This window comes from Orcinus orca, chromosome 2 (assembly GCF_937001465.1).
Source record: "Orcinus orca chromosome 2, mOrcOrc1.1, whole genome shotgun sequence".
NCBI lineage: Eukaryota > Metazoa > Chordata > Mammalia > Artiodactyla > Delphinidae > Orcinus > Orcinus orca.
This window is the reverse complement of record NC_064560.1, coordinates 121,181,013-121,325,191: the sequence shown is the minus strand read 5'-3', so window position 1 is coordinate 121,325,191 and position 144,179 is coordinate 121,181,013. Positions and strand designations below refer to the sequence as shown.

The window sequence follows — 144,179 nt, the reverse complement described above, 5'->3', positions numbered from 1 at the left end:
GTTTTGCTTTCGTTTGGGAAGAGGGGTCAGATTTTTGATGGCCCCAAATGTACCCCAGGGATTCTGCCCCAAGACTAAAGTTTAACTTTATTTTTCCTTCTCTTCTTGGTTTTTTCTTGAGGGGGAACAATAAATATATCTTTCAAATATACCATTATAAAACAGGCTCCCCGCCACGCTACAGTACCAAAGAGTCACTCACATTATGGGATCCTAATGAAACACAGATCTTTCCAACTCACATCTAAAATGTCATTTTGCACATGACTATTTTATGGCATAAAATGCAGTAGTCAAGCAGGCAAATGAGTCATTATACTAAATTAAAAGACAGAAAAAATGAGAATGCTTTTTACTTTGCAAAAAATTATAAATTAATAATTGGCTGTTCCCTTTGAAAATGCAGGGTTTCAGAAGCCATAAAGAAAGTCCAGAGATGAGCGAGAACAAAAATGATTAATGAAAATGGTACTAGCTTTTGTAAAAGAATAGATGAAAATTCTGGAATTAATTATCTCTGAAAAGAATACAGTTAGGAAAGCACAACTTGGAAATGACTTTATAGCAAATAAGTTCTTCCTACAGAGCCCAGAGTGGAGGCAGAGAAAGAAAAATAAATGGGATAATAAATGATGCAGACAAACACTGGCCAAGTATCTTTCCAGTGATATCAAAACACATTTGGTAAAATCTGCAGGCTCTTAAAATCTTACTTTAAGATACAGGTGGAATATCAAGAGACCTAAAAGTAATTTTCCTTTATATCAGATGACCTGCTGGTACTGTATTTTTCTAAGAATATTTAAGGTTGATGCTGACCTTTAAAGTACTATTCTAGTACCCCATTATGACACTCAATTCAGAAATACATTCAGATAAAGCAAATAGACCCTTTTTAGCTAATGTAAAAGATGTACGTGTCCTAAATCGAATTCTGCTCTCAAGGAAACTCCATGTAATTAAATGTGCTTTAATTGTGTCTTACCAGATTATGTGGTTTGATTGTAGAGGGAACTTGAGAATTAAAACAAAGCAAAACAAAACAGTAACTTCACCACTGAGGGATTTCTTGTTCACTTTTTCATTTCTGGGAATTTCATAGGAGATGCCAGTGTAGTGGAGGCAGAAAGGCCAATAGCTTTAATTCTCCTGAATGATATCACCCTTGAACTCGCGTCCTCTGTTTTATTCTCTAGGACTTTGCTCATCATTTGCTTCCTGGAGTTGTTCTCCTTCCTGCCCCAGTCTATGCAAAGCACGGAGCTCTGCTTCATCACATCTATTGCATGTGATAAAATGTTATTATAGGTTTGCACAGAATGGAGAAGTACAGCACAGATTAATAAGCAATTTAAATTTTTTCTGCCAATCCTCCCAGTGGAATTTCTGACCAGCCAACGTCCTCTTTAACCCCATTGCTGCCTTGTGTCACTAAAGCCCTTTCTTACATCACCCTTCCATGATCCATAATCTCCAATTTCTTGGCAGCTTTGTTACTAGTGCAATGTAATGGGTCAGATATTTTGGAAAGACCTCGCAAACTAAGTTTCCCTGATATTTAGGCCATTCTTTTCCTCTTTTCCATTCCTATCCTTGAATAATACTTAGCAAAAAGGCTGAAGTTCAGAAAAAAGGAGACTAGGATATAGAAGAAGTCTCAGTTACAAAGTAAGAGGGAATATCAATTTACATTCCCACCAACAATGTATGAGGGTTCCCTTTTCTTGATACAGCCACTATGGAGAACAGCATGGAGGTTCCTTAAAAAGCTAGAAATAGAGCTACCATATGACCCAGAAATTCCACTACTGGGCATATACCCAGAGAAAGCCATAATTCAAAAAGACACATGCACCCCAATGTTCATTGCAGCACTATTTACAATAGCCAGGACATGGAAGCAACCTAAATGTCCATTAACAGAGGAATGGATAAGGAAGATGTGGTACATATATACAATAGAATATTACTCAGCCATAAAAAGGAATGAAATTGGGTCATTTGAGAGACATGGATGGACCTAGGGACTGTCAATACAGAGTGAAGTAAGTCAGAAACAGAAAAAAAAAATCGTATATTAACACATATATGTGGAATCTAGAAAAAAAATGGTATAGATGATCTTATTAACAAAGCAGAAAGAGACACAGACATAGAGAACAAACGTATGGATACCAAGGGGGAAAGGGGAGTGGGATTAATTGGGAGATTGGGATTGACATATATACACTCTTGATACTATGTATAAAACAGATAACTATTGAGAACCTACTGTATAGCACAGGGAACTCTACTCAGTGCTCTGTGGTGACCTAAATGGGAAGGAAATCCAAAAAAGAGGGGATATATGTATACGTATAGCTGATTCACTTTGCTCTACAGTAGAGACTAACACAATATTGTGAAGCAACTATACTCCAATAAATTTTTTTTTAAAGGCTGGAAACAGACAAACAAAGAAAAACAAAGTAAGAGGAAGTATTTTTTTAAAAATCTTGCCTCATTCAGCCTTGGAGGGTTCTGAGAAGAAAAAGGAGGAGGGAGCATGAGAAGTTAGGGTTGAGAAAAGTGAATTCCCTTCTCTGAATTGAGTCTGGAAAGAGGACATTATATCAGATAAATTGAGGTGAATATCAGCCTGAAGGACTCTAGGAGGAAACTGGTTCACGGGTAACCCCATTCCAGGCACACCAATGAGGTGGCCATAGAAAAGTTAATTTGACAGTGATAGCACAGAAATTAGGCAGAAGAGTTGCCTGAGTTTAGTTTTCCTGAACCATTTTTGTTAATATGCTATGTATGGATGGGACCTAGAAGTCTCTAGAAGAAGGAACTCAGAGAACATCTGAGTTGAGAGCCAGCAAGATTCTCAGTGAGGCTCATCATGGGAGTTGGCTGCTGCAGAGTGAGTCCAGGCAGAGACTCAGAGGGGAACTGTGTGAGGCTGCAATGAGGGCCACAGCAGCCAGGATGCATCACTGGGCCTTTTTTTTTTTTTTAATATCTTTATTGGAGTATAATTGCTTTACAATGTTGTGTTAGTTTCTGCTGTACAACAAAGTGAATCAGCTATATGTATACATATATCCCCATATCCCCTCCCTCTTGAGCCTCCCTCCCACCCTCCCTATCCCACCCCTCTAGCTGACATTGACTTTTAACATTGTAATGTTGCAATATCTTCTGTAGAAATCAGTGGCTTTAAGTTTTCATTTAATCTTTCACCTAGACAGAAGTTTGCAAAATAAAAGCTAGGTATGTGACTTGAACTTTTTTTGAATTTCATTTTATTTTTTCATATAACAGGTTCTTATTAGTTATCTATTTTATACATATTAGTATATATATGTCAGTCCCAATCTCCCAACTCATCCCAACACCACCACCACCCCGCTTTCCCCCCTTGGTGTCCATAGGTTTGTTCTCTGCATCTGTGTCTCTATTTCTGCCTTGCAAACCGGTTCAGCTGTACCATTTTTCTAGATTCCACATATATGCATTAATATACGATATTTGTTTTTCTCTTTCTGACTCACTTCACTCTGTATGACAGTCTCTAGGTCCATCCACGTCTCTACAAATGACCCAATTTCGTTCCTTTTTATGGCTGAGAAATATTCCATTGTATATATGTACCACACCTTCTTTACCCATTCGTCTGTCAATGGGCATTTAGGTTGACTCCATCACCTGGCTACTGTAAACAGTGCTTCAATGAACATTGGGGTACAAGACTCTTTTTGAATTATGGTTTTCTCTGGGAATATGCCCAGTAGTGGGATTGCTGGGTCATATGGTAATTCTATTTTGATTTTTTTAAGGAACCTCCATACTGTTCTCCATAGTGGCCATACCAATTCACATTCCCACCAACAGTGCAAGAGGGTTCCCTTTTCTCCACACCCTCTCCAGCATTTATTGTTTGTAGAATTTTTGATGATGGCCATTCTGATTGGTGTGAGGTGATACCTCATTGTAGTTTTGATTTGCATTTCTCTAATAATTAGTGATGTTGAGCAGCTTTTCATGTGCCTCTTGGTCATCTGTATGTCTTCTTTGGAGACACGTCTATTTAGGTCTTCTGCCCATTTTTGGATTGGGTTGTTTGTTTCTTGAATACTGAGCTGCATGAGCTGTTTATATATTTTGGAGATTAATCCTTTGTCCATTTATTCGTTTGCAAATATTTTCTCCCACTCCGAGGGTTTGTCTTTTCATCTTGTTTATGGTTTCCTTTGCTGTGCAAAAGCACTTAAGTTTCATTAGGTTCCATTTGTTTATTTTTGTTTTTATTTCCATTTCTCTAGGAGGTGGGTCAGAAAAGATCTTGCTGTGATTTATGTCAAAGAGGCATCACTGGGCCTTTAACAACAGAGCCCCAGACCGGCAGACCTGTGGACCATCACTTTATCCAAGACAGCCAGCTGGGCAAGCACAAAGGGACATTTTCACAGAAACCAGAGGAACTGGCGGACTTCATGGGTCCAAGGACCCCTTTCCCTCGAGAATGTGTTAGGCCATCTCATACACTCAGATCCCATCTTGGGAAAGAGGAGGAAAGGGAAGTGAAAGACTGTACACTTACCCAAATGAGACTGAAATTACCAGATTAGACTAAATTTACCCCCCGGCATCCATTCCCCTGTTTACCTAGCCGAGAAGAGCATGGGACCTATATATCTCTCCATATATCCATCTAGTATAAATAAGTTTTTTCACATTTTTACCATTAATTATATGTAGAATTTTGACCTCCTACTTCGTTGTATTAACAATTCCACCTTAAGAGCTTCTTAAAACTGTGAAAACCCTCTGAGGTAAATGCTGTCCCTCCCCCTCCCAATAATGCTGAAGCGGGGCAGATATTTGTTATTTGTCTTTCTCCTTCCTTCCTCTTTCTCTCCCTCTGTCCTTTCCTTCCTCCCTTCCTTTTTTTCTCTGTCCCTCTTTCTCTGCTTTTTTTCTTAAGCTATTTCTTTGCTTTTTATACAAGACAGTTTTATCATTAAGGCAGCATTTTGGTATTTTCCAGTCTTGTAAAGAGGATCTGCGGCAAAACTAGCGAGTATCTCGAATTCCTTGCTCACCGTGAAGCATACTTCCCTATTCATTATTTAGTAGGTAAAAAATACTTTGTCTTTTTTCAAGGTATTTCATTAGTTATTTTTAATATACAATGGGAATTTCAAAGACAGAAAGCAAATGAGTAATTAAGGAGGCCCTTCCGTTTGTTTTGTTAAAGCTAGTATATAAGATTTCTCTATTCTATAACATTAATATGCAAACAACCTACTGAATTCTAAGGGGATAAAGGATACAATGACCCATTCCTACGAACACTGATGTCAGAGAACCAAGTCTAAAACCCACAAGTTGATGTTTTTATCTTTATAATTTTAAGATATCACAATAGGATAATAAAACTTAAATATCGTCAGAGTAATCCTGGCTGTCTTTGTCTTCTCTTTCCACATTATTGCTCCTGCACTTTTAGGACTGTAAAGGCCTCAATATTTCCTTTTCACTCTGTCTCATTAGGAAAAAGCTCACCTGTTCTTGCTGCCTCTGGCACAATAAAACTTCTGTTTGCAAAATATTGGCAACTCAGCTAGACAAAGCTAGCATTATGTTCCTTAAATATCAATGCTTTTTGAAGGAAATTAGCTTCTGGTTTTGTGGGGTTTTTTTCACAACTAACCTTGTATTTACATCGCACGTTTCCCTCAATGACTTAAAGTGATTTACAGGTGTTAACTGATTCATGCCAAGAAAGGAGTTGATGGACGATGCGATAGTTTAGTCCCAATGTTAGAAATAAAGGTACAGGGAGATCATCACTCGAATGAAGTCAGAAAAGTGGGAAAATAAAAATCTGACAATTGAAGCACACTTTGGCCTCATTCACTCACTCACCAAAGAGAAGTACAGTATGAAGAACATATCAGGAGTCAAAGGTGTAAGATAAGCCAGCTTTACTGGATCTCATTTTCCTATCTTTAAAAACTATAGTGCTTCATATATACAATGGAATATTACTCAGCCATAAAAAGAAACGAAACTGAGCTATTTGTAATGAGGTGGATAGACCTAGAGTCTGTCATACAGAGTGAAGTCAGTCAGAAAGAGAAAAACAAATACCGTATGCTAACACATATATATATGGAATCTAAAATACAAACAAACAAAAAATGGTCATGAAGAACCTAGGGGCAAGAAGGGAATGAAGATGCAGACCTACTAAAGAATGGACTTGAGGATACCGGGAGGGGGAAGGGTAAGCTTTGACAAAGTGAGAGAGAGGCATGGGACATATATACACTACCAAACGTAAGGTAGATAGCTAGTGGGAAGCAGCCGCATAGCACAGGGAGATCAGCTCGGTGATTTGTGACTGCCTAGAGGGGTGGGATAGGGAGGGTGGGAGGGAGGGAGATGCAAGAGGGAGGAGATATGGGGATATATGTATAACTGATTCACTTTGTTATAAAGCAGAAACTAACACACCATTGTAAAGCAGTCATACTCCAATAAAGATGTTAAAAAAATATATATATATATATAGTTGAGCTTGGAAGCCCATTAAACTCAAAACTGATCATTGCATTTATTTAGCTATGCACACGTGTGACTGCACACGCACATATATTTGCTTAATTCCATTAAGATGAAATTCTACCCTCAATTTTTGTTTTAAAGAAAAAGTCATTTGGTCACATTAAGAATAGGCAAAACCACATTATTTCATTCATTTCCAGAGAGAAATATATCAAGAAGGCGAATATCTATACTTTGTACAGGCGCAATTTCCTTCACATTTCTTTCTGTTCCACTCCTGCTTCCCCAACACACAAACATTGGCAATATTTATTTCCTGCTAAAGTACTAATGTAATAAGCCTAATATTTCACAATTTTGACCATTAGTTGTGTTTCCATAGTTGAAATTCTGATCACTTGTCATTTTTTAAATGCCTTCTCATATGCCCATTCTTTATCAAGAAAAAAATGTGAAATTTGAGAATTTTAATGGCAGAATTTGTTGTTTTTACTTTTTACTGCTTTTGGTCCTTTATTTGGTTCCTGAATGGATCTGTGTGTATGGTTACGCAACCTGCACTATTTCCTCATCCCTCCTAGTCTTTCTCACTTGGTTCTACACTGAGTGAACTTGTGCCTACCACTGACATCCAGATAACATGATACTCTGCTCTGCTATTCAACTTTGACCACTTCCCTTTCCACCTTGCACCACAGCACTACCATTGAGAGATGAAAGAAGCAAGTAATGATAGAAAATAACAAAAGGTTTTTTTCCTTATCACAGGATTGAGAAATCTACTGGACTAATATCCTTCCTGGGGCCATATTAAAAATGATGAAAACGTGTTGCGTTTGGTACAGATGTCAAAATTTTCCAAGGGCACAGAATTAATTCAATTCTGTACTTCCCACACACTTCCACAAACTTTTTTAATTAGAATGAACTTGGTTTTTTTTTTGTATGCCCAAGAACATTTGGGTTATCATTTACAATCAAGGGGAAAACGAATCAGAGTGATAGATCATATGGAGTTGCTTTTAACCACAATATGGTAACTGGGACCAGAAACAGTGGACAAGTTATTTTTTAATTGTTTGGTTTTGGTTTTGGTTTTGAATCTTTTCCATCTCAACAGCCTTACACTATACCAAAATGAGATCACAATCTTGATCAACTTGTTATTTAAGAAGAATACTGAGAGAATCTAAATATAGTGAAAAACAAATGACTGTCACTGATATCCAGGATAAAATATTTCAACCTTGTTTTTTAGAGGATGGGGTTATTTTACATATCCTAAATTAACCTCAACAGGAAAACTGCCTTATTTTGGGTAAATCAGGAAAACAGAATGAAATTTATGAATAGCAAGAATACGTAGTCATTCAAGACAATGGACTTTCTTTTTTGAGGAGTTTTTTTTTTAACATCTATTTGAATCGATTAGTGGGAAACAGAGTAGAACAAAGCCTAGATTTGGGGATTCCTCTTTCCCAAGCAGATATATTCTTCCTGTTAGCAGGGTCAATGTGGAGAAGATAAATAGCAGTGAGAAAATAATTCTTTTTTAAAGGATCATATGCATTATAAAAAGATGATTTGTCAAATAGAAATCCATTAGTAATTTTTCTTTCCAGAATGATATAACTTTGAAAAATGAAGATTATTAAATACGGAAAGTAACCTAACTCACAATAAATTCATTCTCATCATTACTGATAATGATAATCACTCACAAAACATATCCTGAGGTCCTTTGCATATTCATTCATTAACCAAGCTGGCAAATCATCACTTTGACACACGGGTTATCCATGACTATCAGGCACATGGCTCTGTAAGTTATCCAGCCAGGGACCCCTACTTTATCTAAAGAGTAAGACATTGGTCAAAATTGTTTTTTCAAACTTTTATTGAAAAGCCGAGGGTGTGCTGTATCCCTTTTCAGAAAAGACGCTTCTCATATGAGTGGAGGCTGTGGACACCACCTTCCACCTGAGCTGAGGATGTTCCCTTCTCAAACTTGAGCTCTCCAGAATACATCATGGCTTGGACTTGGGTCGAACTCTTGGCACCGATGTCCTGGCAGGAGTGCTAGATGCCGGCAATCAGGTAGGGAACAAATCTGTGCATGGATCCTTTATCCTGCACAGCCCCAGACAGCCCCTGGGCCACCCTGATTTTGTCAGCTTCACTGAAGTATCGGTTCTGGCTGCTGAGATGCTTGTCCATGGCATCGAGAGAACCCATACCATGATATTTCTTTAGCTGGATCCCATCAGAGAAGAAAACTCGCCAGGGGCTTCAGTGGTAACAGCCAGGAGGGAGCCCATCATAACTGTGGAGACCCCAAGGGCCAAAGCTTTGGCAATATGGCCCACATTTTGGATTCCTCCATCAGCAATGACAGGGACGTCAAAGCACCGTGCATATTCTCACACGTTGTATGCTTCTGTTGATTGGGGCCGCCCACAGGCCAGCACTTCTTGAGTGATGCAGATGGAGCCACTGCCCATTCCCACCCTCAGGGCATCTACACCAGCATCAGTGAGGTTCTTGGCCTGAGCAGCTGTGACCACATTGCCTCCAATGACTTGGAGACTGGGGTATTTCTCTTTGATGTATTTGATCATGTTGATCTGGAAGACGGAGTTTCCCTGGGAAGAGTCCAAAACCATCACGTCCACACCAGCCTGGACTAGCAAGTCCAGCTGATACTTGTCATCCTCCTGAGTGCCGATGGCTGCTCCACACAGCAGCTGCTTCTTGGCATCTTTCGAGGCCAGTGGGTAATCTCGGTTTTTCTTCAGGACTGTCTGGGCAATGATGGCAACCAGCTTATCATCTTCATTTACAATGGGTAACTTTCCCTTCTCGCTGTGCTGCAGAATTTCATTTGCTTCCTTCAATGTGATGCCTGCAGGGGCTACCACCAAGTCTTCCCTCTTCATCAAGATCGCTCCCAAAAACCGGTCATGCTCCTCCTCCTTGAGAAAATCAATGTCCCTTAAGGAGATGATGCCCACCAGGTGGCTCCCCATCCGGCCTGTGTCAGTGATGGGGATACCACAGAAGCCATGCCGGGCCTTGGCTTCAAAGACATCCCACACTCGATCCTTGGGACTGAGGACCACAGGGTCCATGATGAATCCCTGCTCATATTTCTTCACTTCACGAACTTCATTGGCCTGGAATTCTGATGTACAGTTGTAGTGGGTGAAGCCAATACCGCCTGTAAGCGCCATTACTATGGCCATCCCAGCCTCTGTGACTGTGTCCATGGGTGAGGAAACCAGTGGGGTCTTCAGAGTGATATTTTTAGTCAGAGCAGAGGTCAGGTCCACTTGGTCTGCAGTGAAGTCGACGTACCCGGGGAGAATGAGAAAGTCGCTGTAGGTGAGACTGTCCGTGCAGTTGAACAGCTGCTGTGCAGTGAGTCTATCGTCTGGCATGTAGGATGTGCCACCACTCTCAGGTAGTCGGCCGTGGCTGGCACAGGGCAAGGCCGAGCGTCTCCGAGGACCATGCCGCAGAGCCAAAATTTTTATATACTGGTAATTTGGGGGGAAAGCTTAAATCACCATTATAACTTCTAGTCACTTAATTCTAAATGACTTAGACTGAATTTCTTATAATGTGTGTTAAGCTAAAAAGAAAAAGTACTTTTGATTATTTAGAAATTTCAAAATTCTGAAATTTGTGAAACAGTTCTTACAGCAATGATTCATCAACTAAGAGATAATATAAATGGGGTTGTCTATTATTTTAAGAGTCAACACATTTTTACTGACATGCATGCCTTCTTAAATAGCCTAGAGTTCTTTTCTATTATGTTAAACGACCAGTATCCTCCAGATCTGAACTAGACAAACCAAGGTACACATTATTGAAAGTCTTGCCATGAGTCATTTGGCAATTATCTGAGAATAATTACCCTTGGAATCCTGACTCACAAATAATTTAGCTATTCAGCCCACCTTCTTTGTGCAAAAGCTTAGTGTGAAATGGGAACCAAGGAAATAAAATAAACGTCTGTTTCCAATATTCAGAACATCTGCATGAGTAAAAATTATTCAAAAAGATACCATGAATTTTTTAAATGAAATGCAGCATGTAAAAATTAAGCACTTGATCTTTTCCTTTATATTTCATTAAAAAATTCTAACTAGACTATCACCAGCTGTACATTTTACTACATTTTATATTATGGCAGGCAGTCAAAGCAATACTGCATTCTTTCTCATCTGAATTCCACATAAAAATTAATTTTTAAAAAAAGGAAAAAAACAGAGCATGTCTTTTGTCAGATGCAACGAAGAGTTAAGGATGTCATACAAACCGAGAAGAGACAATAAAAATGAGCCAAAAACAAACTTGATTCCAAATAGAAAGTCTGAGATAAAAGAAAAGTGATATTGTTTGATTTCTTGTTAATTCAGACTTCCTAAAAGAAATGGGAATTTGGATAAGAAATTTTGTTTAGCTTTGGAGAAAGGATGCACATAATTTATAAGTAAAACCTGAGGAAATGGAGAAAGTCATCTTACTGGTTATTTTTTGTCCTGTAGCCTGACGATTCATAAACCAAGCAAGAAGAATATGCAAGTTATAAATCAGGAATCAACCAATACCAATCAAGTTTCCATATTTTTAAGAGAAACAAAGAATAATTAGGGAAAACATTCCTAAGACAAGCAAGAATTATTGTCTTGGGCTTCTCTGGTGGCGCAGTGGTTGAGAGCCCGCCTGCCGATGCAGGGGGACACGGGTTCATGCCCCGGTCTGGGAAGATCCCACGTGCTGCGGAGCGGCTGGGCCCGTGTGCTATGGCTGCTGAGCCTGCGCGTCTGGAGCCTGGGCTCCACAACAAGAGAGGCCACAACAGTGAGAGGCCCGCGTACCGCAAAAAAAAAAAAAAAAAAAAGAATTATTGTCTTAAATAGGCAGATCAAACAATATCACTTAGGTTTCGGTTGGCATTTCCAATTGCTTTATGTAAATTGATTAGTCCAAGGATTTGAAAAGTTTTCCTCTTTAATTTAAAAATATTCATTCTGTTAACAAGTAAGCAAAACAAACATGGCTCACACCCTTAGCTTCATCTGTAAAATGAAAAATAGCATTGAGATAGCATCTCAATAAATGTTGTTCCCTTCCCCATTACCTCTCTATCTCACATTAATGGAAAGTCACAGGCCATACAGAATGAATACCAGATAGATAAGATCCTTTAGGTTAAGTGACAACATGTGTCTTTTGCTTGGCTTTTGGAAAATGTTGATTGCCTCTAACAACAATATTGCCTGTAATCCTCATCATATAATAAGAAATGAAAATAAGATATTATTATATTTTTCTCTTTTGAAAAAAAGTCATTGAATTTTTAAGATAGATGTATCATATTCTTAGATGATAAAGTTTTTTTTTAGAAATGCTATACATTTCTGTTACATTAGAAACACTAAACATTACCAAGATGTACAAATTCAAGTATACTATATATGTTCATTTTAAGATTTATATCCATGCTGTAGATCACGAAAATAAATTGAATGTTCTATAATATTTGTCTTTTAAACCAAAACCCAGGGTGGAGAGAGATGGGAAATAATAACACGGATTTACTTTTTTAATACTTAGCCACGGCTGATCTCATATTTGTAAAGGAAAGTAAAATTATGATGTTAATATTGTAGAACTGACAACACACTTAAAAGAATGTAACTCTACACTGTTTTCTATTGCCTATGAAATCCTAAGAAAACAGAATTTTATCAACAGAATTATTGCTATGAAAATTATAGTAATAACTGGCAGTATTTTCATTATTTTTTCTATTTACTAGGAAAAAAGTAGAAAAAGGATGAAGCATGTGATGCCTTCACTTAATATTGCACTACCTCACCTTAGCATATGGCTACATAAGGATTGAAAAAATTGCATGGATTTTGTTTTGAATTTCATTTAAATTAGAATTTTCTCACATGTTCAATCTTATGAAATTTGCTAACATTTGATCTTCGCTTCAGTAATCAATCTTTTGTTTTCCTTTTTTGTTGTTCTTGTTATGACTTTTTTCCCACTTCTACTATAATCTTCCTGAAAAAATGTTATTAATATTTGGGCCTTTAAGAATAAACAGTGTCAATGAAAAAAAATCTAATATCCCTATATAATTTATACTATAACTTCTCATTACTCTCCACAGAAGGGTAAAAACATTTTCATGAAAAAAAAAGCTATTTTAGTGACCTTTTGTCCCTCCCTAAGAGGAAGAAGTCTGACAGGTAGATATATGGAGAGTTTGTTATTGTAAATTCCAGATCTTGTGATTATCTCTGACTCAACTTCTGGGGTTTTATCTGGAATTCCTGTGAAGGGTCAACAAGTGTATTACTGCCTGTCTTCACCTTCTTGTGACCTTAATTTTAAAACTACACCTTATAGGACTCAGAAAGCAGATTATAGTGCTGTATTTCAGCAGATAGACTTTGGAATGGGACGCATCAGAAAATATATCATTATCTCAAGCAACCAGAAATCTACAACTTTTTAATATATTTATGTATATCTACTTTTGTTTATCTTTAATTGTAGAGTTTAAGGAAAAAATTTTAGGAACTTTTTGACTCCAATACTTTTTCAGAGCCAAACATCCCACTGCATTATTTCTTCTGGGGGAAAATTTTTTTATAGTATTTCTATAATTAAATGATATCTAATATAGATAGATGTAGATGTATTTACATAAATACATTTTAATAGATAAACCATGATGAATATTCATATTAAAATTTTGGAAAATAGACAAATGTAGATAAAGCAACACATTTTGATGACATAACTTGTCCACATATACTAGAAAACTGAAATGAGCAATTTCTGAGTAAATTTTAAGTATAAACTTTAAGTTCACTGGTTCCAAGCCTCCAATTATTGCTCCAGAAACCTGGAGCAGTGGTTAAGAATAACAGAACTATTACTATTACGGGATGGTGAAAATAGGTTTACTAAAATGAACACATAACATAGGTAACAAATGGTGGAAACAAATGTACAAGAAGAAAGGAAATTAAAGATGAATATATAGAAAATCTCCTGGAAAGGAGATACTGCAGTGTAATGCTTAAAGACTATGGTTTTGACGTTGCCTAATGGGTTTCAGACCACTTGCTAGATGTGAGATGTGTGATCTTAGGCAGGTCATTTAACCTCTCTAAACGCATTTTTCCATCAGTGAAAAGAATATAAAATTGTGCCTATCTTATAGGTCTGACATGAGGATAAAAAGTTACACATTTTGTACAATACCTGGCATATAAGCCTTTGTTGTTATGAAAATGTACACTGTAAATTTAACAAAATAATTGGATGATAAACAAAACCATCCAAAATTATAGATGATCCAAAATGTTACTATAGTCTAAAATGTAAGGTCCCAATTAATCTCAAATGCAGTTATGGGATAAAATTAAATTCTTATTATTAGAAAAGGAAAAGAATTTCAATAAAGAACCAAGCTATGAATTTGGTTTATTGTCTGAAACAGAATAATACATGGAAATCATGAGCTATGGGTGCAACCGTCTTTTGTGTTATGCTTTATCCCTGTGACATTGTTAAAGACTTTCAACAAATCAAAAGTTGAGAACATTTGAATACTAAAAGCACAAAAAATACCCCTAAGAATAATGATTATGTGAGATTAAGAAATCTAGCACATTCATCTTTTCAACAGCAATTTTTCAGTTTCTTTTAATTTGATAAAAAGTTCTGCCATCTTAAACATTTTTCCCTGCAATCATTTAAAGACAAACAAGACTCAGAAGTAAAAATCTATGAGACCATTTCCACTTATTATCACATATAAAATGTGAACCGGAGCTTTTCCTTTTGATCAACTTTGAATGGCAAATTTTGTCAAGCTACGTTTAAATATCCCATCATGATTCCAATTCTTTCTGCACACATACCTTTCCAGTCATTTTGTTTCAAATGATTGTTAATACCCTGAAGTCCTAAAAAAGTTCAGTCAGTATAGTCAAACTGGATATGTACTTAGAAATAATGACAGAGAGCTCATGGCAATGTGTATTTTACACACTGAACTTGTCTCCTGGTCAGTTATGCCGGGTCTGAAATTAAATATTCTTGACCTATTTCTGTGATCTCTCTTACATTGTTGTCCTAAACTATTTATTATCTAAACATTATAATTTTATATGTTTATTCCATTTCTCACATATTTATAGCCAAATCTTTTTTAGATATCTTGATGAAGTAACCTCACCATCTACCTATATATTTACTAGATAAAATAACAGTAAAAATATTTTTTGAGATCTCTGATTCTCTTGGTACCACTGATAATTTAGCATATTGCCCTATCAACAGACAATAGAATCCTGATTATCTATTAATTAAGGCATATTTTCTATGACAGCTAGGGCCTAACTAAGCCCAATATCTTTGTTTTGCCTTTTCAGTTCCTGCTTGATTGATTAGTTCATTTACGTACCCCCGTGTTCCAATAAGACATTATATATAGGCTTCAAAATATCAAATAGATCATGATTTCTACATTTCTTTTATTTTAATTGAATTTTATTATTAAATATTCATAAAGAGGAGCATATTTAACATATATGGCTAGCTCAAAGAGTAGTAATAAAATGTATACCGGTTTTCCCATTAACCAATTTATGTAGTTGGAGCCTTGTATTTTCTAAAGCTTCATATTTTGTCATCTTTGCTTGCAATTCCCCCCATCAGAGATAACCAATAAATTTTGTATTATTCATTATCTCTTTTCTCTATGGACTTTGCCACATTTATCTATATACTTATACAACATGTTCCTTTTGGCCCAAATTTGAACTAAACATGAAATCATATTGAAGAAACTCTGCTGTGACATGATTTGACACTCGACATTAAGTTTTGAGATATATATCAAATTTTATTTATGCACTGCTGACAAATGTGTTGAGGGTTATGTTCTAGTCTGAGCCTCCTATCACAATACAAGAGAGACTTGAGGAGACCTATTGCTGGGTCATAGGGTATATTTTAAACTTTACTTGGAAAAGGCAAATTGTTTTCTAGAATACACCAATTTATAACTCCCACAGCAGTGCGTTAGAGTTCCTATTGTTCCTCATGTCTGAAAATATGTGATCTTATCGGCTTTTAAATTTATGTCTGGTAGGTATATCATTGGACCTTTAATATTTTCCTGAGAACTAATAAACTTAAGCATCTTTTCATATATTTATTAAAATTTGTGTTTCCCTTCTAAGAAATAACTGTTCATAACTTTTTCACATCTTTTTCACTGGATTGTTGGTTTATGTATTACCTTTTGATTCATGGGAATATACATGGCATATATATGTTAATGTGTTTTTTACTTTTTCAATGAACATAAGTTCTTAATTTTAATGTAGATGAAAACTATCAATTTTTTGACATTGTTCTGAGCTTTTTTAATATTAAGAAAGTATCCTCTACTTCAAGTGCATAAAGATATTCTCTATCATTGATGCTAAGGTTTGAAGAGCTGGTTTTCAGAGTTAAGTTTTTGTCCATCTAGAATTGACTTCTGTGGATGCTGTGAGCTCTAGATCTAATGTTCCTGAATTTAATAAGCCACCCTTTCCCAATGCCAACTTTCACCTGTATCAAATGTTAATATATACACCAGTTTATTTCTGGGTTCTCTGATTCATCAATATAGTTTTCCATCTCTGCACAAATACCAAATTGTCTTATTACAGGTTTATTTTGTCTTGATATGTCCTAGAGCTTAGGTATAACAAGCCAGATACATTGCTCAGAGACAGAAGGCAAAATGTTGTTACCCTCTTTATTTCCAGAGATGTTTGTACCTTACAATTTATTTCATCCTCTTTCAGTACAACTATACACACTTTGTTTTGTATAGAATGTGCTTGGTATATCTTTCTTTGTACCTTTTACTTTGAACCTTTCTTTGTTTTTATATTTTACTTGTGTCTCTTATTTAGAACATATAGCCAGATTTTCTTTGTATTTCCATTTTGATAATCTTTTATTTTACTGAAGAATTTAGTCTATTTACATTTATTGTGTTGTCGACATGAAATATTTGGAATTATTTCTATCAACTTTTTTCTATGTTTCTTATTACATTTTCCTCTACTAGTTTCACAGCTCAGTCTTTAATTCCTATTCATTTAGTGGTTACCCCAGATATTTAATTTATGTTACTTAAAAGGTTCTAAGGTTAATAGTATCACTAATTTGAACAATAATAGCATATAAGTTGGAAGGGAGCTAATTAGAATAAAGCAAGCCTAGGTCCTTGTATTATTTGAAGAGAAAGTTACATCTGGAGAACTTTGTACCAGAAACACTTTATACTTAATTTTTTGCTTTTTTGTGGGACCACATAGATAATATGGCTTGGGGCCTCAAACCAACAATAGGAAAGAATTCTTAGGAATTCTCATGGGAGACTTTCTCCATTCACCCAGAGCCGAAGTATCCTCACAATGCCACTCTGCAGAGCAGCTTTATATTGACATGGTTTATTTTTCATTATTTGCTTTTTGTTATTGTTACTGTGGTTTATCCACTGAACAGATCACCTTTGCAAGAATATCAGATATGATCTCCTTATTTTTGTAAACCCATCATTTTGTCTCCCACCTCTGAGCAGTGCATCGGCCTGTTAAACCTGAAGTTCTAGGCCAAAGCTTCTCAAATTACCTGAGGTGAAGAAGCATGTTTTATTGTTTTTGTTTTTTAATTTACAATGCTTTGCAAGCAAGCCCTAGATTCAGCCTCTTTTCAAAGGTTCATTTTATTGAAGAATGGGTTCCAGTGGAACTTAGAAACCAAGATCTGGACACTGGATAGCTTGTTTCTACTGGGGTGTCACTGCTTCTAGACCATCCCAGCAAAGAGAGCTATGAAATATGTGTATATTAACCCATGTACATGAACATATCTGTAATTATTTATGTTCATATATTGATATATTAAGCTGAAGATAAGTTTGTACTGCCTCTGCTTGAATTCTATATGACAGGGCATATATTTAAGCTTTAAAAATGGTATTTTCCTTATCCACAGAATAAAATTAATTTAAAAAATATCACCTGGAAACACTAGCTTTTAGAAGCTTTTTGCAAGACGTATATTGATATTTTAAAATAATAAAACTGAGGTCAAGGCTGGAGGTGCCTTCAAGATGGCAGAGGAGTAAGACGTGAGATCACCTTCCTCCCCACAAATACATCAAAACTACATCTACATGTGGAACAGCTCCTACAGAACACCTACTGAATGCTGGCAGAAGACCTCAGACTTCCCAAAGGACAAGAAAATCCACACATACCTGGGTAGGGCAAAAGAAAAAAGGAAAAACAGAGACAAAAGAATAGGGATGAAACCTGCACCTCTGGGAGGGTGCTGTGAAGGAAGAAAAGCTTCCACACACTAGGAAGCCCCTTCACTGAAGGAGAAGGGGGGTGGGCAGGGGGGGAAGCTTCAGAGCCACAGAGGAGAACACAGCAAGAGGGATGCAGAGGGCAAAGCGGAGAGATTCCTGCATAGAGGATCGGTGCCGACCAGCACTCACCAGCCTGAGAGTGTTGTCTGCTCACCTGCTGGGGTGGGTCGGGGCTGGGAGCTGAGGCTCAGGCTTTGGAGGTCAGATCCCAGGGAGAGGACTGGGGTTGGCTGAGTGAACACAGCCTGAAGGGAGCTAGTGCACCACAACTAGCAGGGAGGGAGTCCGGGGAAAAGTCTGGAACTGCCTAAGAGGCAAGAGACCATTGTTTTGGGGTGCACAAGGAGAGGAGATTCAGAACACCACCTAAATGAGCTCCAGAGACGGGCACGAGCCGCGGCTATCAGCGCAGACACCAGAGACGGGGATTAGACTCTAAGGCTGCTACTGCAGTCACAAAGAATCCTGTGTGCAAGCACAGGTCACTATCCACACCACCCCTCCCAGGAGCCTGTGCACCCTGCCACTACTAGGGTCCCATGATCCAGGGACAACTTCCCCAGGAGAGCACACGGCACATCTCAGGCTGTTGCAACATCACACCGGACTCTGCTGCCACAGGCTCGCCCTGCATTCCATACCCCTCCCTCCCCATGGCCTGAGTGAGCCAGAGCCCCCTAATCAGCTGCTACTTTAACCCCATCCAGTCTGGGCGGGGAACAGATGCCATCAACCTACACACAAGGGCAGGGCCAAATCTAAAGCTGAACCCCAGGAGCTATGCCAACAAAGAAGAGAAAGGGAAATCTCTCCTAGCAGCCTCAGGAACAGCAGATTAAATCTTCACAGTCAACTTGATGTACCCTGCATCTCTGGAATAGACTTTGGGAGCAACTGTAGATTTGGGGTTTGCTTTCTGCAACTAATTTTTCTGGTTTTATGTTTATGTTAGTTTAGTATTTAGAGTTTATTATCATTGGTAGATTTGTTTAATGATTTGGTTACTCTCTTCCTTTTTTTTATATATACAGACATATATTTCTTTTTTTGTGAGTCTGTATGTGTATGCTTCTTTGTGTGATTTTGTCTGTATAGCTTTACTTTTGTCATTTGTCCTAGGGTTCTGTCTGTCCGTTTTTTGTTTGTTTTTATAGTATAGTTTCTAGTGCTTCTTATCATTGGTGGATTTGTTTTTTGGTTTCGTTGCTCTCTTTCTTTCTTTTCTTTATTACCTTTTAATTTTTTTTTATTTTAATAACTTTATTTTATTTTTCTTTCTTTCAATTTTTCTACCTTTTCTTCTGAGCCGTGTGGCTGACAGGGTCTTGGTGCTCTGGGCAGGTGTCAGGCCTGATCCTCTGAGGTGGGAGACCTGAGATCAGGACATTGGTTCACCAGAGACCTCCTAGCTCCACATAATATCAAACAGCGAAAGCTCTCACAGAGATCTCCATCTCAACACTAAGACTCAGCTCCACTCAACGACGAGCAGTCTACAGTGCTGGACACCCCATGTCAAACAACTAGAAAGACAGGAACACAACCTCACCCATTAGCAGATAGGAGCACCTAAAATCATAATAAGGTCACAGACACCCCAAAACACACCACTGGACGTGGTCCTCTCCACCAGAAAGACAAGATCCAGCCTCATCCACCAAAACACAGGTACCAGTCCCCTCCGCCAGGAAGCCAACACAACCCACCAAAACAACCTTACCCACTGGAGGCAGACACCAAAAACAAAGGGAACTACAAACTGGCAGCATGCAAAAGGGAAACACCAAACACAGAAAGGTAAGCAAAATGAGAAGACAGAGAAATACATAACAGATGAAGGAGCAAGGTAAAAAACCACCAAACAAAAACCAGACCAAACAAATGAAGAGGAAATAGGCAGTCTACCTGAAAAAGAATTCAGAGTAATGATAGTAAAGATGATTCAACTTCTTGGGAATAGAATGGAGAAAATACAAGAAACGTTTAACAAGGACCTAGAAGAACTAAAGAGCAAACAAACAATGATGAAAAACACAATAAATGAAATTAAAAATTCTCTAGAAGGAATCAATAGCAGAATAACTGAGGCAGAAAAACAGATAAATGACCTGGAAGATAAAATAGTGGAAATAACTACCGCAGAGCAGAATAAAGAAAAAAGAATGAAAAGAATTGAGGACACTCTCAGAGACCTCTGGGACAACACTTAACACACCAATATTCGAATTATAGGGCTCCCACAAGAAGAAGAGAAAAAGAAAGGGACTGAGAAAATATTTGAAGAGATTATAGTTGAAAACTTCCCTAATATGGGAAAGGAAATATCAATCAAATCCAGGAAGCACAGAGAGTCCCATACAGGATAAATCCAAGGAGAAACATGCCAAGACACATATTAATCAAGCTATCAAAAATTAAATACAAAGAAAAAATATTAAAAGCAGGAAGGGAAAAGCAAAAAATAACATACAAGGGAATGCCCATAAGGTTAACAGCTGATCTTTCAGCAGAAACTCTGCAAGCCAGAAGGGAGTGGCAGGACATATTTACAGTGATGAAAGGGAAAAACCTACAAGCAACATTACTCTACCAGCAAGCATCTCATTCAGATTTGACGGAGAAATTAAAATCTTTACAGACAAGCAAAAGCTAAGAGAATTCAGCACCACCAAACCAGCTTTACAACAAATGCTAAAGGAACCTGTCTAGGCAGGAGACACAAGAGAAGGAAAAGACCTTCAAAAAAAACCAAAAACAATTAAGAAAATGGTAATAGGAAAATAGATATTGATAACTACCTTCAATGTAAATGGATTAAATGCTCGAACCAAAACATACACTAGCTGAATGGATACAAAAACAAGACCAGTATATATGCTGTCTACAAGAGACCCACTTCAGACCTAAGGAAACATACAGACTGAAAGTGAGGGGATGAAAACAATATTCCACGCAAATGGAAATCAAAAGAAAGCTGGAGTAGCAATTCTCATACCAGATAAAATAGACTTTAAAATAAAGACTATTACAAGAGACGAAGAAGGACACTACATAATGATCAAGGGATCAATGCAAGAAGAAGATACAACCATTGTAAATATTTATGCACCCAACATAGGAGGGCCTCAATACATAAGGCACATGCTAACAGGGATAAAAGGGGAAATTGACAGTAACAGAATCATAGTAGGGGACTTTAACATCCCACTTTCACCAAAGGACAGATCATCCAAAAGGAAAATAAATAAGGAAACACAAGCTTTAAATGACACATTAGACCAGATGGAATTAATTGATATTTATATGACATTCCATCGAAAAACAACACAATACACTTTCTTCTCAAGTGCTCATGAAACATTCTCCAGGATAAATCGTATCTTAGGTCACAAATCAAGCCTCAGTAAATTTAAGAAAATTCAAATGGTATCAAGTATCTTTTCCAACCACACTGCTATAAGACTAGATATCAATTACAGGAAAAAATCTGTAAAAAATACAAACACATGGAGGGTAAACAATACACTACTAAATAACCAAGAGATCACTGAAGAAATCAAAGAGGAAATGAAAAAAAACCTAGAAACAAATGACAATGAAAACACATCAACCCAAACCTATGGGAGGCAGCATAAGCAGTTCAAAGAGGGAAGTTTATAGCAATGCAAACTTACCTCAAGAAACAAGAAACATCTCAAATAAACAACCTAATCTTACACCTAAAGCAATTAGAGAAAAAAACACACAAAAAGCCCAAAGTAGGCAGAAGGAAAGAAATCATAAAGATCAGATCAGAAATAAATGAAAAAGAAATGAAGGAAACAATAGCAAAAGATCAATAAAACTAAAGGCTGGTTCTTTGAGAAGATAAAATTAATAAACCATTAGCCAGACTCATTAAGAAAGAAAGGGTGAAAAGTCAAATCAATAGATTTAGAAATGAAAAGGAGAAGTAACAACTGACACAGCAGAAATACAAAGGATCATGAGAGATTACTACAAGCAACTATACGACAATAAAAAGGAAAACCTGGAAGAAATGGATAAATTCTTAGAAAAGCACAACCTTCCAAGACTGACCCAGGAAGAAATAGAAAATACGAAAGACCAATCACAAGCACTGAAATTGAAACTGTGATTAAAAATCTTCTAATAAACAAAAGCCCAGGACCAGACGGATTCACAGGCGAATTCTATCAAACATTTAGAGAAGGTCTAACACCTATCCTTCGCAAACTCATCCAAAATATAGCAGAGGGAGGAACACTCCCAAACTCATTTTACGAGGCCACCTTCACCCTGATACCAAAACCAGAAAAAGATGTCACAAATAAAGAAAACTACAGGCCAACATCACTGATGAACATAGATGCAAAAATCCTCAACCAAATACTAGCAAACAGAATCCAACAGCACATTAAAAGGATCATACACCATGATCAAGTGGGGTTTATCCCAGGAATGCAAGGATTCTCCAATATATGCAAATCTATCAATGTGATAAACCATATGAAAAAAGTGAAGGAGAAAAACCATATGATCATCTCAATAGATGCAGAAAAAGCTTTCAACAAAATTCAACACCCATTTATGATAAAAAACCCTCTAGAAAGTAGGCAGAGAAGGAACTTACCTCAACATAATAAAGGCCATATAGGACAAACCCACAGCCAGTATCGTTCTCAATGGTGAAAAACTGAAACCTGGGCTTCCCTGGTGGCGCAGTGGTTGAGGGTCCGCCTGCCGATGCAGGGGACACGGGTTTGTGCCTTGGTCTGGGAGGATCCCACATGCCACGGAGCGGCTGGGCCCGTGAGCCATGGCCACTGAGCCTGCACGTCCGGAGCCTGTGCTCCGCAACGGGAGAGGCCACAACAGTGAGAGGCCCGCATACTGCAAAAAAAAAAAACAAAAACAAACCCTGAAACCATTTCCTCTAAGATCAGGAACAAGACAAGGTTGTCCACTCTCACCACTATTATTCAACATAGTTTTGGAAGTTTTAGCCACAGCAAACAGAAACGAAAAAGAAATAAAGGGAATCCAAATCGGAAAAGAAGAAGTAAAGCTGTCACTCTTTGCAGATGACATGATACTATACATAGAGAATCATAAAGATGTTACCAGAAAACTACTAGAGCTAATCAATGAATTTGGTAAGTTGCAGGATACAAAATGAATGGACAGAAATCTCTTGCATTCCTATACACTAATGACGAAAAATCTGAAAGAGAAAATAAGGAAACACTCCCATTTACCACTGCAATAAAAACAATAAAATACCTAGGAATAAACCTACCTAAGGAGACAAAACTCCTGTATGCAGAAAACTATAAGACACTGATGAAAGAAGTTAAAGATGATACAAACAGATGGAGACATATACCATGTTCTTGGATTGGAATAATTAACATTGTAAAAATGACTCTACAACCCAAAGCAATCTACACATTCAGTGCAATCCCTATGAAACTACCAGTGGCTTTTTTCACAGAACTAGAATAAAAAATTTCACAATTTGTATGGCAACACAAAATACCCTGAATAGCCAAAGCAATCTTGAGAAAGAAAAACAGAGCTAGAGGTATAAGGCCTCTGAACTTCAGACTATACTACAAAGCTACAGTAATCAAGACAATATGGTACTGGCACAAGAACAGAAATATACATCAATGGAACAGGATAGAAAGCCCAGAGATAAACCCACATACATATGGTCTCCTTATCTTTGATAAAGGAGACAAGAATATACAATGGATAAAAGACAGCCTCTACAATAAGTGGTGCTGGGAAAACTGGATAGCTACATGTAAAAGAATGGAATTAGAACACTCCCTAACAGCATACACAAAAATAAACTCAAAATGGCTTAAAGACCTAAATGTAAGGCCAGACACTATCAAACTCTTAGAGGAAAACACAGGCAGAACACTCTATGACATAAATTACAGCAATATCCTTTTTGACGCACCTCCTAGAGAAATGGAAATGAAAACAAAAATAAACTAATGGGACCTAATGAAACTTAAAAGCTTTTGCACAGCAAAGGAAACCATAAACAAGACGAAAAGACAACCCTCAGAATGGGAGAAAATATTTGCAAACGAATCAACTGACAAAGGATTAACCTCCAAAATATACAAGCAGCCCTTGCAGCTCAATGTCAGAAAAACCAACAACCCAATCCAAAAATGGGCAGAAGACATAAATACACATTTCTCCAAAGAAGATATACAGATTGCCAACAATCACATGAAAGAATGCTCAGCATTACTAATCATTAGAGAAATGCAAATCAAAACTACAATGAGGTATCACCTCACAGCAGTCAGAATGGCCATCATCAAAACATCTACAAACAGTAAGTGCTGGAGAGGGTGTGGAGAAAAGGGAACCCTCTTGCACTGTTGGTGGGAACATAAATTGATACAGCCACTATGGAGAACAATATGGAGGTTCCTTTAGAAACTAAAAATAGAACTACCATAAGACCCAGCAATCCCACCACCTGGCATATACCCTGAGAAAGCCATAATTCAAAAAGAGTCATGTACCAAAATGTTCATTGCAGCACTATTTACAATATCCAGGAAATGGAAGCAACCTAAGTGTCCATCGACAGATGAATGGATAAAGAAGATGTGGCACATATATACGATGGAGTATTACTCAGCCATAAAAATAAATGAAATTGAGTTATTTGTAGTGAGGTGGATGGACCTAGAGACTGTCATACAGAGTGAAGAAAGCCAGAAAGAGAAAAACAAATACCGTATGCTAACACATATATATGGAATCTAAAAAAAAAAAAAAAGGTTCTGAAGAAACTAGGGGCAGGACAGGAATAAAGACTCAGATGTAGAGAATGGACTTGAGGACACAGGGAGGGGGAAGGGTAAGCTGGGACAAAGTGAGAGAGTAACACTGACATATATACACTACCAAATGTAAAATAGATAGCTAGTGGGAAGCAGCCGCATAGCACAGGGAGATCAGCTCGGTGCTTTGTGTCCACCCAGAGGGGTGGGAGGGAGATGCAAAAGGGAGGAGATATGGAGATATACGTATGCATATAGCTGATTCACTTTGTCAGAAACTAACACACCATTGTAAAGCAATTATACTCTAATAAAGATGTTTAAAAAATAAATAAATAAAATAATAAAACTACATAGCCTTCAAAAAAAATTATATACGTTTCTAAACACATAATCTCTTTCAAAGACACCATTCCAAACCACAAGATATTATACACAAATGAAATTTCTAAGCTTCCTGTGCTTCATAATGCCAAAAATGGGAGTCCCATATTTCTTTTTCTATTCTTGAAAAATTATTTTATATGACTCTACTATATTCTTAAGTTAACCTTAGAAACTACTTCTTTTCTGAAAATATTGTGCTGCTGACATCCAAACTTAAACTCATTTCTATATTATTTTCATAATAAAATAACTAGTAACTCTAAAGTTTGCTATTTATAAAGATTAATATTTTCTTCATCAATGCACATGATAGAGGTGAAGCTTTTATCTTCAAGACAATATTTTTCCATATGATAGCTTTATATTCACATATACACATAGAATCAGGTTTATAAATTTAATTGTGTTGAAAAAGTATATTAACTACTTACCTGTACCTAAACTGCCTTAAATTTAACTTATACTATTTTATGTACTATTTGCTGTCAAGATTGTTTTGTACCTAATAATTAAACAGAAGGGGGCAAATATGGCATAGACATACAAGATTTGTGATAAATAAAAATAAAACCAGGCAGGATGAACCCTGCATTCTAACTTATATACACTCAATAACTGTTATATACCAAGTATGATTCCAGTATCATATATGAGAATTTACTATATTGGGCATGGTGCTACGAAACACAAATCCAAACAAGAAATAATTTTTTCTGACATTGCACTTCATTGAAGAAATTAAAGAGTTATTATGTCATGACTGCTGACAAAAGTTCAAAAATTAATAGAAAAATTAACCTGTGAAACATGGTATCTGACAGCTAATACTGAACCTGTACTGTGAAAGGTTAAAGATTTTTAAGATTATTGCTGATAATGGAAGAAAGCAAAACAAGCAGAGACCCTGAGTTACAGCTTTAAATATATAATGCGAAAATAAATCTCTGATTTGAAAGAATGATTTGCTAACCCATTTCCATCCTGTGAAGAATATATAACCTTCTCAAACATTTTTAAACATATTTGTGTTTGTTATGCATTAATATTCTGGATATTTTGAAAATTATGCAATCATTATCTAACACAGGAATGAAAACAATAATAAGACCTTAGCCAAAGGAACTCATGGCTAATGCGGGTAGAGGTAGTGCACATTTTTCCTTCTAAATTTTATATTTAACCTAATGTTTTCAAAATCATTTGTAAGAATGATTGAAAAAAAATTACTTGCTAATGCTGTCCTTCCACTACCACCCCTTCATAAATGTCATAAATTACAATTTTTCATTAGACTAGAACAATAAATACATTTCTACCAAAACATGTTTATTTTCATTATATTCCCATAACCATTATAACAGAATTTTAATGCATTTTAATGAATAAATGGGAATGAAAATTTATCAGTGCCTAAAACCTCAGATTTTTTTAAACTACTAAATGATCATGATATTCTAAATACACAATTCTACATTGTTAATATCTATTGAAATAGAATTTATAGATGAGTAATCAAGCCATAAAGCACCTGTACTTTCATCTAACAGGACATGGAAAACAGCATTGTAATATTTCCAAGAAAAGTGATACTCTGTAAAAATCTTGTAATAATTAGCAAAGATACCTCAGCTCCTTTTGCTTAAATATTTTGATAACTATAGATGTTCCATTCAAAAATTATTCACATAAACTTCTAACAGTATATATTCAGTAACATAGGCTTAGTACAGATACCAATATTTTTCTCATAAAACTTCATTTAACAACTGAATGTACAACTGCCATGTTTTCATTCTACATATATTTATGAAAGAAGCATTCCTCAGTGATACATCATGTTACAAAATATGCAAGAAATAGCAAATCATTCTTTCAAATCAGAGATTTATTTTCACATCATATATGGGTTAAAATTTTTTAATAATTCAAAGACTATAAGTTAAGGTAATAACTGAAAATATTATACTCAAGAATTATTAGGTACAATAGTTAAGAACCCCCTACTCAGTTATTTTATACTAAAATTTTTGTGTGTGTATTAATCCAGAATAGAACCTGTAGAAAATATCTAATATTAGTCATTTGTATTCTTTATACACAAATGGATTTAAGTTGTTCAGAATGTTGTCTCTGATTGAGCTGTACCTAAATTTTAAAAAAAGAAACTTTTAGAAAGTTGCTTTTAATAAAAATAGATAAATTATTAAAGTTGACTTTATCACTTTCAAATAATCTTGGAGTATGTATTTAAATAAAGCAATTATTATTGGACACTTTCTATGGGTTCAACAATTTAAATTCTATACTTCGTTTAGCACATCTTATTTCACCTCTTCTACTTCTGCAACCAGAATTATGTCTTCTCACTGGAAAAATATCCTGAGTATCATTCCCCAAAAGAGAATTATAGAATATAGTGAAACAGTATCTTTACCAAATGTGAATTAATTATTTTATATGGCTAACACTACATGAATTTCTCTCTGTATAAAGCCTTTCATTTAGATCATTGTATTCACAATTGTAGCTCAATTTCAAAAAAAAAGTCCTCTGTTTAAAAAGAGAAATAATGACAAACACCTGTTGAAGAGAAAAAATTGTATAAAAATAATTAGGCATGTTTTCATAGCTATTTTGGCTTTGCAGAAGGTAGCAAAATCTTTTTCATGCTACTGAAATCTCTTATTTTCTTACTATCTTCCAGTGTCACTACATATTATAGGATCCAAATTGTGACATCAGAAAAATTAAACTCAGGACATTTGTGCATTCTGCATTCAAGCATACACTAGCAATGTAGCGATTTGACCTTTGAAAGAGGACAATTCATGTGCGCATATCTCATGCCTGTCTGCCTTCCATATACTTAGCAAGATGATGATTGCTCCCAGCTATGTTGATATACTTCTATCCACTTGACTGGCTGTGGATAGGAGGCAAATGATCTATCTGTTAAGAGGTGATCTTCTTTGTAGATGTCTCACCTAATCAGAGTAGAATATTTGTAAACATAAGCAGGTCTGCTACTTCATCTAGTCCCACTACAACCTGCATAGGTTTCACTTGCCTTATATAAAAGGTCACTGCAAATACTACTGTGAAATGGCCCAGGGAATGAGTTCCTTCAACAAGCTACCTGTGGCAATGCACAGTAGGAAGCCCTTTCTGAGAAATATATTGCACCTCTTCAAAGAAAATCCAACTATAATGTTGGTTTAATTTTCCTCAGGGAAAGGAATACTTTCCATTACATACTAGATTAAACGATATAAAATTGCCAACATGCAAACATTTTTGATCGATGCGAATGCTGATTTCTTATGTTTCAACCTAATATATCTTATAATGTAATATAAAATTTAGGGGAGATTTGTCATCTCTATTTTTCTTTCAGATTTATGTATTATTAAAAACAGAAATTTCTCTTTGGTGGCCTATACCTCTGCCTTAATTTCCAGAAACGTTAAAAAACGACCAATGTAGCAGAACTCCTGTAGCATTTTCTGTCAGTACTGGTGGTTTTTCAAGGTATGATACATGACTCACTCAGATAAGGAGAATTTTGTGGTACACTGATAAACATGAGAGCTACTAGAAAATTCATAGCTAGCATTTTAAACTAGCATGCTTTAATGAGTAGTACTTCTTAAAATCATTTAATTTATTTAAGTCTTAAAAAGTGAGTCATTGAAAAAAATTAAGTAGACAAATGGTACTCATATGGATGACAAAAATGTGAAAAGCATTGACCTACACAACTACAATTTTCCATATATTACCACATATTATACTGCTGATATCCCAAGCTTCTCCAGAGAAGACAAAAGAACTTATATTTGAATGTAGCATATGAATTATCATTTTTGTTGATAAAAACAGACTAAGGGGCTTCCCTGGTGGCGCAGTGGTTGAGAGTCTGCCTGCCGATGCAGGCGACACGGGTTCGTGCCCCGGTCCGGGAAGATCCCATATGCCGCAGAGGGGAAGATCCCACATGCAGCGGAGCGGCTGGGCCCGTGAGCCATGGCCGCTGAGCCTGCGTGTCCGGAGCCTGTGGCTCCGCAACGGGAGAGGCCACAACAGTGAGAGGCCCGCGTACCACAAAAAAACAAAAAAACAAAACAAAAAAAAACCAGACTAATATTATCAATTTCATGTGGTTTGACCTAGGTGTAGCTCTTCCACCACACAGCATTCAATGACTAAAAGGTATTAAGTAAAAATTAAATTTTGATTGAATGACTGAATTAACACAAAGACTTTGAGTTTTTCATGTCTCAATATGAATACAAAATATATCAACAAGTTTAAGAAAACTTGCCTGTAAACAAATGTCAACTGAAACATAAGGATAGAAGTCAACATGTTTAACTCATGTGTAAATATTAGAGATGCATGGATTCTTTTTACACAACACTCTTCTCTGATAGCAACACAAAAATAAATGATTATGCCTCCTAAGAGCTCACACCTTTGTTGGTCTACATCCAAATTGGATCAAGATCAAGGATAAATTCATTTCTCCATTTCCTCCAAAGATACGGAGTCTAACAAATTAAGAAAAAAAGACAAACTCAGACAGCCTATACGTCCATCCCACTAGAATAACATATAATTAGAAGCAAACATTCAAAATCCAACGAACAACTTAAGAGGACTAAATCAAGCATATTTACCCCCCAAAATGTTCCTCTCTGGACACTGAGCACATAATAATGCAATGATGTAAAATATTTACTTTGGCAAACTAACTTTAAAAATTAGCTTTGTAGGGCTTCCCTGGTGGCGCAGTGGTTGAGAGTCCGCCTGCCGATGCAGGGGACATGGGTTCGTGCCCCGGTCCGGGAAGATCCCACATGCCGCGGAGCGGCTGGGCCCCTGAGTCACGGCCGCTGAGCCTGCGTGTCCGGAGCCTGTGCTCTGCAGCGGGAGAGGCCGCAACAGTGAGAGGCCCACGTACGGCAAAAAAAAAAAAAAAAATTAGCTTTGTAAACATCATCAGAACCCAAATATCCCAACCTGCCTTAGCAGATCTCTCATTAGTTCTTTGAGAAAAGAACAGAAAGACTATGTATTAGTAATCTCCCCCAAAAGCAATTAGAAATCTATAATTCTTTGAACACTACTTGTATTGTTACCAGGTATAGGGATGCAGGCCAGAGGGAATGTCGAAGGATGACCAGAGTCAGCAACAGGTAAATAACCTTTAACACACTTTTCACTATTGTATGGTATCCACCCTTGTTTACTCCACTCAATCATACTCCTCTAGCATAGAATTTCTAGCTATGATAACAGTGACATAAAGAACTTAGGAAAAGGCACCCTTATTTAGAAATGTATGTAGGCCAACAATATAGAAACATGCTCTATAAATAGATGTAAATGTTCTTGTGAATTCTGTATACAAAAAGGGTGGTTTAGTTTAGAAAAACATTACAAGTTTGAATTAAACTGCAAAGGAAGAATACTTGCATTTTTATGCCTTTGAGGATATTTCATTTCAAATCTAATGTGTGAATTTATTAACCAATGCTAGTGCAATAAAATCCAGGAAGCTTAAAATAATTAGGGTTACCAGGTAAAACACAGGATTCCCAGTTAAGTTTGAATTTCACGTAAATAATAAATAATTTTTTAGTATAAGTAGGTCTCAAATATTCCATGGAAGCACTTATATTAAAATATTATTCATTATCTAAAATTTAAATGTAGCTGGGCACCCGGTACTTTTATTTCCTAAATCTGGCCACCCTAAAAATAATGCATATGGAAAAGAAAAACAAAAGAAAACAAGTCTTTTTATTGAACAATCTAAAGAACAAAAGAGCATTTCTGGGTTGGTGGAGGTGGTCAAAGGGTCAGAAGTTTTGATTGTTCCCAAAACTAATATCTCCAAAGCTTCTTCCAGTAGGTCTCCCCTGACTTCACCATGTCTAGAAGTTGTTGGTTCTGTCATCTCTTCCCAGGTATTGTCTTTAGTATTGGCTATAGATTGCATTGGTTCCTTCTCAGATGTAGAAAATCATCAAGAGTTTGCTTTTATCACTTAGATTTAAAATTATGTACAGATTTATATATTTACATGAAGCCAATGAAGACCACCATTAAAAAGTAATACAGCCAAACAAAGTAATTAATTATAAGGTTAGAAGATAATATACTTTTGCTAATTACTCACAGCTTGGTGCCTATTTTTTCACAGCAGCCAACAACTGCATGTTTTTAATCCCCATAATAACAATAACGGCATACATCATTAACCCTATTTTATTCTTTTTAAAAATTTTTTATAATACCAATAACAAAGATCATTAACCTCTATTCTGTTTAACATCTAATCAGCCATTTTAGTTAAATAAATATCATAGAAAACATTAAATATCACTTTGCTAAGCTACACTGGCTCTCAGGAGGGGAATTCTTCCTAATGCATTATATTAACATCAGTGTACTCCACAAGTGTCAAACCATGAATGGTAACAAGGAAATAGATAAACAATAATTTATGACTTTAATCAAATTAGTTCAAACCTGTCTTTTTCAAAGTAGTTTTAAATCTTATTTGTATAATTGCATTGTGTTTATGAAGTTATTTTCTGAAGCTATTTATAGAATAGAGCTGTCCCTTTACTGAGATACTGTAAGACAACAGCTCATGAGCATGCCAAGATAGTGAGACCCAATGTGTTTTGGAAGGGAATTTCTGAGAACAACTGCTCTCTGAAGTGTGGAAACCTGTACAGTATTGCTGGCCTTGGTAATAGTTACTCTGAATCAAGCCTCTTATTAAGGGCAATATACCTGCCTGCCATAACATTTCTATGGGTTTATGGCCTAAGTAACAATTTCACACAATCAGTGACATCAAAAAACCAAAATGGTAAACAAGACTCCTACATAAAATATTTAGCAAAGCCTTGTCCCAGATCCCAAATAAATGGTCATTTCTCTACATATGAGTCCTTATTAGCTCCTTATGAGAATAAGTACTTAGGCAGTCCCGCACTACTCAGTCGGCCTGCCCTATCAGGCTTGGTTTAGGAGACAGGTGAAAGAAAGATGGGTCAGAACTACAGACAAGGTATAATATATATAATTTTAACAGTGTTACCCCAACCCTTTTCTCCTTTATAATATTTAGAGAGAGAGAGAGAGAGAATCTTAGCAGAGGCTTTTAGGGGAAACTAGTACTTACTTGATAAATGGCAGTACTTGTAAAATACCTCTGTGCCTCTCCCTAATTTCTGGGCCCAAGATTACAGATTTGCCTATCTTTTGAAAAGCAAAAAAATGATATTATGCCACACTGATTTAACAGCTAGAAATAAAAATGTGCTATTCTTTCCCAACATACATTTTAGCATCCGGTCTAACTTCCTATCATGCACACCCCAGAATACAATTTTGGTGGTTTTCTATCACATACATTATATATTTCTCAAAAAACATTCAGTTCCATCCATGATGCTTTTGTCTAATATATCTCTCAATCAGACAGAGGACAGTAACTAAGAAAAGAAAGGAGCTGCTATTGGAGCAGGAAGAGAACGGTGTTAAGTGGACTCTTCCTAGCTGGCTCCGATATCTCATATGCACCATGGGATGTACATATAAACAGTAATATGGCTTTATCCACCCTCCATTGTTCGACTCAGCATTAGTTAATCCTCTTTCAAATACTGTGTTTGGCTTCTGAATGCCATAGGCACAATATAGAAAACACAGGGGTCAGAAAACAGAAATTCAAAAATGGTTTGGACAAAAACATGGCTTAGGAGAAGAAATTAGAAGAATTAGGGTTAGTTCTTCCCCAAAATAATAAGCTAAAAGAAAACCTAGCAATTACTTGATTTCTGTTCTTTTCCCTGAGTACATTGAAACCTTTGCTTTATTTTCTGAAGGAAAAGGAACATGACTTAATAATCAGAGAAGAGGCTCACTTCTCTTTGATTGACTTATTCTTTGACAAATTCACAGAGCCCATTCCACAGCCAGCATCAATGTCTCTGTTCCGCTCTTCCCTAGATGTATAAGAGAGGTTGCCTGGTGAATAGGATGCACACTGGATAGGACAGTAAGTGGGACACAGGATTTGGGAACACCAGGTTGTAGCAGACACTGCCACAGTTCTGCTGTCTCCTTTTTGGACATGTATTGCTTCCTTAATGCCAGTAACTAAATGGTGTTTATTTTTCCTGAACCTAACTTCTCCACTGAAAATTATAATCTGTATTATACTACTTCCATTCCTACTGTCCTATATTTATTTAGGAGTTCCTCTACTTTATGGACATTCTGGTAGAATATGATAGAATGCTTTGAGCAATCTTTGATAAGGTACTCAATAAATGCAGGTATCTTATCTTAACTAGCCACAGACCTGGATACGTACAAAACTGAGTAGTGAGGGCAGAAACACTTTGAATTTTCTGTACAATAATGTCAGGAAAAAGAGAAAGCCTTTCTGCATTTTCCTATGCCTTACTTTGGCTAAAAATCCTGGTTGCCTAGCTCCCAGTGCAAAACACTTGATTTAAGACACTAAATGAGCTACACTGTCATGTAAGATTTGTTGACATTTCACACTGTCTTTCAAATAATTTATAACTAGTACACAGTTCAAGGAAACAATTAATGATTAAAATTTACATTCATCATAAATTAACACATGTTTGTTAAAAGTGATTCCTTTGGTTGTAGCACATTAGAATATCAGAACACAGTAACTATTTGTATTTTAAAATATGAAGCATCAATGCCAAGAAATATCTTTACATAACTCTTGAGTTTGATAGGATGGGCTTTGGTCTAAGAAGGAATACATTGTAAGTAAAAAATATCACTACATGGACATATATGATTAAATATTAGATACGTTTATCACAGTAAGTGTTTTGAATGGACAAACTTATAAATATATTCTTGCTTCTTATTCAAAGAAAAGTATTATTACTATACTGTTATTATCATGGTGAGTTCTAATACGACTGATCAGTAATAATAAAAATGAATAATTTTAAGATTTGTACTAGTCACCCTGCCCCTGACGGCTAGTATTTTGATTTCCAAAAGAAATTGAATCAGTTTTCATCTCAAACAAAATGTTATGTACTGGAGTCAAAAACAGAGGTGATAACTGATGAATTCATCATAAATTTCTAGACCGTCTTGAATCTTCCATCATTAGTCAAGACTCATCCCATAAACCATACCTTCAAACTTTTCCAGAAACCTGCTCTAAGATGACTCTTCTTGTTAAAGTATGACCTAAATTCCGCCTTAGAGAAGGTAAATATTCTCCTTAATATTTTTTAAAAAGAACACAAATAGGCGCAGTGGTTAGGGATCCGCCTGCCAATGCAGGGGACACAGGTTCGAGCCCTGGTCCGGGAAGATCCCACATGCCGCGGAGCAACAAAGCCCGTGCACCACAACTACTGAGCCTGCGCTCTAGAGCCCTTGAGCCACAACTACTGAAGCCCATGGTCCTAGAGCCTGTGCTCCGCAACAAGAGAAGCCACCGCAACGAGAAGCCCACACACCGCAACAAAGAGTAGCCCCCACTCACCGCAACTAGAGAAAGCCTGCGCGCAGCAACGAAGACCCAATGCAGCCAAAAATAAATAAACTTATTATAAAAAAGAACACAAATAGGCTTTACTCTCCTATCCATATCAGTAAAACCCATATGACATTTCTGCTTTTATAGGTTTAAAAAATGGTCAAATATTAACAATTTCATATAGTTCAGCATAATGTTTTCCAGACAGGTTCAATGTTCCTTATAAAAGTCATTTGTGAGACAAATATTTTGAAGTCAGATTTTCCTGGATTCCTTCATTAGGTTTAAAATAGAAAGTGCTATTGTTAGGCTATTTTCCAACTGTAGAAATCGTATATTCCAGGCTATAAAATTTTCTGAGACATTATTTGATACCTAAACTCAACATTTCACTGAACATATTCTTCTGGTAGCAGTTGTAAGAATCTAAGGAGATTTGTAAAACTATAAAAACAATACCACTATTCTAAGTTCTTTTTTTGCTTTTGGAAAACATTATTTATTTTGGAATATATTGTTATTTGCTTTGGAAATGTTTTTATGTTAATTACCATGGGTTTGTTGTTATTTTTAAATGATTTAATGAATAAGTATGTTTTAACTTCTCAGTTGTAATATCTAATGTAGTAAATATCAATAGATATAACCTGCAAAAGTCAAAGCTCTGTGGAGTTTTCAATAATTTTTAAGAGTGTAAAATGTCACTGGGACAAAAAGTTTGAGAATCACTGGGTTAATTAAAGAGATAAATCAGAAAAAGAGAAGGGAAACAACAGACATAAGGCATTTTATAAATCAGACCATTCATTCAGCGCTAAGGGAACCTAGCCTAGACCTGCTTCCAATAAGGGAGTACCTGACTGACAAAATATCTGAGGGCCTCATCTCATTTCTCACTTGGGGTGGGGTTAGGAGGGGATTCAGGGCTGAGCGCAGAGATTTCCATGGGCATATTTCTAAGCCTAATCCCATGCAATTTTTTACTGCTCACAGATGCTACAGAGAAACCTCTGGGCAAGAACAATCCTATCCATTAATACAGCACAGCAACAGGTATTTTCTTGCATGACTCATTGATTTTAGATATAATTTCAAGGGTCATCGGATTCTTTTTCCTTATCATAACAATCTTGAGAGATTAAGAAAAACAGAGGTGTTTTACTCTCACTTTACAGGTGGGGAAACAAAGGTGGGTTTCAGCGTTTTACCCTAAGGCACACAGGCTGTGTTGGGGCATGTTGTGGAATTTAACGCACCTGCTTCTAAGCACAGAACTTTATCCACCTAGGTCCCTGTCTTTAAAACAGATTTTTAGCACCAGAAATTTTTTAAAGTGAAATCGTACTCAGGAGGCCCATAATAGAGCACAAGAAAAAGAACTGTCGCAGGTGCAGAAGGAGCTGGAGATCTAGATTCCCACCCATTTTGCTTCCCTTCAGCCAGTTTTCTTCCTTTGCTCTCTCCATCTCTTGCCCTCTCTCCTCTTGGGACACCAGTCTGTCCAAGACCTTCTCTTGGTTATTTTTCCCCTTTATACCAAGATCCTGCTTCTGTTACCCTGCCTTTCTAGGCTCCTATTAAGTATGCTTACTGTATTTCTTTAAATACACATATTCTTGTAAAATAGGTCCTGTTTTTTGTGCGTATGTGTTTAAACTACACAAATGGCATTATGCTGCAAATCACATAAATCACGTTCTCCTTCTTATTTTTGTCCTATTAACATTCTTCTACTCAGATTTTTAATCTCTACATCTAGCTTATTTTTTATGCACATATGGTTCTATCACATGTATTAACATGCCATTTTTACTTATCCATTCTCCTACTGATGAATCCAACATTCCATCAAAGAAAACTGAAGATTTTTTGACATATCACCTTGGGGTCAAGGGGGGAGAGTTTCTCTGGGATAGTCACTGGGTTGTTAGGTGCACCCAGACACAATCTTACCAAATGCTACAAAACTGCCCTGCAGAATGGCCCTCCCACCACAGATCACGAGAGTTGCTCTCTACACATTAAAACTTGCTGCTTTCCTTTTCTAATATCCCATATGCTGTTGAGTATCAGGTGTCATCTCAGTTTTGTTCTACTTAACATTTCTCTGATAACAATTGATATTGAGCATTTCTTCAAACATGTGTTAAATTTCTGAGTTTTCTTGTCTGTGAAATTGTGTACACCTTCTGTTCATTTTGCTATGAATTTTATGTCTTTTTCTTGGGGATTTCCAGTTTTCTTTTCTATTGTAGGTATGAATTCCTTGCAGGTTTTAGATGTTTCAAACATCTTTGCCCAATATGTGAACTTCGTTTATTGTATCCTTCATTCAGCAGGAATCCTTCATTTTGATATTGTCACATTTCTCTCTCCCTATTTTTTTCTTTTTTAATTTTTGGCTTCTTATTTTTCAGTCTTATATGAAAAATTATTTTTGTTAATCCCTAAGTCACAAAGATATCCTCCAACATTTTATTCTTTGTTTTATGGCTTAACCTTCACATTTAGATCTTTAATTTATTTGGTGTCCACCTATGTATATAGTATTATTAGGAATCCAGCTTTAGTTTTCTGTATTTAATGAACTAATTTCCTGAACACCTGCTGTCTATCCTTTCCTTGTGGTGCCTTATTTATCATATATATTTTAATCCAATCACTGCTTCTATGTTTCATTAGTAAATTTTATCCATTTACTGTTATATTAGAATGTTTTTCTCCATTTCATATTTTTAGTCATTCTATATTTTTTTAATTTTTATTTCTTCTTTCTATTAGCAAGTACAAAATTTCTTCCAGCCTTAAAATCAGATATTCACTTTCTCTTCTTCTGTTCATTGCCCATTCATATTATGTTTATCTGTCTCTAATAATTTCTTAGACACATCTATACTTCACCTCCCTCCCCTAAAATAGACACATTCTTGGTCTCCTCCTTCATTTCCATTCCAAAATAGCACGTCTAGATTTTTAATTCTGTATTGTTCAGATATTATTTTGTCTGCTTCATTTGTCATGCTTTTTTTTAAAAAAAGATAAAACTAGCACTTCGTAAGATATTCACTCACCTTCTTACTTTCCACTTATTGCTACCTCCTGTATTTATTTCTCATTTGTATTAGGAGTACAACCTCTTTACTACATTCACAAAGAATGTCTTTGTGTGATACATTTTCTGATTGCTTGTACACATGAGAATATATTTATTATACCTTTACATTTAAATGAGAGCTTAACTGGATATTTTTTAAAATCCAGTTTTCAAATAATTTAACTTCAATATTTTAAAATAAGGGCTCCTTTGCCTTTGTGTCCCTTTATTTAGCTTCTTCTATTTGTTGCCACTGAAGGCCTAATGAACCCATAGAGACACAGGAGGAAATAAAAGATGGGTAGGCTGGGGTGGAGGGGAGAGCACACAGAGTGTAAGGAATACAGACTTCAGAGTCATGGGGACATGGATTTGGTTTCAACATAGAGCATTACCAGGAGAGAACAACAACAAAAAAAAATCCACAAACTAGGGCAGTGACCAGGGTTTGTTAACTCAAGAAAAATAAATCCCCCAGTTTTTCAAAGTTATCATAATCCATGAACTTCCTCACTATATTCAAGAGTTGTATCCAAGAACCCACCTGAATTTCAGGAGCCGATGGCCAGATGCAGGTGTTTCACATGGCTTATTATACCTAGGGATTTTGTGGCAAGAAGCTGAAAAAATATACATACAAAAATTGAGGAAGGTTTCTCTGTAAGTTCATTATTTAGTAAATATAAATTTTGATGCTTTGCTGCACAGTACATAAATGTTGATACCAGATTTTCACTGAAGACTATACCTTTATCATTATAAGATACTATGTGTTTGACTCCATGTGGTCTGATATTATTATACCACCTCCTGGTTTGTTTTTGCTTTGCATTCGCCTCTTATATCTTTGCTTGTCCTTTTCCTTTCAACCTGTCTCAGTCATTTTGATATAGGTGTGTCTTTCATACATCTAATTATGTCAGAAAACAAGGAATCCTTGAATACAGTGATGAACACACTAAACAGATGCCCACCCTCATTGAGCCTATGTTCTCCAGGGAGAGCAGACACGAAGGCAAACACCTCCCACCCAGAAACTAGCACAGTGCCTGGCACATAAGAAGGCAGGAATAAATATATATTGCTTGAACGAACTTATTTTTTAAAAAAATAATTACTAAGGAATTGAAATTTATGTCCACACAAAAACCTGCACATGGATATTTATGGCAACTTTATTCATAATTGCCCAAACTTGGAAGCGACCAAGATGTCCTTCAGAAGGTAAATAGAAAAATAAACTGTGGTACATTCAGACAATAGAATATTATTCAGCACTAAACAGAAATGAGCTATCAAGCCACGAAAAAACATGGAGCAAACTTAAATGCACATTAAGTAAAAGAAGTCAATCTGAAAAATCTACACAGTGTATGATTCCAAATATATGACATCCTGGAAATGACAGAACTATGGAGACAGTAAAAAGATTCGTGACTGCAGGTGGGGAGGGATGAACAGGCAGAGCACAGAGGATTTTTAAAGCAGTGTGAATACTCTGTATGATACTATAATGGTGGATACATGCCATATATACTTTTCCATAGAATGTACAACATGCAGAGTGAACCATAATATAAAGTATGAACTTTGGGGGATAATGATGCGTCACTGTAATTTCACTGATTGTAACAAATGTACCACCATGGTGCTAGATATTGATAGTGGGGTAGGCTGTGAATGTGTGTGGGCAGGAGTATGTGAGAACTGTCTGCACCTTCTCCCCAGTTTTGCTGTGAACCTAAGACTGCTCTAAAACAATAAAGTCTTAATTAAAAAAAAGGAATTACTTAATCAAAACACTGCTAAATTCTTTGAGGGAGAATTATACAGAGCTAAAGGAACATTTAAAATAAAGACTTAATCTAGGGACCAGAAAGCTCCCCTGCTAAGTGACTCTTTAGCTCAAGGATGCCAGACAATAAAGAAGGGGAAGAGTATTCTAGAAAGAGGGAGCAGAATTTTTTTTCTATTTTCATTCAGCCATATTTTCTAGTTTTGTATAGAGAATAACATTTATAAAGCCAGTAAACATATAAAGTGGAACAAGTGTTACAAATAAAATTTTCTGGTTCTATTAGGGCCTATGATAAACAAAACGAGGAAAGGGTAGGCAATCAGGAAAGGCTCCCCCAAAAGTGCCATTTAATGGATTGTTATGTAAATATAAAATGAATAAATAGAGCTTTATGACTAAATTAGAAGATCTTTTCATCTCTAAAATGAGATTTCCATTTTCAGAGTTGCTATGAAAATTAAAGAATAGTTAAATTAAGCTGCTTTAAATCTAGTTTCAAACAAGGCAATAAATAATCACATAAAAAAACAAGTAAGGCTCCTAGTACAATGCCTACTACACATTAGGAATTCAGTAACTTGTTGTTGTGGTTATTATTATTTTAAGTAGATAAGTAAAAATATACTTTTCTTTGGTAAAATGCCATAATACCTATCTTATGGGATTCTTTTGAGAATTAAATTAAATTAGAAAATGTGTATAAAGCATATATATTACTGTTTAGAATTTCATAGGTATCAAAATTATCATGTTTCACAGATAAACATATATAAATGGCTGTTAGGTAGGTATATAGATAGTCACAGATACTGTTAGCATAAAGAAATTAAATATGATGGAGAAATGAGTCGACATGTACTTGGGAAGGCAAGGTGTCTCTGGCAAAGTTTCCAGAAGAAACCAGGATCCATAGAAAGGAGAAGAAATAGAATGAATAAGGAAAGAGGATCTATAGTGCTCACAGCAAGGACTCCCCAGGGGACAGGGACACTGCCACTCAAACAGAGCCTCAGAACTTCTTAGCACTCAAAAACTGAAAATCAAGAGATTTCATAATTCTGTAATGAAGTCAGGGAAGTAACAGAAATAAAGTAAATTTCAGTTACCTATCATTTTACTCCTGGACTGAGAGAGATCTCAAATTCATAAAGAAGAGCAAAACTGCCCATTTTATACAGCAACTGCAAACTCTGATAGCATCTCCTATCACGGTTCATAAAAGCAACTCTGGGTGTCTTGTATTAGACATTTTACACTGGAAAAATGAGGCAACATATTTATACCTTCTTAGGTTAGCCACTAATAGCAAGAGGAATAGAACTCAAAATACAGCTCAAAAATTATGACTTTGAAGGTTGACAGTTGAAGTATGAGACATCAGACCTACTGAACGCTGGCAGAAGACCTCAGACCTCCCAAAAGGCAAGAAACTCCCTACGTACCTAGGTAGGGCAAAAGAAAAAACAGAAACAAAAGAATAGGGACAGGACCTGCACCAGTGGGAGGGAGCTGTGAAGGAGGAAGGTTTCCACACACTAGGAAGCCCCTTCGCGGGTGGAGACTGCGGGTGGTGGAGGGGGAAAGTTTCGGAGCCGCGGAGGAGAGCACAGCAACAGGGATGCGGCGGGCAAAGCGGAGAGATTCCCGCACACAGGGTCAGGGCCGACCGGCACTCATCAGTCCCAGAGGCTTGTCTGCTCACCCACCAGGGTGGGCGGGGCTGGGAGTTGAGGCTCGGGCTTCGGTCGCAGCGCCGGAAGAGGACTGGGGTTGGCGGCGTGAACACAGCCTGCAGGGGGTTAGTGCGCCACTGCTAGCCGGGAGGGAGTCCGGGGAAAAGTCTGGACCTGCCGAAGAGGCAAGAGACTTTTTTTTCCCTCTTTGTTTCCTGGTGCGCGAGGAGAGGGTATTAAGAGCGCTGCTTAAAGGAGTTCCAGAGACGGGCGCGAGCCGCGGCTAAAAGCGCGGACACCAGGGACGGGCATGAGATGCTAAGACTGCTGCGGCCGCCACCACCAAGAAGCCTGTGTGCAAGCACAAGTCACTATCCACAGCCCCCTTCCGGGGAGCCTGTGCAGCCCGCCACTGCCAGGGTCCCGGGATCCAGGGACAACTCCCCCGGAAGAACGCACTGCGCGCCTCAGGCTGGTGCAACGTCACGCCAGCCTCTGAGGCCACAGGCTCACCCCGCACTCCGTAACCGTCCCTCCCCCCGGCCTGAGTGAGCCAGAGCCCCCGAATCAGCGGCTCCTTTAACCCCGTCCCGTCTGAGCGAAGAACAGACGCCCTCCAGGGACCTACACACAGAGGTGGGGCCAAATCCAAAGCTGACCCCCTGGGAGCTGTGAGAACAAAGAAGAGAAAGGGAAATCTCTCCCAGCAGCCTCAGAAGCAGGGGATTAAAGCTCCACAATCAACTTGATGTACCCTGCATCTGTGGAATACATGAATAGACAACGAATCGTCCTGAATTAAGGAGGTGGACTTTCAGAGCAAGATTTATGATTTTTTCCCCTTTTCCTCTTTTTGCGAGTGTGTATGTGTATGCTTCTGTGTGAGATTTTGTCTGTATAGCTTTGCTTCCACCATTTGTCCTAGGGTTCTATCCGTCCGTTTTTGTTTGTTTTCAATTTTTTTCTTTTTTTCTCTTAAAAATTATTTTTTTATTTTAATAACTTTATTATATTTTATCTTACTTCATTTTATTTTACTCTATTTTATTTTCTTTCTTTTTTTCTTCCTTCCCTCCTTCCTCCCTCCCTCCCTCCTTTCTTCCTTCCTTCCTTTATTTCTTTCTTTCTTTCTTCTACTAATTCTTTCATTCTACTTTTTCTCCCTTTTACTCTGAGCCATGCGGATGAAAGGATCTTGGTGCTCCAGCCAGGAGTCAGTGCTGTGCCTCTGAGGTGGGAGAGCCAACTTCAGGACACTGGTCCCCAAGAGGCCTCCCAGCTCCACATATCAAATGGTGAAAATCTCCCAGAGATCTCCATCTCAACACCAGTACCCAGCTTCACTCAATGACCAGCAAGCTACAATGTTGGACATCCTATGCCAAACAACTAGCAAGACAGGACCACACCCCACCCATTAGCAGAGAGGCTGCCTAAAGTCATAAGTCCACAGACACCCGAAAAAACACCACCAGATGTGGACCTGCCCACCAGAAAGACAAGATCCAGCCTCATCCACCAGAACACAGGCACTAGTCCCCTCCACCAGGAAGCCTACACAACCCACTGAACCAACCTTACCCACTGCGGACAGACACCAAAAACAACGGGAACTATGAACCTGCAGCCTGCAAAAAGGAGACCCCAAACACAGTAAGATAAGCAAAATGAAAAGACAGAAAAACACACAGCAGATGAAGGAGCAAGATAAAAACCCACCAGACCTAACAAATGAAGAGGAAATAGGCAGTCTACCTGAAAAAGAATTCAGAATAATGATAGAAAAGATGATCCAAAATCTTGGAAATAGAATAGACAAAATGCAAGAAACATTTAACATGGACCTAGAATAACTAAAGATGAAACAAACAATGATGAACAACACAATAAATGAAATGAAAAATACTCTAGATGGGATCAATAGCAGAATAACTGAGGCAGAAGAACGGATAAGTGACCTGGAAGATAAAATAGTGGAAATAACTACTACAGAGCAGAATAAAGAAAAAAGAATGAAAAGAACTGAGGACACTCTCAGAGACCTCTGGGACAACATTAAACGCAACAACATTCGAATTACAGGGGTTCCAGAAGAAGAAGAGAAAAAGAAAGGGACTGAGAAAATATATGAAGAGATTATAGTTGAAAACTTCTCTAATATGGGAAAGGAAATAGTTAATCAAGTCCAGGAAGCACAGAGAGTCCCATACAGGATAAATCCAAGGAGAAATATGCCAAGACACATATTAATCAAACTGTCAAAAATTAAATACAAAGAAAACATATTAAAGGCAGCAAGGGAAAAACAACAAATAACACACAAGGGAATCCCCATAAGGTTAACAGCTGATCTTTCAGCAGAAACTCAGCAAGCAAGAAGGGACTGGCAGGACATATTTAAAGTGATGAAGGAGAAAAACCTGCAATCAAGATTACTCTACCCAGCAAGGATCTCATTCAGATTTGATGGAGAAATTAAAATCTTTACAGACAAGCAAAAGCTGAGAGAGTTCAGCACCACCAAACCAGCTTTACAACAACTGCTAAAGGAACTTCTCTAGGCAAGAAACACAAGAGAAGGAAAAGACCTACAATAACGAACCCAAAACAATTAAGAAAATGGGAATAAGAACATAAGCATCGATAATTACCTTAAATGTAAACGGACTAAATGCTCCCACCAAAAGACACAGATTGCTTGAATGGATACAAAAACAAGACCCATATATGCTGTCTACAAGAGACCCACTTCAGACCTAGAGACACATACAGACTGAAAGTAAGGGGATGGAAAAAGATATTTCATGAAAATGGAAACCAAAGGAAAGCTGGAGTAGCAATTCTCATATCAGACAAAATAGACTTTAAAATAAAGACTATTAGAAGAGACAAAGAAGGACACTACATAATGATCAAGGGATCGATCCAAGAAGAAGATATAACAATTGCAAATATTTATGCACCCAACACAGGAGCACCTCAATACAAAAGGCAAATACTAACAGCCGTAAAAGGGGAAATCGACAGTAAAACATTCATAGTAGGGGACTTTAACACCCCACTTTCACCAATGGACAGAACATCCAAAATGAAAATAAATAAGGAAACACAAGCTTTAAATGATACATTAAACAAGATGGACTTAATATTTATAGGACATTCCATCCAAAAACAACAGAATACACATTTTTCTCAAGTGCTCATGGAACATTCTCCAGGATAGATCATATCTTGGGTCACACATCAAGCCTTGGTAAATTTAAGAAAATTGAAATTGTATCAAGTATCTTTTCTGACCACAACGCTATGAGACTAGATATCAGTTACAGGAAAAGATCTGTAAGGCTAAACAATACACTACTTAATAACGAAGTGATCACTGAAGAAATCAAAGAGGAAATTCGAAAATACCTAGAAACAAATGACAATGGAGACACGATGACCCAAAACCTATGGGATGCAGCAAAAGCAGTTCTAAGAGGGAAGTTTATAGCAATACAATCCTACCTTAAGAAACAGGAAACATCTCAAATAAACAACCTAACCTTGTACCTAAAGCAATTAGAGAGAGAAGAACAAAAAACCCCCAAACTTAGCAAAAGGAAAGAAATCATAAAAATCACATCAGAAATAAATGAAAAAGAAATGAAGGAAACGATAGCAAAGATCAATAAAACTAAAAGCTGGTTCTTTGAGAAGATAAACAAAATTGATAGACCATTAGCCAGACTCATCAAGAAAAAAAGGAAGAAGACTGAAATCAATAGAATTAGAAATGAAAAAGGAGAAGTAAAACTGACACTGCAGAAATACAAAAGATCATGAGAGAGTACTACAAGCAACTCTATGCCAATAAAATGGACAACCTGGAAGAAATGGACAAATTCTTAGAAATGCACAACCTGCCAAGACTGAATCAGGAAGAAATAGAAAATATGAACAGGCCAATCACAAGCACTGAAATTGAAACTGTGATTAAAACTCTTCCAACAGACAAAAGCCCAGGACCAGATGGCTTCACAGGCGAATTCTATCAAACATTTAGAGAAGAGCTAACACCTATCCTTCTCAAACTCTTCCAAAATATAGCAGAGGGAGGAACACTCCCAAACTCGTTCTGCGAGGCCACCATCACCCTGATACAAAAACCAGACAAGGATGTCACAAAGAAAGAAAACTACAGGCCAATATCACTGATGAACATAGATGCAAAAATCCTCAACAAAATACCAGCAAACAGAATCAAACAGCACATTAAACGGATCATACACCATGATCAAGTGGGCTTTATTCCAGGAATGCAAGGATTCTTTAATATACACAAATCAATCAATGTGATACACCATATTAACAAATTGAATGAGAAAAACCATATAATCATCTCAATAGATGCAGAGAGAGCATTCGACAAAATTCAACACCCATTTATGATAAAAATCCTGCAGAAAGTAGGCATAGGGGGAACTTTCCTCAACATAACAAAGGCCATATATGACAAACCCGCAGCCAATATCGTCCTCAATGGTGAAAAACTGAAAGCATTTCCACTAAGATCAGGAACAAGACAAGGTTGCCCACTCTCACCACTCTTATTCAACGTAGTTTTGGAAGTTTTAGCCACAGCAATCAGAGAAGAAAAGGAAATAAAAGGAATCCAAATCGGAAAAGAAGAAGTAAAGCTGTCACTGTTTGCAGATGACATGATACTATACATAGAGAATCCTAAAGATGCTACCAGGAAACTACTAGAGCTAATCAATGAATTTGGTAAAGTAGCAGGATATAAAATTAATGCACAGAAATCTCTGGCATTCCTATACACTAATGATGAAAACTCTGAAAGTGAAATCAAGAAAACACTCCCATTTACCATTGCAACGAAAAGAATAAAATATCTAGGAATAAACCTACCTAAGGAGACAAAAGACCTGTATGCAGAAAATTATAAGACACTGATGAAAGAAATTAAAGATGATACAAATAGATGGAGAGATATACCATGTCCTTGGATTGGAAGAATCAACATTGTGAAAATGACTCTACAACCCAAAGCAATCTACAGATTCAATGCAATCCCTATCAAACTACCACTGGCATTTTTCACAGAACTAGAACAAAAAATTTCACAATTTGTATGGAAACACAAAAGACCCCGAATAGCCAAAGCAATCTTGAGAACGAAAACGGAGCTGGAGGAATCAGCCTCCCTGACTTCAGAGTATACTAGAAAGCTACAGTAATCAAGACAGTATGGTACTGGCATCAAAACAGAAAGATAGATCAATGGAACAGGATAGAAAGCCCAGAGATAAACCCACGCACATATGGTCACTTTATCTTTAATAAAGGAGGCAGGAATGTACAGTGGAGAAAGGACAGCCTCTTCAATAAGTGGTGTTGGGAAAACTGGACAGGTACATGTAAAAGTATGAGATTAGATCACTCCCTAACACCATACACAAAAATAAGCTCAAAATGGATTAAAGACCTAAATGTAAGGCCAGAAACTATCAAACTCTTAGAGAAAAACATAGGCAGAACACTCTATGACATAAATCACAGCAAGACCCTTTTTCACCCACCTCGTAGAGAAATAAAAATAAAAACAAAAATAAACTAATGGGACCTAATGAAACTTCAAAGCTTTTGCACAGCAAAGGAAACCATAAACAAGACCAAAAGAAAAACCTCAGAATGGGAGAAAATATTTGCAAATGAAGCAACTGACAAAGGATTAATCTCCAAAATTTATAAGCAGCTCAGAAAGCTCAATAACAAAAAAACAACCCCATCCAAAAATGGGCCGAAGACCTAAGTAGACATTTCTCCAAAGAAGATATACAGACTGGCAACAAACACATGAAAGAATGCTCAACATCATTAATCATTAGAGAAATGCAAATCAAAACTACAATGAGATATCATCTCACACCAGTCATAATGGCCATCATCAAAAAATCTAGAAACAATAAATGCTGGAGAGGGTGTGGAGAAAAGGGAACCCTCTTGCACTGTTGGTGGATATGTAAATTGATACAGCCACTGTGGAGAACAGTATGGAGGTTCCTTAAAAAACTACAAATAGAATTACCATATGATCCAGCAGTCCACTACTGGGCATATACCCTGAGAAAACCATAATTCAAAAAGAGTCATGTACCAAAATGTTCATTGCAGCTCTATTTACAATAGCCCGGAGATGGAAACAACCTAAGTGTCCATCATTGGATAAATGGATAAAGAAGATGTGGCACGTATATACAATGGAATATTACTCAGCCATAAAAAGAAATGAAATTGAGCTATTTGTAATGAGGTGGATAGACCTAGAGTCTGTCATACAGAGTGAAGTAAGTCAGAAAGAGAAAGGCAAATACCATGTGCTAACACATATATATGGAATTTAAGAAAAAAAGTGTCATGAAGAACCTAGGGTTAAGACAGGAATAAAGACACAGACCTACTAGAGAATGGACTTTAGGATATGGGGAGGGGGAAGGGTAAGCTGTGACAAAGCAAGAGAGAGGCATGGACATTTATACACTACCACTAGATAGCTAGTGGGAAACAGCCGCATAGCACAGGGAGATCAGCTCGGTGCTTTGTGACCGCCTGGAGGGGTGGGATAGGGAGGGTGCAATGGAGGGAGACGCAAGAGGGAAGAGATATGGGAACATATGTATATGTATAACTGATTCACTTTGTTATAAAGCAGAAACTAACACACCATTGTAAAGCAATTATACTCCAATAAAGATGTAAAAAAAAAAAAGTATGAGACATCAAAGAGGAGAACAATGAAAAAATAATTAAGCTACTGGTCTTAAATTCTTCTTAGTATTTCTTATGAAGATAAAGAGAATAGAGAAAAAACATAAAGAATAGTCTGTAATGCAAGCCCCTTGATAGATTTACTGGTGGGTTGGGGAAAGGGTGAGCCTAGAAAAAAGAAATAAATGGCATTTCTCAATAGAAGAGGTGGTGAGCATCTAAGCTAAATGTTCCTCTAATCGTTTCTTTTTGAAAAGGTAGATCAGATGGGTTTACAGAAGTTAGCAATTAAAACACTCAAATGCACAAACATCATGGAATAATGAATAAACATCTGAGTAGGAGTGTCTATTTTTATTGCAATGTCTCTTGGGAGAATGCCAGAGATAAAGTGAAACGGATCAGACACCATAAGCCTCTTAAAATGATCACTTAGGGTTTGCTGCACACATATACTGTGGAAATAAAATGCTTCTTGGATTTTATTGGTTCAATCTATCTAGGATCATAAGTATGTAATCAGGTATGTTTCAGGATATTACATTTTAAAATAGCATTCTTATTTTATTTGCCTAATCTCTTATTGCCCTTCAAATCAGTGATTTGTGCCCTTGACTTGGGCAATACATAATCTCATGTTTTCCTCCTGGATTCTGTAAACAATATAACAAAGGAAACAGTTTGGTACCATCAACTAAATATTAACTGAACATTTCAAAAGTAAAGAGTTTTCCTCAATGCTATACTGATTACCTGACACAATCCTTCCCTGGATGTAGCATATATTCTAAAAGCAAGAGCACATCCAAATTCAAAATAAGTTCTGTTAGAATAGACTGCTAAGGCAATTATCAAGATGATTCAGGATAAATTCCACTTTCACCCAAGCCTGAACATTAGGCTCAGATGTAAAGACATTCTTATCCTAAACCAGGTACAATATTGTCCCAGTTCTCCATTTTACCAAAGCACCAGAAACATGGTAAAAAATGAAACAGAAAAGTGAATAAAAGTATATGCATATATTTTATATGACGTAAAAAGTGTTGCTTGAATGTGATTACAGGATCCAGTTAAAGAGAAAAAACTGTCATAAATCCCCAGTGTTTGCTTATATTGCATTTTATGATAATATTACTTACATTTTCATGATACAAAAAATTTCACACATGGAACAAATATTTGGGAGGTGCCTACTTTATGCTAGGGCCCGAAATCGTAACATTATATATACCAAAAAAAAAGTAAAATTCAGTTTTTATCCTTGACAAATGTATCACTGAGAAGTTGCATCCAGCTCCTAATAACAGAGGTGTACCTAAACTGGGTGAGTAGCCCAGGGATTGTATGGTGGCTTCTGAAGTCACCAGGTTCCTGGGCTTCTTGGTCTTTTCCCTCCACTATCTTTTTCCCTCAGAGTCACAATCTGGCTGCTAAATCTCCAGCAATAAGACACTGGCAAAAAGACCACCCCCCTCCCCATTTAAGGAACTTTCCTCTCTGCCCCCTACAACAACTACAGCTTACATCTCATTGGCGAGAACTTAGAAACATGGCCACACGCAGCTTCAAAGAAACCTAAGAATCTTTTTATTAAGAAGAGGAGGATGGATATTGAGTAGGCAATGAAAAGTCTCTTTCATAATTAACAAAAACATAATTAATAATACAACGTGAGGAATATGTTAGTACTAGCTTTTTAGTATAAATTTTATGAGTGGGTGGCTGAGTACAAAGACCCTAGGTAGGATAATTAACATATGTCTGAAGTAATCAAGGAGCCAGTTACATCTGGGGTATGGAAAGAAAATTAGTGTGGGTGAAGAGTAGAACGCTTGGGGAAAGTGATAGGTGAGGCTAAGGCTGGGCATCCTGTTACTGACAGTATAGCACAGAGGTTAAAGCTCAACTCTGGTGTCAAATTGCCTGGATGACCTTCAGAAAGTTAGTTAACCACTTTTTGTCTCATCTATGAAATGCGAATAATAACTGTATCTACCTTATATGAGTATTAAAAGAGATAAAAGTGGAGAAACCCTCAGAACACATACTAAAATACAGTAATTGTTCAATAAATAGGATCTATTGCTGGTAGAGTGTGAATGGTCTCGCATGTCTTTGCATAAGGAATGACAATCGCACTAACTAGGGATTTTGACCCACCAAGAGACCTGGCATAGGAAGAAAATTTTGTCTGGTATAGTAAGATTTTAACTATTGTCAAGGAGGTTAAGAGGACATTTCAACTGACATGAGATTCTGAAGTAAGTCAAGGAGATGGGCTATATTTTAGACTCTTGATAATATTGCCTAATTGCTTGTTAGAATACTAGCAATTCCGACTACCACCAAGATATGAGATATACCTCACAGAAAGTTAACAAATGTGTTCATCTTTTCCTTTAAATTTTTACCAATTTATTAAGTGAAATGGCGTGTTTTATTATTTCTTTAATGTGAAATTCTTTTTTAAGGTTGAATATTTTTCATAAGAATATTAGCATTGTATTTCCTATGTATTTATTTATATCCTTTTCTACCTATATATTAAAAGCAATGGCCCTTCTACTGTTTCTGTAACTTCTTTATATATGAATGTTTTTAACCATTTACATACCCTATTAGTTTACAAGATTTTAAAGGGAAGGGTCAAAGGAAGACCTCTCCTGCTTTAATTGATATACCAAAAAAGAGACAGAAGAGTGCAGACATCCCAAGGGGTATGGTTTTGTGGAAAAAGTCATCTAAACCCTCCTCCCAAAAATCAATGATATTTTTAGTAAATTCTACCGAGTTCAAAAATATTTTGAAGAGTATATTTCCTATGGAGAGTATATGAACAATCACTGAGTCCTCCTCTGAAGTCAGTGAGGAGTAAAATCAGAATTTTCTCAAGGGGAAAACCAATCATAGGTTACCCTTATTAAGGTTATTCTCGTGTATTTCATATAATTGATGTCATTATGAATTGAAATATTTTTCCATTATGGTTTCTAAGTGGTTGTTTCTGGCATGTAGGAAGGCAGTTTTATATAATTTTAATGGATTCTTAGAAATCCTGAGTTTTTCAGTTGATTGTCTTGAGTGCTAATGATGATTTTAGTGATTATAATTTTTGATTATACTAAATCAATATTGTTTAGAATATTGGAATATTGTTTAGATATATAAAGATCAAGGAAAGAATAGTATTTTACCAAGATATTCATAAATTATTATACCAGACATTTAATTCTGTTATTCTCCTTGAAATAATAATGTCATGTCAACTTAGAGTTAAAACGAGGCTTTGGAGAGCTGTTGTTATTACTCTGGTCACATATCTTCATAACATTTACTCACAAATTTTATTAAATATGTTAACTATATAAAATATATGCAGATTATGTAATTTTAAAAAACTCCTGCAAACAAAAGTCCAGGACCAGGTGGCTTCACTGAGGAATTCTACCAATCATACAAAGAAGAACTATACTGATCCTTCTCAAACTATTCCAAAACTTGAAGAGGAGGGAACACAACCACTGTCATTCTATGAAGCCACCATCAACCTGATACCAAAACCAGACAAAGACACTACCAAAAAATAAAATTACAGGCTAATATCTTTGATGAATATAGATGCAAAAATCCTCAACAAAATATTAGCAAACTGAATTCAACAACACACAAAAAGAAACATACACCATGATCAGACTGGATTCACCCCAGGATAATAAGGATGTTTCAACATACACAAATCAATCAATGTGATACACCACATCAACAAAAGAAAAGACAAAAACCTCATAATCATCTCAATAGATGCAGAAAAGGCATTTGATAAAATCCAACATTCATATGATTAAAATTCATACCAAAGTGGGTACAGAGGGAACATATCTCAGCATAATAAAAGCTATTTATGACAAACCCATAGCCAACATAATACTCAATGGTGAAAAGCTAAAAGCCTTCCCGCTAAATTCTAGAACAAGACAAGGATGCCCACTTTCAACACTTCTATTCAAAATGTATTGGAAGTCCTAGCCACAGCAATCAGACAAGAAAAAGAAATAAAAGGTATCCAAATTGGGAGGGAAGTGGTAAAATTGTTATTATATGCAGATGGCACAATACTATATATAGAAAACCCTAAAGACTCCACACAATAACCACTAGAACTGATAAATGAATTCAGCAATTTAGCAGGATATGAAAAAACATACAGAAATATGTTGCATTTCTTTACACTAACAATGAACTATCAGAAAGGGAAAGTAAAAAAAAAAAATATATATATATATATATATATATATACCCTTCAAAATCACATCTAAAATAAAGTAAAATACTTAGGAATAAACTTGACCAAGGAAGTGAAAGACTTATATGCTAAGAACTATAAAACATTGACAATGGAAGTTAAAGACAATTCAAAGAAATGGAAAGATATCCCATGCCCTTGGATTTGAAGAATTAATACTGTTAAAATGGCCATACTACCCAAAGCAATTTACAGATTTAATGCAATCCCTATCAAATTACCCATGACATTTTTCATAGAACTAGAACAAATAATCCTAAAATTTATATGGAACCACAAAAGACCCAGAATTGCCAAAGCAATCCTGAGGAAAAAGAACAAAGCAGGGGAGGCATAACCCTTGCAGGCTTCAGACAATACTACAAAGCTACAGTAATCAAAACAGTGTGATACTGGCACAAAAACAGACATATGGATCAATGGAACAGAATAGAGAGCCCAGAAATAAACCCACACACCTACGGTCAATTAATCTTCGATAAAGGAAGTCAGAATATACAATGGAGAAAAAGTCTCTTCAGCAGGTGGTGTTGGAAAAGCTGGACAGCTGCATGTAAGTCAATAAAGTTAGAACACTCTCTCTCTCACACCATACACAAAATTAAACTCAAAATGACCTAAAGACTTAAAGGTAAGACATGACACCATAAAACTCCCAGAAGAGAACATAGTCAAAACATTCTCTGACATAAATCATAGCAATATTTTCTTAGGTCACTCTCCCAAGGCAATAGAAATAAAGCAAAGATAAATAAATAGGACCTAATCAAACTTATATGTTTTTGCACAGCAAAGGAAACCACAGACAAAATGAAAAGACAACATACGGACTGGGAGAAAATGTTTGCAAATGATGCAACCAACAAGGGTTTAATTTCCAAAATATACAAACAGCTCATATAACTCAATAACAAAAAAACAAACAACCGAATCAAAAATGGACAGAAGACCTAAATAGACATTTCTCCAAATAAGACATACAGATGGCCAACAGGCACATGAAAAATGCTCAACATCACGAATTATTAAAGAAATGCAAGTCAAAACTACAATGAAGTATCACCTCACACCAGTCAGAATGGCCATCACCAAAAAGTCTACACATAATAAATGCTGGAGAGGGTGAGGAGAAAAGGGAAACATCCTACACTGTTGGTGGGAATGTAAATTGGTGCAGCCACTATGGAAAACAATATGGAGGTTCCTTAAAAAACTGAAAATAGAGTTACCATATGATTCAGCAATCCCACTCCTGGGCCTATAGCCAGTGAAAACTATAATTCAAAAAGATACATGCTCCCTAATGTTCACAGCAGCACTATTTACAATAGCCAAAACATGGAAGCAATCTAAATGTCCACTGACAGATGAATGGATAAAAAACATGTGATAGATATATACAACAGAGTATTATTCAGCCATAAAAAAGAATGAAATAGTACCATTTGCAGCAACATAGATGGACTGAGATTATCATACTAAGTGAAGTAAGTTGGCCAAAGACAAATGTCATATGATATCACTTATATGTAGAATCTAAAAAAATGGTACCAATGAACTTATTTACAAAACGGAGACAGACTCACAGACAAAGAAACTTATGGCTACCAAAGGGGAAACAGGGGAGGGATCAATCAGAAGTTTGGGATTAGCAGATACAAACTACTATATATAAAATAGATAAACAGCAAGGACCTACTGTTATGCACAGGAAAATATATTCAATATCTTGAAGTAAACTATAATGGAAAAGAATATGAAAAAGAATATACATAGATACGTATATATAACTGAATCAGTTTGCCATACACTTGAAACTAACACAACATTGTAAATCAACTATAGTTCAATTTTTTAAAAAGAGTAAAATGTATGCAGATTTAAAAAGTTGTTTGGTGAGGCTAAGATACCAAACTCAGGAATTAAAGGAAAAACAACTTTCCCTACTCACAACACTTCTGATGCCAAATGTGTAAGGGTTTTTTTCCCTTATATTAAACAATTCTGATACTAACTGCACAGAGTTAGCATAGACTCCAGAGGTTAAGGCTCAGTTTACAAGACTTTCCCCCACTTCAGATGATAAACACAATCCCAGGTTATCACATGTACTTCTGACTGACCAGCTCTAAACTTGGAGATCTCCTGAGCTCCTCCTTGGGTTTGATAATTTGATAGAATGGCTCAGAGAACTCAGGAAAGCACTTGACTTACTATTACTCACTTATTATAAAGAATATAACTCAGGGAGAGTCAAATGGAAGAGATGCATAGGGCAAGGTGTATGGGAAGGGAATGGAGTTTCCATACCTTCTCTGGGCACAGAACCTTCTGGCATCTCTATACGTTCACAAATTCAGAGCTCTCTGAACCTCTTCAGTTATGGTTTTTATGGCATCTTCATTACATAGGCATAATTAATTAAATCTCTGGATACTAGTAATTAACCCAACCTCCAGCCCCTCTCTCCTCTCTGGAGGTGGGGCTGGAGGGTTGAAAGCTTCAATCCTCTAATCACATGGTTTGTTCCCCCCTGGCAACCAGCATCATCCTTAGAGGTGTTCCAAAAGTTACCTCATTAACATACACACAGGTGCAGTTGAAAGGGGCTTGATATGAATAACAGAAGCGGCTCCTTTCAGTTTTAGGCTCCAAAGGCAGTTTCAGGAGCCAGGGACAAAAACTAAATATTATAAGGAAAGATGCTCCTATTGCTCTTATCACTTAGGAAATTACAAAGATTTTAAGAGCTCTGGCTGAGAGCCCAGGATCAAGACCAAAATATACATTTCTTAACATATCACAATATTACAGGAATGAAATGTAAAGATAAGTTGAGCCTTAAGTAATATGCATTGTTCTGACCCAGCAGAATTCCCACCCCTAGAAAGAGGGAATTAAAAACAGGAAAAGAGCAAAATTTATCAGAAATATGATTTGGCCAAAAAGAATAAGGATATGTAGACATTGACACATTGTGATTAAAAATACTTAAATTATTTGAAAGAACTGTCTCTATTATTTTGTTTGTTTTAAAGGACTTTTCTTAATAAGGAAAAAAGACAGAAAACTAAGCAATATGTGCAATTCTAAGCATGTGTTTATATGTTAACAGAGGTTATCTCTAGATTAGAGATTCACAGGTAATGGGCTTTCTTTTCTTTTGTTCATTTAACTTTTTCGAACTTTTGACAATAAATATCTACAGCTTTTGACATCAGAAAAATAAATTGAAAGTATTAAAAAACAAAATTCAACTGAGTAAATTTGAAGACTGTATTGGTTTTATTGGGCAAGAGATTCATAAATTGGGCAGCATCCTATCCAGCAACTATGAGGGTGCTCTGAGGGGTTATACAGAACAGAAGGTTCTTAGAGGAAGAAGGGTAGGGCAAGGGAGCGCTTAGCAAAACAGGACATCCTTTAGGGGGGAAGGAAATGCAACAGTTTTATTAAACAGATTGCTTCTTCCTCTAGGGGATTGAGAGGACCCACAAGACAGATTACTTTTCTGGTACTTGATCAGAAAATTCCAGACCATTCCACTGCGATTACATTTCTGGAAGAGGTTAAAACTGCAGTTAGGTCAGGTATTAAATCTGGGTTTGGTATCGTGGGCTTTTAGCACAAGTGACACTATTTTCTTTTTAACAAAAGGAAACCAACCATGATGCCCCATTTCACTCTCTATAAATCCATATTACAGAAAGAATTTTGGATAGATTTAATGTATGTTAGACCATCTAGGTGAGAATTTCTTATCAGAGAAGCGCCACATATTTTGATAAAACATGAACATCATTATTACAATTGCATAAATACTTTTAAACGAGTCAAAAAGGCCATCATCAAAAAACCTAGAAACAATAAATGCTGGAGAGGGTGTGGAGAAAAGGGAACCCTCTTGAACTGCTGGTGGGAATGTAAATTGATACAGCCACTGTGGAGAACAGTATGGAGGTTCCTTAAAAAACTACAAATAGAACTACCATATGACCCAGCAATCCCACTACTGGGCATATACCCTGAGAAAACCATAATTCAAAAAGAGTCATGTACCAAAATGTTCATTGCAGCTCTATTTACAATAGCCCGGAGATGGAAACAACCTAAGTGTCCATCATTGGATGAATGGATAAAGAAGATGTGGCACATATATACAATGGAATATTACTCAGTCATAAAAAGAAACGAAATTGAGCTATTTGTAATGAGGTGGATAGACCCAGAGTCTGTCATACAGAGAGAAGTAAGTCAGAAAGAGAAAGGCAAATACCATATGCTAACACATATATATGGAATTTAAGAAAAAAAAATGTCATGAAGAACCTAGGGGTAAGACAGGAATAAAGACACAGACCTACTAGAGAATGGACTTGAGGCTATGGGGAGGGTGAAGGGTAGTCTGTGACAAAGCGAGAGAGAGGCACGGACATAGATACACTACCAAACGTAAGGTAGATAGCTAGTGGGAAGCAGCCGCATAGCACAGGGAGATCAGCTTGGTGCTTTGTGACCACCTAGAGGGGTGGGATAGGGAGGGTGGGAGGGAGGGAGACACAAGAGGGAAGAGATATGGGAACATATGTATAACTGATTCACTTTGTTATAAAGCAGAAACTAACACACCATTGTAAAGCAATTATACTCCAACAAAAAAATTAAAAAATTTTTTTAATTAAAAAACTAAATAAATGAGTCAAAAAACTTGAGAAAATGGGATTCCTCATGAGAAAATCTTCGTGTTCTTTATTGCCCTGGCTCAGACAAAATGTTCAACAGAGTTGCTTTTCTTGCAGTTTTCTGGACAATTTATTGACAGTTCAAGATGGGACCAAGAAGAATGGAGTTAAATGAAGAGAATAACAGACATTATGTGTCTGTGTGTCTGTGTGTCTGTGTGTTCAGGTGTGGGTCATCTTTTGCTTCATTTCAAATCTGTTTCTTATCTAAATTAAATTCCTTCTTGGGATTTTATTTAAGTATATCTCCAATATTCTGGCTCTGTGCCTGTATTTTTGTATACAGCTTAAAGATTTGTTTGAGTGTCTCCATTTTCCTAGCAGGAAAGTGGTACATGACTTCAAAGTAAATATAAAACTTTACTTATTGATATTCAGTTATCCAAGTATTTTTTTAAAATAACTTTTCTCTCTTTATCCATCATTTCATGAACCTGAGATACAACTTCTAGAACATTCTCATTCTAGTCTCTTTGTTTTAAAATATAGAATTTCAAATTATATGGGTTAATCAAACAAAAGACAAAAAATCAAATAAAGGAGGAAACCTCATTAATTCCATTACTACTTTGTTTATCTGCCCCTAACTTGGTAACATCCTGGATTCAGACATAGAAAGTCAATGCCTTCTGGCATCTATTTTAGAAGGTTGGTTTGCTTGTGCAGGGGATATTTGTATGTGCAATTGTGGTGGTAAGTTATTTTCAGATACAGTCACTGCACTGAACTGAAAGGGACTGAGCATTGAACTCAAATTTTGTGGAAAACAAGACCGTAGTGTAATTTGAAAATAAACATTAGGAGATTGGTTCAAGATGGCGGCGTAGAAGGATGTGTGCTCGCTCCCTCTTGCAAGGGCACTAGAATCAAAACTGCTGAACAGTCATTGGCAGGAAGACACTGGAACTCACCAAAAAAAGATACCCCACATCCAAAGACAAAGGAGAAGCTCCAATGAGATGGTAGGAAGGGTGCAATCACAATAAAATCAAATACCATAACCGCTGTGTGGGTGACTCACAAACTGAAGAACAATTATACCACAGAACTCCACTCACTGGAGTGAAGGCTCTGAGCCCCATGTCAGGCTTCCCAACCTGGGGGTCCAGCAATGAGAGGAGGACTTCCCAGAAAATCAGACTTTGAAGGCTAGTGGGATTTGATTGCAGGACTTCAACAGGATTGGGGGAAACAGAGACTCCACTCTTGGAGGGCACACACAAAATAGTGTGCACATCAGGACCCAGGGGGAAGGAGCAGTGACCCCATAGGAGACTGAACCCGACCTACCTGCTAGTGTTGGAGGGTCTCCTGCAGAGGCAGGGGGTGGCTGTGGCTCACTGTGGAGACAGAGACACTGGCAGCAAAAGTTCTGGGAAGTACTCCCTGGCATGAGCCCTCCCAGAGTCCGTCCACCATTAGCCCCACAAAAGAGCCTGTAGCTTCCAGTGCTGGGTCACCTCAGGCTAAACAACCAACAGGGAGGGAATTCAGCCCCACCCATTAGCAGGCAAGCAAATTGAACTTTTACTGAGCTCTGCCCACCACAGCAAAACCCAGCTCTATCCACCACCAGTCCCTCCCACCAGAAAGCTTGCACAAGCCCCTTAGATAGCCTCATCCACCAGAGGGCAGAGAGCAGAAGCAAGAAGTACAATCCTGCAGGCTTCAGAATGAAAACCACAATCATAGAAAGTCAGACAAAATAAAAAGAAAGAGGATTATGTCCCAGATAAGGGAACAGGGTAAAACCCCAGAAAAACAATTAAATGAAGTGGAGACAGGCAACCTTTCAGAAAAAGAATTCACAATAATGATAGTGAAAATGATCCAGGACCTCGGAAAAAGAAGGGAAGCAAAGATCGGCAAGATGCAAGAAATGTTTAACAAAGACCTAGAAGAATTAAAGAACAAACAAACAGAGATGAACAATACAATAACTGAAATGAAAAATACACCAGAAGGAATCAAGAGCAGAATAACTGAGGCAGAAGAACGGATAAGTGATTTGGAAGACAGAATGGTGGAATTCACTGCCATGAAACAGAATAAAGAGAAAAGAATGAAAAGAAATGAAGACAGTCTAAGAGACCTCTGGGACAATATTAAACGCACCAACATTTGCATTATAGGGGTCCCAGAAGGGGAAGAGAGAGAGAAAGAACCCGAGAAAATATCTGAAGAGATTATAGTTGAAAACTTCCCTAACATGGGAAAGGAAATAGCCACCCAAGTCCAGGAAGCTCAGAGAGTCACACATAGGGTTTACCTAAGGAGAAACACAATGATACACATAGTAATCAAATTGACAAAAATTAAAGACAAAGAAAAATTAAAAGCAACAAGGGAAAAACAACAAAAAATATACAAGGGAACTCCCATAAGGTTAACAGCTGATTTCTCAGCAGAAACTCTACAAGCCAGAAGGGAGTCACATGATATATTTAAGTGATGAAAGGGAAGAAGCTACAACCCAGATTACTCTACCCAGCAAGGATTTCATTCAGATTTGATGGAGAAATGAAAAGCTTTACAGACAAGCAAAAGCTAAGAGGATTCAGCACCACCAAACCAGCCCTCCAACAAAGGCTAAAGGAACTTCTCTAAGTGGGAAACACAAGAGAAAAAAGGACCCACAAAAACAAACCCGAAACAATTAAGAAAATGGTAATAAGAACATACATATTGATAATTACCTTAAATGTGAATGGATTAAATGCTCCAACCAAAAGACACAAACTCACTGGATGGATACAAAAACAAGACCCATAAATATGCTGTCTACAAGAGACCCACTTCAGACCTAGGGACACATACAGACTGAAAGTGAGGGGATGGAAAAAGATATTCCATGCAAATGGAAATCAAAAGAAATCTGGAGTAGCAATACTCATATGAGATAAAATAGACTTTAAAATAAAGAATGCTACAAGAGACAAGGAAGGACACTACCTAATGATCAAGAGATCAACCCAAGAAGAAGATATAACAATTATAAATATATATGCACCCAACACAGGATCACCTCAATACATAAGGCAAATTCTTAAGAGCTAGAAAAGAGGAAATCGACAGTAACAAAAAATTGTGGGGGACTTTAATACCACACTTACACCAGTGGACAGATCAACCAGAGAGAAAATTAATAAGGACACAAAAGCTTTAAATGACAAAATAGACCAGATATATTTATTTAATATTTTTAGGACATTCCATCTGAAAACAGCAGATTACATTTTCTTCTCAAGTGCACACAGAACATTCTCCAGGATAGATCACATCTTGGGTCACAAATCAAGCCTTGGTAAAAATTAAGAAAATTGAAATCATATCAAGCATCTTTTCCGACCACAATGCTATGAGATTAGAAATAAATTACAGGGAAAAAAACGTAGAAAACACAAACAAATGGAGGCTAAACAATACATTACTAAATAACCAAGAGATCACTGAAGAAATCAAAGAGGAAATCAAAAAATACCTAGAGAAAAATGACTATGAAAACACGATGATCCAAAACCTATGGGATGCAGCAAAAGCAGTTCTAAGACGGAAGTTTATAGCAATAGAATCCTACCTCAAAAAACAAGAAAAATCTCAAATAAACAATCTAACCTTACACCTAAAGGAACGAGAAAAAGAAGAACAAACAAAACCCAAAGTTAGTAGAAGGAAAGAAATCATAAAGATCAGAGCAGATATAAATGAAATAGAAACCAAAAAAAAAAAAAAAGTAAAGATCAATAAAACTAAAAGCTGGTTCTTTGAGAAGAAAAACAAAATTGATAAACCTTTAGCCAGACTCATCAAGAAAAAGAGTGAGAGAACTCAAATCAATAAAATTAGAAATGAAAAAGGAGAAGTTACAACAGACAATGCAGAAATACAAAGCATCCTAAGACACTACTACAAGCAACTCTATGCCAATAAAATGGACAACCTGGAAGAAATGGACAAATTCTTAGAAAGGTACAGTCTCCCAAGACTGAACCAGGAAGAAATAGAAAATATGAACAGACAAATCTCAAGTAATGTAATTGAAACTGTGATTTAAAATCTTCCAGAAAACAAAAGTTCAGGACCAGACAGCTTCACAGGTAAATTCTATCAATCATTTAGAGAAGAGCTAACACCCATCCTTCTCAAACTCTTCCAAAAAATTGCAGAGGAAGGAACATTCCCAAACTCATTCTATGAGGCCAACATCACACTGATACCAAAAACAGACAAAGATACTACAAAAAAAGAAAATTTTCTTATGATGAATATTTATGCTGATGAATATAGATGCAAAAATCCTCAACAAAATACTAGAAAACAGAATCTAACAACACATTAAAAGGGTCATACACCATGATCAAGTGGGATTTATCCCAGGGATGCAAGGATTCTTCAGTATATGCAAATCAATCAATGTGATACACCATATTAACAAATTGAAAAATAAAAACCATATGGTCATCTCAATAGATGCAGAAAAAGCTTTTGAAAAAATTCAACACCCATTTATGATAAAAACTCTCTAGAATGTGGGTATAGAAGGAACCTACCTCAACATAATAAAGGCCATATTTGACAAACCCACAGCAAACATCATTCTCAATGGTGAAAAATTGAAGCATTTCCTCTAAGATCAGGAACAAGACAAGCACGTCCACTCTCACCACTATTATTCAAAATAGTTTTGGAAGTCATAGCCGCAGCAATCAAAGAAGAAAAAGAAATAAAAGGAATACAAATTAGAAAAGAAGTAAAACTGTCACTGTTTCCAGATGACATGATACTATACATAGATAATCCTAAAGCTGCCACCAGAAAACTATTAGAGTAATGAATGAATTTTCTAAAGTTGCAGGATACAAAATTAATGCACAGAAATCTCTTGCATTCCTATACACTAACAACAAAAGATCAGAAAGAAATTAAGGAAACAATTCCATTCACCTTTGCAACAAAAAGAATAAAATACCTAGGAATGAATCTACATAAGGAGGTAAAAGACCTGTACTCGGAAAACGATAAGACACTGATTAAAGAAATCAAAGATGACACAAACAGATGAAGAGATATACAATGTTCCTGGATTGGAAGAATGAATACTGTGAAAATGACTATACTACCCAAAGCAATCTACAGATTCAATGCAATCCCTATCAAATTACCAATGGCATTTTTTACAGAACTAGAACAAAAAAATCTTTTTTTTTTTTTTTTTGCGGTACGCGGGCCTCTCACTGCTGTGGCCTCTCCCGTTGCGGAGCACAGGCTCCGGACGCGCAGGCTCAGTGGCCATGGCTCACGGGCCCAGCCGCTCCGTGGCATGTGGGATCTTCCCAGACCGGGGCACCAAAAAAATCTTTAAATTTGTATGGAAACACAAAAGACCCTGAATAGCCAAAGCAATCTTGAGAAAGAAAAATGGAGCTGGAGGAATCAGGCTCCCTGACTTCAGACTATACTACAAAGCTACAGTAATCAAGACTGTATGTACTTGCACAAAAACAAAAATATACATCAATGGAACGAGATAGAAACCCCAGAGATAAACCCCCTCACCTATGGTCAACTAATCTATGACAAAGGAGGCAAACACATACAATGGAGGAAAGACAGTCTCTTCAATAAGGGGTGCTGGGAAAACTGGACAGCTACATGTAAAAGAATGAAATTAGAACACTCCTTAACACCATACACAAACATAAACTCAAAATGGATTAAAGACTTAAATGTAAGACCAGACACCATAAAACTCTTAGAGGAAAACATAGGAAGAACACTCTTTGACATAAATCACAGCAAGATCTTTTTTGACCCACCTCCTAGAGTAATGGAAATAAAAACAAAAATAAACAAATGTTACCTAATGAAACGTAAAAGCTTTTGTACAGAAAAGGAAACTATAAACAAGATGAAAAGACAGCCCTCAGAATGGGAGAAAATATTTGCAAATGAATCAGCCGACAAAGGATTAATTTCCAAAATATATAAACAGCTCATGCAGCTCAATATTAAAAGAACAAACAACCCTATCAAAAAATGGGCAGAAGACCTAAATAGACATTTCTCCAAAGAAGACATACAGATGGCCAAGAAACACATGAAAAGCTGCTCAACATCTCTAACTATTAGAGAAATGCAAATCAAAACTACAGCGAGGTATCACCTCACACCGGTTAGAATGGGCATCATCAGAAAATCTACAAACAACAAATGCTGGAGAGGGTATGGAGAAAAGGGAACCCTCTTGCACTGTTGGTGGGAATGTAAATTGATACAGCCACTATGGAGAACACTATGGCTGTTCCTTAAAAAACTAAAAATAGAATTACCATATGACCCAGCAATCCCACTGCTGGGCATATACCCAGAGAAAACCATAATTCAAATAGATACCTGCACCCCATTGTTCATTGCAGCACTATTTACAATAGCCAGGTCATGGAAGCAACCTAAATGCCCTTTGACAGATGAATGGATAAAGAATATGTGGTACATATATACGAGGAATATTTCTCAGCCATAAAAAGGAACGAAATTGGGTCATTTCTAGAGACATGGATGGATTTAGAGACTGTCATACAGAGTGAAGTAAGTCAGAAAGAGAAAAATAAATATCGTATAGTAACACGTATAGTGGAATCTAGAAAAATGGTACAGATGAACTGGTTTGCAAGGCAAAAACAGAGACACAGATGCCAAGAACAAACGTATGGACACCAAGGGGGGAAAGAGGGGGTGTGGGGAGTTGGTGGTGGTGGTGGGATGAATTTGGGAGATTGGGATTGACATATATACACTAATATGTATAAAACAGATAACTAATAAGAACATGCTGTATAAAAAAATTAAAATTAAGAAAAAGAAACATTAGCCTTACACGTGTTAAATTAATTAAACAAGGCGGTCATTAGACTGCGGTGGTTCTAATACCTTAGCAGTCTGCTTAAGCAAACCAAAACCTAAGCCTAAATTCCTCATGGTTAAAAAATCAAAACCTAAGGGTAACCAATCACTAAAGCCAACTCAGCTTTTTCATATAAGGCAAATGATTAAGTCACAGCCATCAAATAATTTCCATGCTTTGCTTCCACCTTTTCTAGCAGCGGCACACTCCTAAACACTTGAATTTGGTGCTGGCACTTGGAATCAATTTTTGCTTAAATTCTTAATTTTTAAAATATGCCTCAGTTTATCATTTAACACAGGTGAAAGTCAACTTTAAACATTCATATTGACTACAACATGAATTAATATGGAATTTTTTGGAAGGATGAACACAATCAAATCTTTATTTTTATAACTGTATAAATGTGATTCAAATGTGTCCACCAATAGTTTTTCAAAAATAAACCACTATAAATAAGCAAACTATATCTGCTCATTGATATGGAGATGGATACCCTAGGTGTCTCATTGGTCTTAATTAAGGGCCACTTACATTTTTAGTATAAAGTGTAGCATGATGTTAAGCCGTTTTAGCTTTCACACATACATGTTGTACTTCTGGCTGACAATGCCAAAAAAAGTGAAATGTGTCACAAATTTGCATGTCATCTTATCTTAGGGTCATACTAATTTGTGTATCAGTCCAAATTTAGTATATGTGTTGCCAAAGCAAGCTCAATATTGGCACTTTTAATAAAAGTGAACTTTGAAATACTTTAAAATAATGCTACTTTATTATTTTGAGTGACTCAGTGGTTAAAGTTTCCTTTCTCCAGAGCACACTTTGCATATTTCCTCTTTTCTCCACATAAACACTCAATTATCTGGAAAACTTTGAGTAGTTAAATTGCTGGGGAGTCGGTTTTTGCCCCTCCACCCGATAAGCACTGCATATCAAAGGTCTGGAGCTGAAATTTCTGAACCACAGATATGAAATGGCCATATTGACAATTATTCAATCCTTAGAGAGACAAAGACCCAGTGTTCTATCCTTATTGGGCAAAATTACTGTCCATGTTCAGCTGATGGGAATTCATTTGTCCCAAAGCCAAAAGGTCTCTGAACTCATTCAGGACATAAAAACAAATTATAATAGTTTTAAGGCAGTGGAATTCCGAGTTAGGATAAAGTAATGTTTTGAGTTTTTCTGCATCTTAGAATATACACATCCTGGTTTAAGATTCAGACCAATAATTATGGTTGACCAGTAGGCTTTTTAGCTGACAAATGACTGGCTGACTTGGAAATCCGTTCTGAAAGCCTCCAGAGAGCAACATGCTCATATCCCTGAGCTTCCAGCTCCTGGATTTTTCACATAGTTTTTACAAAAGGTGTATCAAAGCTTTGTGTAATGAAATCTTTCAGAGCAGCCAAAAAAATATAACTTCTCCACCTGGATTCAGTTGTGAGTTAGAGCACATTTAATTTCAAGTCAATAGATTCCCTGCACATCAGCCCTTAAGGGATTAAAAGACAATTCTAGTTTTGTTGCCCTAAATGTACTGTTATTGTTATCAATTCATACAGCCTTGAAATAAGTTTTCAATAAATCTAAGATTAACTATTATTTTCTCACCTATAAATAAAATATAATCATCTTAAAAATCAATGAAGGGAAAACCATCATATCCATTAACCTGGCTCAGAATCCCTCTAGGCCCTTGCTATGAATCACAGTGCTGTGGATTTTTCATTTTATTGAGCTATATCTCTTTATATGGCAACCAGCAGGCAAAAGAAAAAATATCATATCTAAAAATCAAAGACTACAGTTTTTTGTTCTGGAAACCACTGAGGCAGGGGCTGAATATTCTTTTCTGCCCGCGGTTAATTTTTTTTCCACTTTAATTTGCAATTAGATGCAATAAAAGAAAAAAATAAAATAAAATAAGGACATTGCCTCAAGCAGCTAGTGGCTTTATTACCATCTCTACTGCCAGTCTCCACTTTTTATCACTTCCAAATCCTTTGTTTTTAAAGTCACCTGCACAACCCTGCAATGTTATAAACACCTTTAGTTGTCTTCACCAACTGTCATTTCATACCATCTGCTGTTACAATCTCAAAAGCAGTAATGCATGGGGGTCAAGGCCACTTTCTCTCAGCAAACTAAAAAAAACAGAGCCAAGTCATTTAGTGTTTTTTTTTTCTTTCCCCTGTCAGCTTTACTACACCCTGGAGTGGACATTTTCCTTGCCTTTCAGCTGTGAATGTTCCTCAAAATACGTGAACTTCACAATAAGGTAACTATACAAAAACAAGGTTTTATAGACAACCCATTATCAACTAGCAGAAGGGGGTGATTAGTCATCTGCTCCACTTGAAATAGATCCAAAAACTTAAAGCCAGTACTGCAAAGAGAAATGCATTCATCTCAAGAATCTAGAACTAGAGCAATGTGAGGGTCATCTGCAGCAACCTTTTGAAAGGCTGTTAGTAATCTCAAAAGCTGAGCAACGAGGAGTTGACCAGCTCTCCCACTGCCCAAGATACAGTATTTTCCCCACCCCCATAGCACCTCACCTTAGATGATCCACAGTGTTGACCTATCTTTGGAATAGAGTCATAAAGACCACCTTTTGTTTCTGCTTTTGCTGGCTACTAAAAATGATCTATTCAATTAATCTAATTCAACTACTTTGTGCAGTTAGATTCTCTAAAGTCATAACCCTTTCTTAAAATGAAAGGAGTATTTATCAGCATGTTCCCCTCTCTTTATTTCAAGTCATTACAAATTCACGTAAGATTTTTCAACATGTGAGAGGCCTAGTTTGCCCTCAAGACAGTTCACATGCAACTCCAAGTTTTCCCCACATAAATAAAATATAATCACCTTAAAAATCAATATAGGAAAACAATCAGAACCATTAACCTATCTCAAAATCCCTTCAGCCACTTGTATGAACCACACAGTGCTGAGTCTTTCATTTTACTGAGCTGTATAATTCTTTGTATGGCAACCAGCAAGGGAAAAAAAATCAAAGACTCGGGTGTTGTGTTCTGGAAATCAAAGAGAAGTGAGAATGTGAAAATAGATTTTGACCTTTTTTGATTGTATAAAAAAAATAAATTTTGGAGACCCGGGAAACAATGGTTTTGAGCTACTGGAAAGACATTAGCTTGGTTTGGATTCTGACTTTGACAATGCTTCATCATGAGCAAGTTATAAACCTGGGCATCAGTTTTGAAAATTGTCAGAAACTTTTCTTTAAGATTTGAAAGAAAAGACTGGTTTTAAAAGTGGAAGTGTGTGTCAAATGCAATGAAAAGACAAGACTGATTCAGGCTCAGACCTGTAAAAGATGAGCTGAAATGTAAATACTCATATGAACTTGGTCACTGTCACTGCTTATTGGTTACCTATTCTCTCCTTTCTCACTGAAATTTCTTTGTAAGGTTCAATAATGAGGAGAAATCAGAAACTGTAACTGGACTTTAAACATTTAATTTTATCAATGTTTGTAGAATCTCATAATACATTATAATATATCTCATTGAGACGTTAAGAAAATATCCTTCTTCCTTAACAATCCCCCATCCCTTTGAAAAACTGAAATTCCTCTTCAATTAATGCAAGGATAAAGTAAATAATTTTCTAGTAGTGTATCTAACAAGCCATGAACATGTTAAAAATATAAATAAGGACATTATTATGAAAACCACATAATAGGGCTTCCCTGGAGGCGCAGTGGTTGAGAGTCCGCCTGCCGATGCAGGGGACACAGGTTCGTGCCCCGGTCCGGGAAGATCCCACATGCCGTGGAGCGGCTGGGCCCGTGAGCCATGGCCGCTGAGCCTGCGCGTCCAGAGCCTATGCGCCACAATGGGAGAGGCCACAACAGTGAGAGGCCCGCGTACCACAAAAAAAAAAAAACAAAAAAAAACACATAATAACTCTGTATAGGATGGGAAAAGGTATAACTGGGTAGTCAGTCATTATGAAAACTGACTAAAAGGCCAGTTTTTGGTAGAACTTTGAGAAAACAATCTCGTATTTTTAATGTTTGAGCAAAACAGAATTTAAATTATCGTTTTGCTCAATATCCCTAAACCCAACATAATAGCTAAACATTTATAGAAAGAAAACTATACCTGATTTCCTCAGGAAAAATGCAATAAGAAAATAATAGAATCTAAAATATAAATGCTATTTTCATAACTAAATGCATAAAAATCAAATTAATTTTAAAGTTTTAAATTATATCTTATGCCAGAAAATTAAAAGTATTACACAAAAGAGAGTAGAAGACATAGCATTCTTTACCAGCACCTAACATATGGCCAAGTACTCAGCCCATTTGATTTACTGAGATGGCTGGCTTTATTCCTTTAATCTTATTTTCTTTTTAGTGTTTATCTTAATTTAATATTGTTTCTTCTGTTTCCCTTTCTTACATTTTACTGGCTTGTCCACATTTCTCTTCATTCTCCCTCTCACCTCCCTCCCAGGTATTTTGGAAATAAAATTCTGTTCATTGATATCTCTAGTGATTATAGTCCCATCACAAATAAAGATAATTTATAATATATATGCTATTAATGTATCAACATTAAATAATATTATGCTTCCCACCAATAGGCTTGCTTAATCACTGCTTCCTCTCCTCTTTTCCCTGCCATCGAAAGAGATTATCAGGATCTCTTATTCCCCAATTTTCCACCTTTCCCCCATTCTCAGGCACCATTAGAATGTTTCTCCCTGCCACAGAATTTTACTTAGTCTATAATTTTTAATTTCAAGCTATGATTGTTATCCTTTTCAGTGTTTCTCTTTTGTTTAACTAATCCTCACTTTATATAATAAATTCTCACTTAATTTTTAATCACCTACTGAGGCCTAATTATTGTAAGATTTCTTATCACTCTTTCCTCCCCTCCTAATCTCCCACTGTCTTGAGACAGATGATCTGACCTCTGGCAAAAGACTGGAATCCTTCCTCAAGGATTTTCTTCAAATAGGTGCCTGAGTGGTATATTCTCAAATGCTTTAACTTTGTCTTGCCCTGCCAGATAAATGATCTTGGATAGGTAAAGAGTCTCTGGTTAGCAGTTCTTTTTTCTGTTTTCTTTAAAAAAACAAAAACAAAAACACAACAACACAAACCTGTCTTTTCTTTATAAAGAATGATAAGATGTTTATTCTAGACTGATTCTCATTTTTTTTCCTTTATAATTTATTCTTAAAAATTCACCAGGATTAAAAAAAAAATTCACCAGGATATATTTAGTTGTAAATTTGTTTTCCTTAATTCTCTTTGGGACTGAATGAGCCCTTTCAATCTAAAGATTCAGGTCTTTTTTTAGCTCAAGGACATTTTCTTCAATTATGTGTTGAATTGTGTTGTATTTTTGTCATATTTTTACTGTGATTATGCTGCCTAACCTATAACCCCAAAATTGTACTTACAACAAGCCTGCTCCCAGGTCCGTAGTTTGGCTACAGGTCAGCTGGTCTTGACTGGGCTCAGCTGGGCTGGTTAGTCCAGACCCTCAACCTTGTGTAGGGCTCAGATTAATTCCACATGTCTTTGCCCAGGACAGTATCTTAAGGAACCAGAGCTCTAGGGCATGTACTTCTCATGGTGGAGAAAAGTAGACACTTCAGAGAGCTGGCAGAAATTTGGCTGACTTCTGCAGGTCTCAGCTCAGAAACTGGCATACTGTCCATGTGGCCAAGACCAGAGTCAGTGGGGCAGGAAATACATTCTGCCATGAAGGGGTGAAGTGAAGAGTCTTTTTGAACAATAATCTAATCTTCCACCTATTGCTTTTTCACATATTCTATTTTCTCTTTCTAGAAGTCCTGTTATTCACATTATATTTCCTGAATATTGCCTGATCCCTGCAGTCATGTTCCCCTGTGTTTTTGCTGTGTTGTATAAGTTATTTCTTTCCCTTGATCTCCCCGAACACTAATTCTATTCTCAGCAAACATTATACTCTTTTTCAGTTCAACTATTAAAATTTTTCATTTGGAAATCAGTTATGGACTGAATGTTAATGTTCCCCCCAAATTTACATGTTGAAGCCATAACCCCAATGTGGTGGTAGTAGCAAGAGAGGCCTTTGGGAGGTAATTAGGTTTAAATGAAGTCATAAGGGTGGAGCCTCCAGGATGGGATTAGTGCCCTTATAAGAAGAGACACCAGACCTTCTTCTCTCCACCATGTGAGAACACAAGAGAAGGCAGCTGTCTGCAAGACAGGAACACGGCCCTGAACAAGAACTGAATCTGCTGACACCCTGATCTTAGATTTCCCAGACTCCAGAACTGTGAGAACTAAATGTCTGTTATTTAAGTTACCCATACTCTGGTATTTTGTTATAGCAGCCCAAGCTGATTTACTCAGTTCTCAAAAATCCTTTTTATACTCTAAATGTATCTCTTTGAGAGTTATTACTTTTTTGCTTAATTTCTCTTCCAACTTTTCATTACTTCTAATTTGATAGAACCCTTTCTATCCTAGTTATTCAATTTGGTCTTCTTTCCTCAAGTGACTTAGTCTCCCCAAATTAGTTGTGCTCCTTCTTCGTTTCTACAGGATTGTGTTTTCTCTCAATGTTACTGCAGGTCAGCCTCTTTGTCTCTCTCGGGGAGTGGCAATCAGACTCATGGTAGAAGGCACAGAAGTTTCTGTTTTTATGAGCTAGCATCAGAGCAGCATAAACTGGCAAAATGACATCCTTCTGCTGATACTTGGCAGAAGGCATACTCCCCACGTCTCCCAAGTCCCTCTTGGAGTCATCATATAGCTGCAAGACCTGGAGATGCTTCAACACACTGCTGTTATCCTCCTTCAAAGGTCCCCAGTTAGCAGATCTAGCCACCCCTTCTGGCCAAACGCAGTGAGCCAATAGGTGTGCCCCTTTCTGAGGAACCTTGAAATGTAGGCTCTTACCCTAGATCCTGAACAAAGGCAAGCCCTCACTTCCTACACTGGTCCCGAGTGTTTTCTCAGTGATACCAGCAATACTCACTAACCAATATGGTAGCCACTGACTACATGTGACTATCAAGCACTTGAAATATGGCTAGACTGAATTGAGATGCCCCATAAGTGTAAAACATGAGCAAGTTTTGAAAGATTAGTACAAAAAAGATAAAATATCTTACTAATATTTTTACATTGGTTACATGTTGAAATGATAACATTTTGCATATGAGTTATATGTGTTATTAAAATTAATTTCTTTTTCCTTTTTTTTTTTAACGTGATTACTAGAAAGTTTTACATTATATATATATGACTCGTAACATGGCTCACTTTATTTTTCAGTTGGACAGTGCTGCCATGGGGATGGAGGCTCTGTTCTGGTCAATCTCTTCTAGGAGGTTTAGGGATAGATATTTTAATTTTCACATTCAGTGACTCAGAGTCACAACTGAATTTTGACATTACCCAACCTATTAACTTAGGTACCACCAGCATAAGGGAATAAAGAGGCAAGGGATGTCAGAGCAGCTTCTTCTCAATGGCCTTGTCTTTTTTTTTTTTTTTTTAACATCTTTATTGGAGTATAATTGCTTTACAATGGTGTGTTAGTTTCTGCTTTATAACAAAGTGAATCAGCTATACATACACATATATCCCCATATCTCCTCCCTCTTGCATCTCCCTCCCACCCTCCCTATCCCACCCCTCTAGGTGGTTACAAAGCACCGAGCTGATCTCCCTGTGCTATGCGGCTGCTTCTCACTAGCTATCAATTTTACTTTTGGTACTGTATATATGTCCATGCCCCTCTCTTTGTCACAGCTTACCCTTCCCACTCCTCATGTCCTCAAGTCTATTCTCTACATCTGTGTCTTTATTCCTGTCCTGACCCGAGGTTCTTCAGAACCATTTTTGTTTTGTTTTGTTTTTAGATTCCATATATATGTATTAGCATATGGTATGTGTTTTTCTCTTTCTGACTGACTTCACTCTGTATGACAGACTCTAGGTCCATCCACCTCACTACAAATAACTCAATTTTGTTTCTTTTTATGGCTGAGTAATATTCCTCAATGGCCTTGTCTTAAAAGAATAAACCTCATTTTTGTCCATGAACTTTATTCTTCAAATTATTTATGATTTTTATTTTTTCAAATGGACAGTTCACCTTGAAAAACAAGAGTAATTCCTAGGAAAATGATGTAAATTGAGAAATTCAGCTTTCAAAATATTTCTAATTAAGATATCTGAAAGATTTTCAACATTCAAACACGTTTGAAGTGTTAATAACAAATTTCTTTAAACATTCAGAATATCCGGTCTTCATTTGCACAGACTTTTGAAGGCATTTAACGTATCTGAGATTTATATTATGAAATCTATATCCAGTTGTGGTTACAAATGTACTCCTAATAACTGGAATGTTTGACTAGTTCATACCAGACCAGAGAATTCCTAAATTTTAGAAGATTGAACAATGGGCATTACATTGTTATGGCCTTAAATCATCAATAGAGAAAAATAAAATAACCAGAGCCAGTTGGTTTTAATTTTGTTTCTAATCACTTGAGTCTTCCAAATTTATTGAGCCATTAGTGTTTATATAGTTCAATCATCTGTAAGCTTTTATTCATGGCATAGCATGCAAAACCCACAACCACACTTACAGGTTAAGCACACAGACTTAACAGAGGATGTTTAAGCAAAGGATGTTGGTCATCATATCTCCCTATCACAGCCTTCTTTTGCCAGCACTCAAGCACTTGTGATGTTTTCAAGCTATGGGAGTCTCTTCCCCTCTCGTCCTGCAAGGTTCTTTCTCAGCCTTACCTCTCCTGAAAGGACGTTGTCCCCTAAAACTTGATCCTTCTTACTATCCCTCAAAAAGTTTGCTACCTCTTTGCCCCAAAACCCACGTCTATTGTCTAGGTTAATATGATGGGGTAATGTCAAAATATAAATGTGACTCTGAGTCACTGACTGTGAAAATTAAAATATCTATGACTTATATGACACATTCTATAGACAAGAACTGCAATATGAGGCAACTTCATATATTATTTCATATCATTGTCAAGACTTAGCTTAGTCATCAACTAAAATTTTAAGGACTTTCTATTTAACAAAAATTTTTAATAAGAACTGTGAGAAAAATAAAAATTATAAGCTACAATCAACTCAAGAAAAATTTACTTGGGCAAATTTAAAATAATAAGAACTTTGAACTTCTAAGCACATTGTTAAACACACTCTTTTACTCAGATATTTAGCAGACTCTAAAATCCTAAACTACAGGTTTACCAGAGATTTCTTAATATTTCTTATCTATTTATTATTTATTTTAGAAATTTATTAGAACTTACTTTAACTTACAACCCACTAATAGAGAGAAGGCTTAAGCTTTGCCTCATAAGCTAACAAGGTTATGACATCCAGCAACATCTACCATATTTCTCTTTGATCCCCAATTTCCATACTGACCTATTAACTAGCCCTACAGTACTAAAATCCAAGTTCTGGTATTGCTAAGATATTATTTTTCTGTAGGGGGAAATGTGACGAAGCTTTCAGCATCCGTCTCCTACAACTAGACATTCTATTTTACCACATGCTCCAATTATGGGTTCAAATCCTAGCTCTGCAATTTTCCAGCTGTGTGGCATCGGCCAAGTTACTTAAGAACTCTCTGAGCTTCAGTTTTCTCATCTTCATAGCAGAGATAATCCCTGTTATAGATTGCTGTGAGAATTAAATGAGTGTGTGAATCATGTAGAACACTGCCTGCCAACAAAATATGTATGCAATTAAAGTTAGTTAATGAACTGGTTCTCAATGTTGGATGCACATTCAAAGTTACAAGGGAGCTATTTAAAAACACTGATGCCTGCACCCCTACCCAGACCAATGAAATTAGATTTGGGGAGTAGGGCCCAAGGTTTTGTATTTGGTAGGGCTCTAAAGCCAGAACATCCTTTAAAATAATAAGAATGAGAATAGTTATTCTTTGAGTGCTAATTATGTGTCAGGCTCTTCCTTAATCACTTTACTTACACACAGGAAATGGGGTGATGCATGTGATGTAGTTCTATAAGTAGTCATAAATGTGACCTTCTTCATGAATGAGCCCAATCAAGATTAAGCTGGTGAGGTGCGCTATTTCACAAGGTGTTCTCAGGAATTTGGTCCATTAAAGCCTGGAGCCAGGAGTTCTAAGAGGAGAAAGTAAAACTCACAATCCACATTTCATACGTGGGCCTGAGAGTCTAGTCTCCTTTGTGGAGCTTTCCTAGCTATCACAGTTCGTGGCTGAAAAGTTTAAACTGGGGGCATGGGAGAAGAGAGGAAGAGACTGTTCACTGAATGAAGAACCAGCCTACTCCTTGACTTTGTTTCCCAAACTGCCCACACTTGCCCCTTTTCCATACTGGATGGATTTGTAACATAAATTATATACATTATATATTAAGGGTACTACAAAGTAGACATAAAAGCCCAACAGTTACCCCCTGCTATTGGTTCTTGCATAGATATTAGTGTGGATACTTTAAGAAGAAATATTAATTTAAAAATTAACTTACAAACACAACTAAAAAATTAATTTCTTGTAAAAAATTAATATATGCTATGATATAGTAGAAAATGTATCCTAATATTTATGATATATTATAAGTGAAAAAAGCAAGATATAAAATAATATGAACATTATGATCCTGTTTCTGCAAAAATTATTATTTTCTATTAATATGGTATACAGATATAGTCATGTATATTCATACCAAAATATTATCAGCCAGGCATACATACTACAACTATACCATTAACATCATTTTTAATAATAATTCAAGAATAATTTTAAGTTCTTTAAATAAAGTATGATACTGAAATGACCTTTCCGTGATATAAAATGACCAAAAACAAGTCTATCATAATTTTTCCAGAAGACTTCAGGACAAAAATGTTCATCATATTTTGAAAGCTTCTTTATCTGCATAAAAGCTTGCTATGTCATATTTCGACATTCTATTGAACTTCTATTAAAAATATATGTAATCCAGATGTTCCTTGATTTCAAAAAACAATTTTTCTTATTTCCATTAAAAGAGGCTCTTCTTTTTAACAAAAAAAAAACAGAGAAATGTTCTTTTAAAACACGAATTCCTGTGTAAATTTACTTTATTAAAATTATGTTTCAACTCATCAGATGTTCTGATAATATAAATTATATTAGGTGTCCATATCATTTGCTTGTAAAATATAGTGACTAGATTTATGTACAATAATTTGGGAGGAGGTCATTTCCCCAATGCCCTAAGAGTGGAAGTCCACCTGTGCTTTTTCTACTGATGGAGGAAAAGGAATGTTATTCAAGGCAATGCCTCCTCCATCATCCCTCAGATCTCAAAAGTTGTAATATCTTATGCAGAATTTTTAGATGGCAACTTTAACTGTGGATCCAACTTCTAAATATCTCTTTCCTAATGAATTAATGTAGTTTTAATTCTTTCAAACTTTTTTTTACTAAATATGAAAAATGTTAAAATGGAAAATTAAAAGAAATAACATTTTTTCTTAATATTTGCAATGAATTTTAGAAAGCTCACTCCAGTAGACTTGATGTTGGTGACAAAGGCAATAGGGAGATAATTCAGGAGTCTGTTAAAATAGCTCATGCCAGACATGATAAAATCCTGAACTCCAGCAAGAGCTGAGAAACTGAGGGGAGGTAGGTGAAGATGGAGAATATGACAGACACCCAATAGCTACTTCCTTACACTCCTTCCTTCCTGCCTCAGCCCACTTCTAACTGCAGAGGCCCAGAGGGCCAGATAGACAAAGAGCCTGGGTGCTGTAACCCAATTCTGCCCAAGGGACCTGAGGGAGAGCTGATGGTAGATGTGTGTGTGTACGTATGTATGTATTGGGTGGCGGGTAGAGGGGAACTCCTAGGAAAGATTTTTCCACCCCGATAAAGATATTGAGGATTTCAAGAAATAACTTTATCCTTTTGGCCTCTGGATAATATTATGTGGAAGAGTGATGCTTACTGCTGCCCTACTATATGCAGCCCAGAGAGGAAGGCCAAAGACATTGCAGAAAAGATATCCTAGAGCTCTGATAGCTCTAGACTACCTAGACTGCTGAACTAGAGCTGGAGATAGCTTAACTCCAGTATCTTTGTCATGTGAAGTTCCAAAGTCCTTGATGTTTAAATAACTTTTAGTCAGGTTGCTGTTATTATAAACACAACAGAATGTATGGATTAAACACAATATTCAGTAGGTGGGATCTACAGTACTTGATCAATGACAGATTATAGATGATGAGGAAAAGAAAGAAGTTATAGGATGACTCCCAGGAAATCTAGGTTGAAGGGCTTAGGGTAATAAGATTTACAAAATAGAGGAATGGAAATACAGAAAAAGTAAAGATGGCAGGAGAGTGGGGACGAATTAATAAAATGTGGGACATGTTGGGACATGTTAACATTTGTGTTTCTCTGGGACATTCAGATGACTGCATAGTATGTGGTGGGTTATAGTCCTAGAGCTCAAACATTAAACGAATGGAAGAAATAGAGTAGATAATATTTGATATTTGTTGGGCTCTAGGCTATTTATCTAAATTTCTAGCATGCATTTCTTGCTTAATTCTGCCTCATATATCTAAATGCCTAAAGTAAGTCACTTAAGGAATTTCATAGCTACCTTAAATTAAACTCAACATGACCCCACCTGAACATCTAATATCCCCCTCTTCCCCTGCTCTCTTTCCATTCTTGTATGTAATATATAAGATTATGACAAGAACGCATATTCTCTGAAAAGGCCAATGGGTCAAGAAACACAGTGGTTTTAAAAGCAGAGGAAGAAGTTCTCATGAAGAAACCAAGCAAGAAGAGCAAGAAAGATTGGAATTGACTCAGAAAAATTTAGTAGGAGCAAAAGAATACAGTTTTATAGAGGACATGGTCAATAGTGTAAAATGCCACCTACAATGAAATACGGGCTTATAAACCAATGTCCAAAAAGGGTCAGCCACTTGCCCATAATGGAGACATTCAGTCATCAAAAGCCATTAAGATAAGGATATTATTCATAGAAAACTACTTTCTAATATTAACACTACAAATACACTATATAATTGCACATTTAGTGTTTTAGATACATTAACTGGAAAGGTTAGAGATGATTTTTAAGTAAAAGTGTGAAATTAGAACTCAGAATCTCTTTTCCTAAGTATCCAAAAACGTTACAAATTGTAGTTTAAAGGTGTGTGGGGGCGTTGACCAGCAGCAGCAACTAAATATAAAAGGGGTAGTTATAAAATCACTAAAAGGAGACCTTCAAGATGGCGGAAGAGTAAGACATGGAGATCACCTTACTCCCCAAAAACACATCAGAAATACATCTACACGTGGAACAACACCTACAGAACACCTACTGAATGCTGGCAGAAGACCTCAGACCTCCCCAAAGGCAAGAAACTCCCCCACGTAACTGGGTAGAGCAAAAGAAAAAACAGAGACAAAAGAATAGGGACAGGACCTGAACCACTGGGAGGGAGCTGTGAAGGAGGAAAAGTTTCCACACACTAGGAAAGCCCTTCACTGGCAGAGATGGCGGGTGGCTGGGAGGAAGCTTCAGAGCCACGGAGGAGAGTGCAGCAACAGGGGTGCAGAGGGCAAAGAGGAGAGATTCCCGCACAGAGGATTGGTACCGACCAGCAATCACCAGCCCAAGAGGCTTCTCTGCTCACCCACAGGGGCGGGTTGCAGCTGGGAACTGAGGCTCCAGGCTTCGAAGGTCAGATCCCAAGGAGAGGACTGGTGTTGGCTGCATGAACACAGCCTGAAGGGGGCTAGTGCACCACAGCTAGCTGGGAGGGAGTTGGGGAAATAGTCTGGAACTGCCTGAGAGGTAAGAGACCATTGTTTCGCGGTGCGCGAGGAGAAGGAATTCAGAGCACCACCTAAATGAGCTCCAGAGACGGGCATGAGCTGCAGCTATCAGTGCAGACACCAGAGACAGGCATGAAACGCTAAGGCTGCTGCTGCAGCCACCAAGAAGCCTGTGTGCAAGCACCGGTCACTGTCCACACCTCCCCTCCCGGAAGCCTATGCAGCCCACCTCTGCCAGGGTCCCGTGATCCATGGACAACTTCCCCGGGAGAATGCATGCTGGCCTCTGCCGCCGCAGGCTCGCCTCACATTACGTACCATTTCCTGCCCCCCACCTGAGTGAGCCAGAGCCCCCAAAGCAGCTGCTCCTTTAACCCCGTCCTGTCTGAGCGAAGAACAGACGCCGTCCACCAACCTACACACAGAGGCAGGGCCAAATCCAAAGCTGAGCTCCGGGAGCTGTGTGAACAAACAAGAGAAAGGGAAATCTCTCCCAGCAGCCTCAGGAGCAGACGTTTAAATCTCCACAATCAACTTGATGTTCCGGGCATCTGTGGATTACCTGAATACACAACGAATCATCCCAAATTAAGGGGGTGGACACTGGGAGCAACGATATACATATTTTTTTCCTTTTTCTCTTTTTGTGAGTTTGTATGTGTATGCTTCCGTGTGTGATTTTGTCTGTATAGCTTTGCTTTTAACATTTCTCCTAGGGTTCTGTCTGTCCGTTTTTTTGCTTGTTTGTTTGTTTAGTATAGTTTTTAGTGCTTGTTATCAGTGGTAGATGTGTTTCTTGGTTTGGTTGCTCTCCTCTTTCTTTTTTTTTCTTACTTTTAAATTTTTTTATTCTTAATAATTATTTTTTATTTTAATAACTTTATTTTATTATATTTATTTATATACTTTCTTTTTTCTTTCTTTATTTCTCCCTTTTATTCTGAGCCGTGTGGACGACAGGGTCTTGGTGCCCCAGCCAGCTGTCAGGCCTGTGCCTCTGAGGTGGGAGAGCCGAGTTCAGGACATTGGTCCACCAGAGACCTCCCAGCTCCACGTAATATCAAATGGCGAAAATCTCCCAGATATCTCCATCTCAATGCCAAGACCCAGCTCCACTCAACGACCAGCAAGCTACAGTGCTGGACAGCCTATGCCAAACAACTAGCAAGACAGGAACACAAACCCACCCATTAGCAGAAAGGCTACCTAAAATCATACAAAGGTCACAGACACCCCACAACACACCACAGGACGAGGACCTGCTCACCAGAAAGACAAGATCCAGCCTTATCCACCGTAACACAGGCACTAGTCCCCTCCAACAGGAAGCAGACAAAACCCACTGAACCAACCTTAGCCACTAGAGGCAGACACCAAAAACAACGAGAACTACGAACATGCAGCCAGCAAAAAGTAGACTCCAAACACAGAAAGGTAAGCAAAATGAGAAGACAGAGAAACATACAGCAGATGAAGGAGCAAGGTAAAAACCCACTGGACCAAACAAATGAAGAGGAAATAGGCAGTCTACTTGAAAAAGAAATCAGAGTAATAATAGTAAACATGATCCAAAATCTTGGAAATAGAATGGAGAAAAGACAAGAAACGTTTATCAAGGAACTAGAAAAACTAAAGAGCAAACAAATAATGATGAACGACACAATAAATGAAATTAAAAATTCTCTAGAAGGAAACAATAGCAGAATAACTGAGGCAGAAGAATGGATAAGTGACCTGGAAGATAAAATAATGGAAATAACTACTGCAGAGCAGAATAAAGATAAAAGAATGAAAAGATTGAGGACCACCTCAGAGACCTCCGGGACAACATTAAACACAACAACATTCGAACTATAAGGGCCCCAGAAGAAGAAGAAAAAAAGAAAGGGGCTGAGAAAATATTTGAAGAGATTATAATTGAAAATTTCCCTAATATGGGAAAGGAAAAAGTTACTCAAGGAAGCATAGAGAGTCCCATACAGGATAAATCCAAGGAGAAACACACCAAGACACATATTAATCAAACTGTCAAAAATTAAATACAAAGAAAAAATATTAAAAGCAGCAAGGGAAGAGCAAAAACTAACATACAAGGGAATCCCCAGAAGGATAAAGGCTGATCTTTCAGCAGAAAATCTGCAAGCCAGAAGGGAGTGGCAGAACATATTTAAAGTGATGAAAGGGAAAAACTTACAACCAAGATTACCATACCCAGCAAGGATCTCATTCACATTCCACAGAGAAATTAAAACCTTTACAGACAAGCAAAAGCTAAGAGAATTCAGCACCACCAAACCAGCTTTACAACAAATGCTAACGGAACTTCTCTAGGCAGGATAAACAAGAGAAGGAAAAAATCTACAGTAACAAACCCAAAACAATTGAGAAGATGGTAATAGGAACATACATATCTATAACTACGTTAAATGTAAATGGATTAAATGCTCCAACCCAAAGACATAGACTGGCTGAATGGATACAAAAACAAGACCTGTATATATGTTGTCTACAAGGGACCCACTTCAGACATAGGGACACATACAGACTGAAAGTGAGGGGAAGGAAAAAGATATTCCAGGTAAATGGAAATCAAAAGAAAGCTGGAGTAGCAATTCCCATATCAGACAAAATAGACTTTAAAAAAAAGACTATTACAAGAAACAAATAAGGACACTACATAATGATCAAGGGATCAATGCAAGAAGAAGATATAACAATTGTAAATATTTATGCATCCAACATAGGAGCACCTCAATACATAAGGCAAATGCTAACAGCCATAAAAGGGGGAAATCGACAGTAACACAATCATAGTAGGGGACTTCAACACCCCACTTTCACCAATGGACCGATCATCCAAAATGAAAATAAATAAGGAAAAACAAGCTTTAAATGACACATTAGACAAGATGGACTTAACTGATATTTATAGGACATTCCATCCACAAAATAATAGAATAAACGTTCTTCTCAAGTGCTCATGCAACATTCTCCAGGATAGATCATATTTCGGTCACAAATCAAGCCTTGAGAAATTTAGGAAAATTGAAATCATACCACATATCTTTTCCCACCACAGCGCTATGAGACTAGATTATCAATTACAGGAAAAAATGTGTAAAAAATACAAACACGTGGAAGCTAAACAATACACTACTTAATAACCAAGAGATCATTGAAGAAATCAAAGAGGAAATGAAAAAATACCTAGAAACAAATGACAATGAAAACACAATGACCCAAAACCTATGGGATGCAGCAGAAGCAGTTCTAAGAGGGAAGTTTATGGCAATAGAGTCATACCTTAAGAAACAAGAAACATCTCAAATAAACAACCTAACCCTATACCTAGAGCAATTAGAGAAAGAAGAACAAAAAACCCACAAAGTTGGGGCTTCCCTGGTGGCACAGTGGTTGAGAGTCCACCTGCCGATGCAGGGACATGGGTTTGTGCCCCGGTCCTGGAGGATCCCACATGCCACGGAGCAGCTGGGCCCGTGAGCCATGGTTGCGGAGACTGCGCGTCCGGAGCCTGTGCTCTGCAACGGGAGAGGCCACAGCAGTGAGAGGCCCACGTACCACAAAACAACAACAAAAAAAAACCCCACAAAGTTAGCAGAAGGAAAGAAATCATAAGGATCAGATGAGAAATAAATGAAAAAGAAATGAAGGAAACAATAACAAAGATCAATAAAACTACAAGCTGGTTCTTGGAGAAGATAAACAAACAATATTGATAAACCATTAGCCAGACTCATCAAGAAAAAAAGGGTGAAGACTCAAATCAATAGAATTAGAAATGAAAAAGAAGTAACAACTGACACTGCAGACATACAAAGGATCATGAGAGATTACTACTACAAGCAACTATATGCCAATAAAATGGACAACCTGGAAGAAATGGACAAATTCTTAGAAAAGCACAACCTTCTGAGACTGAACCAGGAAGGAACAGAAATACAAACAGACCAATCACAAGCACTGAAATTGAAATTGTTATTAAAAATCTTCCAACAAAAAAAAAAAACCAGAACCAGATGGCTTCACAGGCGAATTCCATTGAACATTTAGAGAAGAGCTAACACCTATACTTCTCAAACTCTTCCAAAATATAGCAGAGGGAGGAACACTCCCAAACTCATTCTACGAGGACACCATCACCCTGACACCCAAACCAGACAAAGATGTCACAAGAAAGAAAACTACAGGCCAGTATCACTGATGAACATAGATGCAAAAATCCTCAACAAAATACAAGCAAACAGAACCCAACAGCAAATTAAAAGGATCATACACCATGATCAAGTGGGGTTTATTCCACGAATGCAAGGATTCTTCAATATACACAAATCAATCACTGTGATACACCATATTAACAAATTGAAGAATAAAAACCCTATGATCATCTCAATAATGTACAAAAACCTTTCGACAAAATTCAACACCCATTTATGATAAAAACCCTCCAGAAAGGAGGTATAGAGGAAACTTACCTAAACCTAATAAAGGCCATATATGACAAACCCACAGCCAACATCATCCTCAATGGTGAAAAACTGAAACCATTTCCACTAAGATCAGGAACAAGACAAGGTGGCCCACTCTATTATTCAACATTGTTTTGGAAGTTTTAGCCACAGCAATCAGAGAAGAAAAAGAAATAAAAGGAATCCAAACCAGAAAAGAAGTAAAGCTGCCACTGTTTTCAGATGACATGATACTATACATAGACAATCCTAAAGATGCTACTAGAAAATTACTAGAGCTAATCAATGAATTTGGTAAAGTAGCAGGATACAAACTTAATACACAGAAGTCTCTTGCATTCCTATATACTAATGATGAAAAATCTGAAAGAGAAATTAAGGAACACTCCCATTTACCATTGCAACAAAAAGAATAAAATACCTAGGAATAAACCTACCTAAGGAGACAAAAGACCTCTATACAGAAAACTATAAGACACTAATGAAAGATATTAAAGATGATACCAACAGATGGAGAGATATACCATGTTCTGGGATTGGAAGAATCAACATTGTGAAAATGACTGTATTACCTAAAGCAATCTACAGATCAATGCAATCCCTATCAAACTACCACTGGCATTTTTCACAGAACTAGAACAAAAAATTTCACAATTTGTATAGAAACACAAAAGACCCCGAATAGCCAAAGCAATCTTGAGAAAGAAAAACAGAGTTGGAGGAATCAGGCTCCCTGACTTCAGACTATACTACAAAGCTACAGTAATCAAGACAGTATGGTACTGGCATAAAAACAGAAAATATACATCAATGGAACAGGATAGAAAGCCCAGAGATAAACCCACTCACATATGGTCACCTTATTTTTGATAAAGGAAGCAAGAATATACAATGGAGAAAAGACAGCCTCTACAATAAGTGGTGCTGGGAAAACTGGACAGCTATATGTAAAAGAATGAAATTAGAACACTCCTAACACCATACACAAAAATAAACTCAAAATGGATTAAAGACCTAAAATGTAAGGCCAGACACTATAAAACTCTTAGAGGAAAACATAGACAGAACATTCTATGACATAAATCACAGCAAGATCCTTTTTGACCCTCCTCGTAGAGAAATGGAAATAAAAACAAAAATAAAGTAATGGGACCTAATGAAACTCAAAAGCTTTTGCACAGCAAAGGAAACCAGAAACAAGACTAAAAGATAACCCTCAGAATGGGAGAAAATATCTGCAAATGAAGCAACTGACAAAGAATTACTCTCCAAAATCTACAAGCAGCTCAATATCAAAAAAACCAACAACCCAATTAAAAAATGGGCAGAAGACCTAAATAGACATTTCTCTAAAGAAGATATACAGATTGCCAACAAACATATGAAAGAATGCTCAACATCCTTAATCATTAGAGAAATACAAATCAAAACTACAATGAGTTATCACCTCACACCAGTCAGAATGTCCATCATCAAAAAATCTACAAATAATAAGTGCTGGAGAGGGTATGGAGAAAAGGGAACACTCTTGCACTGTTGGCGGATATGTAAATTGATACAGCCACTATGGAGAACAGTATGGAGGTTCCTTATAAAACTAAAAATAGTACTACCATACAACCCAGCAGTCCCATTCTTGGGCATATACCCTGCAAAAACAATAATTCAAAAAGAGTCATGTACCACAATGATTATTGCAGCTCTATTTACAATAACCAGGACGTGGAAGCAACCTAAGTGTCCATCGACAGATGAATGGATAAAGAAGATGTGGCACATATATACAATGGAATATTACTCATCCATATAAAGAAACGAAATTGAGTAATCTGTAGTGAAGTGGATGGAACTAGAGTCTGCATACAGAGTGAAGTAAGTCAGAAAGAGAAAAACAAATACTGTATGCTAGCACATATATATGGCATCTAAAAAAAAAAATAAGGTCATAAAACCTAGGGGTAGGACGGGAATAAAGACACAGACCTACTAGAGAATGGACCTGAGGACATGGGGAGGGGGAACATGAGAGACTGGCATGGACATATATACACTACCAAATGTAGAGTTCATAGCTAGTGGGAAGCAGCTGCATAGCACAGGGAGATCAGCTCGGTGCTTTGTGACCACTTAGAGGGGTGGGATACGGAGGGTGGGAGGGAGGGAGATGCAAGAGGGAAGAGATATGGGGATATATGTGTATGTGTAGCTGATTCACTTTGTTATAAAGCAGAAACTAACACAACATTGTCAAGCAATTATACTCCAATAAAGATGTTTAAAAAAAAATCACTAAAAATCTTTTCAGTGGGGTTGCTGCCATTCCCAACCCAAATGCCCATCCTGGAGGTAATACCAGAAAAAGAAGGTGAGTCAACAAAACCTCACTAATAGCCCCGATTGGTTCTAGATGGTGGAGTAGAATGACATGCACTCACCTCTTCTTGCACGAGCACTGAAATCACAACTAACTGCTGAACAGCCATCAACAGGAAGATGCTAAAACCCACCAGAAAGCACACCCCACAACCAAAGACAAAGGAAAAGCCACAACGAGACATAGGAGGGGCACAAGCACGATAAAATCAAACCCCATAACTGCCGGGTGGGCAACTCACAAGCTAGAGAACAATTATACCACAAAAGTTCTCCCAGTGGAGTGAAGGTTCTGAGCCCCACATCAGGCTTCCCAGTCTGGGGGTCCAGCAATGGGAGTAGGAATCCCCAGAGAATCAGACTTTGAAGCCTAGTGGGATTTGACTGCAGGACTTTGACAGGACTGGGGGAAACAGAGACTCCACTCTTGGAGGGACACACAAAGTCTTGTGTTCATCAGGACCCAGGGGAAGGAGCAGTGACCCCACAGGAGACTGAACCAGACCTACCTGCTAGTGTTGGAGGGTTTCCTACAGAGGTGTGGAGTGGCTGTATCTCAGCACAGGGACAAGGGCACTGGTAGCAGCAGTTCTGGGAAGTACTCATTGATATGAATCCTCCCAGAGGCCACCATTAGCCCTACCAAACAACCTGTAGGCTCCAGTGCTGGGTTTCCTCAGGCCAACAGGTAGGGAACACAGCCCCACCCATCAGCAGACAAGCAGATTAAAGTTTTACTGAACACAGTCCTGCCCACAGAGCAAGACCCAGTTTTACCCACCACCAGTCCCTCCCATCAAGAAGCTTGCACAACCCTCTTAGCCTCACCCACCGGAGGGCAGACAGCAGAAGCAAGAAGAACTACAATTCTGCAGCCTGCAGAATGAAAACCACATTCAAAGAAAGACAGACAAAATGAAAAGGCAGAGAATTGTGTTCCAGATGAAGGAACAGGATAAAACCCCAGAGATACAACTAAATGAAGTGGAGATAGGCAACCTTTCAGAAAAAGGACTCAGAATAATGAAAATGAGATGATCCAGGATCTCGGAAAAAGAATGGAGGCAAAGATCAAGAGGGTGCAGTAAATTTTTAACAAAGACCTAGAAGAACTAAAGAACAAACAAACAGAGATGAACAATATAATAACTAAAATGAAAAATAGACTAGAAGGAATCAATAGCAGAATAACTGAGGCAGAAGAATGGTAAGTGACCTGGAAGACACAATTGTGGAAATCACTGCCATGGAACAGAATAAAGAATACAGAACAAAGAATGAAAAGAAATGAAGACAGCCTAAGAGACTTCTGGGACAACATTAAATGCACCAACCTTTGAATTATATGGGTCCCAGAAGGAGAAGAGAGAGAGAAAGTACCTGAGAAAATATTTGAAGGGATAATAGCTGAAAACTTGGCTAACGTGGGAAAGGAAATAGTCAACCAAGTCCAAGAAGCACAGGGAGTCCCAGGCAGGATAAACCCAAGGAGGAACACACCGAGACACATAGTAATCAAATAGACAAAAATTAAAGACAAAGAAAAAAATATTAAAAGCAACAAGGGAAAAACGACAAATAACATACAAGGGAACTCCCATAAGGTTATCAGCTGATTTCTCAGTAGAAACTTTGCAAGCCAGAATGGAGTGGTATGATATACTTAAAATTATAAAAGGAAAGAACCTAAAACCAAGAATACTCTACCCACCAAGGCTCTCCTTCAGATTTGATGGAGAAATCAAATGCTTTACACACAAGCAAAAGCCAAGAGAATTCAGCACCACCAGACCAGCTTTGCAACAAAAGCTAGAGGAAATCCTCTAGGTGGGAAGGAGACTAGCAACTTAATAAAAACCTTGTATATATACAGACTGCTATATCAAAACCTCATGGAAACAGCAAACCCCAAAACTACAATAGATACACACACACAAAAGAAAAGGAAACCCAAACACAACATTAAAGATGGTCATCAAACCACAAGAGAAGAGAACAAAAGAGGAAGGGAAGAAAAAAGACCTACAAAAACAAACCCAAAACAATTAAGAAAATGGCAATAGGAATACACAAATTGATAATTACCTTCAAAATAAATGGATTAAATGTGCCAACCAAAAGACATAGCCTGGCTGAATGGATACAAAAACAAGACCCGTACATATGTTTTCTACAAGAGACCACCTCAGAACTAGGGACACATACAGACTGAAAGTGAGGGGATGGAAAAAGGTATTCCATGAAAATGGAACTCAGAAGAAAGCTGGAGTAGCAATACTCATATCAGATAAAATAGACTTTAAAATAAAGACTGTTATAAGAGAAAATGACACCGCATAATGATCAAGGGATCAATCCAAGAAGAAGATCTAACAATTGAAAATATATATGCACCCAACATAGGAGCACCTCAATATATAAGGCAAATACTAACAGCCATAACGGGAGAAATCAACAGTAACACAATAATAGTGGGGGACTTTAACACCCCACTTTCATCAATGGACATATCATCCAGACAGAAAATCAATAAGGAACCATAGGCCTTAAATGACACATTATACTAGATGGACTTAATTGATATCTAGAGAACATTCCATCCAAAAGCAGCAGAATACACATTCTTCTCAAGTGCACACAGAACATTCTCCACGACTGACCACATGCTGGTCCACAAGGAGGGCCTAGGTGAATTTAAGAAAATTGAAATCATATCAAGCATCTTTTCCAACCACAACACTATGAGATTAGAAATCAATTACAAGAAAAATAACTATAAAAACACAAATATGGGTGGGCTTCCCTGGTGGCACAGTGGTTGGGAGTCCACCTGCCGATGCAGGGGATACAGGGGTTTGTGCCCCAGTCCGGGAGGATCCCGCATGCCACGGAGCAGCTGGGCCCGTGAGCCATGGCTGCTGGGCCTGAGTGTCCGGAGCCTGTGCTCCGCAGCGGGAGAGGCCACAACAGTGAGAGGCCCGCGTATGGCAAAAAAAAAAATATATATATATGGGGAGGCTAAACAATATGCTACTAAACAACCAATGGATCACTGAAGAAATCAAAGAGGAAATCAGAAAATACCTAGAGACAAATGATAATAAAAGCACAATGATCCAAAATCTATGGGATGCAAAAAAGCAGTTCTAAGAGGGAAGTTTATAGCAATACAATCTTACCTCAGGGAATAAGAAAAATCTCAAATAAACAACCTAACCTTACACCTAAAGCAACTAGGGAAAGAAGAACAAATAAAACCTAAAGTTACTAGAAGGAAAGAAATCATAAAGATCAGAGCTGGTTCTTTGAAAAGATAAACAAAATTGATAAATCTTTAGCCAGACTCATCAAGAAAAAAAGGGAGAGGACTCAAACCAATAAAATTACAAATGAAGAGGGAGAAGTTACAACTAACACCACAAAAATACAAAGGATCATAAAAGACTACTACAAGCAACTGTATACCAATAAAATGGACAACCTGGAAGAAAATGGACAAATTCTTAGAAAGGTACAGTCTCCCAAGACTGAACCAGGAAGAAATAGAAAATATGAACAGACCAATCACAAGCACTGAAATTGAAACTGTGATTAAAAAACTCCCAAAATGTTCATTGCAGCTCTATTTTCAATAGCCACGATAAGGAAACAACCTAAGTGTCCATCATCGGATGAATGGATAAAGAAGATGTGGCACATATATACAATGGAATATTACTCAGCCATAAAAAGAAACGAAATTGAGCTATTTGTAATGAGGTGGATAGACCTAGAGTCTGTCATACAGAGTGAAGTGAGTCAGAAAGAGAAAGACAAATACCGTATGCTAACACATATATATGGAATTTAAGAAAAAATAATGTCATGAAGAACCTGGGGGTAAGACAGGAATAAAGACACAGACCTACTAGAGAACGGACTTGAGGATATGGGGAGGGGGAAGGGTGAGCTCTGACAAGGTGAGAGAGAGGCATGGACATATATACACTACCAAACGTAAGGTAGATAGCTAGTGGGAAGCAGCCGCATAGCACAGGGAGATCAGCTCGGTGCTTTGTGACCGCCTGGAGGGGTGGGATAGGGAGGGTGGGAGGGAGGGAGACGCAAGAGAGAAGAGATATGGGAACATATGTATATGTATAACTGCTTCACTTTGTTATGAAGCAGAAACTAACACAACATTGTAAAGCAATTATACTCCAATAAAGATGTAAAAAAAAAAAAAGAAAACTCCCAACAAACAAAAGTCCAGGACCTGATGGCTTCACAGTTGAATTCTATCAAACCTTTAGAGAAGAGCTAACACCTATCCTTCTGAAACTGTTCCAAGAAATTTCAGAGGAAGGAAAACTCCCTAACTCATTCTATGAGGCCATCATCACCCTGATACCAAAACCAGACAAAGGTACCACAATGAAAAGAAAATTACAGGCCAATATCACTGATAAACACAGACGCAAAAATCCTCAACAAAATACTAGCACTCCAAATCCCACAATACATTAAAAGGATCATACACCATGATCAAGTTGGCTTTATCCCAGGGATGCAAGGATTTTTCAATATCCACAGATCAATCAGTGTGATACATCACATCAAAAAATTGAAGAATAAAAAATATACGATCATCTCAACAGATGCAGAAAAAGCTTTTAACAAAATTCAACACACATTTATGATAAAAAGTCTCCAGAAAGTGGGCATAGAGGGAACATACCGCAACATAATAAAGGCCATATACAGCAAAGCTACAGCTAACATCATACTCAATGGTGAAATGCTGAAAGCATTTCTTCTAAGATCAGGAACAAGACAAAGATGTCCGCTCTCACCAATTTTATTCAACTTAGTTTTGGAAGTTTTAGCCATAGCAATCTGAGAAGAAAAAGATATAAAAGGAATCCAAACTGGAAAAGAAGAAGTTAAACTCACATTGTTTGCAGATGACATGATACTATATATAGAAACTTCTAAAGACAACACCAGAAAACTAGTAGAGCTCATCAATGAAATTGGTAAAGTTGCAGGATACAAAATTAATACACAGAAATCTGTTGCATTTCTATACACTAACAACAAAAGATCAGAAAGAGAAATTCAAGATACAATCCCATTTACCACTGCATCAGAAAGAATAAAATACCTATGAAGAAACGTACCTAAGGAGACAAAAGACCTCTACTCCAAAAACTACAAGATGCCAATGAAAGAAATCGAAGAAGATACAAAAAGATGGAAAGATATACCAGGTTCATGGATTGGAACAATCAATATTGTCAAATGACTATACTACCCAAGGCAATCTACAGATTCAATGCAATCCCAATCAAATTACCAATGGCATTTTTCACAGAACTAGAATAAGAAAATCTTAAAATTTGTATGGAGACTCAAAAGACCCCAAATAGCCAAAGGAATCTTGAGAAAGAAAAATGGAGCTGAAGGAATCAGGCTTCCTGAATTCAGACAAAGCTACAGTCATCAAAACAGCATGGTACTGGCACAAAAACAGAAATATAGATCAACGGAACAGGATAGAAAGCCCAGAAATAAAACCACGCACCTATGGTCAATTAAACTACAACAAAGAAGGCAAGACTACACAATGGTGGAGAGACAGTCTCTTCAACAAATAGTGCTGGTAAAACTGGACAGCTACATGTAAAAAAAATGAAATTAGATCATTCCTTAACACCATACACAAAAATAAGCTCAAAATGGATTAAAGACCTAAATGTGAGACCAGACACTATAAAACTCCCAGAGGAAAACATAGGCAGAACACTCTCTGACATAAATCGCAGCAATATCTTTTTCAACCTGTCTTCCAGAATAATGGAATAAAAACAAAAATAAACAAATAGGGCCTAGATAAACTCAAAAGCTTTTGCACAGCAAAGGAAACCATAAACAAAATGAAAAGGCAACCCACAGATTGGGAGAAAATATTTGCAAATGATGTGCCCAACAAGGGATTAGTCTCCAAAATTTACAAACAGCTCATGAGGTGTAATATTATTAAAATAAACAAACCAATCAAAAAACGGGCAGAAGACCTAAATAGACATTTCTCCAAAGAAGACATACAGATGGCCAAGAGACACATGAAAAGATGTTCAACACCGCTAATTATTAGAGAAATGCAAATCAAAACTACAATCAGATATCATCTCACACCAGTCAGAATGCCATCATCAAAAACTCTACAAACAATAAATGTCGGAGAGGGTGTGGAGAAAAGGGAACCGTCCTACACTGTGGTGGGAAGGTAAACTGGTACAGCCACTATGGAGAACAGTATGGAGGTTCCTTAAAAAACTAAAAATAGAGCTGCCATATGACCCTGCAATCCCACTCCTGGGCATATATCTGGACAAAAACATGGTCCGAAAGAATACTTGCACCCCAGTGTTCACTGAAGCACTGTTTACAATAGCCAAGACATGGAAGCAACCTAAATGTCCATCAGCAGAGGAATGGATAAAGAATTGTACATATATACAATGGAATATTACTCAGCCATTAAGAAGAATGAAATAATGCCATTTGCAGACTTAGAGGATGGACTTAGAGGTTGTCATACTGAGTGAAGTAAGTCAGACAGAGAAAGAGAAATAACTTATGATATCCCTTATATGTGGAATCTAAAAAGAAATGATACAAATGAACTTACTTACAAAACAACCCTGCTCAATGTTATGTGGCAGCCTGGATGGGAGGGGAGTTTGGGGGAGAATGGATACATGTATATGTATGGCTGAGTCGCTTTGCTATGCACCTGAAACTATCATAACATTGTTAATCGGCGATACTACAATATAAAATTAAAAGTTTTTAAAAAAACCTTAATAATAACCCTAAATTTTAGAAACATATATATAGCAAAAGAATAAGTAGGCAACTCAGAAAAGTTTCAAGAATAGTAGCCCCCTCCTAAAACTCCAGGATGACAGCAGAAATAGTTACCAGGGTCTTAGCATTTTTGGTCTCTATTTTGGTCTTTCTAGGAAGGAATCAGTAAAACAGGAAAGTAAAGTGACTGCAAACAGTCAAAGCTATTTACCCTTAGCAGTTAAACAAGGATTTAGAGAACTGAACCCAAAAGAGGAGATAAATAGCCAAGATCCTGTGGGGCATCATATGATTTTAACAAAACTTCAGTGCTGACTTTGCAACTGTTTCATTTCCTATTAAATGTATGGAATTTATAAGTTGTCCAGCTTACCTGGAAACAATATTGCCCTCAGTCATTTGGTAATTGGGTAGATATTTATTGTAACATCTCATACTCTCCATGTAAACATTGATATTACTAGCTACTCATAACTGCAGCTTGGCGTGTTCATGAAATTAAACAAAGTAATTAATTTAGTTTCAGGCATAAAACAAGGAAATATGCATGGCTACTGAAGCAGCATACACATATGAAAACCCACAGAATTATTGTAATAACAAAAATGTGTAGCCTGCAGTAATAAAGTGATTTTTAAATTATTTTGTCAAAGAAATACATTAATTTATCATTAGTAGCCTTAAAGATACAAATTTTAATATTTCTCCCTTATATTATCAGACTACTTTCCATATATATTGACTATAATTATTGTTAGTGAGATCCCAAATTAAACTACTGCACGTGAGACATATCATTTCTTATGTCTGAAAATCTCCTTATTTCACTAAGGCAAAACATCAACAAGATAATATTCAAAACAACCTGTTATCTAGAGTGAACATCATGGGAGGAAAACAATCATGAATATAATCAAAGTTAAGGTGATAGGAGAAAAGGAAAAAAAAAAAATCTTCTCTGTTCTCAAAATGTCACCTAGTTTAGGCATCTGACTTGGTATCCTGGTTAATCCATCAGCAACAAGAGAATGCAAAGTGCTTCAAAATATTTATATAAAAATACTACCTGGCATGGATGGAGAATGAAGCATTCTAGTCAACTTTCACGTAGTCATTATATACGCCACACCTGGATTTCCACTTCTCAAATGATTGCAATATAATAAAAAAATTATAACACTATAACCCACACTGGATAGAAGTTATTCTTTCACAATTCCAAACTTTATGCATAATCTTGCCATATCAGTATGATCATAAATTATACTGAAGCTACATAAGAATCCCAGCTAAAGTGTGCATATTGGTAAAAGGCTGGGTAGCAGAGCATTTAATATATTTCAAAACTAAAGTGTGATTAAAATTATACATTAAGAAACAATTCTCCATTGAAAAGGTGAACAAATTGAAGGCAAATGACTAACTTAAGATTTACATATCAACTGTTGAAATGTTATTTATTAATAAAGCATTGATTTATGCCTTGCATGCTTTGTACATTTAATAAACATTTTGGGATAATAAGACAGAAAGAAGGAAGAGTGAAAAGAAGGAAGGAAAAAAGAGGAGGAGGGAGGAAAGGAAGGAGAAAAGCAGGCAAACCAGGGGTGAAGTGAATTACAGGGACCACCTTTTTGTAACATAATTTTTTTCTCATACGTTCAAAACATCGTTTTTCATCATATTAAATAAGAGAGGAAAAATACCCCTCCACAACCTACAAGTTGTAATTCAGGAACATCAAAAGGGCCAGTCATTTTAAATGCCAGAATTAGTAAAGGTGAGAAGAGAGCCTTGCTAAATACAGTAATTGAAAGGAAGAAAGAAAAAGCTATGTGAGAATTAACATGGCTTTGGCTTTAGAAATCTCCCACTGGTGGTTACCACTTTTCTGTCTCTGTCTCTGTCTCTCTCTCTCCCCAACACCAAAGAAGGTTAATATTTTCCCCTTTATTTTGCCAAACCTGACAAAGTGTTTTGTTTGTTCATTTAAAACTCAGAAATCATTGAGGGTTGGTGATGCTCTTTCCATGCGAAAGACTTTAAGAATTATGGTGCCCCACTGTCATAGTGAGCAGTGGCTAAGAGTTGTCCAAAGTTATTAACAGGATGCTGCTCCTCACTCAGCCTTCTGTCTTCACAACTATGCTTAGCTTTCTTCTCTCATTTCTGCTGAACTGAAGCTGCCAGATGGGGCAGAAAAATCCTTTTTATATTTTTCTTTGACCCTATCAACAATGAACGTGAGGTTTTGGAGGACCCAACAGCTCAAAAGTTTTTTATCACTACCATTTCTAAACATGCACACACACAACTAGCTTTTCAAATGAACAAACAAACAGATGCCAATGACAAACCTTAGTAGTTTTTCTAGCTTTGTAAAATTATCCTAGAGTTTCAAAGTCTGAAATTTCAGTTTGTTTCCAATGACAGTCAAAAGCCTATCTTTTTTTTTTTTTTTTTTTGGAGTATGTTGTTGTGGCTATTGTTATAATTTGCTTGGTTTAGTTTGATTTTTACTCTTGACTCTCCACTGAGAATTAAAAGCAAAATTCACCAACACCATTTCTCTTCTACTATTGTATTCTGCTTTATTAACCTGACTGGGTTATTTGGTTATGCCATAAGGATATTTTCTGTGTAAATCAAGTGCCAAAATACCTGTAAATGTGGTGAGGGACACATTACCAAACCAAAGCAGGTTGGGATCTACCAGTAGGGTCCAAGCCTGCTCAACGTTATGTTTCATTTGCAAAGCACTGCTAACAAATCTCATTCTCTGAAGTTCTCCAAGTTTCCCAAAGTAAGAGAATAAGCACTCCCACTATAACTGAGACTCATACAAATGTCTTCCTCACTTCACGTTTTACTAATATCACCTCCAAATTTGGGGACTTAACTGCCAACACTACATCCAACCACTTCAGTCATAATAGAAAGATGACCACTGAAAAATTAAAACTAGCTTCATCTTACAAAATTGTTGATAAATCTTCACCAAGAAAATCATTCTTGTTCTGTATTTACCTACAACAGATAATGTTTTCAATTAACAGATTTATCAGAGAAAGGAGACTTGATTCTGATACGTAAGATACTGGCATACGGGAACCACTAAAATACTGAATTAGCCAAAATAATTTATTTCTTTTGACTCATAAATTAAGCATATCATTTAACTTATTTCTGCCTCCATTCCCCATATTATAAAGTGGTTAGAAAAACTAGTGGTCTTCACCATGCTACAGAAGACTAAAAAAAACATTAGATAACAAGCAAGGTATCTTTATAAAATGTGACAGTAAATCAGTCAAGCTAATAACTTTCTACATCAATTAATTTCTAAAGATAGGTTTTGAGGAATTTTAATTGAAGATACCTATTTCTCTAGTCTTTTCCTATACTTAATGTGCATTTTGTTATTATGATCTTGCTAAGAGTTCTGAGTACATTCATCTCTTTAGAATCTCAATTACAAACCAGATTTATTGCATATTTTTATTTTGTTATATTCTACATCTTGACCACAGTTGGGCACTGGGTTGGGAATAAAAGGAAATTGAGAGAAGCAAAGGAATGGGGATGGGTTTTATAGGACATTAAAGGGATATCCAGGATGAATTGATTTCCTTACAGGGAATGTGTGTAAATAAACTGAAATGACACCATTTCACAGAATTAAAAGTAAAACTTGATTTACTGAAAAAGAGTAAGAATATAAACAATATGGGGTATTATATAACATAAGCCTGTTACATGAGTATCTTATTACCCATATATTGTATTCATAAGATTGCACATTTCATAGGATAATCAGAAGCAGCTTTTGAATGAGGAAGTGTCCTCTTTCTCTCATTTAAAATGAGGGTATAATCTTCAGGCACCCTGCAACATTATCAGAATATTCTGTCTGACCATTTCCTAGGCTCTCCCTCTCTAACTGATTAGAGCCCATGTCTTTAATGCAGTAAAGCTATCTACCAAGTTCTTAATTGGAAACGACACAAAAACCCTTTCTGATGGGAAACCCTGGTTCCAGTTTGTACACAGCCTGCCTTATGTAGCTTGTCTGTTTGAATGGTGGTGTCTTCCCTTAACTGCAAGGAAACAAATAAGGTTCATGCACAGGTTTCAGCTGGCATAGAGCTCCCACTTAGTCCCTTGTGCTAGTTTATTGCACATCTGCAGCTGTTACTCTCTTTCCTCCCCTGTCTGCTGCTTTCCTCCACAACCTGTGGGCTGTTACTCCTCTTGGTTTTCCCCTTCAGTGTGTGTGCCCCATTTTCACTGATGACCTTATCCTTGCTCTGCAGAGTAACTGAAAAATATTTTCTTCATAATATATTTTTGAATAACATGTTCGAAGAGAGTATCTGAGATTTCTTTTTAATGAACGAAAGAAAAACCAAATCAAATGCCAGTATGTCTCGTGTTGCAAAGTTAATGAGATTTTTTTACTTAACTTTTTCTCCTTTAGTTCTTTTTTTTGCTATGGCCCAAGACTCCCAACAAAATACTAAATGTTGACTAATTCTCATAATGGTCTCTCTGGAAAAACAGCAATGAGCTTCTAAATTCTGGGGTGTCAGATTGCTCAAACTGTACAAACTAAGAAGATGAGGAACAAAATCTTTAAAACACTTCATCAGGTCTCAGCAGAGTCTCTTGGGATAGCAGGCAAATCAAGTGGTACCATTCTTTCTTAATTCTGGAATTCTCAAATGATCACCTGTGATTTTTCCACTCCAACAATGATTCTTCCCATCTTCCTTCAAACTCCAATTCGATTGTTCTTGATTTTATTCCTGAAATCTCACTCCCTTATGTATTCATCAATTCATTTATTCATTCCACAGTTATTTGATAGATATTTAGTGGGACCCTGGGGCCAGACTCAGAACTTCAAAGGAAAAAGAGTGGGGACTGGGGAGAAAAGAGCACTGGATCTAGACTTAGAAGATCAGAGTTCACTGAGAAGCAGGTACCACTCTGCAGATCATCCTGGCATGCATAATAAGAACAAATATACGTTCATTACCTCGGGCTATCTGACCATGTAAAGAAACAGATTCCATAAATGGCACAACAGGTAAGCATGTGCCCAGAGTACCTGGGTTCAAGTCTCAATTTTGCAGCTTTTAGCCATATGACCTCAAAAACACTCCATGACTCTTTGCCCATAAAATGAGATAATAATAGTAACTACCTCATAAGTTCTCATTAAATGAATCAATTGTTGTAAAGTACTTAGAACAGTGCCTGGTACAGAGTAACTGCTATATATAATACTTATAAATGTTTACATAAATTTATATAAAGTTTCTTATATTTGTTTTTATTTATATAAATAAATAAAAACAAATTATGTAAGTTATGAACATTAAACAAGTTAGTACATATGTAAAATGCTCAGATCTGTGCCGCATGTTCTAACTAAACGTTAGCTATAAATACAACAATCCCCTTCTGGGAAGCCCAGGCCCCTTCTGCGGGAATTCCTACATACATTTCACCATGATACCTGCCATCCAGTCATGACTGGCTTGACTACAGAGAAAGCACCTGGCCAAAGGCTGATGATCCACTATGAGTAACTGGACCAATCTGATTGACCCTCTCTGGAATTTCCATTGAGGATATAGGAGAGAGTCAGTGAGTTGGTAGTAAGAGCTAGAGTGAAAATTCACACAGAGAAATAGCAGGGATTGGGAAAGTAGCTGAGTCGTATTCACAGCACAAAATGAGAAGGGATCCCTGGACCCCTGCTGATCACTCGGCTACACAGCTTAACCCTGAATCACCTTCCTATCTGTGAACTTCAATCCAGTCACCCGAGCAACCAAGCATGCTCTCTGTCCCATACTGCCTACTGCCCAGCTGTCGTTGGTTTCCCTGAGCCACAACCAAGTGTCATGATTCCTCTCTTTCTTATTTCCACTTATATCTTAACAGTAAACCACCATAATGTATGGAAATTTCTTGCAACTTAAATAGCCTCCTCACTAAATCATAAGGAGCTATTGGGTAAAGAGCAAGTTCAAAAGGAAGTTTTCAATCCTGTCTGGACATCAGAATCACCAGGAATGATTTTTTGAATGCATGGCCTGAGCCTTACCAACCAGATGCTAACTTTATAGTCTGGAGAAAAACTTAGACATTAATATATTTCTAAAGTTTCATAGAAGATTATCAATGTACACCTCAGACTGAGAATTACATAAAGAATGACATAGGCCAGGACCAGGAAAAGGGAGAAAACAAAATTAAGATCGTGATCTCATCACTGATCATGTACCAATGGACACTTTTCCAACCCACTGTAATAGGGTGTAGGATAATCTTTCCAGAATATGTAAAACTCTTTCAAAACCTTCACTGACTCCCTACTGGGTGTAAAATAAAGCCCAAATCTGCAGCCCAACATTCAGGCCCTCCTTGAAGGACTCCAAGTACTTCTTTCCACACCTTTTATTCCGGTCACACCAGTGTTCTGGTCATTGACTGAACACTCTGTGTCATTATACTTCCATGCCTTTAATTCATGCTTGTCTCTCAGCCTAAATGGCCCTCCCATCCTTTCTGTCCACCTCAAAGTAGTAATTGTAAGAGAAATAACAATTTTCAGATCACATTATGCTTTCCTCAAACACTGTTACATTTCTTCCTCACAGCAGCAACCATGAAAAATAGGCTTTTCATCTCAACTTTCTGATCCAGAGACTGAGGCTCACACAGGGTAAATGACATACCCAGTGTTTCACATATAGGAGAAAGTCAATAAAAATTGACCAGAAATAGGAGACTGAACCAAGTATCTTAACAAAGTCCAATTTTTTTATATTTTTCACTTTATTTTAATTAACTATACCGCACTACTTCCCAAGGTTGAAATCTTAATTTTTCAAAAATCAGATCCAATGACATGCCATTAAATCTTACATAATATCCCTAATCATAGTACTTATAATGATTAATAATGATAGCCACCATTTTGAATACTCTATATATGCCCGGCATTATGATAAGGGCTGCAGATGTATTACAGCATAGCAGCTTTGGGGCTGCTTTACCAAGGTGGAGATAGGTGTAGAGAGCTGAAAAAACTTGCAGCTAATAAGTGGAAGAGCCAGGCCATTGATTACAGAGCTCATGTGCTCAACCCTTATGCAATCCTCCCTCTCTACCTGGCTATTACTTTGTTTTGCTTGCTTTAAGGTTAATTATTAACATAGCTTTCTTCTCTCCACTCTCAAACTCTTTGGGTTTAGGAAACTTCTCTCATCACATCCCACCACCATGGTGCTTCAAACATTTAATAACTATCTAGAAAACTTGTTAATGTGAGTCTGCCAAAGATGAGACGAGAATTTTTGAGAACCAAATACTCAGAAGAGATTCAATTTAATTTCATTCGATCTCTACTTACCTTTATTTTCATGGTGGCTCAACAATTCACCTTGGACGAAACACTTCATGAAAACATTTTGCTGGTAAACCTTCTTTCACCATGCCTGCCAAATGAGGGTAAAATGAGGTAAGGTTTGGGAATTCCTAGGCAAGTATGAAACAGCTGACAAATCTGTGCACCCCGAACCCCTGCAACATGTCATGCTCCAACAAGAGTCAAGTATCTGTTCCAAGATGCTCTTCACCTCAAAAGTTGGGTACTCTCTTTCTCAATACCGTATAGATTTTCTGAAGCTGTGGAGTCTCCTGACCACTTAATGCCCAGCTTAATTAGTGTAATATGAACAGTGAATGAATCCAGGAATCCCAATCTTCCAGGCTGCCATGCAGTGAGTCATAATCCCATCCCTTGGAAACACACTCCTGCCATGCTTCTGACGAAGTCACCCCTGTTTCTGCATTCTTTGTTATGTTTTCATCACCATGTGACTCATTGTTATTTTACCCATCTTATTTACATTATTTTGACCTGGATCCCTGATGATTTTCACCACTCCCAAACCTGTCTGGCTTACAGGTGGTTCTCATTGCAACCCGTTTAAGTGCATCAATAGTGGTTTAGCAACAGGGACGCTGTTCTCCCGAACAGCTTGTGACAGTTCCACGTGCAGATTTTTATCTCTTTACATAAAACTCCAGCAATGTTGCAGGCTCAGACACAGAACTTTAAAACCATATGTTTCTGATATTTGAGGTTTTCCCCCCTTAGGCTTTGTGAGTGGAAGAGAGATATGACAACCTTCTTGTTCTTTCACTGACAAAGGGTTCATTCACACAACCTAAAGGCGTTTGAGAATGAGTCTTCATGACGCCTTATTTTCAAGTATTGTTATCAATTCTGTCAAATTTATAAAGATTGCAATCCATGCTCACATAAGAGGAACACTCAGTGAATCACTCTTGTCCCAGAATAGTCAGTATTTTATATTTGTCCACTTTTAATAATAACGCTTCAGCTTCCACTCTTAGAAAGCATTTAAAATGTCTCCCCGTGCAATGTTTTCACAGGTGATGAAAATAAGAATGAATCCAAGTTATTTTTTTTAACCCAATGTGCTACCACTAGGGTGTTTCAGTTATATGAAGCCAACTCTGATTTTCTGGACTGCATGTTTACCACGAGCATATCAGCTTCCATGTATTAGCTTCTCTTGTGACTAATTATCAAAACTGTATCGTGCACGTGCTAAGTGCCAGGACCTCTCTGCTAAGCAGATTCCCCCACAGAATCTCATTTGTAGGAGAGGTTTACCATTATTGAACTCATTTTACAGGAGAAGAAATTGAACATAAAGAGATTTAGTAAATTTTTCAGGCACCCAGCTAGTAACTGTGGAGCTAGGATTTGAACCTAGGTGTGTCTGCCTCCAAAGCCCAAGCTTTTAACCACATGAACTAATTACAAAGATGCTGACTCAATATATAAGATGAGCATTCTGTCCCAGTCAGGGTTCAGCGGGCACTACTGACCGGTTTTTCTTTGTGCACAATCCATGTAATAGTCACACCAACTACACTGGCCATTTAGCAACAGCTGTGTCTGACCTTCTTGCTCCTCAGGCCTTCCATTGTAATTGGAAAGAAACAGAGATCAGTGATGTTCTCCTCCAAATTGTATTGAAAGGGATTTTCCAGAACCTATTCTCTGTTGCCATCAGTTCAGTCTCTCTACTGCCTTTCTTCAATTATTTTAGCCAGTATGTGGGTTATGCAGTAAAAACTGCCCAGGTTTTAGTATGCTTAAAAATAAATTTCCTGGACTTCCCTGGTGGTGCAGTGGTTAAGAATCCCCCTGCCAATGCAGGGGATACGGGTTCAATCCCTGATCCGGGAAGGTCCCACTTGCCACAGAGACACTAAGTCTGTGCACCACAACTACTGAGCCTGCGCCCTAGAACCCACGTGCCACAACTACTGAGCCCACGTGTCACAACTACTGAAGCCCGTGGACCTAGAGCCCGTGCACTGCAACGGAGACCCAACGAAGCCAAAAATAAAAAATAAAGTAAATAAATTTAAAAAAAAATAAATTTCCATGTCAATTTTTACCCCCTCTTTCCTCTACCCAACATAAAAAACCTCCCAAATTCCTAATTTCCCTGGCCAGAGGAATAGGGAATTGCATAACAATTTGCAATATATCTTCCCAAGTACCCTTTCAGGGGTCTCTGACATTATGTGGAGTGACTATGTAAGAGCAAAATCAAGTCTCTGGAACCATTCTCTGCTACAGAGTGACAGGTTATTTAAGATTTTAAAAAACTTTTACCCTAGATAATACTTGAAAATCCAGCCACATATAAAGAGTTGCTTTCTCTTCTTTAAATCTGTTCCAGGGCCTCAATTCCTTGTTTCCCAGCCTACATATGCCATCATATATAATGTCTGTGGAAACATATTGATTTAAAGATCAAGTCAGCAGTGGAACTGGGCTCTTTGCAAGTTACCTTGGTTTAACTACTGAAAACCTCTGTAATTGCCTCTGAGACTTGAGTCACTGGAACTTTAATTCACTTGTGCTCTCACATGGAAGAACATAACCGCTCACTCTGGGCTTCTGCTCCTCCTAAGTACCTCTGGAAGGGAATGACAAACCAAGCAAACTGCCTATTTGTGGGCATGAGGGGCAACTCCAGTAAAACCTTAGCCACAAATAGCATTCTGGATATTACCCATCTGTAAGACTGGTTATTTGCCACAGCTGTCTTGGGAATCATACATCCTATGACAGTCATGAATTTTAAAAAGTACCCATTGACTTCTGACCTGTTGATTTGGAGAAGGTGAGTAAGCAAACAGTAGAGACTGTGACTCAAAGTTAAACATATTTCAAGGAAAACCTGAAGGAGAGGTCAGAGCAGTGAAACTAGAAAGCAGAGCAATGGCTTCTCCAGAAGGAACTTTCAGTTTCCCAGTGGGGCACACAGACTTTCCATGTCTCCTATGAAACCATGTAAATTACATACTTAATATTTGTGTGAACATTTCCTTGAATTTAAAGGGTACTTTTCCATAAAAGTCCAAAGCATTTTCTTGTTTCAAGATATACTGAGGCACTAAAAAATTATGTGTAGGATACCTCTAGAATTAATTTATTGGATTCTCCCCTTTCTCAATCAACTGTATTTTGTATATGCATGCATAAATGTGTGTATAAGATGTTAACATTGTTCAAGGCCACGTGGTAATGAGCTTTTTAATGTTTTCATATGTATGTACGTATGTTTCTTGTCGAGACAGTTAAGTGAGTTATCTCTGTCAGTTCATCAGTAAGAAACAATATTGAAAATAATTTCCTTTTCCTATTATTTGCATTGAAAACTAAAAGTCATTGTGTAGAAAGATAAAATACCAGTCACTCCTGATTTTTTCATACTAATGTACTTTTTTTTTCTCAATTTAAACCCCATGAATTAATCAGCATTCTTCAGAGAAACAGAACAGGATGTACATATATAGAAAGAGATTTATTATAAGGAATTGGCTCATGTGATTATGGAAGCTGAGAAGTTCCAGGATCTGCATTTGAAAGCTGAAGAGCCAGGGTGGCCAATGGTATAGTTCCAGTCTGAGTTCAAAGGCCTGAGAACCAGGAGAGGTGATAGTATAAGAGTCGACGTTTCAGTTTGAGTCTGAAGTCAGAAAAAGACCAAAATCCCATATCAAGCAGTCAGGCAGGAGGATTTCTCTCTTACTTAAGGGAGGGTCAGACTTCTTGTTCCATTCAGTCCTTCAACGGATTAGATGAGGCCCACCCATATTAGGAAGAGAAATCTGCTTTACTCAGTCTACTGATTCAAATGTTAATCTCATCCAAAAACAACCTTACAAACACACCCAGAATAATGTTTGAAAAATCTGGGCACCCTGTGGCCCCATCAAGTTGACATCTAAAATTAACTGTCACACCCCATACTATAACCTTTCTAGTTCACTACTTGGATCAGACCTAATTTTACTCTACTTGACATCTTACTGAGGTTTAGTAACTTAGTCAAAGATATTCACTAAGTTTAATAGCAATATTTTTTAAATATTTAAGAGGTAAAAGTGCTTTGAGAGTTAATATACTATGAAGTAGGCAAAACACTTTATTTCCCAAGCCATTTATTTATCTTTCTCTATAGTAATGCATATAAAACAAAATAGGAATGATCCTCTTGCTGAATGGATCTTAATGTTAACAAAGGAAGGTTTCAATAAAATATGATGTGTTATTCTGTATAGTGTGGTCAGGTCAATAGGTCTGAGATTTTCTGTATCAGGAAGGTGGCTCCTTCCAACTTACCCACAAACACTTCAGCCTCAGAAGCTTGGTGGTGGAAAACAAAGCTAGAAAGTTTCTAAAACTACCGTGGACCTTCTTAAATGAAATTCCAAAATGGCAGAGCCAATATTCACAAGTTCCCTAGCTTAGCAAGCAGACAGGCAAATGTTTCAGAGTTCCTGTTTTCCATAAATACAGAAATCTTGTAATTATCTCAAGAACCATACATTATTTATCTAGTTTCATGCCTTAATGAAGGAAGACTCAGGGTTTATCACATTAAAATGAGAGGGTGGGGTGATAAATGTGGCTGGGGAGGAGAAAAGCATGGTTCTTTTCTTAATGAATCTCGCCTTATGTTTCTTCAATTTTTTTATCAGCAATTTTATGCTCTGCAGGTAGTAAACAAAAATGGCGACAGCCAAACATGCATTTTGCATCATAACAAACCTGTTGGATCTGCAAACAGTTGTTTAAGGTGCACCTTTTCCATCAGGAAAAACAATAGCATTTATTAGCAGTATTTCACTCCACTCCCATGATTTGTGTGTTCTTCACTCTCAAAGTGTCAGCTGTCAAACGAAATGATGGGGACTGACAATTCAGAATTTTAAAAGTTCAGCTCCTTTCAAATGCACTAAATGAATAAGAGCTGCCTAATTTGGGCTGAAGAAAAAGCAACAAAAATCCCCTGTAAGTATGCAAGGTTTTATTCTACTTTTGCATGCTTAGTATGCACAGAGAATGTTAAACACTTTTCAGCTGGAGCTGGATACACTGTTAATTCTATGAGTGAGAAAGATTTCATTAGGTGAGCTTCAGGCAAGAGTGAGCTACAAATGGAATTCCCTTTTATTTTCTGAAATTCACAGTATATGACCCATATCCAATGATAAATGGTCTATAAACTCTCTTGCTGTATTTAATTGCATAAACTTCCATTATATTCTACTATTAACAGGGGAACACTTTGACACAAGATGTCAGAAGGGAGAGAAAAACGAGTAAAGAAAAAAAATAAAACTTTCACTCTTAACAAAACCAACATAACCTTAGTATCCCTCAGAATCACATTCAACATGTAAGTTCCAAGCACACTATTTTAAATATTTTTTTCAACCAATTAGTTACTTTTAATTTTGGTAGCACAAAAATCTATTAATCACTATTTAATTATCTGGAGTTCTTGCTTGCCTAATTAGTGCTTTCCGTATTGCATCTTCAACTAAACTGGGGACCCTATCAACTCATTTATCTGATACCTATTTGGTGCACTGGTGACTTAATTAATGAAAAAAGAAAAAAAACTCATTTAAATGGTCATTCAAAAAAAACCTTATTAAATACTTTGAACATTAAATAAGCTGACCGATTTTATTGGGTTTTCATTGCCCTAAAAAGCATCATAGAGATGCAAAATCCCATGTGACATTTCTGGGTAACTATACATTATAGAAGGAATCAGAAGCTGCAGTCATCAGCTGAGTAACAATCCCTCCTAAGTACACTGCCTGAGGTAGCGGGCTTTTGAAATCTTTTATACAAAAATGGGGACAGTGATTAGACATAGGATTTTATTTGGAATTTTCTGGTGTTAGGAACACTAAGCATGATTGTAAATGAAATTATGTTGTTATATTCCAGGGAATATACTGTAAAATGGTCTATAACTATGCTTATACTACGGAAGAAAACAAAGAGTAATTTCCAGAATGCAACCCATCCCTTCACCACATCTCCATTTGACTCTGCCTTGCCAAGGTCTGTGAGCTTGTCCGCCAGCATTCTAGCTCACAAACACCCTGAGACAGCTTTCCTCTGGCACCCCAGTCTAGGTTAGAGGCCTCCCTGGATGCTCTCACAGCACCTGGGCATAAACCTTTGTCTTCTCACTTACTGTGAGGAAGCAGCATGGTACAGAACACGGCTTTGGCCTGAGAAGGTCTAGATTCAGCCACCAACTAGGTTGTTAGGATCAAATGAAATGGTCTAAGTAAAGCATCTGGTGCAGTGCCTGACACATCGTAAATGTATCATAACCATTAGATATTTTTTTAAATCATACTGTACTATACTTGTCTCTTCAGAAGTTTCTCCTACTAGATCCTGAGCTCCTTGTGTAAAGAGACACATGATCCATCTTTGTAGCTCCAAAGCGCGGCACAGTGTCTGACAGACAGTAAGCATTATATATGCTTGTGTAATAGATGGACAGAGCAACAAATCTTCAGTAAAAGAATCTAAGGGATTTAAGAGTAAAATAAGCAAACAGAAGTCAAACTACCCCTCCTTCTTACAGAGGGCAGTAAGAATTCTGAGGCACAAATCCATACATGCTAAGTGCTTATATCATAGTTCACATTTTTAAAAAATATTAGTTACCTAGCTGTTATTAACACCTACATTGTTTTCTCTGGATCTCCAATAACTTGTGAAATAGACACAGGTATCTAATTCCTAATCTGACTATTCATTTTGTGAGTCTCAACAGTTAAAATATTATCCACTGGAAATCAAAAGTTGTCATTACATGAAAATTATCAGCAGTGAACTGACGACTTTTAAGATTAAGTCAAACTCCCTCTACATTTAACATCCCACCTATTCTAATCCATAGAATCAACATCTTGATCCTGCTGAAAATATGATGTCTACAATTTCCTATGCAAATAGAATAAAAATTTTTAAGTTAAACTGACTATCTTTTCAAAATGCAGGATTTCATAAAGTTTATTAAAGTGATATTGGAGATGTGCTCAAGTCACAGGCAAAGACTGTGGACATATCAAGGTCAAACTGAAAAAAGGAAAATAAAGCAGATGAGATTCAAAAAAGACCAATTTGAAAACCAAATGATTTCGGAAAACCCATTTGAAACTTAATAAAGCCATAGCATATTTTTGCAAAATTGATTCTTTTTTGTGGGAAAAGATTATTCAAAGATCTAAGACTTGGTTAATTCTTCATTTGTTCTAAAGATTACAGAATAGTTTTTATATAACCTAAATTTTGTTTTTAAAATGTTTTCATTATTTTTAATTTTATATATCTAGATAAAGTCCTAACCAAACATTTCCCACCACTGTCTATAAAATATTGGTTTCAATTTTAAGTAAATTCACAAGTTGTCTTTTCTGGTACCATCTAGACACTGGTTTGAGAGAGAGAATTGTTCTTTGATGTTGCAACCAGCAGTACTCTTGTTTCCGCATCCCACCATCTTCTAATAACTTCCAGGGGAGCCTAGGATGCTAATGTGGGGCATTCTTCAATTCAAGTTCACAGACAATGCACTTTTTAAAGGGAAAACAAATGGAGTTCTGCAGAGATCGTATGAGGCAACTCTCACCTCAAGAAAAGTCCCTTTTCACGGAGTAGTGCCCATTTTGCAGAAACTCCTTGTTCCAGAGAAATAAGGTGATGGAAAGATCCTAGCTCTACTGCACTAGGAAATGGGTACTTAATCCACAGGGGCCTCATAACCAAATCACATTCACTGCCAGACACTGCAGTGCTCCAAACAGTCAATAATGACCGTGTGTTGCTGAATACATTATGTACAATATTCCAGAATGTTTTTAATCCTCTCCCACCTTGTTTTGCTTTGCTTTTTCTTTCCTGGTATAACCATTGGTTGAGTAAGAAAAAGAGAGAATCTATAAAATAATATTTTATCTAATTTCTGATGTTGAAATTACTGAAAGGAAAAATACATAATACTAAACTATCTGTACTTTTTATATAATACTTCTAAAAACATATTATAGTTCAACATTCTTTAAAACTATTCTATGGTCTGGGAATACCATTTGCCCAAGGATATTTACTTTATATTATTGGTGATTATGTATTATACATCCTGTGTTTTTCAAATATGACAAGGTATTTTTGTTTCCATTTGAGTGATATCTTTAAAGAAAAATTGAAACATATTCATCAGAATTCGAAAGATAATTTTTCTTCCTCGATCTCTCTGTCAAGTCAATTCAGCTCTAATTCAGTTAAATTCTGGACAGATATCAGAGTTCTATTTACTGATTATTCTTCTTCCCTTTGGGATCATAAGACTTTAAGTGAAAAAAAAACTAAAAGATTTATTGCTAATGGGATTCTACAAATGTTATCTTTGTTCAGAGAAAAAGTAATATATGATCCTGGCTTTGCACAGAATCTTTACTGTTCTTTTTTTGAATATGTATAACTCATTTAAAGACCAAGGATAACTCATCATTTTTGCTACCTGCCTTAGAATATCTGCATTTTATGTTTGAAAATAATATAAACTTGTGATTTAATTTATGTCATAACTTCGATTCATCACCACATTCATTGTAAACAAAGAGGCTCTGAATAATGAACAAAATGCTTATTGTTTACAAGAAAGGTCATAACATGTTATATTTACATTTATGTCATGTCTTATTATTAAATCTGTATAAACCATCTTCCTTCATTATTTCTGAATGGGAGACTGATGATAAGTGCTATTTTGAAGGTTTTTTTAATCATTTTTATTTGTCTAGCTAATTTGTGTGCTGACGTATTTCAAGGCTGACTCTATGTTTTGCTTGTTAAGTTATTAGGGATTTGTATCTCCTGAAAATCAAGAACAAGTTCCTAAATTTAACACCTGATGGGTCGACAGCTTCATGGGAGAGAGGTCAGCTGCCCGGTGAAAGAAGAAGAAATCTGTCTGTGAGATCCTAATTTGCTTTATATAACTGACATCAGGCTTGGAATTGGGAATGATCTGTTGTTATGTTAAGCAGCAGGGAAGCTTATGGCTTATTATTTTTACTCCTGATACAACTGAAACAATGGGTGAGTAATGAGGGGACCATAGATAATCATAACGATACTAGGCAATGAACTGTGTGCGCCCGGGTGATAGGGCAGGTTTTCTCAGACTGTGATGGCCAGTAAGCTAATACAAACTATAAATACGCAGATTAGTCAAATCTTTATTACATCTGTAAACAGCCACTGGCGTGTTTTTCCTCTCCCACTTTATAATTTTGATGATTCTGACTCCAAGCCCTATCTTACATTCAAGGAAATTTAAATTAAAAGAAAATGTATCACACTGTGACAGGGAAATAAAAATGTACCCAGTAACACCGAACAGTCACACAATTAAAGGACCGACATGAACACTGGTTTTCTATCCCTAGAACACCTAGAAATTGATTCCTTACCCAGTACAAGTCTATCCAATTTCCACCCCTTCTCCATCCCTCCCCACCCATTTCAGTGAACTTAACTAGCGCAAGATTTCTCATTTTCTATGCTCTGTCCCTTGTTTAAACTAAAGAAAATACAGGATCAGTCCTCTTTTTTTCTTACTGTAAAGTCTCTTCAGAATCTAATTCAATGAGATTGTATTTGTTACAATGAATGCAGATTGTTCAATGGGGCAGATTTAAGAAATGCTGAAAAAGAGTTCAGGGGTTTGCAGGGTGGGGGCTTGCTGTATGGTGGGGGTGGAGTTTTATACATCACCCCATGTTCGTTAAGGTCTAAAAGTACTGAAAAGGATTTGTTCTGTTTGTGTGAAGGGCCTCCGTGCTCTGGGTCTCTAAAATGTTATACCAAGCTTTTTAGCACATGCACTCTCTCTTGATCTTGGGCCTGACATGACCAAAACCCAGGGCTCAGGCTCTCCAGGACTGACCCACCTTGTCACTCCAATCCGGCATCCAGGAGTCTGCTACCCAAACAGTTGGCTTCCTGCAATTAACATGTTGTTTATTTTAAAATATGGATTTGGAATATTGTTTCTGAATATCCTATTATTTCAAGGAAGCGTTTTGTATGCTAAATGTTTTCACTTACTAGATTAACTGTTACTAAAAGATCTCTCAGGAAAATGCAGATCTTTAATCACGTAATATGAACTAAACAATCAATTTTTAGAGTCATTGACAATATTGACAGCCCTAGAAAGAGTTCCAAGCCATAGGGTTGCATTCTCCAGTTATAAGTTGCCAGTCATAGACCTGGATGCTTCTTTGACTCCATCACTGCCCTGTGCTCTATGATTGGGAATTCCATACAACTCCATTTCCCTATTTACCATGATGTATAGACCAAAGGGCTTAGACATATTTCATCAACCTAGAAAGAATGCATCACTGAGAAAATATGTAGATACATATATGTGTGTGCATGTGTGTATATATTAAACAGGCTAGACTTGATGGGGTACAATCAAAAATTAGTTTTCTTCTTCTCTGCTACTATTTTAAGAAATTCTCTGTTAGATCTCCTTTCTGCTCTCTTGGAAAATATCTTGGGCAGTCTCCTGTGGTTTTGTGGTCACTTTGGGTTATCAGAACAGTATTATTTTCAGGTGTGAAAATATCCAATCCAATCTAAATCAAAACTTGAATCATTTCAAAGCTTTCTCCCCTCCCCAGCCCATGCAGGACTTGCAACTTGAGTACAACAAATGGGAAAACGAGGGTAGGGAGCAGTCTGAGGAGGGGGACAGATGGGAGGGACAAAGATTTTCTTGATCAGTGTGTATGTAATGTGGTCCTTTCTCTTCAGACTCTATACATGGACTGCTTTGGGGACTCTGGAGATCCCCAGACAGGGACGTAAGTAATACCCCATCACTGCACAGGCAATTCATGTTCGGGCTAACTCCTTCTGATTCTGCCTCAGCTCTTAATCTGGTTCTACATCCTATGACTCCTGCCCCTGTATCTTAGTCATTCAGGCTGCTGAAACAAAGTATCTTAGGATCCATGGCTTATAAACAACAGAAATTTATTTCTCACAGTTCTGGAAGCTAAGAAGTCTAAGATCAGGGTAACAACATGGTTGGGCGAGAGCCCTCTTCTGGGTTGCAGACTTCTCATTTTATCCTTACACAATGGAAGGGGCAAGGGAACTCTCCTGACCTCTTTTATAGGGGCACTAATCTCATTGATGAAGGCTCTACCCTCATGACCTTATCAGCTCCCAAAGGCCCTCCTAATACTCTTACACTGGGCATTAGGATTTCAACATATGAATTTTGGGTGGATACAAATCTTCAGACCATAACACCCTGGAAGGCAACACTCAAGTGCAGGGTCCTTTCTAAGTGGCTCTAGCCATCAACAGTTCAGGTATCCAGGTGGCCCATAGGAAAACTCAGCCACAATGCCCCTCAAACTCTGAAAGTAAAAGTTACTCTTAACATAGCTCTCGCTCCAGGCTCTTTTCCAACTCAATGTTGGTTCTGGACCTGGAAGTTTCAGAAGTGGGGGAATGATATGTCAGTCTTTTCTTCTGGCAGACACCTTCAATCTCTGTGTATCATTCTTTTGAAACTTTCACATGGCTGGGGGAAACTAAGAACAATGCAAACTTTCTTTTACTACAAATGAAAACTGATTTTAAAAATGGGCAAGAAATCTGAATAGACAGCTCTCCAAAGAAGATATATAAATGACTCCTAAGCACATGGAAAGATACTCAACATCGTTAGCCATCTTGGAAATGTATATCAAAACTAAAATGAGATACCACTTCACACCTACTAGGATGGCTATCATAGGGTAGCTAATAACAAGTGTTGGCTGGGGTATGGAAGAATTGGAACCCTCATACATTGCTAGTGAAAGTGAAAAATGGTTCAGACACTGTTGAAAACAGTCTGGCAGTTCCTCAAAAGATTAAATACAGAGTTACTATACTAAGCAGCAATTGCACTCCTAGGTATACACATCAGAGAAATAAAAACATATGTGCACACAAAAATTTGTATGCAAATATTTATAGCACCACTAGTCATAATAGCAAAAAGTAAAACTAACCCAAAGATCCATCAACTAATGAATGGCTAAATAAAATACAGTATATCTATATATTGGAGTATTATTAGGCAATAAAAAGAGGTACTGATACATGCTACAATGTGGATGAAACTTGAAAACATTATGCTAAGTGAAAGAAGGTAGTCACAAACGACAAACAAATTGTATGATTCCATTTGTATGAAACATCCAAAACAGGCAAATCTATAGAGACAAAAACTAGATTAGTGGTTGCCTAGGACTGGGAGGTGAGAAGGAGGTGATGGCTAAGGGGTGAAGAGTTTCTTTTGTAGGTAATGAAAATGTTTTAACATTGATTCTTGTAATGGTTTCTCAACTCTGTGAATATATTAAAAGACACTGGATTGTACACTTTACTCTGATGAATTGTATATTATGTGAATTATATCTCAATCATAGAGCTATGTTAATAAACATATCCTCACTCTCTTTCTTCAAAAGTCTAGAATTCTGTTCTACACACTAGAAGAGAAAGGTTAGTCCTGTACAGACGAGCTTCACACCTTTCCTTAGAATGTGCAGTATTTATCATTGATTTCTTCAGCTTTCACGTCACAACCAAGACTTTGCAGAATGGTACATATATTTCATAGGCCGCATTACTCTCTTAACTGATTCAGTTTCCCATAACTCTGCTGGTTATGTATTTCAATTAAAGGATTAAGTGCTAGTCTTACAATAAACTCAATAAACATTTGAGGACTGCCCAACTATTCTAATATGAATATAGTATTTTGTTTAATGAATTCCAATATTCTAATCTTTAAACAACCCTATAAGGTAAGTGCTATTAAATAATCATTTCACAGGTAAGGAAACTGAAGCTCAGAATGGTTAAAAATATATGCAAAATAAAGCAGTCAATGCGTGACAGAGCCAGGACTCAAATCAGCGTGTCTGTCCCTCACTCAAAGCCTCTGAGATTCTTTTTTTTTGGCTGTCCAATGATAAGAGAAATATTCACATAATTTGTAAATAAAATGCCTAATTGCTGCTTCTAAGGGTAAGACCTGAAAACATACAAGAGTATGCAAAGTAAGTTCGAAAACACTTGGCCTTTTGCCATAAGCAACTTATTTTTAAGTTTTAGAAATTGGGACATAGATTGTCATCAGTCAGGCTCTGTCCATCTCTGAGTGTGTTCTCTCTTAAACACTGATGTCACTTAAATTTTATTTTGGAAATGCATTCTTACAAAAACAGTGGAAAATGTGGCAGAGACGATCATGAGAATAAAAACTGAGACCGTAGATTCTGAGAAAGGCAATGAAACAATGTGAGAATGTCAATGGCCAGTTGAGAGAGTCACTTCAACAGGCAGAGTACTTTGCCATCTCAGTATTACCTTCCATAAAGACTAATCCAGGAGACCTTCAAGATGCAGAGGAATAAGTCGTGGAGATCACCTTCCTCCCCACAAATACATCAAAAATACATCTACATGTGGAACAACTCCTACGGAACACCTACTGAATGCTGGCAGAAGACCTCAGACTTCCCAAAAGGAAAGAAAATCCCCACATACCTGGGTAGGGCAAAAGAAAAAGAAAAAACAGAGACAAAAGAATAGGGAGAGGACCTGCACCTCTGGGAGGGAGCTGTATAGGAGGAAAAGTTTCCACACACTAGGAAGCCCCTTCACTGGTGGAGATGGGATGGGGGGAGCTTCAGAGCCACAGAGGAGAGCATAGCAATAGGGGTGCAGAGGGCAAAGCAGAGAGATTTCCGCAAAGAGGATCAGTACCGACCAGCACTCACCAGCCTGAGAGGCTTGTCTGCTCACCCACCGGGGCAGATGGGGGATGTGAGCTGAGGCTCGGGCTTCAGAGATCAGATCCCAGGGAGAGGACTGGGGTTGGCTGCGTAAAGACAGCCTGAAGGGGGCTACTGCACCACAGGTAGCTGGGAGGGAGTCTGGGAAAAAGTCTGGACCTGCCGGAGAGGCAAGAGACCATTGTTTTGGGCTGCGCAGGGAGGGGATTCCTGCTCCGTGTGCCCACAGAAGGCAGAGCACTGCCTAAGCAAGCTCCAGAGACAGGCACAAGCCATGGCTATCAGCTCAGACCCCAGAGACGGGCATGAACTGCTAATGCTGCCACCACTGCCAACAAGAATCCTGTGTGCAAGTGCAGGTCACTACCCACACCCACCCAGGAGCCTGTGCAGCATGCTACCGCCAGGGTCCCATGATCCATGGACAACTTCCCTGGGAGAACACACAGTGTACCTCAGGCTGTTGCTATGTCACGCTGAACTCTGCCACTGCAGGCTCACCCTGCATTCCAATTATGATTACCGTACCCCTCCTTCTTTGCAGCCTGAGTGAGCAAGAGAGCCCTAATCAGCTGCTGCTTTAACCCCTTCTTGTCTGGGCAGGGAACAGATACCTGAGGGCGACCTACTCGCAGAGGCCAGGCCAAAACCACAGCTGAACCCCAGGAGCTAAGCGAACAAAGAAGAGAAAGGGAACTTCTCTGGGCAGCTCAGGAGCAGCAGATTAAATCCCCACAACCAACCTGATAAACCCTGCATCTGTGGAATAACTGAATAGAAAACAAATGTTCACAAACTTCAGGCAGTGGACTGTGGAAGCAATGGGAGACTTGGGGTTTGCTTTCTGTGTCTGCTTTGTTTTTGGTTTTAGGTTTATCTTAGTTTTTAGTGCTTCTTATCATTGGTGGATTTGTCTATTGGCTTGGTTGCTCTCTTTGTTTTTTATTTTATTTTATTTTTCCTTTTTTCTCTTTTTTTTTTTTGTGAGTGTGTATGTGTCTGTGTGATTCAGTCTGTCTAGGTTTGCTTTTACCATTTGTCCTAGGGTTCTGTCTGTTCATTTATTTTGTTTGTTTGTTTTAGTGTTATTGTTGCTGTTTGTTTTCCTTTTTACAAGTGTGTGTATGTATGTTTCTTTGTATGATGTTGTCTGTTTAGTTTTGCTTTTACCATTTGGTATGGGGTTCTATCTGTTCGGCGTTATTTGTTGTTTTTCTGTTTTTGTTTTTTCTTCTTTTTCATACAAGCCGTGTGGCTGGCAGGGTCTTGGTGCTTTGGCCAGGTCTCAGGCCTCAGAGATGGGAGAGCCATGTCCAGGACATTGGACCACGAGAGACCTCCCAGACCCACGTAATATCAATTGGTGACAGCTCTCCCAGAGATCTCTGTCTAAACGCTAAGATCCAGCTCCACCCAATGGCCATCAAGCTCCAGTGTTGGACACCCCAGGTCAAACAACTACCAAGACAGGAACACAGCCCCACCCATGAGCAGAGAGGCTGCCTAAAATCATACAAGTTCACAGACAACTCAAACACACCACTGCACATGGCCCAGCCCACCAGAAGGACAAGATCCAGCCCCACCTACCAAGAACACAGGCACCAGTCCCCTCCATCAGGAAGCCTACACAAGCCACTGAACCAACCTCAACCTCTGGGGGAAAACACCAAAGACAGTGGGAACTACGAACCTGCAGTCTGCAAAAAGCAGACACCAAACACAGTAAGTTAAACAAAATGAGAAGACAGAGAAGTATGCAGCAGATGAAGGAGCAAGGTAAAAAACCCACCAGACCAAACAAATGAAGAGGAAATAGGCAGTCTACCTGAAAAAGAATTCAGAGTAATGACAGGAAAGATGATCCAAAAATCTCAGAAACAGAATGGAGAAAATACAAGAAATGTTTAACAAAGACCTAGAACTAAAGGGCAAACAAACATGATGAACAACAAAATAAATGAAATTAAACATGCTCTGGAAGGAATCAATAGCAGAATAACTGGGGCAGAAGAGCGGATAAGTGACCTGGAAGATAAAATAGTGGAAATAACTGCCACAGAGCAGAAAAAAAAATGAAAAGAATTGAGGACAGTCTCAGAGACCTCTGGCACAACATTAAATGAACCAACATTTGGATTTCAAAGGTCCCAGAAGAAGAAGAGAAAAAGAAAGGGTCTGAGAAAATATTTGAAGAGATTATAGTCGAAAACTTCCTTAACGTGGGAAAGAAAATAGTCAAACAAATCCAGGAAGCACAGTGTCCCACACAGGACAAATACAAGGAGAAACATGCCAAGACACATATTAATCAAACTATGGAAAATTAAATACAAAGAAAAAATATTAAAAGCAACAAGGGAAAAGCAACAAATAATATACAAGGGAATCCCCATAAGGTTAACAGCTGATCTTTCAGCAGAAACTCTGCAAGTCTGAAGGGAGTGGCAGGATATATATAAAGTGATGAAAGGGAAGAACCTACAACCAAGATTACTCTACCCAGCAAGGATCTCATTCAGATTTGACAGAGAAATTAAAACCTTTACAGACAAGCAAAAGTTAAGAGAAAACAGCTCCACCAAAACAGCTTTACAACAAATGCTAAAGGAACTTGTCTAGGCAGGAAACACAAGAGAAGGAAAATACCCAAAAAAACAAATCCAATCAACAAAACCAAGTAAGAATATGGTAATAGGAACATACATATCAATAAACCTTACGTGTAAATGGATGAAATGCTCCAGCCAAAAGACACAGACTGGCTGAATATCCAAGACCTGTATATATGCTTTCTACAAGAGACCCACTTCAGACCTAGGGAAACATACAGACTGAAAGTGAAGGGATGGAAAAAGATATTCCATGCAAATGGAAACCAAAAGAAAGCTGGAGTGGCAATTCTCATATCAGACAAAACAGACTTTAAAATAAAGACGGATTACAAGAGACAAAGAAGGACACTACATAATGATCAAGAGATCAATCCAAGAAGAAGATATAACAATTATAAATGTATATGCACCCAACACAGGAGCACCTCAATACATAAGGCAAATGCTAACAGCCATGAAAGGGGAAATCGACAGTAACACAGTAATAGTAGGGGACTTTAATACCCCACTTTCACCAATGGACAGATCATCCATAATGAAAATAAATAAGGAAACACAAGCTTTAAATGACACATTAAACCAGATGGACTTAACTGATATTTAGAGGACATTCCATCCAAAAACAACAGAAAACACTTTCTTCTCAAGTGCTCATGGAATATTCTCCAGGTTAGACCACATCTTGGGTCACAAATCAAGCCTTGGTAAATATAAGAAAACTGAAGTCATATCAAGTATCTTTTCCAACCACAATGCTATGAGACTAGATATGAATTACAGGAAAAATACTGTAAAAATTACACACACAGAGGCTAAACGATACACTACTAAATAACCAAGAGATCACTGAAGAAATCAAAGTGGAAATGAAAAGGGTCTGAGAACCTAGAAAAAATGACAATGAAAACACGATGACCTGGGCTTCCCTGGTGGAGCAGTGGTTGAGAGTCTGCCTGCCAACACAGGGGACACGGGTTCGTGCCCTGGTCTGGGAAGATCCCACATGCCACGGAGCAGTTGGGCCCATGAGCCATGGCTTCTGAGCCTGCGCGTCCGGAGCCTGTGCTCCGCAACGGGAGAGGCCACAACAGTGAGAGGCCCGCGTATCACACACACAAAAAAAAAACCCATGATGACCCCAAACCTATGGGCCACAGCAAAAGCAGTTCCAAGAGGGAAGTTTATAGCAATACAATCCTACCTAAAGAAACTAAAAAGTCTCAAATAAACAACCTAACCTTACACCTAAAGCAACAAGAGAAAGAAGAACAAAAAAAATTCCAAGTTAGCAGAATGAAAGAAATCATAGAGATCAGATCAGAAATAAATGAAAAGAAATGAAGGAAACAATAGCAAAGATCAATAAAACTAAAAGCTGGTTCTTTGAGAAGGTGAACAAAATTGATAAACCCTTAGGCAGACAAATCAAGAAAAAAAGGGAGAAGGCTCAAATCAACAGAATTAGTAATGAAAAAAGGAGAAGTAACAACTGACACTGCCGAAATACAAAGAATCATGAGAGACTACTACAAGCAACTATGTGCCAATAAAATGGACAACCTGGAAGAAATTGACAAATTCTTAGAAAAGTACAACATTCCATGACTGAACCAGAAAGAAATAGAAAATATGAACAGATGAATCACAAGCACTGAAATTAAAACTGTGATTAAAACTCTTCCAACAGGGCTTCCCTGGTGGCGCAGTGGTTGGGAGTCCACCTGCCGATGCGGGGGACACGAGTTCGTGCCCCGGTCTGTGAGGATCCCACATGTTGTGGAGAGGCTGGGCCCGTGAGCCATGGCCGTTGGGCCTGTGCGTCCGGAGCCTGTGCTCCATGGCAGGATCGGCCACAGCAGTGAGAGGCCCGCGTACCGCAAAAAAAAAAAAAACTCTTCCAACAAACAAAAGCCCAGGACCAGATGGCTTCACAGGTGAATTCTATGAAACACTTACAGAAGAGCTAACACGTATCCTTCTCAAACTCTTCCAAAATATGGCAGAGGAAGGACACTAGCAAACTCATTCTATGAGGCCAACATCACCCTGATACCAAAATCAGACAAAGGTGTCACAAAAAAAGAAAACTACAGCCCAGTATCACTGATGAACATAGATGCAAAATTCTCAACAAAATACTAGCAAACAGAATCCAACAGCACATTAGAAGGATCATACACCATGTTAAAGTGGAGTTATCCCAGGAATGCTAGGATTCTTCAATATACGCAAATCAATCAATGTGATACACCATATTAACAAACTGAAGGAGAAAAACCATATGATCATCTCAATAGATGCAGAAAAAGCTTTTGACAATATTCAACACCCATTTATGATAAAAATCCTCCAGAAGGTAGGCATAGAGGGAACATACCTCAACATAATAAAGGCCATATATGACAAAACCACAGCCAACATTGTCCTCAATGGTGGAAAAACTGAAACCATTTCCCCTAAGATCAGGAAGAAGACAAGGTTGCCCACTCTCACCACTCATATTCAACATAGTTTTGGAAGTTTTAGCCACAGCAATCAGAGAAGAAAAATAAGTAAAAGTAATCCAAATCAGAAAAGAAGTAAAACTGTCACTGTTTGCAGATGACAAGATAGTATACATAGAGAATCCTAAAGATGCTACCAGAAAACTATTAGAGCTAAACAATGGATTTGGTAAAGTAGCAGGATACAAAATTAATGCACAGAAATCTCTTGCATTCCTATAAACTAATGACAAAAAATCTGAAAGAGAAATTAAGGAAACACTCCCACTTACCAAAGCAGCAAAAAGAATAAAATACCTAGGAATAAACCTACATAAGGAGACAAAAGACCTGCATGCAGAAAACTATAAGACACTGATGAAAGAAATTAAAGATGATATAAACAGATGAAGAGATATACCATGTTCTTGGATTGGAAGAATCAACATTGTGAAAATGACTATATTACCCAAAGCAATCTACAGATTCAATGCAATCCCTATCAAACTACCACTGGTATTTTTCACAGAACTAGAACAAAAAATTTCACAATTTGTATGGAAACACAAAAGACCCCGAATAGCCAAAGCAATCTTGAGAATGAAAAATGAATGGAGCAGGAGGAATAAGGCTCTGGACTTCCGACTATACTACAAAGCTACAGTAATCAAGACAGTATGGTACTGGCACAAAAACAGAAATATACATCAATTGAACAGGATAGAAAGCCCAGAGATAAATCCACGCACCTATGGTCACCTTATCTTCAATAAAGGAGGCAAGAATATACAATGGAGAAAAGACAGCCTCTTCAATAAGTGGTGCTGGGAAATCTGGACTGCTACATGTAAAAGAATGAAATTACAATACTTCCTAACACCATACACCAAAATAAACTCAAAATGGATTGAAAACCTACATGTAAGGCCAGACACTATAAAACTCTTAGAAGAAAACATAGGCAGAACACTCTAAGACATAAATCAAAGCAAGATCCTTTTTGACCCACCTCTTAGAGAAATGGAAATAAAAACAAAAATAAACAAATTGGACCTAATGAGAGTTAAAAGCTTTTGCACAGCAATGGAAACCATAAACAAGATGAAAAGACAACCCTAAGAATGGGAGAAAATATTTGCAAACAAAGCAACCGACAAAGGATTAATCTCCAAAATATACAAGCAGCTCATGCAGCTCAATATCAAAAAAACAAACAACCCAATCCAAAAATGGACAGAAGACATAAATAGACATTTCTCCAAAGAAGATATACAGATTGCCAACAAACGCATCACCAACATTAGAGAAAGGCAAATCAACACCACAATGAGGTATAACCTCACACCGGTCAGAAAGGCCATCATCAAAATATCTACAAACGATAAATGCTGGAGAGGGTGTGGAGAAAGGGAACCCTCTTTCGCTGTTGGTGGGAATGTAAACTGATACAGCCACTATGGAGAACGGTATGGAGGTTCCTTAAAAAACTAAAAATAGAACTACCATACGACCCAGCAAACCCATTACTGGGCATATACCCTGAGAAAACCGTAATTCAAAAAGAGACATGCACCACAATGTTCATCGCAGCACTGTTTACAATATCTAGGACATGGGAGCCACCTAAGTGTCCGTCGAGAGATGAATGGATAAAGAAGACATGACACATATATACAATGGAGTATTACTGAGCCATCAAAAGAAATGAAATTGAGTTATTTGTAGTGAGGTGGATGGACCTAGAGTCTGTCATACAGAATGAAGTAAGTCAGAAAGAGAAAAACAAATACTGTATGATAACACACATATATGGAATCTAAAAATTAACGGTTCTGGTGAACCTAGGGGCAGGACAGGAATACAGATACAGACGTAGAGAATGAACTTGAGGACAGTGGGAGAGGCAAGGGTAAGCTGGGACGAAGTGAGAGAGTAACACTGACATATATACACTACCAAATGTAAAATAGATCCTAGTGGGAAGCAGCTGGATAGCACAGGGTGATCAGCTCGGTGCTTTGTGACCACCTAGTGGGATGGTATTGGGATGGTAGGAGGGAGGTGCAAGAGGGAGGGGATATGGGGATATATGTATACATATAGCTGATTCACTTTGGTATACAGCAGAAAGTAACACAGCATTGTAAAGCAATTATACACTAATAAAGAGGTTAAAAAATAATAATAATAAAAACAATAAATAAATAAATAAAATCCTCAAAAAAAAAGACTAATCAGTATGCAAGGCAAAGTCAGTATAGCTTCAAAGAAATTTAAAATGTTCTTCCTTTAGAAATATAATTATGATTTCAGGGCTTCCTTGGGGGCGCAGTGGTTGAGAGTCCGCCTGCCGATGCAGGGGACACGGGTTCGTGCCCTGGACCGGGAAGATCCCACATGCCACGGAGCGGCTGGGCCCATGAGCCATGGCCGCTGAGCCTGCGCATCCAGAGCCTGTGCTCCGCAACGGGAGAGGCCACAACAGTGAGAGGCCCGTGTACCGCAAAACAACAAAAAAAAAATTATGGTTTCAAAAGAAAATTCATAATTGCTGTTTTTGACAAATGACTTACCCTTCTGCCTATTCCTCATTTGTAAAATGCCGTGTTCTGGCTATGGCTCCATGTCTGCTCCAGTTCTAGGAATGTGTCAACTCCAAAGCTTGTTCCTGTCTTCTCTCTGTATCCTCCTGGACTTTATTAAAGAAAATACAACCAAATCATAATATTAAGGTGTGTTTACAGTTTACAGCTGCAGAGTAAGTGGAATTAATTTACATCAATTAAATTGTTCTATCATTCACAAATATGAACTGACAATCCAGGAGCCTTGGCCATTTGGGGTAAGACAATGGCATGAAAGAGAAGGATGAAAACTAACAACAACAAAAAAAATGTGACCTCTGCAGAAACAGGGATATACTTTTTAAAAATTCTGATTACTTTCCTCAGAGAGACTAAATACGTGAATATATCCATAAAACTAGAATAGGCCACAATAACAGCAATATAAGACATTAAATTGTTACAGACATTAAAGAGATATTAGAAATATGAATGACAAAATTAAATCTGGTGTATATACTAAATAAGAGAAAAAAATGTTGCAATAACCAAACTGGTGATCAGGAATACGGAGTTGATAGAATTTTCTAGAACTAAGAGAAAAACAAAAAAGAGTAAGGAAAATATTAAAAGATGTGGCTTTCTAACATCCATCTAGCAAGAAATTGAGAGGTGGAGAAGAGCAAAGGGGTAAAGGAAATAACTTTTTAGAAAGAGAAAATTCTATGAACTGAAGCAGATTAAAAAAAAAAGATTAGCACGAAAGAATGATAGTTTGAATTGTCTTTGAATGCTGTAAAACAGTGGAGCAATTCCTCTAATGGTCTGAGAAGAAATCATTTTAACCCATAATTTTATTCTCAAGTATAAAAGCAAAATAAAAAAAAATTTTCAGTCTGGCAAGGACTAGGAAAACTTACTGCCCAAGCCACTCCCATAAAAGCCATTTATTGAGAAGGATATCCCAGGAAAATAAAAAAGAATACAAACTAGAGGATGACCTAAGATAACAAGAAACAGGAGCAACTGAGTATGAATGAGAGGAAGTGAAGAAAACTCAAAAACGTTAAAAAAGATTTTGCTATCCATTCATGAATTATGCTAAGAATATTTTCCTTCACAGGTGTTTAGTGACTTAACACTCAGTGTATTTCTTCTTCTGTCCATCCATGTACAATATTTGATTTTACAATGAGTAATATTCACATAATATTATAAAGACTGTTTTATTAATTTTAAAGTTTTGGTCTCAACTTTTACAAACAAAGCATGAAGTCTTAGTAATAGTTAATTATAATTATATAATAGAATGTAAATGTTATAAACCTTGAAAAGGTAAAAGTAATAATATAGCCTAAAAATCCACAAAATCACATCTTCTTTGACACTGCCTAAAGTTAGTAAATCACAAAATAAAGTCATAAATATAATATTACAATACAAATTAGCAGAAAGCAAGCATAGAGGTCAAATGTACTGATGAGTCATCAGGCATTTTTTAAAGTTGATAAAGCTAAAAAGAATTTGACAAAATATATGACTTAATATTTATAATGGTAACTAACAAAATAACTGAAAAATGGAAACTGTCCAAAGTTTCTTTTAACTTGGAGGATGAAGAGAGATCTGTCCTATTCATTCTAAACCTTTCTAATGGGTTGGATTTTTACTCAACAGTTTAGATATTACTTTAATTTTTTTATAAAGTTTAACATATTTCAGTACATAAAAAGCATAACAGAAATACACCAAAATATTAATAGTCATTTTTTTTCTGGATGGGAGAAATTCTGTATGATTTTTCATATCACTTTTTCATATTTTGTTAGTTTCCAAATGTCCTATGCATAATACTTTCTTCTTCAGAAAGCATAAGCTAAATTTAATTTTTAAGTCCTTGATAAAGTCATCTAACACGATTTTGAAAATGCAAAATCATTAGTATTTTAAATTTCTTTGACCTGCACTTTGAAGGTCATGACAGCATGCAATCAGGATAAATGGTACAAAGTTTCTCTAGGAACGTACCTGTTTACCCATTCCCAAACTCTACAGCAAGAGAAAGTGTCTCTGTCCGCCATAAAGGTAATAGTACTAATAGCCAAGAATAGTCCTGTCCACTCAGGTGTTTCACTAAATGTTTGCCCTTAGTAGTCCCCACCAGCCCAAGTTCTTGTCCTCCACTTTATATATTCAGGAATCCAATTTCCCAGCTCACTCAAGACTGAGAGGATTCTGAGTTAGCCAATTCCTATTAGTCTAGCAAGAGTGGGCTAGATTATCCAAAACAACAGCACTTTCAAAAATAGAACTGCCAACGTTTCCATCAGCAGAACCAAATACCCTTTCCCTGGAATTGGTCTGTAAATAAACTGAGAAGGATGATAATAAAGGTTAGTATTTGTTGAGCACCCCATGTGCCTAAATTGGATGCGTTAGAATTTTCTTCTCCTTTTTTTTAACTCCATTCTTCGTATCCCCTTTCCACCTATTACCTCCCCGCATCTTGCCAGTAATACTTCCTTTTTTTTTAAAATTTATTTATTTATGGCTGCGTTGGGTCTTCGTTGCTGCACGTGGGCTGTCTCTAGCTGCGGCGAGCAGGGGCTACTCTTCGTTGCGGTGCGTGGGCTTCTCGCTGCGGTGGTTTCTCTTGTTGCAGAGTACAGGCTCTAGGCGCACGGGCTTCAGTAGCTGTGGCACGCGGGCTTCAGTAGTTGTGGCTCGCAGGCTCTAGAGCGCAGGCTCAGTAGTTGTGGCGCACGGGCTTAGTTGCTCCACGGCATGTGGGATCTTCCCGGACCAGGGCTCGAACCTGTGTCCCCTGCATTGGCAGGTGGATTCTTCGTGACTGCGCCACCAGGGAAGTCCCAGTAATACTTCCTTGATGTAAAATTTAATCATCTCATTTATTTTACTTTAGTCCTCATTACAATCAGTGTCTCCTTGCCGGGCTCCAGGGAAGGTGTGGCGTTGGGGGCAGGTGGGTGAAACACACAAACAATTAAGACTTAAGAAGATCCTTCAGCACCACAGCAGACACATGGTGTGTGCTCCTCACGCAAATTTCTAACTCCAACCATTTCATCTTCTTATTCACTTCCAGAGAGAAGTAATTTCAAATCTTGCCCTAGGTTTCTAGGTGTTTCTTCAGCCTAGAGCTCAGAGTGGCCTACACAGGGGCTGTGAAAAACAATCAGTGGATTTCCTGCCCTTGATATCAGAATAGATGCTTTGAAAAGTGTAAGTGCTGTCCATCTGCAAAGATATTCTTGTTATTGTTGTTGTCATGTCCAATAGACTATGATGGGAGAAGCTGGTTCATTATTAAAAGCAGAAAAGAATCACGTGTAACTACAGATAGATCTGACAGCTAAAAGCAATGCATAGTAGCCATTTCTTTAGGGAGACTGACAGTAACTTCAGAAAACTTATATTGAATTATCTAATCAGGTTTTTCTGCTCTTAAATTCTGTGAAAAGACATTAAATATCATTAATTCATTAAAGAAATGCCTTGTGGGTTTTATGAATGCTCATGAATATTTCTTAAAGTGATTAAAATTGTTAATCCTGCTCCCAATTAATTTTAAGTAATTCTTAGACCACGTATGTAAATAACAGGTAATTATAATGTTTTATTATGTGTCATTTACATAACTTAGGCCATTAAAATTGCATTTCTGACGTGATACATTTCTTAGGGCCCTATGTCATTTTTTTAAAGCAAACATTTCTTAGGGCCCTATGTCATTTTTTTAAAGCAAACATTTCTTAGGGCCCTATGTCATTTTTTTAAAGCAACAATTCATTTTTACTTTATTTGAGCCTGCATTAATTTTGAGGTTTTGTTTTTTGTTTTTTGCGGTACGCGGGCCTCTCACTCTTGTGGCCTCTCCCATTGCAGAGCACAGGTTCCAGACACGCAGGCTCAGCGGCCATGGCTCATTGGCCCAGCCGCTCCACGGCATGTGGGATCTTCCCGGACTGGGGCACGAACCCGTGTCCCCTGCATCGGCAGGCGGACTCTCAACTGCTGCACCACCAGAGAAGCCCTGAGGTGATTTTGAGGCAGCAATTTTGAGGGACTTTAAGAGAAGAAAAATAGGTTCTAAGAGTATAAACACTAGCCCATCTATGAAGTATCGTTACCAAAGTTCTAGGCTTTTCTCCTCCACCAATCTGTTCAAGTGGAATTCAGTGTATCAATTCTAATTAAGAAACTATCATCTGAGGAATCAGACACAAAGCTAATTCTATTCTTTTCTTTCTTTATTTCATCTCTTTCTTTTTTTCTTTATTTCAGCTTTCCATTATGTTTGGTTACTACATGGGAAGAAAAAGGAACTTAAATCTGGAGGCAATTTAGAATGATGGAAAAGTTCATAGAGTCAAAAAGAGCTAGCTCTAAGGAATGATGACTTCCTAGCTATGCGGTCTTGGGCAAATTATTTTACCTCTCAGAATTTCAGTTCCTTTACCTGTAACATTTTGAAGATAACACCTTTCCTATTTACCTGGTAAGATTTCTTTGAGAATTAGTTAAAACACATATTAAAGGCATTTTTTAAAATGCTCTGCAATTGACCCTGACCAACCAAAAAATTGGTAATTTGAGCAAGTTACTTCACCATTTTCATTCTTCTAGGCCTCAGTATTCTGATGCCAAATGAGGGAATTGAAAACTCCTTGTTTAAAACAAATTCAGGGACTTCCTGGCAGTCCAGTGGTTAAGACTCCACGCTTCCACTGCAGGGGGCATGGGTTTGATTCCTGGTTGGGAACTAAGATCCCACATGCGTGCGGTGCAGCCAATAAGTAAATAAAACAAGTTCATTTTTCCACTGGTCTGTTTCCATGTTGCTGACTTCTTCTTTAACTTCCAACTTATGGATGGTTTTTTGCAAGTTCAGATGGAGAGGACTTGGAGAGATAAAAAGAATGAGATACTGCAAAGGTGGTCCAAGTATCCTGGTGAATTCTGTGGTCCTTAGGTCTCATGACATCTGGTAGAAATTTGCATGCTTGGACATCTCCCCAAACACATTCTGAGCTCATGCTCTTGATCCACAGGGCTTACATCCTGAATACCCATCACTTCCAAAGCAATGCTTTTGTCAGTGTCTTGACTTACTCTGGGGCGGATTGTTTCCACCATAAGTAGCCAAGTGAAGTTCTGTTTTGCCTTTGCCTGTTGTGTTCTGTGAGAACTAATTCCAGTCTTTGACACAGGGAGGCATATTTATGACATCTGGCTTCTTCGTTCCAACAGATTTTTCCTTTCTGTGTTTATGAGAGGTAGCATTAAATATTAGTGCTCCATCCTACTGGGTTCCCTTTGTTTAAAAGCATCTGTGTCCTTTGCACTTACTTTGGCCGTTATTATGAGGAGTTAGAAGTGTAGAGGCACAGCTCCAGAGTTGCTTGACTGCTTTTATGTCCTTTTATAAAAGGTTTCCAAATCAAGAGGATCATGTATTTGTTATTTCTGGGTCCATTAAATACCCGAGTAATTAACATTAGCCATTTTGACACTAACAAAGCATGGAAACCACAACATTTTTGTGATGTACAGTCATTTCAATGTCAGCTTACAGTTGCACAAGCCCATCTAATCACCTGAATGACAATACAATGAGACAGGCGCCAAGATTATATGGCCTGGCAACCAAATGACTCTTAACATTGTTTGGAAATGTACAGGTTCCATCCAACCAATAATGTGTTATTTTAAAGTTTTTGAGGTTGTGCAGAGAAGCTCTTAAAACACAGATTATAGTGGTAAGGGTCTGAAAAAGGGTCTAACCTGTACCCAGCATTAACATAAACACAGAAGAAAGTGACGTTTCAGACAGATTCATAACATAATCAGAAATCAGGATCTGACAGTGCATATTTTCCATTTGCAAATGCATTCCTTTCTAAAAAGCTGCAATTAATTACAAACTAGTTTTGATGCCGTTTTTGCTTTCCTTAAATATGGAGTGAATTCACCCCATAAAATAATGAACCAAAGTAGAGCCAAATAGAGACCAGCTGGCTGGATGGCTCAGTAATTTTATCCACATGATTGACTTTATGATCCTTTCACTGAAGGAACTAGTCTCCATTCTTGCAATCAGCACCAATGACAATTTGGGAAGGGTGGAGAATTATTAAAATCTGGAGAAAGAAGAGGTACAGTTTGTTTGATGTGGAAAAACACATTCTTCCACACAGTTCCCTAGTATTATAGGTGCCGAATTCTGAGCCTCTCTGGCTTCCAAAGAAACACACTGATTAGTTGCCACAGAGACGTAATAAGCAACCAATGCCTAAATAATCATTACAGATACTCCATTAACGGCATCTAACTGTGTGGCTTTTAACCATACAAATTGTTTTTCGATGGCTTGTAACCTTTTCAAATAGATTCCTTTGGGCATTATACCACACTCAGATCTAATTTTAACTTTTGCTTAGTTTATAATTTATGAGTTTCTTTGGAGATGCATAATGCATTTGAGGAGAAAGGATACATTCAAATAAAAGCTAAAAACAAAATCAATTGCTGTCTTAATCCATGAAACCTTTGCTCACCAGGAGGTAACTATAATAGGATGAAACAAAAAGAGGGGAGGGAAGACCTCAATGATCTAGAATTCCCATAGAACCTGTTTTAAAACAAGTAAGTTTAATGCATTTAAACAAGATCGTAGCTATAAAGAAATGAAGCATATCACTGGTGCATACAAAAGTTTATCTTAAGATACATGAAATTCCACAACACAAAAATTAAAAATTATAAAATGGCTTAATGGGGCTGTCAGTGAAGAGCTAAAATATACAACACTCCTTTAGCACAGAAAATCCCCAGGTTTACAATTCCCAGACATTGGAATGCATCCACTCAAGGAGAAGGAAGAATATCGTTCCAAACTCTGGTCAAAAATGGATTCCTTAAAAATCATAGATCACAAGTTGTTGGAGCTAAAAAGTACTTTAGAAATCATCTGGTCAGGCTCAAAATGAAGCCTGGTGCCTTCATTCTTAAGACTTTTCCCTTCCCTCTCCCTGAACAGCCAGACTATCAACAAGTCCAGCCATCTCTACCATGGGAACTATATTCCTCCCACAGCTGCCCTTTCAGCTTCGAAGCACCAACCCCTCTCACCTGGGTTCTGCCAAAAAGCCCTGACCTGGGGGTCAGCAAACTCCAGCTCACCATTCCACTTGCTGCCTCTTTCTGTACGTCCTATAAGCTAAGAATAGTTTTTACATTTATAATGATTATAAAAATGAAAAGAGTGATAATATTTCAGGACATGAAATTATATGAAATTCATATTCCAGTGTTCATCAATAAAGTTTTATTGGAACACCGTCATGCTCATTCTTTCATGTACTGCCTATGGCTGCTTTGACTTTACAATGGCAGAGTTACAAAATCTCTCACAGAGACCATGTGACCCACAAAGCCTAAAATATTTACTATCTGGCCACATTTTACTATCGAGCCCTTTACAGAAGAAGTTTGCTGACCTCTCTGTAATTAGTTCCCTTTACCCGTGCTTCCTCTGCCACAGTCAGTTCTTCACACAGCAACTGGTGATCTTTTCTAAAGCAAATCAAATCCTGTCACTCCCTGCTTAAAACCCTCAAATGCTGAGCTGTACAATATGGCAGCCACTAGCCATATGCGTCTATTAATCACTAGTGTCTAGTGCAACTGAAGAACTGCATTTTTAATTTTATGTAAGTTCAATTATTCTAAATTTAAAAACTGGTACTTGATTCAATTATTGGAAAGCATTTAAGTATGTCTGGAACAACTTGGATATGTGAATCCACTATTTCAACTGTAAGTTTTGTAAAATCTCAATACAGATCAATTATCTCCAATGAAAATTTGGCATCCAAACTGAGATGTGCTATAAATGTAAAATACACACTGGATTTCAAAGACTTAATCCAAGAAAAGAGTGTAAAATATCTCATTAATAATTTTTAATAGTGAATACATGTTTAAATGATAGTCTTTCTAATGTATTCTGCTACATAATACATTACTGAATCTAATTTATCTATTTCTTTTTACTTTTTTCATGTGGCTACTAGACAATTTTAAATTACATGTGTGTCTTGCATTATATTTTTATTGGACAGCGCCGCTTCAATGGGCTTATAAAATAAGAATAAATTAAAACACTTTACAGTGTCAACAAGGCCTTCCGTGGCCCCTGCCCATCTCTTTAATCCCATCTCGTCACTCTCCCTTCATTCCCTTCACTGGGAGAGAATGAAGGTATTTTGCCAGTCCCTCACCAACCTAACTTTTGCCTTCAAATCTTTCTTTGCACCAACTGTGCCTTCTCTCTGAAAACTGCTTCCCTATATCATGACTCTTCCTCATCACTCAAGTACACCTTACATGCCAGTCTCCAGGGAGAGACGATCCTTAATCCACCCCCAGTCACTTTCTATCACTCCACCCAGTTTTATTCTCTCTACACCTACTATCAGTAGCTGGAATTTTCTTCCACATCAATTTATGCGTCTTTTGACTGCCTCCATTCCCTGCATACTTCCCACCCCAGCACCCCAAGAGAAGGAATCTTGCCAGTTTGTTTCTCTGCCATATCTCCAGCACTTAAAACCATGTCTCGCACTCAGTATTTCAGTGAACGACCTTTCATTTTACAGATGAAAACCTAAGATGCAGGGCAGCATAAAGACTTAATGATAGAGCTCAGAGTGGAAAACAGGTCTCCTCCTTCCAGCTCAGTGTTTTTCAAGGAGTGGCATAGCTTAGCATCTCCCCTGGTCAGAACATAAAGACCTTACGCTTAGCTCTGTGACGTTTTGTTGCGATGCCAACTTCAGAAGCAAAAGGTCAGCTAAGCCAACCATTTCATTTACCCATGGGCACCTAAAACCTTCTCCATAGCTGCATCTGCTCTCTTGAGTGCCTCGCCAGATTGTTAGCAGCTTTTAGGACTGCTTCTCAGATGATCTTTTTCCTCTGGGCGTGGAAATAATCACCAAAATTAAAGAAGGAAACCAGTGGCATTTAGCTACTCTCTCACACCAAAGTGACAGTCACAAAGCAGAAAGAACTAGGTCATAAGGATGGAAAAGAGACCAATTAAATAGTCTGAAGTAGCAGCGCGACCACCACCAGTGAAGATGAGCAGAAAAATAAACACTAGGGGTCAGGCTGCCCTTCCCCTTTTATCTTTTTCATTTTCCTCCTTCATTAATTAACATTCAAACTATGTTCATGTTCCTGCAAATTAAGCAACAGCCCAAAGGGTGATATTTGAAGGCAACTTGGAAAAAAATTATGCACTCCACACCTCAGTTACAGCCTAAAATGTCACTCTTTGAAACATACTATACTTTAGGCTTTAATCCTCACTTAAAATCATGTATCTCTGGGAAAGGCATTGGTACCTTCATTTAGGTGAAAAGGGTTTGGAGAAAGGAACTGGAGGAGGTATCTAAGTTTCACTTACAAGTAGACATACTATGGTGAGCATATTGTATTCAAAGGTGATAAATGTCCCAACAAAAGTCTTTTATTTAAATTCTCATTTACCACCAGCTACAGAACTCTTGGATTTCCCTTTTCTTCCTTCATTTTTTCACTCACCACTGAGGAAGGTAATTTTTTTCTTTGACTTTCACATGCACATATCAAGTGTCGTTTGAGAATGAATTTTGTGAATTTTACTATGAGGTGTGTTCAGCAACATGAGAGGAGGCTTAGAGTTGTGAGTGAACAGAGGAAGATGGGGCTGTCTGTGAGCAAACCACTGTGGCTAAAGTGGAGGCTTTATCGTATGTCAAAGAGGGTATATAATTGAATGGATGTGGCGAGCAGACTTTAAATGTCAGGGTGAGGTGTAGGAACTTTACTCTGTCAGTAACATGACACTCCTAGAAATTTTATTATATGAATAAAATATTGTCATTTATTGCACATAATGACATATTTAGGAGAATATTAGTGACAAGCATTTATTGAGCGCTATGTGCTAGACAATGTTTCTAAGCAATTTACATGATTCTGTGTCATTTAGTCCTTCCAGTGACCCTATAAAGTAAGTAGAACCTTTATTATTCCTATTTTACAGATGACGAAAATGAGATACAGATAGATTAAATAACTTGCCCACCATCACACAGCTAGTGTGAGGCAGAGACAAGATTCAGACCCAGGCAGTCTGTCTTCAGAACTCTTCCGAAGAATGGCTGAGCAATTTGGCAGAGTGACGAACAGAGCTGCTGCTAGCCTACGTGAAGCCTTGTATAAAGTCCGGAAGTATGTTACTTCTGGGTAAGCACAGTGTAAGTGTTGGTAAGTAGATGGTGTGGTGTCTTTGTGTGAGTTTTAAAAGGTGACCTTTCCTGTGGGCAGGCACAGGCCAATGCCCTAGTGTATGGCTTGGTTTACGGAGCAAAGAGGCTAGATTCAGCCCTTATTTGTCTCCATCACACATACCTTTGAACATTTTACTTTCAATTGAATTGCTAAAATATATTAAACTTTCATATCCCAAAACCATCAGTAAAGTTAGCTCTAGAGCACAAAGCCTTGTTTCAAAGATGAATTTTTGTGACTATCTGAGTGTGCATTGTGTGTGCATCCGTGTGAAGTAAAGAAACAGGTGAAGTTCTATGTTTGGGTTGGTGCCAGAACAAGATCAAAGAAGAGCCACAAAGTCTTGGGGTTGAGAACACAAATCCCTGAAGAAATCTCTGAGGAATTCACAAAAAAATCTTCTTCAAAGATTCATCAAAATTCTACTGGGGGTTCAAACTAATCTTTCTCCATTGTATTACTAAAAATTTTGATTAGGAAGAGAGGAGTAAGTCACTTACATAGAGTAAGTGACTTTAGATCATGCTAGAATCTGCCTACTAATATAGAAGAATTTATTTAGATACATATAGACTACACAGAGAAATCCATGTGCTTTTCGAAAAGAATTCACCCGCTTTGGGGTCCATATTAGCACTGCTCTTCTACCCTTACCAGACTGCAGGCTTTTTCCTACTTGTGAACTCAATCCAGCCTGCCTTTTGTCCCAATACTAGTGAAAATTGCCTACATCCAAAGATCGAGGTTCAAGATCAAGTCAGCCACAGTGCCTATTGCTTAGTCATTCCCCACCCCCTCTTCTTGACCAATCATTCTCTAGATCCATTGCCCAGTACTTCAGTGCCCAGGTTCCAAGACCTCCTCCTGTACCTCTGGAACCTCCTGTCACATCCTCTGTACATGTTAACCCCACCAGCCTTGATGACACAGCAATAAATATCACTGGGTGCTCCTCTTGCTCTTTCTTACCTACTTCAAATTTCACCCACAAATCTGGTTGGGGAAATGATGGTTTCATATAAATATACACTGTGAAATGATCAACATATTCAAAATAATCAGCATTCATTACCTCACATAGTTACTTTTTTTTTTTTCCTTTTCATCCCCCCCTCCACTCCTGGAGTATCTTGAGAAACTGAAGTTCAAGTTGATTGTATTAGTGTAGTCCAGACAAGAAAGCCACAATGGTTTTTTTTTGTCTTTGTTTTTTTTGTTCTTTTAAGGAAAACATGCTATTTATTTCTGCATAACGTCTTGGGTAAAACTGAAAATCTCACTCATTTTTTTCAATGATTCAAAATTGAATTATTTCTGTATTACCAAAATGGCCATGTCTTATTTATAATTTATTTAATTATACTAATGTTTAATAAAATCAATTGTTATTTAACAAATATCATTTTTTAATGCTTCCGCTTAACAAAAAGGAAAACATATATATATATATATATTTTTTTTTTCGTACAACAGCAGAAATTTATTCTCTTACAGCTCTGAAGGCTAGAAGTCCAAAGTCAAGGTGTCAGTAGGGCCATGCTCTTTGAAGGCTCTAAGGAAGAATCCTTCCTTGCTTTTTCATAGCTTCTTATGATTGCAATCCTTGATGCTCTTTTTTTACGGAGTATAATTGCTTTACAATGTTGTGTTAGTTTCTGCTGTATAACAAAATGAAACAGCTATATGTATACATATATCCCCTATCCCCTCCCTCTTGAGCCTCCCTCCCACCCTCCCTATCCCACACCTCTAGGTGTTCACAAAGCACAGAGCTGACCTCCCTGTACTATGCAGCTGCTTCCCTCTAGCTATCTATTTTACATTTGGTAGTGTATATATGTCAATGCTACTCTCTCACTTCGTCCCAGGGAACACTCCCATTTACCATTGCAACAAAAAGAATAAAATACCTAGGAATAAACCTACGTAAGAGACAAAAGACACTGATGAAAGAAATCAAAGATGATACAAACAGATGGAAAGATATACCATATTCTTGGATTGGAAGAATCAACATTGTGAAAATGACTATGATACCCAAAGCAAACTACAGATTCAATACAATCCCTATCAAACTACCAATGGCATTTTTCACAGAGCTAGAACAAAAAGTTTCACAATTTGTATGTTAACACAAAAGATGCCGAATAGCCAAAACAATCTTGAGAAAGAAAAAAGGAGCTGGAGGAATCAGGCTCCCTGACTTCAGACTATATTACAAAGCTACAGTAATCAAGACAGGATGCTACTGACAAAAAACAGAAATATAGATCAATGGAACAGGATAGAAAGCCCAGAGATAGACCCACACACATTTGGTCAACTTATCTTTGACAAAGGAGGCAAGAATATACAATGGAGAAAAGACAGCCTCTTCAATATGTGATGCAGGGAAAACTGGACAGCTACATGTAAAAGAATGAAATTAGAATACTTCCTAACACCATACACAAAAATAAACTCAAAATGGATTGAAGACTAAATGTAAGGCCAGACACTATAAAACTCTTAGAGGAAAACATAGGCAGAACACTCTATGACATAAATCACAGCAAGATCCTTTTTGACTCACCTCCTACAGAAATGAAAATAAAACCAAAAATAAACTAATGGGACCTAATGAAAGTTAAAAGCTTTTGCACAGCAAAGGAAACCATAAACAAGATGAAAAGACAACCCTAAGAATGGGAGAAAATATTTGCAAATGAAGCAACTGACAAAGGATTAGTCTCCAAAAGATACAAGCAGCTCCTGCAGCTCAATATCACAAAAACAAACAACCCAATCCAAAAATGGGCAGAAGATCTAAATAGACATTTCTCCAAAGAAGATATACAGATTGCCAACAAACACATGAAAGAATGCTCAATATCACCAATCATTAGAGAAATGCAAATCAAAACCACAATGAGGTATCACCTCACACTGGTCAGAATGGCCATCATCAAAAAATCTACAAACAATAAATGCTGGAGAGGGTGTGGAGAAAAGGGAACCCTCTTTCACTGTTGGTGGGAATGTAAATTGATACAGCCACTATGGAGAACAGTATGGAGGTTCCTTCAAAAACTAAAAATAGGGCTTCCCTGGTGGCACAGTGGTTGAGAGTCCGCCTGCCAATGCAGGGGACACGGGTTCGTGCCCCGGTCCAGGAAGATCCCACATGCCGCAGAGCGGCTAGGCCCGTGAGCCATGGCCGCTGAGCCTGCGCGTCCGGAGCCTGTGCTCCGCAGCGGGAGAGGCCACAGCAGTGAGAGGCCCGCATACCGCAAAAAAAAAAAAAAAAAAAAAAAAAAGCTAATCATAGTATATGTAGATGTGACCCTAGAACAAAATGAGGCCAATTGGTCTGCATGGGAACTCATATCAAAAATTACTTTGATTAAGTTTAGAGAAAGAAAACTTTTTAACATAAAGGAACATAGTTCGGCCAAGCCAAAGGAGAACATTATCTTTGGGTCACTTTGCTCAGGAATAGAGGAGAGAATCACTCCAGCAGAGTAAAAACTCCTCTCCTGATTCAGAGCCCTGCAGTGATGCCATTTGTGAATGAACTGGAAAGCCAGAAGCAGACTTGTGACAACATTTCTCACCCACACATAGAAGAACACCCAAGGTGGTGCTGTGATCGCCACACAAGCCAAGTGTGAGCAGATACAGGCCTTGGAAACAAAGTACAATCCATTCAAAGAAATGCTCTGATTCAAATGGCCTCAACGGAAAGTATAAAATACAGTTGAATCTTAAATCAATGTTACATTATTCACAACTTTTAGCTCAATGTCTACTGTTCCCCCTTACCCAAGAACTTGATTTTAAATGACAGTTTCAGTTTGGACTTTAATATTCCTTCCAGTAGACTTTTCCCTGATGGAATTTAAATGATTAAAAGCAAACAGACCCGCAGTCATTAGCCTACATCCTTCCGGAGGCATTTTGTGCGCAGGTATGTTTATTTTTCTGAAATCAATGGAATAGACTCATAACATCCTGATTTTCTCTTTGCCTTAAAAAACAAAAAAACTAATTTATGTTTCTCCACATAAATTAGATACTGATCTTGGAATATGTAGCTATTAGAAAACTACACACACATGAACTAAATCAAATTCTTCACAACAAGAAAACTGGTGGAAGAAAATTTGTCTCAGAGCTGCCTTTAGTACTTCCTTGACTAATTTAATTGATAAGAAATAACCCTAACATAACTAGCTAGAGAGAAAAAGAAAAAAGCTTTATTGTAAATGAAGTGTACTATTATTTTAAAAATATACAGAACTTACAATCTTTGATTTAAGGTTTTTCCCAGAAACTGATTTTACCATGAACATCTGCACTATTGGTTTCTCCTTTCATTTTGTTAAAATCTAGTCATTCATTTGTAATCCACAGGAAATTCCTATTCCTTCTTTATACACACTGACCCAAGTATAATTCTTGCCCTTCCCACCATTTCAAAAACAAAAAACAAAACCTCACATGCAAACTATTTAATTGCAACTAAGAGAAGAATATGGGGGAAAAAACCCAACTCATATACATAATGGAAAAAGACATTATAAATCTAAAACAAATTAATAATACCAAAATGTTTAGCTTTTAGAACTAATGCATTTTTGTTAAATTGAGAGCATGTCAAAATATATGGTGTGAGTTTAAAGGAAGTAAAATATCCTGATATACGGTGCACACATTTCTAAAACATATTTCTCAAGAGAGTTCATGAAAACTAATGTTTAAGTTTTCTTACAGTGCATCCTGACCCAAGTTTCTTCATAAAAGGAGTCCTTCAAACTTTCAGAATGAAATGCAAGACATTTTCTTTGTTTCAGTTCTCCTCCAACCACAGAAAATATAAAGTGGTGACTAAATTGTTATAGTGTCTATTCCCTCAAAAGAAAAAAAAATGGGAGAATTATGCTTCTGAGCAAGGCAAAAAAAATCACAAGTAACTTTCAGAGATTTTCTGTGACTCAGGCCTCAATCTTACCAAGTGGCATCTAAGAGTTTCCTGGTGAATTTTCTCCTTATGCCTTCGTAGGACACCAAAGTTCTAGAAACACAACTGGAAACAGCATCACTACTCCTTTTCAGAGACTTCCTTCAAAAGAGTGATGAGAGGTCAGATTCTAACCTAGCTCAGTGGTTCTGCAAACCTGGCTGCACATCAGTACTATACGGGGAGATTTTGAAAAATACAGATGCCCTGGGCATACCTGCTAGTGATTCTTATTCAATATAACTGGAGGGAAGCTCAGAAATCTGAATTTTTTTTAACACTTCCCAAATGATTCTGATCAACCAGGTTTGGAAACCATCAACAATACTAGTTAAGTGCTACTGCACTTACTGACAAACTAGCCTTGCTGAGGTTGATACTAACAGATTATATCCTTATCTTCAACCTCTCTGATAATGATCATTGATAAGATCCTAATATGCACTACCCACTTACATTCATGCCTTTATAGAAAGTGTTGTTAAAAAAAGAAGAGAAATCAGATGTTTTATGATATTCTCCAGATTTCAAGATAGTGTCTACTTATCTTTTCCAAAGTGAACTTTTGAACTGTTAAACTATCTGACTTTTAAAAGGCCACTTTATAAAAATTAACAGCATGGGTCTGATCTTAGTGACTCTCCCCCATCAATCCTACAGGTCCTCCAAGGTTTTGTTTGGGGTTTGGAGCTTAACCTACTTGTTCTATTGCCTTGTCCAAAGATTATGAAAATAAATAATATTTTCCAAGTCATTACCTAACATTTGCCCTAATGAATTTGAATGTGCCAATCTAAAGTCAAATCCAAATTTTTAAACAAAACGCTACCTACTTATGCAACATAGTTGGGTATGCCCAGGCATCGAACTGGTGTGGTAAAAAGGACTTGGTTGCTAGAATAAGACTGATTAAGGAATGAATCTTGGCTTTCCTGCTCAGCATCTCCCCTGTCACTCTTGGTAGGGTTCTGAATTTTTTTTTTTTTTTGACCATACGCGGGCCTCTCACTGCCGCGGCCCCTCCCATTGCGGAGCACAGGCTCAGAGGCCACGGCTCACGGGCCCAGCCACTCCTCAGCGCGTGGGATCCTCCCAGACCAGGGCACGAACCTGCGTCCCCTGCATCGGCAGGCGTACCCCCAACCACTGCGCCACCAAGGAAGCCCCAGGTTATGAATTTTTTAATCAACAATTCTTCTATCTGCATAGTGGGAATGATGAGAACAGCTTTACAGTGTTATTTTGAAGATTAAATGGGATAATGTACAGAAACTGCTGTGTACATAAAAAGAGCTCAAAAATTATGAAGACTCAGGCTTTGGTATCAGAGAGACCTGAGCTTTCATTCCAGCTCTATCTCTTGTGGCATTTGGAAATTCCATAAATGTTCCAAGTCAATTTCATCACCTATAATATGGACATAATAGTAGTACCTACTTCCTTTAATGATTGTAATCAGCAATACATGTAGAGCATTTCATGTATTCTTCCATGTTGCTGGCACTTAGTAGGTATCATTAAATGTCAGCTTTTTATTTCTACTTTCCTCCTCGGCTTGCATTCTGAATATTCAGGAAGAAGTCTAGCTTTGCAGAGATAAAGAGGATCTCAATTCTCCTCTTATAGATGAGGACACTGAGGTCGAAGGGGCTAGGTGACTTGCTTCAAGTCACACAGCTAATTAGTGCCAGATCTGGGTCTCTAACCCTTAGTCCAGCATTGTCCTTGGTAGATGGCATTGTACTTACTATATTGACCTTCTTAACAGAGACGTATACTATTTGTGATGAACCCAGATCACTCAGAAAACCGCTATTTAATTACCCTCACGGCTAGAGAGTAAGTCTTGATTGTCAGTTAAAATAAAAGCAACCAGATGGCAGTTTGTTGTAAAATACTATTACTCGAATGTAACAACATAACTCTATGGATCTTCATTACTGAATAAAAGCCAAAGAATGACTAAATTTGATTAAGAATCAAAAAGAGGCATTTTTGTATTTTTTCCTAAGTGTACATGAACATGGACTCTCTGGAGCTCCCTGTTCATTCCTGGGATATTGGCTGTATATAAACAGAAACTCTCCTTGTCTACCAACAACTGGAAAACAAATCCCCAAGGAGCATAGTGAGCACTCTCAGGGTGATCGATGACAGATGTACAGTCAGGAGCCACTTTCTATGCTCGGAGCAGAGGAAAGGTCCACAGAGATGTGAACCCAAAAAAGCTGTGCATAAAACTTGAAAAGAGGGCAATGCATATTCTGGAGTCCCTTTGGATTTTTTCTTTTACTAACAGAGGATTGTAACCTAAGTGGTTTCTGGCCACAGCAGAAAGCAACAAAAGGCTGCATGGCTGATTTTTCTTAAATGAAAAAAAAGAAGGGTTTATGCTATTTAAATTGCACGGTCCAGATGGTGTTTTCCACCCTTCATGCTCCTTTGGTTGTGGCCGTGTCTTGCCTATGGCTTTTGTGGCAGGACACACTCACCAGTCAGCAATTTCACCACTGCTTGGGTCCAAATGAGCTATGGAGAAAGAAATTAGGGTGAGCGGAGAGGCCACAGCTGGGAGAGATCAGCCACACTCAACAGGCCTCTCCCACATACATAAACAGAGCAGACCAGGGAAAGAAGGGCAGAAAAACAAAATACTGAGATTTAGAGGGTAGTGCTTGAGGCCTGCAAAGTCCCGTAACGACATGATATGTGCCTACAGGTTCTAACCCAATTGCTGAAAATCCCTGAGTGTCTCTGAAAAGGTGACTATTAAATGTCTCAGCGAAACATTCAAGTGCTTTTTGATACCACAAAATATGTTTTCATTCACTTAAACTGTTTCTTAATACCTAACTGAAAGGAGAGAATCATTTAGTAAGTTTATTCTCATGTATGAAAATGTCTCCTTTAATAATGGGCTGTGTTCTCTGGGTTTTGAGTTCCTGCTGTGGTTTTAAATCTCTATCTTCACTGCAGGTCCCAGTTGAAAATTTCTAGGATTCAAAATTCATGTGAACCAAAATCCTACCCTGTTTATTAGAAGAAATATTAAAGAATGTAGCATGTCTTTCACAGCATATTGCATTTGCACCTGAACTGTAAAAGGAAACTAATGCCTCTAGCAATGGATTATGGCTTTTTAAGTACCACTTTCCTTGCATAATACTGCAATAAAAAAAAGAAAGCAACCAAATGAGATATCAGTATTTTTTCTACGGAGTGAAGGAAATATTTCTAACTCCATAGTTGTGGTTTATGTTCAGCCACCTGCTATTGAAACACTAAGGTTTCTTTTTTGTTTATTCTTTTGCCCAAAAGCAAAGGGTCACCCTTCCACTCCTCTTTCTCTTTCCTCCATGTCAAGGAGAACGCATGCTAACTCAGCCTCTTCCTGAAATAAACAAAATCCTATGAATAAGAAACACTTCACCAGAATTCTACTGGCCCAGGATGCTCTTATGATGTGCAGCATAATTGGGTCCTCCCCAGGAAAGAACACTAAATTTAAATTGTAGACTCCATCAACAGCAAAGGCAACAAAAAGTAAGCTCTGAGCAGCACACCCAGTGACTGTTTTAGAATAAATAGTTCTTGAAAATACTGGTCATAGCTTCTAAAAATTAATTATGGGGTTCATTTTTTAATCTTTGTCTTCAAGGCTAGATTTTTTTTTTAAGAAGAAAAGGAAACCTACTCTTAGATGCTTCTAGTTGGAATATGCTGATTTTCTGGAAGACAAAATGTATTGAGGAACAAAGTTGTTCCTACCCTTGGAAACAGCAATTCTATGTCTAGGGATTTATTCTAAATCAGAGATTCAAGCAACTTTTGAATATAATGGTAACACATAAGAAACAGGGTCAGTGTTCAAAAGTAGACAAAGGATCAAATCAATTACAGGATAGAATGGTTTGAAGAATATTTATTAATATTGGAAAATATTGTGAGACAATTTTAAGTTTTCCAAATGATACAAACTACTGATTAACTTGATCTTCATCTTTTAAGTATATATTTATATATGTGTGTTTATATGTACATGCTGATTTATATCTATATATACAAGTAGAATCTAAGAACGAAAGGAAAAAATATTATTTTTGTTTTCTACTTCAACATTGCCTATTATTCTCAAATTTTCTACAATGAACACAGATTGATGTTAAAATTAGAAAAAATAAATGTAAAAAAGTATGTTAAAAATTTCAAAATTGGATATCCTGAAGAATTTAAAAATCATACATCTTGGAACAAAAAAAATCCCATCTGGCCTAATTTTTTATTAAAAAGTTAATGTGTTTTTCAGATAAAGCCCAGAGATCTTAATTGATTTATCTAAGCAAATACTTTGAAGATTCCACCTATCTTTTAACTGAAAAAAAAAATACAATTTACTTATCATAAGAAAGCCTGAGCATGCTATTTCAAAGGCCTCTATTCGCCCACCATCAGCTTTCAGGTTTCTTCTGGTTACCAAGGACAAGTTCTAAGAATTGAGATAAATACTAAAAACCCACAAAGTGATAGAATTAGAGTTGGGTGGGCCCCAGAGATTTCCATGCCATGTACAATGGAATGACCAGTTCAGCAGTGGTTCAGAGGAGCCTCCTCAGGGGAACAAGGACACAGAGCATGTATGGCTGCTTCTACTAAAGCAGTGCCGTTTTCATTTGTTTTATATAGTGGGTCTCAGTTTAGATCCCTCCAGTAGAAAACTAGGATTTGGGTACAAGTATTTTATTTGAGAGATGAACCCAGGAAGTACTGTGAGGGAAATGGAGAAGAAAAATTGGGAGGAGAAGGAACACTAACACACTCGAAGGTGTGTTAGTGTGAGGGTTACCACTGTAGACAAATGGGGATCCTTTTGGCTGGGGACCCTCTGAGAGATTGTGGAACATGCCTTAATAATGTTTCACTGCAGTGAGACTCTGAGAAATCTGGACTATTTATCCACCAACTCTTGTCCCACACTGACTGAGGGTCCAATCTGGAAGGTTAACTTACCGGCACTTGATGCCTAACCAACTACCTAACCAACTAAGCACTCTTCTGCAAACTGCCCTGGGTAGAGAGAAGCAGGAAGCCTTCAATGAGCATATAAGTGTTCACTTGAAGTCATGGAGAGAACATAGGCTTAGAGGCAGGTTGGACCTGAGGTTGAATCATGGCTCTGCCACCTACAAAACTTTGGGCAGCCTATTAAGTCAACCTGGCACTCTAGTTTTTCATCAAAGAAGGTAACTAAACTGTAAATGTTTAGCATGAACACTTTCATTAAGTATTCATTCCCTCCCACCTTAGAATATTAAGCAATTTTCCATTGTGCCAGTTCACTAGTCAGGGCTGCTAAAAGCAACAGTCTACTTATCATTTGAATAAGCACAAAATGTGAACTTAAAACTCTGCTCTATCACTTGCCATTTTGGTATTCCCACCCTGAGCACTCATTTATCTTTTATGATAATTATTCTATATGATAATTTGGTGGGTTCCTGTATTATTCAGGAATATTTTTCTATTTTATTTTATTGGGGTATCATTGTTTTACAATGTTGTATTACTTTCTATTGTACAGAGAAGTGGAGTTCCCTGTGCTATACATACAGCAGGTTCTCATTAGTTATGTATTTTATACATATTAGTGTATATATATCAATCCCAATCTCCCAGTTCATCCCACCACCCCCTTTCCTCACTTGGTGTCCATACATTTGTTCTCTACATCTGTGTCTCTGTTTCTGCCTTGCAAATATTTTAGATCAACAATTTCTGTGTTATAATAAAGTAATAACTATTCTAACTTTTAATTTTATAATAATAATAAGCAGCACACTATTGAGTGCATAATATATACAAAACAATCTTTACAGCAGACTTCACATGCATCACCTCAATAAAGTTCAATAATTATACTTGTTAGGTACTATTACTAAGCCTATTTTACTGATGATAAAAATTGAAACTTGGAGAAGGTAAGTAAATAGCTCATGATTGGTAACTAAAATACAATATAACCTGAGCCCCAGCCTAGATCTGAATGACTCTAGAACTAACACTCAACAATTGCACTCTACTCCCTTCCACTTTACTGGCAACTGGGCAGACCACATGCATACAAGTGAACATGAGCTGCCAACCCTCGAATCACCAATAAGCTAGGGCAGCACTCTAATAGTCAATAGTGGTTTAGTAGAAATGATCAACATCCTGCCTTAACAGATCACTACTACACACCATTTCAAACTTGTCATTTCCAGTCTCCTTTATTGGACCTTTGGAGCCAAAGAGATCTGGGTTTAAAATCTGGTCGAGCATTTCATATCTGTATGCTGTTGGACAAATGGCTTTACTTCCATGTGACTTAGTTCCCAACAATGCCCAACATGAAGAGCTGGCAGAATATAAAAATGAATGAATATGTATTACAAGTGTCTGAGATACAGTACGTCTCACAAAAGCATTGCTGGAAACTACTACTCCCAATCATCAGCAAAGCATTCATTCCATGTCCATTAACTGATTATAATGCTTTGGATTCCAGACTGGTATGGTAGATGTCCTAGTGCTCAAAGTATATGAAAATGGAACTATTACGTTAATTAAACTTCTCCATGGTTGTGAGTAGTTATCATGGCTAAAATGTTGTGCCAGATTTTTTACCATCAGTAAAATTGGTCCTATATCCTTGAATAAGTATCCATTTATAGATTTATGTAGAATATAGATATAGATGGAGAGAGAACAAACAGTTGTTCATATATAGTGATATGTATATGTTTATGTATTTATATGTATAAATAAAATAAATTCACTTCTGCTTTATATAGGTTGTTGAGGAAAACATGCAATTTTACTACTCCTACAACATAATAAATTTATTAACTCATCTTGGTGAATGGATGATGTGATGACAGCAGTAAAGAGTTAAGAGTGAGAAAAGAGGTAGAGGAAATAAAATTAAGAAATGAAATCTATCCTGAAAATCCTGTGATTGCCAATTGGTGAAGTCATTCTGGAAAAATAGCCTGTGGGTAAAATTGTAAACACCATATGTTTTTGAGTATTGAAGTGTTGTCTGAGAAAATTACTGAAAATAAAAAAACTTTAATCCCAAGATTATTTTGAATTGGCAGAAATAGTCATAATATTAATAACCCTTTTCCTTTAACACTTTGCTGGTTCTGCAAATAGTTATTTATACTAACTAAAATGAAGGCTACAAAGAATATATGTCTTTATTGAACTTTATAAATTCCATATTTATTGGGAGAGAAGGAGCTTCTAAGGGATAAAAAGCTGTATTTTTTGGTATTACTGTCATTAACTCACTCTGACCTTTCTCTGTCTGAGATTTCTCACACAAACCCAGGCAAAACAGTGCTATTTGTCCTCTAAGTTCAATTTTTTTAAAAAAAGTTATAAATAGGATTAGATACTGTAAAATAAAAACTATCACACATCCAAAATTAGATATTTTTCATTTTTAGTTTCCTCCATGATTCTTAAAAAGAAATGTAAACAGTATCATAGATAAATGCAAGCTTCAGGATCATCTTGTAGCACTAGTATTGAGTCACAGTAGAACCCTTAACAACTGGTGTAAAAGCAGTAGAGAGGAGATGGCTGTCATGATCCATATCAGGGTTTGATTAGATAGATATAATATTTGTAATAAAGCATGTCCTAACACAACATCTGAGGAAGAAACAGAGGAAATAACATGGAATCCAAAATTCATTTTCACACAGTGTTAGCACGTACATCAGTCAACCATCACATGGTTTGGGAGTTGTATAAATTTTCATGCAGCACTTTGAGTAAGTTTATCAGTTGTGATGCTTTCAGCTGTTGAACAACAACAGATTTATCAAACTGATTCATGTGCAATTTAATGAGGATATAAAAATGCTTAACAAAAAGTGGTTTACCACTAGTTAATAGAGATTTACATGAACAATCATTTCCTGCTAATGCCTGTTAATCAGACAAACAGAACTCCCACAAATAGAACTACTGTGTGATTTGGGCAAGTCCTTCAACCACTCTGATGTTTAGTAACTTCATGCAGAGGGCATGGATTTGTTGATTGCTTTCATAAGTTAAATTCATTTTAAGAGTACAATTATACTGAACTAGGAAGTT

The 144,179-nt window shown here is 37.3% G+C and overlaps 1 protein-coding gene and 1 long non-coding RNA gene across 4 annotated transcripts; both read right to left on the bottom strand.

Annotated features, from left to right (window-relative positions):
* Positions 1–8,434: 8,434 nt before the first annotated feature.
* On the bottom strand, positions 8,435–14,525 carry LOC101289728 (inosine-5'-monophosphate dehydrogenase 2-like). The gene is given in 3 exon segments (XM_033435985.2): positions 8,435–8,831; positions 8,834–10,091; positions 14,514–14,525. Coding segments are annotated over 3 exon segments (1,617 nt in total). The 3' UTR covers positions 8,435–8,484.
* A 15,167-nt stretch (positions 14,526–29,692) lies between these two features.
* LOC125963405 (uncharacterized) lies at positions 29,693–127,915 on the bottom strand. Of its 3 annotated transcripts, none has more exons than XR_007475350.1 (4): positions 127,826–127,915; positions 120,683–120,803; positions 38,443–38,518; positions 29,693–29,786 (listed from the first exon to the last, which is right to left on the bottom strand). It is a non-coding gene; the product is annotated as an uncharacterized LOC125963405 (long non-coding RNA). The 3 variants fall into 3 exon arrangements; XR_007475349.1 differs by lacking the exon at positions 29,693–29,786 and adding an exon at positions 32,451–32,514; XR_007475351.1 differs by lacking the exon at positions 29,693–29,786 and adding an exon at positions 32,468–32,510.
* Between the last annotated feature and the right edge of the window lie 16,264 nt (positions 127,916–144,179).